General features: G+C 39.2%; 1 protein-coding gene and 1 long non-coding RNA gene across 5 annotated transcripts in view; both read left to right on the forward strand.

Moving 5' to 3' along the window:
• Positions 1 to 25,805: 25,805 nt before the first annotated feature.
• Ube2e3 (ubiquitin conjugating enzyme E2 E3) lies at positions 25,806 to 85,746 on the forward strand. Of its 2 annotated transcripts, none has more exons than XM_052723464.1 (6): positions 25,806 to 25,916; positions 27,051 to 27,272; positions 29,042 to 29,092; positions 78,434 to 78,566; positions 82,284 to 82,431; positions 85,110 to 85,746. In XM_052723464.1, exons 2-6 carry the CDS (start codon positions 27,079 to 27,081, stop codon positions 85,205 to 85,207), a joined length of 624 nt encoding a protein of 207 aa, XP_052579424.1. In that variant the 5' UTR covers positions 25,806 to 25,916; positions 27,051 to 27,078; the 3' UTR covers positions 85,208 to 85,746. The 2 variants fall into 2 exon arrangements, with proteins under 2 accessions (XP_052579424.1, XP_052579423.1); XM_052723463.1 differs by lacking the exon at positions 25,806 to 25,916 and adding an exon at positions 26,318 to 26,596.
• Positions 85,747 to 107,649: 21,903 nt separating this feature from the next.
• The window catches only part of LOC128102084 (uncharacterized), a 67,996-nt gene continuing 31,466 nt past the window's right edge, over positions 107,650 to 144,179 (forward strand). The window contains exons 1-2 of one of the 3 annotated variants that reach the window (XR_008215316.1): positions 107,650 to 107,700; positions 131,078 to 131,161. This is a non-coding gene — a long non-coding RNA (uncharacterized LOC128102084). Of the gene's footprint in view, positions 107,701 to 113,492; positions 122,990 to 130,909; positions 131,162 to 144,179 lie in introns of those variants that run through there. The other 2 variants (XR_008215315.1, XR_008215314.1) reach the window with 2 other exon arrangements.

Raw genomic sequence — 144,179 nt, forward strand, 5'->3', positions numbered from 1 at the left:
ATCTGTCTACACTGTACTTCACATGGCAACTTGGCTCATCCACTATTTTTTCCTCATGCATAAACATCTGTGAATGCTAACGTATATGGCCCATTTGATGTTATTTGACCTTCACTTAAGAATTTGGGGGGGTCTTAAGTCCATGTACTACTTAGGATTGGGTTCAGATAAAGTGACAGAAAGTCCAAACGACATGGTTATGCAGAAGAGACGCTATGAGTGTCTCATAGGAGGTAGGAAAGATGACGTGGTCTGCTGTAGCCCACACCATGTCAGGCACTTGGGACCCTCGTATGCTTTCTTACTCCTGTGCCTAACTGGCCCTCCACATGTCTAAATTGCTCATGAAATAAGAAGGCGACAGTTTACAAAAGCATGAGATTGTGTTTATAATTTTTTTAAAGCATCCTTTCTCTTTCTAAGGACATTCTCCAGAGAGTGCACAAGTCATTTTTGTTTATTTTTTTAAATCTATTTTCTGTTTGGTTTTTGGTTTTTGGTTTTGTTTTGTTTTGTTTTTAGACACATTTTCATGTAATCCAGGCCAACAGCAAACTCTTGATTCTCTGGTTTCCCTGCCAGTGCTTGGACTTCATATAGGCATGTGTCACAACATCCAGCAAGTCACGTTTATGTATGACTCTGACCACATTGAGTTGCAAGAGATGCTGGGAAATGCAGCCTCCATCCTGAGAAAGTGAATGTCAAAGTATAGGCAGATTATTTACTCCATTCTTTTATTTTGTCATTAGAGCCCACAACACACACACATAACACTGACACACAGAGACATACACACACATACATACACTCACAGACACACACCACACACATACACACATACATACACAAATACACACACACACACACACACACACACACACAAAATACTGTTCTTTGATGTCATAAACATAGAATGAACAGGGATATTAAACAAGGTGGTCATGGCATTGCAATCGTTCAAGACACTCCTGCTTTCACTGTCTTAGATAATTATGAGAGTAAAAACAAAAATACAGACGTTTTTCTTTGAATCGAGGGAGCCATGAAAAACCGGACCCCAGTTCGAGCAAACCTATGAAAGTGAGCACACAGCATGCTCTGGTTTGGAAACCAATGATGGGAAGTGTAGAGTCGTCGTGCAACTTCTAAGGATGTGCATATTAAGAACAATATTGGTTCTCAAAGTGAGAGAGGCTATGCTAAAATCTCAAAGAGTCTTTTTGGTGATATAATCAGCAGAAAGTGAAGTTTGCTAAGTTCGTTGTGGGATGGAGCAGAAGGAAAGGAAAGAAAACATTCTGGGAAGTATGAATTAAACTGTCTGACAAATCCTACTTCAGAAAGGCCATGGCGGCAGAACCGTAAGGAGGCACTTAAGTATGAAATCTGAGCATGGAGTCCAACACCACTGAAGACTCTATGAAGGGAAAGCTGAATTCAGGGCCTGAGCTAGGAACTGGAGGAGCCAAGCTGGGTTGATTTCTGTTTCTAGGCTCAGACCACAGAGATGCAATTGGTCTCGCGATTGGCCAAGTCGGTAAACTCCCCAGGAGCTCCAGGTCTCACCCGCTCTTCACTCCTTTCCTTTAATTTTTGCCGTTAAGTCACACACTGTTCTACATTCTAAGGAGAGTGTGAGAGCAGAATAAATGTGATCCCTGCTCTGTTTTTACTAACCCTTTAGAGATGGAGAAAAATGCATGAGTCCATAATGATTGGATTATCAATTGTGCTAAATTGGGCTGCAAATTGTGGCAAAGAGAATGAAGGGGGACACCGGAATGTGATGTGTAAGATTATAACAGGATTTGTATGTACTACTGGAGGGAAAGGTTTTCATTTTAGACATTTTAATAAGTCTGGTATGTCCCCTTAGAAAAGTGGCTGCAATACAATTGTGTAATGAGAACGGAGTGCGGAGAAGCTGGCATTACAGTTAAGGATTTGGAGTTCATCAGCATATAATTGTTAGCTGCAACCATGAGCCTCCATTTTTCCACAAAAAGAAAATGTATAAAGTTACCAAATTGTTAATTATCCAGGGTGCTTTTTGAGGCAGATTCTCAGGGCATCTACACCGATTAATTTTATTTAAAAAAAAAAATCTGTTACATTTTAACATCAGGACAGGATTTAAAAATAATTTCAAGTATTTTTTTAGATTTTAATATTAATAACCTTAAAAACTGTCCCTAATGGAGTCTAGTGTGCTTTTAGAGGTTCTGCTCAGAAACTGTGTGAGACGGAGGCCACGGCTGGTCTTAATGCTCACTGAGCACTGCATGTTACAATGACTGTCCATTTCAGAGATGGGCTTTAGCACTTTCTGTAGTCTGCAGGTTGACTAATTTGCATCTTTCAATTCATTTTCGTCTCCGTGAAACGGCAATAAGCCTTGCATGTGTACAGTAGGGGGGAAGCGCATAAAGCAATATATCGTATGTGACTGCAGAAAAAGACGGGGCTTCTGGAAGCAGGACTCTTATTTTATTACCCTGAGACTCACTGGTGGGCTGTAGGAGTCGTTAATGCTCATGAAAATGGGATCTTTTGGGATAGAATGATCAATTGTGTGATACTCTTCAGTTAACACTGTTGTTTCTCTGGGGTGTGCAATACAGAAAGGTACTTTTTTTTTTTTCTGTGTTGGATTGCAAGGACAAGGGAAAGAAAAAGAGTGGAAACACCAAAAAGAAAAAAAAGCAAGCAATTTAAAATATTATTTCTGCACAGAAACTCAAAATTCTGGAATTACCCAAGATCCCATTATGCTTTCTGATGCTTTCTAATACTAAGAAATGTAATCACTTACCAATTAAAATGACTAATATTTTTATTACATTGCATCATTTTAATATGAAAGTGCTTTTAAATTTTCCCAATTACTTGGGTTCAGTTGGTAAGCTGAAGTAACAGTTTCAATTCACATCTCTCTTACCACCTACTACTTAAATATTTCAAGTCTAAGCATATTATGCTGTTATACTTTTAATAGAAGTAATATAAAAATTTTGTTAAACAACAGAAATCTATAAAGCAAACGAAAAATCGACCTCACTAGATAACTGGTTTTTAACTGAATCAAGGAAATGTTATCTGATGGAGAATCTGAGGAGCACCCTCCTCCCTCTGTTTTAAAATAGGAGTAACATGATATAAAAATCTGTTTACTGTTAAAGTAACATTTGCAGTGTCAACTGAGTTAGCCCTTTGTAGCTTAGTTCATAATGAATTAGGTTAGTGCACAGCCTGTGATCCCAGCATTCCAAAAGTGAGACAAGAGGATCAAAGGGTCAAAGCCAGCCTGGGCTATAGAGGGACACCTTGACACAAGTAAACAAATAAACATGAAATGAAATAGAAAGCTGGCTAGTGTTGGGGCTGGAGAGATAGCTAAGCTAAGGGCATGTGTTGTTTTTGCAGAGGACCCTAGCTTGGTTCCCAGCATCCAGGCCAGTTACTCACAACCACCTGTAATTCTAGCTCCAAGGGATCCTGTGCTCCTAGCCTCCTAGGACACCTGCACTTTTGCACATGTGAACAATGTTTAAAAAAATCTTCAAAAAAGTTTTATTTTAAGGAAAGTTGGGTAGTGCAATGAGCAGCAGAGAAGGCTCGAGACTGATCAGAGCAAGTCTTCGGTGTCTTTCATTAACAACTTCTTTTTCATGGACTTCCTGCTAGCCTCAGTGTAGGACTTTGGGATGGATCACAAGACACATTCCTTTAAGATTAAATCCAAGCAACAGTTTCACTTCTGATGTGATGCAGACTGAATAAGTGGCTTTGGAGATACTTTACAATGTCTTCTCATCTATTCCCTTACTCTTTCCTCTGCATCTCCCTCAGAACAGGAACAATTGGCCAGATTGTGCTGTTTCCTCATGGCGTTGTATCCTTTCACTGAATTGAGGGAAACCCACGCTTTAGAGTCACATCCATTGGCCAGCTCTGTGACATGGATATGACTGTCTGTGAGGTGAACTTTTTCAGTTATTTTGTAGCCAGTCATCTTTCCTCATGAATTGCTTGCTTTTACTTCTAACCATTTTCTATTGTGTTATCATTTCCTGGATGATCTCAGTGGAACTTAGGTATGATGGATATTAATGTTTTATAAATATCTTCTTCATGACTTTGAGTCATTGGCTCAATTTTTGTGGTCTCTTTCGATAAATGATGTTTATCATGTGAACAGAATTCTAAATATTTTTCAACAAATGTCACAGTTTTGTTTCCCATACATAGTCTTTAATCCACTCACTCAAAGCTTAGTTTTGTGCAGAAGGTGAGGAGGGAATCTAATACTTTCCCAGGTGTGAAATGCCAGTGTCCTGAAATGCTACTATGTAACACAAGTATCTGGCTGGCTGCTATGCTTGGGGAACAAGCCTGTTTATTGAGTGGGATTTGGATATGTTTATTAAAGTCTGACTTTTCCCCCCGCTGATCTGAACAGCTAGCTTGTTCTCCTTGACTCCGTTTATGTCAAACATAACGGATGTCTCTTCATACCCCGGCACCATGCTGCCTTGATATGGCTTTCTGTCTTCAGATTGGTAGAACTCGTTTTTTCAATTTGTTCCTCTTCAAAACTGTTTTGGCTGCTTTTAGCCCATCGCCTTTTCTGGTGTATCGTATAGTTAACTTGTCAAGATGCGTGCCAGGACTAAGTCAGGATTTTTACTGGAACTGCAAAGAATTTATAGGATAATTTGGAGTGAGTTGATATTTTTATACTATTGAATCTATAATTCATAAATATGGTGGAGTCGTTTTATTTTAGGTCTTATTTGTTATTTCTAAAAATAAGGAACATTTCCACAAATATCTTGCACATATTTTGTTGTATTTACTTCTAATATTTCTTGCAATTCTTTCATACATTTTAGAACTGTTATTGTTTTTGATCCATAGGACCATGGGCCATTAATACTTTTGATTTTTCCATACTAAACTCCAATAATTTGGCTGAAAAGCTAATAACAGAACATTTAAACAATTATTACACTTACATATATATACATGCAATCTCCGTAACTACTTAGTGACTGCAAAATGGCCACTACTATTATTTTGAAATGTGGAAACTGAGACAAAGGGAATATTTTTAGACAAAGTTGCCCAAATCAAACAAGGAGAGTCAGTACTGGAAGCTGAGCTAACTGCCTCTGTGCTCTGCGGAGGTTTCTGGCACTGTCGTGTTAATGACCACCGAGGAGTGAGGATGGTGCTTATTGTCCCTTTCTTACCTCTCTGTGCCTTGTACCGTGCCTTGCCTCTTTACCAATGCTGCCACATTGTCCAGCTCAACATGGAACGCAAGCTGCCGTGGCATGTCACCTTGTCCTGCTCCTGATTTTAAGCGGGTCAAGATTTTACTGTTCAGATGTCTTTCAATTAAAAAAAAAAAAAAAAAAACACCCTGTGAGAAATCAGGCAATTATTATTATTATCATCATTGTACAAATGCAGGAGGCATTCTATCTGAGAGCTGAAATCAGCAAGCTCAGTATCACACAGCATAAATTTTGAGATGGTGTTTTTCATCTGGATTGATTGATTCCAAATCCTGCATTCTTCTCCAACCAAGGTATATCCAAAACGCAGTTGCTGCATGCATGAGTGGATGTGTATAAAACCAAGAGTTAACATAATTCATATTCCCTTAGAGTCACTTTCACTTTAAAATGAAATAGTTGAGTCATTTTTTTTAAGATAAAAATTCACACAGACCCTGTCTTAGTTACTGTTCTATTGCTGTGATGAAACACAATAACCAAAGCCACTTATAAAGGGAAGCATTGGATTGTGGGCTTGCTTATGTGTCAGAGTTAATCCACTATCATCATGGCATAGAGTCTGGTGGCACGGTGTTGGAGCAGTAGCTAAGAGCTTATGCCCTGATCTGCAGGTGGCCTGCAGAGACTGGCCCTGCAGTGAGCTTTTGAAACTTCAAAGCCCACCCCCAGTGACACACCCCCTCCAACAAGGCACACCTCCTAATCCTTCCCAAATGGTTCACTAACTGAGGACCAAGCATTCAAGCATATGAGTCTATAAGTGCAATCTTATTCAAACCACCATGGACCCCAACAGTTTATAGAGTGGATAAGGGTGAGATTGGTGTGAACATGGCTGGGATGAGTAGCTCAGAGCAGGACCTCTTAAGTATTCCGTCTACCTCAAAAGTTCCATGGGGGTACTTAAGAACCTTCTGGTTCATGTAACAATTTGAAGATGGATATTGAATCTTTTCTGAGTATAAAAATTGCATTATCTCATCTGCTAGAAACTGGTAATTACGGACTTTTCTCTTTCCCCAAATTCTTCCCCAGCAGTTGTCTGAGCATGGGTGGCTCAGGGCCATGTAGTCCAGGACTGCTGATGTCAATCACAGAGAGTGTTTTGTGATGTCTTTGTCCTCAGGACAAATGATCCTCCAGTCCTCTGAAAGCAGGTCTACAGAAGGGGAAAAGAAGCCTTCCTAGCTCTCTAACATTACATTTTTATGCCCTAGTGACAGCTGAGCTAAGTAACTAGCTGCTGGCCAAGGGGATGCCTGCACATTTGTTGAGAGAGTCTCAGTTGGTGGTTCTGTAGTAGCAGGCTGGGTACAACTTTTACACCAGGTCAGAGAATATTTCAATGTAAATGTAGAGTTTTTCCCACATAGTTTATAGTTTCCTGTTAGGAAGAGAGCTTTCTGTAAAAGATATCATGTGGAAAAAAAAACAGTTATTCATCAAAACTTTTTAATTGTGTTGACTCCTCTTTTTTGGCTGTTAAAAGGCACAGCCTTCTGAAATCTGTATATCTCTGAATGGGTTACACATTTTATATGTAAGCCAGAATTCTAAGAAAGAAAGCAATCTTATTTAAATTTAAAGTAAACACAGCAGCAATATGATGTGAATATAAACTAAACATCGACAAAAGTGTTAGTGCTGAAAAATGGCTCTGAAGAAACATAAGTCCTAATGAATATTACTTCTATGGCAAATAAGAACTTGGCGAGGAAATTAAATTATGGATCTTGAAATCAAAAGATCATCCTAAATTATCTGAGTAGACTCTGCTGTTGTCTCAGATATCCTTGGAAGAGGGAGGCAGAGGTTGGACTCTGTAGAAAGCAAGCCATGGGCCGGGCGGTGGTGGCGCATGCCTTTAATCTCAGCACTTGGGAGGCAGAAGCAGGCGGATCTTTGTGAGTTTGAGGCCAGCCTGGGCTACAGAGTGAGTTCCAGGAAAGGCGCAAAGCTACACAGAGAAATCCTGTCTCAAAAAACCAAAAAAAAAAAAAAAAAAAAAAAAAGAAAAGAAAGAAAGAAAGAAAGAAAGCCATGACCCTATCTTGTTGGAGAGATATGAAGATGCTATGCTCTTAGCTTTGGAGGAAAAAGAAGGGGCCATGCTCTAGATTGGCCAAGCTGTATCTGCAGAGCAGGAGCAGCCAGGGAAACAGTTTCTCAAGTAAAGCCTATGTCTACTCCACAGTCCAGCCCTTATTTAACTTCATCCTATGGAACTAATTTCAGCCAGCACATCTGTAAAGGAATATGTTTGCTGCTTTAAGACACAGTAGCCATGGTGATTTGGTATAGCAACTATACAAAACTAATAACCCATGTTTAGGTAATTGGAAAGAAAGATAAGGGGGGTAAAAAAAGAAACTGAAGCAAAAATAATTACAGTCAGGCATGGTGGTACATGGTGGTACATTAATTCCATCAATCGAGAAGCTGAGACCAGAGGACTACATGTTTGATAACAGACAGGCTAACCAGCAAGATCATGCCTCAAAACATAATTCAAAATATCACAGAATGAAATTCCAACCCCCTAAGAAACCATATTAATAATTTATAATCTGAAGAATCCTGTTGCTATTTTTATACTAATCTCTCTCTTTCTTATGTGACTCCAAAGCTCATGTACTAGAATTGGTCAAATGCATGAAACATGTGACCTTCATGTTGAGTTGAGTTACATCATATAACTGGCACTAAATTTTTTTTTTTACTAGTCCTTGGATAAAGCAAGACAATAAAAATAGTGTAATTTATCTTTTCAAAATTGAGTTTCTTCTTCTCTGCTATGTTTATATTATCTTTCCCATGGAAAGCTGTATTCTAGTCTGCTGATTTTTTCCCTAAATTTTAAGCAGCAATTATTATAATAAGGCAGGAGATTCCACAGCTAGCATTTAGCACTAACATATTGTTTGGAAATTTTAGAAAATTTTCAAAGTTACAAACCACTTCCACACACTAGTCACAAAAATCAACTGTGTTGCATATTTGATGATATTTTATCACATTACCACACATTTAGGGTGACAATAGTATTATCCTATCATTTTAGAGGCTAATAATCTGATGTTGGTCTCAATGAAGGACATATTTCTCTCTGGCAGCTATAGGGAGAAAGTCTTTCCTTGCCTCTTCCAGCTTCTGCATCCTCTGGTTTGTGGCACAATTGCAAATTCAAGTTCCACTCACACTGTGTCTCCTTCTCTACCTGGACTTCACTATGCTATGGAATAATCCTTTTGTGCACTGTGAATATGTATCACTCCCATTGGTTTAATAAAGAGTCAGCTGGCCAATAGCTAGACAGAAAGAGGTCAGGTGGAAAAGCCAGACTGAGAGAATGCTGGGAAAAAGAAGGGTGGAGTCACCAACCAGAGGTAGATGAAGCAGGAGATGAACATTCCATGCTGAAAAAAGGTACTGCCACAATGTAGAGTGTAGATAAGAGATACGAGTTAGTCTAAGTTGAAGGAGCTAGTTAGTCACAAGCATAAGGTATTGGCCAAGCATTTACAATTAATAATACTAAGTCTCTGTATGGTTATTTGGGAGGGCTAGCGGGACAGAAAAGTCTGCTTACATTACTATGTCACTTTCTATAATCATTATGATTAATTGGTTCCACCTTGGTAATCCAGGATCCCTCTATCTGAAAATCAATTATTTGCCTTAATCCCATTTATAGCAGTAACTTTTCAATGCTGTGTAGCCTAAAACTTTCACAGGTTCCAAAGAGTAGAACATTAACATCTACTAGGGACAAGAGGTCTGTATCATGCTTTGTCATGTATTGCATTAATAGATATAGCCCTGGGAGCACAGAATGCAGAAATATTAGAGATAAATTCTTTTCATTTTTATTATTTCCTCAGAATGAATTATGGGCATTCCAGTGCTGAGCAAATGTATTTTGCCCACTCTAAAGGTTTGAAGCACATTGTCAAACTCACAAAAACAATCTCAAGTTAACATTGTGTATTCAAGTGTTACTTTTCCTTACTCTTCTTTATGTTCAAAGTCAAAATGAAAACAGCTAAGTACTCAGCACTCCCTAGAAACTGACCATAAAACAATGAACCAACAGACAAAGCCCCTGTCCATTGATGAACTTACAGTTACCAAGACAGACAATACTTTCACAACATGCCATGGCAAACTACCTTAGATGATTATCTTCCTATGTAGCTCTTCTATTTTGTCTCTAACTCCATTATGATAATTGATTTATTTTAATTATATGCTTATCTTTATTTCTTCTCTAAGACTTACTGATGATCATTTGCCATTATGGCATCTTCAGTCAAGGGCTCTGAAGTCAAACCATCTGAGTTTACATTCTGGCTCCACATACATGTATGTATGTTGCTATCCTGAAATATAACATGATGACAGCTGTAATAGTTACCTTCTAGAGCTAAATGACAATCATCTTTCAGGACAAGAGAGAACTGAGAATAGTACTTGACATGTAGTAAGCACCTAACAATCAGTAGCTATAAACACTATCTAAACTATTATTATATAGCTGTGTCTAACACACTGACTGCTAGACTAATATATAAATACAGAAATATATCAATAATTTTTAATCATTTGATAGTCATGTTCAATAATTTGGCAAGCCCAAGTCATTTTTGTCGCTACATGAACCTGAAACTTTGACTCTCAGACTATATCGTCATTTTATGAACCTATAAGAAAACTGTCAACTAAACAACAGCATTAAAAAAAAATCAAACTCAAGACGCTATTCTAAAATTGTATCCTGATTTTGTGATCCAGAATGGAAGGGAAAGTCCCTGCCAATTACACTTCAATACTTTTTGTTACTTAAATTTTTATCTTATGTTTCTTGTAATTTTTGTTCTTAAACTTACTTGGACTTGGTTTGTATCACACGTGACAACAGTGTGAAGAGCAACAGATGAGTTCATGTAGTCTGGGATAACGACTACATTATAAACGCTGCCTGGCTGAGAGTGATTTAAGAGATCATTCATTAGAAGGTACATTTTGATCTCAGAGATCCTAAAATTCACAGGTTATAATCAATGAGTGATATATACAAGTAATAGGGAGACTATTACAATATAGCCATTTGGGGTTCTTACCCTTCAGTGGTTGTTGAAATGGACTGTGATGGGAGATGACTTGTGTTTTTCTGAAAGACATATTGCTCGCATCTCAGGTCCAGTGCACAGGACATGGTTGCTCAGCTACCTAATGAGCCTGGTGGATTAAGCACTCAGCTCACACAGCCTTGAGATTACCCAGGCAGAAACGCACACTCTCCTTGTCACTCTGTGCCAAAATGTAAGATTATGGAAAGGTTTTCTGTAGCTCTCAGCAGTGTCAACGTCATATGTTAAACAAACAGATAAAATACGGTTTGAACAATTAAAAAACACCTACAGTTTATTCAGGGCCTACTATGTACAAGCACTATGGTAAGGGCTTTCTCAAAACTTCCCTATCCAATCTCCCACAGTTAACAGCTTTACATAGACTATTGTAGCCATCATCTTATCTTACCTGTTGCTGTGACAAAATGCCTCCCAGCTTAAAGGAGGAAGTATTTATTTCAGCTCACGGCTTGAGTGGGTCTACTGGCAATCAGGCAGGAAGGGACAGCGGCAGGAGCACCGAGGAGCTTGTTACTACTCTTCAGGGACATTGGAGGTCAGCAGCTTCCTCCTTTGCCCCTGTCTATTCCATCTAGGATCTCTGTCCAGGGGGTGGTGTGGCCTGTGTTCAGGGTGGGTGCTCCCTCCTCAGTTCAAGTTCTCTGGAAATGCCCTCATAGACACATGCAGAGGTGTGTCCCCTGGGCCATTCGAAATCTAGTCAAACTGACAATGAAGAGTAATTGCTGCAAAGGTATAAAAATAAAAGTCCCGGAGCTAGGTAAACAATATGTTGTAGGAATCATGGCTTTGAAAGCCAAGATAGGTTTTAAGTCTGGGTTATTTGACTCTAATTACTGGACTGGATTGACTCTATATAATTACATGGGTTATATCTAAGCAAATTAGTAACTGCTTCTAATTTACTGAAATTAAGTCAGAGGGAATTTTTTATTGATTAAAATTGTTCTTTGACAATTCCATATGTGTACATGCTGCATTCTGTTTACTCTCACCCCCCCCCCCCCCCACCACACACACATACACCTCTTTCTTACAGGTCACTTTCCCACATTCATGGATTTTTTTTTTTTTTGCTTTATGATTCTCCTCAGAGAAAATTTTTTTGTGTGCTATAGTCTATATTCTTACTGTATAATTCTTATGAAGGAAATATACTTACTTAAAAATGATCATAATTTAAAGATCCATCATTTTTCTCTAAATGACTAATATCAGTTTCTAATGGAGGCCAGATTGTAACCCTCAACTACCACTTGAAAATTATCCATTCAGTATTATAACTAAACTGTAATATGTATATTAAAAAACAATACATTTTTGAAAAAAAGGCCCATAAAGTAAAAATAGTTGTCAAGATACATCTACAAATTTAAAACAATTATTATAGATTAAAATATTTGGATAACTTATTCACTGGCATATTTCAGCATAAATAAATACATATTTATATAATCTAGAAATGTGCTCCTATACAGTAGATAAAACTGAAGTTATGATTTTCAAATGATTCAGGGAAAATTGCCCACCGTCAGTCTATGGCAATTTGAACAATCACCAACATTCTCTCCTTAATTTAGTAACTAGACTGTCTGTTCTGACTGCTTTTTTTCTTCAGTGATTGTTGGCACCCCTACCGGGAAGCTGGATAAAGCAGCAGTCCTTACACTTGACCATCTTATTGAATCACCTGGAAGAGCTTTCAAAAACATCAAGCAAACTGCTGGCCAGCTCTAGTCACAGCTTATGATTCAAGAGATGTAGACTGTAGCCTGGGCATCAAGACTTTTTAAAAGCCCCCAAATCATCCCCAGATGATTATGCTGTGCAGCCAACATGGGGAGGCACTGACCTAGTGCGTTAGATAATAAGAAACACATCTGCGAGTTTGAGAAAGAAGGCTGACTCAAATAGCTTAGCAGTAATGCTTCTGAATTAGCTACAAATTTTGATGTACATGTTCTATCTGTTCTCAAAACACCATAGAAAATGGAGACTTAGATATGCTACTAACTAACACTAGTATCTCATGAACCAAAAGTTATAACCATACCATTACCTCATTATAACTCTGCTCTTAAAATGATCTAATTTGTTTCTGGAATTCTGTTACAAATCTGCGTTTGGATCTTAGCACCCGAAAACACAGAAGTTCTACTACTGTCTTGAGGGAGGGGGAATAGGAGTCAGCAGTAACAAGGTTTGAAATTTATAACTCGCCATACTGGGCAGTTATCCCAGCCAACTCTCTTAAAAGACAATTTGACATACTAACACAACTTCTGCCAAAATAATCCTTTGCAGAGCCAAAGAAACTTTAGGTATGATAAACTCCCTTCAATACTTATGAAACAAACAATTGTAACAATTTCTGATGTTACTGCTTGCTTGTAAAACACCCATGGAAGAAAGCAAGACTTGGTACAGCAAGTGGAAGGGATGCATCTAGGTTTCCAAACAATATTAATAATTTCAATCTGTGAGAATTTAATAATTAAAAATAATCTTCACAATAAAATTCTGCATTTGGTTTCTATGGTGATTTAAAGTCACCTCACTTCTTGGTAATGCTCTTTCTTAAACAAATGTTTTTAGAGCTTGAGCAGTGTACTAGAAGGGTAATTTAAAAGAAAATTCAAAATTGGTTGATGAGAAGCGATCATGCTTCTGTCGAGGCAGAGAAGGGGAGTCGCTATGATGTTTATATCCGGTATTATTGCTGTTTCTAATTAGCATATTTACCTCGGTTCAGACTCTACATCGTTATCCATCAATACTCCACTTTACACAGCTCCTTAATGTTATGTCTTCTAAATAGACAATTGGCAACTGCAACAGCAAACACTGTATAAGAGGAAAATATGACCTCTTAAGAGGAAAGTGTCATCTACCGGGACTTGATAGCAGTGAATGAATATTCATTCAAATCAACATCTGTTACTTCCACAAGCCACAGCAGTAAATTAGTTTTAAGGAGCTGAACAGAGATGAATATCATAGCCCCTTCCCTCACCTCAAATCAATCTCTTTACAATGGCGTCGTTTGGTTTAGATTTTACATCACACGTAGGATACTGAAACACACTGTAGTTAGGTGACTCACACAATGGAGCTCCTGGTGTCAGTCTCTCATACTGGCTTTGGTTATTTAGTGTTCACAATACTCAGTTGAGATGTATTTATGAAATGCTATGGCTGGGAGTGTTGCAATGCTGATCATCCTTTGAAGTGTCTTGAACAGACACATGCCTGTTCTAGTAGCATTGACTGTGTATATATACACACATGCACATGCATACAGGAATGTCCTATTTTTTTAAACAAATTTATTTATTTGTTTATCTTACATCCCAGCCAAAGTTTCCCCACCTTCTTCTCCTCCCAGTCCCCCCCACACAACCCCCCTCTGTCCTAACCCCCAATCCACTCCTCCTTGGTTTCTTGTTTAGGAAAGGGCAGGTCTCTCATGAGTATCAACAAAACATTGCATATCAAGTTGTAGTAAGACTAAGCACCTCCCCATATATTAAGGCTGGGTAAGGTGACCCAGTGTGAAGAATAGAATCCCAAGAGCCAGTAAGAGAGTCAGGACAGCCCCTGTTCCCATTGTTAGGAGTCTCAGAAGTGGACCAAGCTACCGAACTGTAACATATATGCAAAGTTCCTAGGTCAGTTCCATACAGGATCTCTGGTTGTCAGTTCAGTCTCTGTGAGCCCCTATGAGCCCAGGCTAGTCGATTCAGTGAGTTTTCCTGTGGTGTCCTTGACCCCTCTGGCCCCTACAGTCCTTTCTCCCCCTCTTCTGCAGGGTTCCCCGAACTCTGCCTAGTGTTTGGCTGTGGGTCTCTGCCTCTTTCCATCAGTTGCTGGATGACACCTCTCGGATGACAGTTGGGCTAGCCACCAATCTGGTTACAGGAGATGGTCAGTTCAGGATACATATCCCCTATTGCTAGGAGTCTCAGCTGGGGGCTGAATCCCTGTAGAATCCTGGGAGATTTCCTTGTGCCAGATTTTTATCTGACCCTGAAATGTAGTCTCTTTCAGTACTCACTTCCTCCCACCTCCCTGCACAACCTGATCGCTCATGTTCCCTTACCCACATGCCCTCAGTTCACTCACAAATCTCTTCTATTTCCCCTTCCCAGGGAGATCCAGATGTCCCCTGCCATGAACCCCCCTTGTTACCTAGTCTCTCTGAGTCTCTGTCTATATACATATGTATCTAAGCTCTTTTTTTTCCTAGAGTAAGTACACTCCAATCTAGTCCTCAATCCAAAGACTATTTGCACTAGACCGGGCACAGGTTGCCTAGTGATGTTGGGAATTTCCCCCCAGACAACAGCTTCAAGGACTATTATTTTTATGTTCTCACAGTTTAATTCAACAAGCAGTGTTTTAGTTTTCTTTAAAGAAAGAAAAAAATTTCATCCTTTTATGAATAGTTTCTCACCCGTATCAGATATATCTGAACATCTTGCTCCATTTATAAAATGAAGGTTCTACTTAATATTAAGATATTCCCAAATCTGATTTTGGGGGTTGTTTTCAAAACACTGAAGAAACTATTAAATTTCAGCAATAAATGCTTTATATTTAACACTTGGCTGTGTCTTCTAATATGGAAGTGACAGGGCACTAAGATATAATTTGTTACAATAATCACTCTGTAATCAACCCTCAGGGACTTTTTGGTTTTTTTTTCTGTTAAACATCATTGACCTACGTGTACCACCCCAGAAAGCCACATTTTTGAAGTAACTTCAGCTGTTTTCTCTTAATGGCAGTGGGGGAGCAGAGTGGAATGATTTGTACATTTGATTTAACCAACAGAATGATTTAGAATTTAGGTCAGCTTTATCACAGGCTCAAGGGAATAACGGCATGTGAGGAGAGACAAGAAAGGACACAGAGAAAGAGTGAAAGGCAGAGGCATTGGTGGGAAAATTGCCCAGGACTGCAATCACTTCTGGTTTTTTTTTTATTTCCCCCAAGAGCTTACTTACATGTTTCTTTCCCATTGAACAGTCTTTACCAACCTCACAATACAAAGGCCATCCAAAAGTCACCTTCCTTGGACTCCTGAAACCTCAGCACTTTAACTCTCTTCACTGGCTTTCTGCATCTCCGGTGGGTTCTAGGATGCTCCAATATTTTACTGTTAATTGTGGGGCCAAGAACACTATGAATTACTTCGCCACCGTCCTGTGGATCTCCCTCACTTGCAATATTACTTCTCTCTTCAGAAGTGAAAACGCGTAGAAACCAAGAGTATGGCTGCTGAGGCCAGAAGCCATCATTTAATAATAGTCATGTGATGTGAGCAAGTTGTATTCTGTGTGTGTGTGTGTGTGTGTGTGTGTGTGTGTGTGTGTGTGTGTTTCCTCATCTGCAACACTAATCGGTTTGAGTACCGGCCTCACTGGGTCACTGAGAGAGAATATTTCACAAATTAGAATGGGCAGTGGCAAGGTAGTCCTTACCACACATGTGCGTGCTGTATTTATTTTAGAAATGCTGACTGAGAACCAACAGGATAGATGGCCTTGGTGATACAATAGTGATATAAGAGAGAATGAGAGCCTAGAATCTAAAGTAGCTCAGCTAGAAGGGAGGTTGTTCTCTGCATTCAATTCTCCTTTAAAACGAGGGGCAACTTACCACAATGCAAAAAAAAAAAAAAAAAAAAAAAAAAAAATCAGTGGCTGCTTTTTAACCATGTAATTATCCTAAGATAGAACTTGTTTCTCATCTGTTCCACCAGTCTTCAGCTCATTGGTGCTGTGTGCGTGTGCGTGTGTGTGTGTGTGTGTGTGTGTGTGTGTGTGTGTGTGTGTGTGTGTTTTGAAGGACTTGTCACCTGTGTACAAAACTATTGTTTTCTCATTTGGTGAACACTCAGTATTTGTTGAATAAGCATATAAAATTGCCTTTTACATTTTATGCACTTCAGGGCAGTCGAAGTAGAATCCTTGGAGGCTACTTATTTCATACTGTGCAGATAAATGAAACTGCCATTGTTTACGATGCAGGAAGCTCTTGTTTGGGGACATTGAGGACCTCCTTTTTAAACTATCCTCTTGGATTATCAACCCTTTAGAGAAGAGCTGATAGTATAACTTTCGTTTGGTGCATATACTTTAGCATTGCGCTTTGTGCTTTAAAAAAAAAAGGCATGTATTGGGCTTGCTGAATGAATACAGTCTTAGATATGCAAATAATTATATATTCTAAATACACTTTATGGAGATTTTTGTGTGTGCGGAAGCAAAGACCATAAGGTAAATCACAGACTTGTATCCTTGTTTTTGAGACAAGGCCTCACTATGTGACCCAGGCTGTCCTCAAATTCATGATGCTCCTGCCTCACTCTTCCTAATGCTGAGCAAGTTGCCTTATCTCTTTATCTTTATAGATGTGAATGACCCTGCCTGGCCATCACAGGCTTTTTAAAAGATTCTAATAACAAGGGGGAAACAACAAGTCACATCTTAAATCATTGGTAGCCCAATTTACAAAAGCACTGGTGTGTGTGTGTGTGTGTGTGTGTGTGTGTGTGTGTGTGTGTGTGTGTGTGTGTATGTGAAGGCTACTAACCATGTGGATTAATTCAGTTTGCTCAACATGGCTTTATTTAAGCAAGAACATAATCACTGGTCTCCCAGAACCGGAAGGGACCTCCTCTCCCATTCTGTGCCCCAGTTTGTTGCACAGAACACTTACAAGGAAGAAGGGCTGGCTGGTGGGGCTCAGGCTTTTGGATTTCCAGTGTCAGGCCTGTTGGAGCTCAGCTCTGCATGCCAGAGGCCATTGAGCAGGCTCTCTCCTCCCCCATAGTCACTGGACTCATTACAGATGTTCCCAAGAGATCTCTGAGCCTTCCTCAGATGCTCGGCCGGATGCCAGGTGCTCCTGAAAGTCTTATGGGGCAAGCAGCTCCTTTCTTCCATGGTTAAGAGTGACATCTAGAACTTGCTAACCGGAACTAGAATCTCTGTGGCTGCTTTCTGTGTGAGTGAGCATGATGCTGAGTAAAGAAACTTAGGCTAAATAAGTAGAAGTTCTGAGCCTGGGATTGATTGAGGTTGATTGATTTTAACTTTAATTGACAGTATTTAAGCCTTATGATACACAAAACTTAATCTCATCCATGCAGATGTTTTACTAAGCAGGTTAGGGAAGTTTTGCTGTACCATTATGTTTTTAGAAACAAAAGCAAATCTGTAGTTCGGTATTCATGTTCTGCCTATGGGTCTATTAGAAGTGCTGTGAGAGCTGGGCGGTGGTGGCACACGCCTTTAATCCCAGCACTTGGGAGGCAGAGTCAGGCGGATCTCTGTGAGTTCAAGGTCAGCCTGGTCTACAGAGTGAGATCCAGGACATGCACCAAAACTACATAGAGAAACCCTGTCTCGAAAAACCAAAAAAAACCCCCAAAAAACAAAACAACAAAGTGCTGTGAGAAAAGGGGACTGTAGGCATTGTTTAGGAGGTTGGGGGCTCCCATGCTAAACACCCTTAACTTACTTGGGTATACACACCCACTGTCCTTTAATTTCTCACATACTTTCATCCTTTGTGTGCTTGACCCATGCTAACTTTTATTAAAATTATTTCAGTCTGTGGAAAATATTATTTTCCTTATTATTATTCCATTTATTTTCTTCACTTGGCTTTGAGTATGATGGTAACCTGTTCACTATTCAGGAGTAATTTACTAACCATTATATGCCAAGTATATATGGGCCCTGTCCTTATGCTGGTGGAGAGGTAGTAAAGACATTATACAAATAAACTATGATAAAATTATGAAAAGTCTGTTTTGAATGACTGTAACAGGATTGAGCTATGCTACCCTAACATAGAGGCTCTCCTGTTTACAGATAGAGATGAATAAAAACTTAGAAGAAATCGATGATGCCTTGGTGGCTATGATAAGTATAACAGTATGGGGATAGAATTCTGAAGTTTTTGTTTATTTTTGAAACATTTATCACTCTTTTATTTTCATTTATCACTCTCAGCCTAGGCTAGCCTAGAACTTGGTATGTCTCCCAGGCTGGCCTTGAACTTGTGGCAATTCTCCTGCCTCAGCATTCCAAGTGCTGGAATTACTGCCACAAATCACCATGCCTGGCTTCCCAAGTTCTGTCTATTGTTCTGTTAGGAGTTACCTTTAGGAATCTAGGGAAGGTCATTTAGTACCTAAGATCCTTAACTGCCTTGGCTGAAAATATCTAGTGTATCTAGTATGTCAACTTTTTTTTTTTTTTTTGCATTTAAGTACTGGTACTAGATAGTCAACTCTTTATGTGCTGAGTGTTATATGTTCTTATAGAACATTATTACTTTTGTTTTAATCCACTGACATTACTCTGTGCTGTTCACTTTATACGAGTTACTTTGGGACAGAGAGAGATTAAAAACCATATGCACCTTGACATTTTTTAGGTATATCTTTGAAATCTTTCATGGGTTATTACAGGTATTTAGGATAGAACTCTTGGTATAGAGACATCCTCATTTAAATGATACTTTGTTATTCTGCCTTAGTTACAAAGCCATTCACAGGAAATGTAAGCATGCTTATATCAGATTAAACTACTTTATTTACAAATGAAAGAATATTGCTCCACTCTGAGTCTTTTTCACTCTGAGTCTTTTCCAATTAGATACCATTTGTGCAATATAGACAAGGTAGCCAGAACCACAAGGAAACAGGCTCCTTAATCCAAAATAGTTCTTTGTGTATTTTCCTTAAATCTCTTTTATACATTTCCCCAGGCAATCACTGTGTATATAGTTATTTACTGAAGAAGAGACATACATTTATTCTGATTTTACATATGACATACTGTAAAGTATCCTAGAAAAATCTACATGATATCAGTTTAAAAAGAATGATGCCCAACATCTCCAGTTAGTCTTATCGAGTGGTCTATGAGCAGACCTTAGAGAAAATGACTTAGCCACACAAAGGAGTTGGTAACAATTATAATTATATTACTCACCATTTTACATTTACAAATCATTTTCCATCAAGTGAATGAACCATATTTTACTAAACCCTAGCTCTTACGTTGGACAATTTGAGTGGTTTTCGTATTTATAGAAAACAGATTACATGGGGACAAACACTGTCAGGCATGTGGCATTTGAAAACATTTTGTATTATTTCCTTAGGATAGATTTCCAGAAGCAAAATCACTAGGTTAAAGGGTATGAACATTTTTATGGCTTTGAAACTTATTGCCATATGGCTTTCCAAAAAGGTTATACCAATTTACCCTGCCATCAGTAACATAGAGAAAGGCCTACTCACAGGTACTTGGCATTATCATTTTTTTAGATTTGGGGTGCAAAAATGTACACCCTCATTTTACTATACATTCCAAATATTTTAAGGCAAGTATAAACACTTTTTGTATGCAGGTAGTAGATCTTGTTGCTAGTTTTCTTTTAATTGTATGATGTTCTCATACTTTTATAGAGCTATGCAGCACTATGTGAGGCCTGTATGAATCCCTTTTCACAGTGAAAACCATTTTTGCAGTTGACTGTTTAAACTTTGTGTGGATGTGCACATAAAGGCATGTTGAAGATTCAGTATTTACCTACTTGAATACACATTTTCTCCTGTGTTGTTTGTTCTTCTACTTCTTCCCATGTTATAATTCTGCTCCACCTACAGTAAAAACCTCATTATTCTGATTTTCCCAAGAAGTGGCAGTTTAAGGACCTTTTGTTGTTGTTTTTAGCCTTTCTTTTTTGAGACAAGGTATCACTTTGTAGCTCAGGCTGGCCTGGAATTCATGGGGATCCTCTCGTTTTAGCATTCAATTATAAATTTAATTTAGAGATATGTCTATATCATACATACATCAACATAAATTATAGATATGTGATACCAACTATCTCAAAGCAATTTGCTTTCATGTTGGCGAGTAGTTACCTCAACTCACTTTTAGTTCATTACACAATCCTTTCTGTTGTGACTTAGACGAAGTTGCCTGTTAATTTAACTAGTTATTGTGCTTTTCATGGTTAAAAAATGGTCTTTCAGTTTTTTTCTCTTATCAACTTTAATACTGACGAATTCTAAAACAGCCTGCCTGAATCTTTACATTTTAAGACCAGAACTTTAAAAACGTGAAAACAGCATGTATTTACTAAGTTCATACCTGTATTTATTCATTCTTTGCCCCTCCCTTCTGGAAAGGTAGCGTTTTCATTAAAGAATAGCAACAAGGAACGTAGTGGGGAAAGAGCTCATCCACACCCATCACAAAAGACCTAACCTTGCAGAATACTCTTAGACGGTTTTGTCTTGGAAGTTGTGAAAGTATGGTCCATATCCACCGAACAGTACTTGTTGTATTTGTGCTAGCATGCTACTAGGCTCTTACGTCACAATGAATAAGACAGACAAAATACTGCCTTTACTGACATTAGTTCAAAACCTGCTTCTGTATTTGTGCACATTCCTCATGAGCATCACTGACAGCAGCAGGTCTCAAGGTATGTGTAAATCAGTATTGTAATTGTGTTCCTACAGTTGATCTTTTTCACCTTTGCAGTGATGTTTCCCCTCACATTTATTAACAGATGCTTCCTTTTAATTATGTTTCTCCTCCTCTTCTTCCCTCGCTCCTTCCTTCTTCTTTTGGTACAGGGTCTTGCTTCATTGTCCAGACTAGCCATGAGCTTTCATCAATCCTTCTTTGCCTGCTCAGTGCAAGAGTCACTGTGTCTGGCAAGATGCATTTCTTCAAATGGAGAGATTTGGTTGAGGAGAATGAGCATATTTAAGGTTTCTGTTAAAATCCCCAAACTGAACTGAACATGGTAGCATAGACCTCTTCACTCAGCACTCAGAAGCTGGTGGAGTTCTTTGAGTTTCAGGCCACCCGGGCTGTGTACTAAGACCCGACAGAATTAAACCAAACCCTAGAAACCTCAAAACTTTTTCTAAAGAATTTACCAACTTTTATCACCTCTGAAGATGGACAAAGGGAATGTAAAAAATCAACTTGCCAGCACTTAATCTCTCACTTTCTTTTTCTAATTAAGAGGTATCTCAGTTTCGGGTTTTTGTCTTTGTGTCTGCTTTGTTTTCTTGAGAAAGCTTCTCAGTGTCTACCTGGCTGCACCGTTTCCTGAATGTGCGCCACCATGTCCTGGAAATTTCCTCCCTCTTCCCCATCCTTTTCCCATTCTTTTTTTCTTCCCTCTTCTTTTTCTTCCCTCTCCTCCTAGCCTTTCCTCTACCAGCCAGTTTCGTTGTTTCTTTTTCTACTTAAGTAAACTACGTTTCTTTAAAGTTTTTCCTGTTCATGTCCTTTTCACTCCTTGAGGTACTTACGTTCCACGCTTGTGAATCCTTTAAAGAGTCCTGTTGGTACTTAACTGCCCTCAGAATTATCTCAAAGAAATAAAGCAAGAAACCATCACTGTGTTCTAAAGCCAGTGAAGCCAAGCCCAGGCTTATAGACCTTTCTACCTTTCCATCTCAGCCCTGCAGCAGGTTTAACACAGTCCTGGAGAGGCCCCAGATGCTAAGCAACTCACTGGACTTTGCTTGTCCAGACTATGGCAGATACAGCCTTGAAAAGTGCAGCTGGGCTTGACTTGGCTTCCCAGTAATCAAACCCAGTTCTTCCAACAGGGGTAGAAAGAAAAGTTTACAGCCTGAAGGATACAAGTGATTACAAAGTATCAGAAACAGGCAAAAAAGGGGAAGAGGGGAATATAGGAACACAGAGAAAAGTTAAGAGTGAAAAGAAACAAAAACCCCACCCTAAATCCACAGAACAGATTAGTAAGTTTGTATTTTATAGTGTGTGTGTGTGTGTGTGTGTGTGTGTGTGTGTGTGTTAGTTTGTTGACCATGAGTTTAGCTTTGTTACGTCTCACCCAAGCTTACACAACTCAGAAACTTTTTAAGCCACTAAAAAATGATGGGTGTGTAATTAATTAGGTAACACAGATCCACTGGAAGGCCCATGGAAAAGCATCTCCCAAACTGAAGAGATGTGAGCCTTACCAGTTCTCATAACTAAAAACAGTCATGGGGACACAGTATCTGATGGAAGAGGACAAGGAGTGATTACAGGAATGGTAATATCCACTGCAACTGGCTTCAGTATCAGAGCAATCTTTGCTCTTCCATCTGACCCTCTTAGCACTGTAAGAGGCTGGTAGGATCCCATACTAACAGGAGAGAGAGATGGAGTGGGAACAATCATCCTGTAGCTGATGTCTGCTTCTTGGTAGTATTTTGTGGCACCTTGTGGGGAAAATTACTATATTTTTAGGGGATGATTTGCATTAGATTAGACTTATATACCACCTGAAGTGGTTATTCATCACATTTCCCCAAATTCAAACACAGACATCACAAAAACAAACAGAAGAAAAATCAAGTGCAAAGCAGGGTGTCTTGTGAAGGAGGATTTCAGGTTAACATTTCATAACTGAAGAGTTGCTCCTGGGTCAGGGCGGTGGCATCACAGTACCTTGAAGGGCAGCTTAAAAAGGCACCTCAACAGCCTCATTAGTAAACTGAATGGAGGTAGCTGAGTCCTTAGTGTAGTGGCGGCAGGTACTTCTCTCTCTAAACTTAAGATCTTTTCGTTGTTTAACAACGTGGGAAGTATTATTTGATACATGCCTGTTAAGTTCTATATTTTAGGCTTTACTTTTGGCGGGTGCTAGGGATCAAACCCAGGCTCTTGAGCACTTGGGCAAGCACTCTATTATTGAACTGTATATCCCCAAACAGCTTTCAGATATTTTGCCAAGAACATTGTCTTTTTTTTTTTTTTTTTTTTTTGTATTTTCACCTGTATATCAAGGTCTAGTGATCCCTCCAGGCTCAGTCCAATATAACTTCTTTTGGTTCAAACCCATTGCCACTTTAAACACAATTCCATTGCACAAAGGTTGTCACACAATTGGATGCTCCTCTGCTTTGTACACAATTATTCTCACTCTCCACGGAGAGGCTGCTTCTGAACCACTGACAGTTTTTAACTGATAGTTAATAATGCTGCAATCTCATTTTCTAATTCCTGTAACAATAGTACTTCTTGATCTTTATCTATTTTCTTTCTGCCCAACCTCACACTGAAGATTATAAGTGCATTCCCAATTGTTTTAGTATTTGGTAGTCCCTAAATACTCTGCTTGGGACTCCATGAATCCAAACACACCAAAGAGTCATGGAGTTGTGGTTAACCATTAGCCTTTGGGCCTCCAGGCTATTTCTAGGGTATTGAATTTCCCTCAGAAACTCACCTTTCACACACAACCAATGCTGCAATCCCAACCATGCCCAAACTCCAAACTGGCTGGCTGCTGCTGTAATGTCCCATAATGAAAACTGGGTGTCTTCTCATTCAGATCCTGCCTACCTGTACCCTTTCGGTCAAATCAAAGTGTTGGGGTGTTGATCCACAAACAGATCACGATCCCACCGGACACAGGACTTTGTCAAAACTGGAATACCTTTCCTTCTTCCCGTCCAGGTGAACTTCAGTAATGGGGTCCTGTTCCGGACATGGAACTCCTGGCAGGAAGCGAGGAGACTCGGCTTTGCACACATCAATTGTGAAAGAAATTTGTGTCGAGCATATACCAGCATATAGCCCCTTTATGTAAGCTCACCCAATGTGTGTCTTTGGAAAGTTACGTATGACTTACAGTTTTGAGTATCTCTCTATTGGAAGAAAAATAGTGTGTTGGCTCACTCATTTTTTTTTCTTTCTCTGAACATTGGCTCATCTCTCACACGGCTCTGCCATTCTTGCTTCTATGAAATTCTTCTCCCAGCACCCCTGCCCCTGGACACTTGTGGGAGAGGAATGCACAAATTCCTTTGAGGTTCCATCATTGGAACACGTTCTCAGAAGCTGCAAACAGGAAGTTTTTGTACTTCTATTTTGTGCTTGGGGCAAAACTGGCCTCCAGCTAAGAGACTGCAAAAAGAAACGCAGAAGTCATGCAACCTTCGTGATCTCTTACCTAAAACTTTTTTATGAGGACACTGCCATAGATCCACCCAAGGCAGAACTGGTGTCTCACGTGCAAGGCAGAGCCCCGCCGGCCAGAAATGTCAGGTGATAGCCCCCCAAACTGCCTCACTCCACTTTTCCCATCTTGAGCGGGACATTTCCAAAACAGTTCGGGATTTCTCAGTTTTCAAAGCGTCCAGGGGGGCCGTCCCCTTTGGCAGGGACACTGCAGAATGGGAGCCAGAGAGGAGCTGAGGTCGGTCCCCGGGGTCGCAAAAATCCTCTCCACCTCCCTCAGAGCCCAGGGCTTCACCTTGCCTCTCCTCCCTTCAGCTCACGGAGGGGCCAGCAGCAGCTCTCCTGCGCCTGACTTGCTTGGCCTCCTCCGTAACACCATTCATTGGGTTGCCTCTCGGGGCACCAGGGAAGCCCCAGCCACGCGCTAGGGCCCTGGCTCAGGTACGGGGATCCCCTGGCAATCCCGGGGGGGGGGTGGTGGTGGGAGGGGGCGGCTAGCCTCAGGGGCGGGTAGTCCAATGGACAGCGTTGACCTCACCCCCCCCACCCCCCACCCCCCACCCCCCACCCCCCGGAGGCGGGCCCAGGCCGGAAGCCACCCGCGGCCCCGCGAGACCGCGCCCCCGCCGCCTCCTCCTCCTCCTCCCGTACAAGCTCGGCGGCCAAGGGCGCTGGGGCCAGCCCGCCGGTCCCCGCCGCGCTCTTTGTCCCGGCCGCGCGCGGGCGGACGCGTGCGCATCTGCACCCCCCCCTCAACACCCCGCATTCTCCCCCCCCCCCCGCCCCGCTAGAAAGGAGGCGCGGCGAGGACGCGCGCGCGCGCGCGCGGGGGGGCGCGCACGAGCAGCTCGCCCCCTCCCCGCCCCCCCCCCCCGCTCCTCCCTCCCTCCCTCCTCCGCCAGGCCGGCGGCGAGCACGCGCGCCGCCGCCGCCGCCGCCGCCGCGCCCGCCCCTCCCCCGCCCGCCCGCCCGCTCGCTCTCTCGGAACTTGCTGACTGCGCGGCCGGGAGGAGCCGAGCCGAGCCGAGCCGAGCCGGGGCGGCGGGAGGCTGCGCGCGCGCGCGCGTGCGGGGGGGGGGTGCTCCCGCGTCCCTGCCGAGCTCGGCCGGCGGCGGCGGCGGCGGCGGCGGAGAGCGCCCACCCCACCGTGGCTCCCCGGAGCGCGGGGCGGCGCCACCCTCCGGCCGCAGCGCGGCACTGCACGGCCGCCTGCGACTTTCGATGTTCCACACTCCCGGGCCGGAGCCTCGGCGGCGGCGGCGGCGGCTTTTTTTTTTTTTTCCCGCCCCCCCCCTCACTCCTCGGTCGTCTCTCTCCCCCCCCCCCACCCCCCCACTAGCTGCCTCCATTTCCTCAAGGAAGGCTCCTCGGCGCTCTCCCTCCCCCACAGCGTAGCGGCGCACGAGCGGGCCGGGCGGGCGGCCGAGGTAAGGGCGGCGGGGCCGGGGCCCGCGTGGGGGGCGGCGGGGGCGGGGGCGGCAGCTTTGTTCGCGCCGGTCGGGCGCCGCGCTCCTCAGTCAGCCGCGCTCGCTCGTCCGTCAGCGGCGCGGGCCGGCGGCTCCCGCATCCCCCCGGCGGGCGGGCGGGCGAGCGGGCGGGCGGACGGGCGAGCCAGCGGGCGGGCGGGCGCAGTGGCGCGGTCCCCTGCGCGGCCCTCCCCACAAAGGACCGCGGAGCTGCGTGGCCCCGGCGCTCGCCCCGGGGCGGGCCGCGCCAATTTGTTGCACTTCTGGGGGTGGGGGGGGTGGGGGAGGGCTTTTGTTTGTTTGTTTGTTTTGCCCTCGGGCTTTTGGCCGCTTTGCGGATTTTTTTTTTTTTTTTTTTTTTTTTTTTGACAAAATGTCGGTCGGTGAGGGAGGAATCGAGCGGGGAACGCCGGTGGCACCGGGAGCTTTGCAGAAGGTGCTGTTCGGATCCTGCCCTTCCCCGGGTGGCAGCTCCGGCGTGGCCGGGTGAATCGTCGCCGCTGGCCGTGGGGACGGCTTGTGGGGCGGCTGCCAGTTGATTCTTTTTTTTCTTTTTTTTAAATTGGAGTGCTGTGTTCTAAGGCTTTCGGTGCGCACGGGAGGACCCGCCACCGTCAATAAGCATATGGGCGACTAACAGGGTATGTTTCCCTCTGGGAAGGAGGATTTGGTAGCTCAGACCGGTGTCAGCCTGTAAATATTTAGACGATATTAGTGACTTCTGAACATTCTCAGTGAGATCTGTTATTTACAGTTGTCATATGTTATTAATGCCCGTTGCCCAAGTTCCCTGGCAAATCTGTTTCATGCCTCCTGAGAAAGTAGACAATTGATAGATTGTCTAAGGGATGGGGGAAAAAATGTGAGTGGGTTTTCTAACTTGAGTTTGGTAAATCTCTCAACGCCTGTGTTGTAAGACACATCAGCCTCCCTGTAACCTTGCTGCGCCTTAAGTATGGGGACTTCCGAATTTTTCCAATTAAATGCTCTCATAGGTGCTTACTGAGGAAAGAGCGTGCTGCTGGGTGGTGATGATTATTATTATTCTTATTATTTCAAGGTTGAACATTTCTCCACCATCCCTTCTCTCCTTAGAAGTTTTCCCAGAGATAACTTCACCAAGATGTCCAGTGATAGGCAAAGGTCGGATGATGAGAGCCCCAGCACCAGCAGTGGCAGTTCAGATGCAGACCAGCGAGACCCTGCAGCCCCAGAGCCTGAGGAGCAGGAAGAAAGAAAACCTTCTGCCACCCAGCAGAAGAAAAACACCAAACTTTCTAGCAAAACGACTGCTAAGCTCTCCACTAGTGCTAAAAGGTAATGTCCGCAAGGCAGGACTCAGGTGGTCAGGTTGCCTTGTGTCCCGCCGCCGGGTGGTTTTGTTGGTCTAACAACAGTGGTGATAGTTCAGAAATACTTCTCCATCAGATGCATTTGGACTTGAATGAGCTGTCATTCTGTGTGTGGTCTATCAGCAACCTTCCTACTACAACTGTTGCCTTGAAAGCCAAGTGGACTTTGCTCTGTACTACGGTCACTGGAGGAGTTGTCTCCAGCAGAGCTGAGGCTGGCTCTGACAGATGAAGGAGCTGGCAAGGAAAATTTGGTGAACCCAAATTAGATGGTACATTGGAGACGTTTCCTTTTGTGAGTCATGCTTGAGTGAAATGGACCGTTCTAGAGCTCAGCAGTGCCTCACTCCGTAAAATTGAATGGTTAGAAATGATAATATTTACTAGAAAAATTGGCGAATACCAGACTCGGTCATATTGGAAAAAGCAGGTCTTACGGTGTGCTTTAAATTGGCCCACCGTTTGGAGGAACAAGACTCTTAAGTCTCATGGCACAGGTGTAACTGTGGATAAATTATTGTATCCCTCCTCCTGGTGAGGGCAGATACAACTGAAAAGTAGCCAGTTCCAGCTTCAGATGCCACCCACCCGGTGACGGCAAACGTCACTGCCCTTCCTCTTCACTCTTCAAACTTGTGGGTATGTTTGACAGGTTGACTCGGCAGCAGGGGAAGCATCACTGAGTCGACCTTACAGATCAGTTTTCTGTTGACTTTTATATTCTGGGATGACAGAAAAAAATTCTGCCAGGGGGAATGTGAGTGGAAGGAGTGTTGGGATATCTAGAGAAACAAGCAATTCAAAATGAAATGTGCTCACAACATTACCCAGGACAGGTGTTTTGTTGATTTTTTTTTTTTTTTATTGGTCATAAATGAAGGAAGAAAAATGTAAAAACTGATCAGATATTATGTTTTTATTGTGATTCAAACTCTTTGTGTGGATTTTAACTCTAATCAAATGCTAACAGCTTTAGAATATTTTACTGACCAGGAACAGTTTTTGAAATAATCTAAAGTGCTCAGTTTGCTGTAATCTTGTGGAGGGACGTATTAAACATGTCTGAAGTTTGGAAAACATCCTCATTTTGAAGACTATCAGTGTTATCTTTTGCCTGTAACTTGAGCTTATATATTTATCTTCTTCCCCACTACAAATTTGTAGAACTTTAAAGGTATATCTGAAAATCAGAGACGACAGTCCTCCTTAATGTGAGTGCCAATTTGAAATTTCTCATTGGCAAAGATGTTTATAAATTTTAAACTTTTCTGACAGATAAAAAAATGTTGCCAAAAACTGTTAATGTGCTCTTGTAGCAGCCTATTAATTTTTAGCTCAGTAAAAAGTGACTTGAAATCATTGTCAAATTCTCTGGTGTTTTCCCTCCTCCCTTTTTGTCTCATTTGCATATAAGCTTGAAAAGAGAATTTCCTTGGTAAAAAGTGTGTTTTCATAGATGATATATCCTTCACGTAGTAGTCAGAAAGGACTATTTCCCAAATCAGGTGTAAGTGACACACTTATTTACAGGAGCACGTGAGAAAAAGAGCTGCAAAGTTTCTGCTCAGGGATTTGGGTTATGCCTCTGAGAACAAAGAGGAAGCAGCCATGTTAGCATTACTGAAGGCAAAGCCAGCCTTGCATTTAACTGCATGGTGGTAGAGGGCAGTGTGATTCCCGGTTATTCTGTGGACTGCCTCACAGCCTTTTTGTTTGTTCTCATTTCACTGACAGAATTCAGAAGGAGCTAGCTGAAATCACCCTTGATCCTCCTCCCAACTGCAGGTAAGAAACACACTTTGTTTGCATTCCGAGTTGTGGAAAAATACTGAGAAATGAATGGTCTTGCCTGGGTAGATGTGCAGCCGAAGAAGCTGCCTTCATTTGTTAGTGCACTCTTTTGAAGTGCACGAAACTGAAAATTAATTAAATGAAAATGGGAGAGAAGATATTCTCTAGCATGGATCCATCGAGAACTTACGAACACAGGCTTTTGGCTTCTGAAATTAGTGTGGATGGTGTTGGTTTTGCTTGTATGTCTGTGGAGCATTTTTGTTCACAACTGTGTTTCAGTGATTTCTAAAATTTTCAGCTTTAAAGAGCCGTTTGTGTGCAATCTGAACTGACCTTCCAGATTTAGAAATTGCTGAATGTAGGGTTAGAAGATGTAAGTGCAGCAGTAAACAAGAGTGCAGTCGTTTCTGTTGGATTTCTTAGTCACTCGCCTTAAGGAAAAATGTTAGGTGCTAAACTAATAGTTTCAGTGGTTGTTTCCTGGAGGATGCATTGTTGGAATTATTTATATTTTAAGCAATTATCCTAATTCCTCGAAAGTTCTTGTAAGTAGAAAGTAAATTGTAATTGTGGAAAGAATTTCACTGGAACCCAGGTAGAATAATTTAAGATTGTTGTGTTTAATAATGTTAAGATGCATCAAAAGTAGCCAGTGACAGTTTTTCTCAGTTTTTTCTATTTCATCTTATACACTATACTTTTAATTTTGAACAGTGATTATATGGCTTATAAAATGCATCAAATTTAGAGATAATTGAAATAATTTGCATAGAGACAGATGCTTATGATTGAGAGTGTCTGGTGCAGTTGTGGCCATGTTATAGTTTGGTAGAAAAATGCTTTAGCGTTTAATCTGTTTCTGCTACAAATTCTGTGTTTGCTTGTGTTGATCAGACATACCTCTGAAGTTAGCTATAGACACAAATGTAATAATTGACCTCTTACTGTATACATTAATTAGATCTGTTGATAAGATGATCTGATTCTGAATTTAGTAGTTTTGCATATTAAAAGTAGGTATGTCCAACCAAAGTATTAACGTAGGAGGTTATGCTATCCAATACAGTAGCCACTAGTTCAAAATGACATGTTAAAAGTGTGACATATGCCCTGCTTTTAAAAGCTTAGCAGAGCATAAAATTTTGCTGTTAAATGTTGAAGTGAGAATATTATAATTATGTTTAATAAATGTTATTAAAATTATTTTCACTTTTTCCCATTTAGTTTAGTTATAGGAAATTTACAAGTAATTATGAGTGAGTAATGTCATATTTTTGCTGCTTTAAAAATAAGTTGAAGTATCTGTCCAGCCTCCCAAATGGTGTGTCTAATCTGTGTTCATTTAAGAAGGTCAAGTTAAGTTTGCTCTCTGAATCATTTAATTTTCAATATGTATACTTATTTTTCCCATTATAAGAGATGTAAAGTTCAGTACAAAACTCAGGTATTTAAAAGTTGCATGTAGGAGCAAATATTTTAAAAGGTGGTTGACTTTTCTGCAAATAGCACGATCCAGGAGACAGGAATAATCTACGGAATGTGGTAGACATGTGTTGATTGCCCTCAGAGCAGTGTGGCAGTGGTGAAGGAACCAACTTTTACATTAAACCCTGGAATGTTTCCACAAGATCACTGAGAATTAATTTGGAGGAAATAGACATTTTCTATGGGGCAGAGAGTTTGATTTGTTTTGAGTTTTTCCTCTGTACCGGTCTTTAAGATAGTGCTTAGCATTTGGCTGTTAGACTAGTGGGCTAGTGAGACTTAGAACATGCTTGTGCACAGCTGTTTACCTGTTTTCCCTTGCTGCCCTTGATAACTGTCAACTATTACAGGTGACGTCTTTCAGGTCTCTATTTCTTTAGCATCTGTATTTCTTTGAATCTGCATAAGTAATTAGAAAAAAAGTGGGCATTGTAAATTATTTCCTGGCACTTCGAAGTCAAGCTTTCTTCTCTTGTATATCTTACATGTAAAAAGACCAGAATCTTGGGCATGTCTAATTCTGTGTGAAAGGTCTACTCCTTATCTAGGGTAGAAACTTGGTAGATTGACTGTTTAATGCAGGAAGTATAGAATTTTGACAGACAAGCCTAAATTTGCATTGTGTTTTTTCTGCCTTCATATCAGATCTGGGAAAGAACACCACAGTGTTCTTTAAATTCTTAAGTGTTTATTGTAAGGCTGTGGAGATTGTATACTTTAAATTTAATCTTTATTTAGGCTACCATTAAAAATGAAATTCTATATTCATAAGTACATTTAAGATATGTGGGTTTATATTGTCTGAAATGTAAAAAACCCAATGCTTTTGACTTTTCGTGTATACTTTTGACTTGTTGGTGTATAGTTATTTAATCAGAATACTATTATGGATGTGAATTTTATTTTTTACAAGCTTGTCAAAGTATGACAGATTTAATTCTTCCTCGGGGCAGAAATGTAAAGTATAGCTGTGTATCTCAGAAAAAAGGTTGAAAAATCCAGGAAAATTCAGAAATAAAGCCAAATTACTCGGACTAGGAAGAATTTTCTTAAGTTTCTTCTTTTGATTAGCATTCTTACCTTAGGTCTAATCACCCAGAGTGAACAGGTGTTGAATTGGTTGTTAAATTGTGTGCCCTTAAGTCAGATTCATTGTGGTTTGGTAGATTTTTCTTTTATTTTTTCTGGTACTAAAAACTTTGATAAAGATGTTATCTCCAATGATTTGACTATATTTCAGTTCTGGAATTATGAGGCGCTGCTGCCCACAGGCAGGCTAGGACTCCCTTCTCAGTGAAGTCTCTTTGGAAACACCCTCCCAGATATGCCCAGAGGGGCATCTCCTAGGTGATTTCAAATGCAGCAGGTGGCTCACGAAGATTAGCCACCACAGATACAGTGTTTATTTATTGGTTTAAATTTATAGTCTTGCCATCCAGGCCTCAGATTAAGCTATAAATAATTGATATGCTAGTAAAGTCGAAAGAAAATTGTATGGGCATTGCTCTGCTTTTAGAGAAACCTGTTGACATGACCATGGAGTGATGTGCTAACAGGGTGACCTCATCTTACAGGCACCACTTGTAGAGAGTGCTTGTTTAGAAAGGTGCTGTTTCGCCGGGCGGTGGTGGCGCACACTTTTAATCCCAGCACTCAGGAGGCAGAGCCAGGCGGATCTCTGTGAGTTCGAGGCCAGCCTGGGCTACCAAGTGAGTTCCAGGAAAGGCGCAAAGCTACACAGAGAAACCCTGTCTCGAAAAAACCAAAAAAAAAAGAAAGGTGCTGTTTCTAACTTAGTCCCCAATTTCTCTGTATGTATAAACAAGTACAAATGCATGCTTCTAAAATACTCTTTAACGTTCTTAGGCTGAATCTGTTATGATGCAGACATTTAGGGTATTGGTAGATAGTTTTTGGATGTGGGAAATGCTTTATTTGGGGGAGATATTAGAGTTTTAAGCTTATAATGATATATTTCAGATAAAACCTAAAATCAGGTGCTTACAAATGTTGACAGCTTACCCCTGAAGAAACATAAGCCTGGAAGCCTGAGTTCTAAATGAGAATCTGGTAACTGCTCCTTGTTCATAAGCTCAGTTGGGGATTTTCTTCTACCGTCTTCTGGGTATTGCTGAAACTGCTTTTTATGGTAGATCAGACTCTTGCTACGGACAGGGTGACCTGTAGTCTGCATCCTGGGTAGAATTGTGGGAAGTACAGAGTATTGTGTCTCCCTCCCTTTGCCCTGCTCCATCTTCTCCCAGAGGTGTGGAATTAGAACCTCGAATGTAACAAGACTGGAAGATGAGTTTGCTAAGGTTTGGAAAGTCCTAGTGTAGAAATAAGACTGTCTGGGTTCAGATCCTTGCTCTGCTTCTTATCAGAATGTCCCATTCTGATTATTAGCTTATGCTGTAGTTTTAGCCTTCTATTTTCTCAATTCTAAACTGCGAAATTCCAGGAAAATACTTACTTTGTATATGTTTGTCCTTATTTCAGTAGTGGTGATATTTCTAATATAATTCTAAGTTACCATTTTTACTTGATTATAAGAGAAAGCCCAAACTGACCTACTCTGGTAGTAGGATGGCCAAACACCCTAACTGTCGTGGTGGAACTCTCCATCCAGTGACTGATGGAAGTGGATGCAGAGATCCACAGCCAGGCTGCCCAGGTAGAGCTCTGGGGCGAGAAAGAGGAGGGATTGTATGAGCGAGAATTATTGAGACTATGATTGGAAAAAGCACAGGGACAAATAGCCAAACTAGTGGAAACACATGAGCTATGAACCAGTAGCTGAGGAGCCCCCAACTGGATCAGGCCTTCTGGATAAGTGAGACAGTTGATTAACTTGAACTGTTTGGGAGGCCCCCAGGCAGTGGGACTGGGACCTGTCCTTAGTGCATGAGCTGGCTGTTTGGAGGAGCCTGGGGCCTATGCAGGGACACTTTGCTCAGCCTGGGTGAAGGGAGGAGGGGACTGGACCTGCCTGGACTGAATCTATCAGGCTGAGCTGAATCCCCAGGGGAGTCCTTGCCCTGGAGGAGATGGGAATGGGGGGAGGGCTGGGGGGGTGCTGCGGGAGGAGGAAGGACAGGGGAATCTGTGGCTGATATGTAAAATTAAATTATAAAATTAAAAAAAATTGATTTTCACAGTAATCTTACTTCTCCTATATAAATGAATATAGGAGAAGAACTTGAGACTTTAAGACTAAAGACTCACACCCCACCCCACCCCCACCCCCACCCACTCACCCAGAGAAGTAACTGAAAACAGTAACCCCTCAAAGGTCGTAGTTTTATTAGGATCTGTTAACACTCAGTTCAAATGATGTCAGAATGTATGTGGGAACAATAAGTACTTTTAAAAAGTTACATGCTGCAAATTATGTTCTTCTCTATATGCAACTGTTTGATACCTTATTCCTTCTTCTCAGCTTGAATGTGATGCTGTAATTTGCTTGGACGTTCAGATTGTTGAGAAGGCAGAACTTGACTTTTTGCTTTTTACAAATATGAGAGAAAAACAAAACCAGGCACAGGTTTAGAGAATAGAATATGATTATTGTCCTTCTTCCCATGTCTTTCAACAGGGAAGTATGTTTGGCCATTTTACTGGATGCCTAGATACTAGAGGATGAACTGTATTAAATTTTTTAGCTTTTCTTCTTGATCAGTGGTTTTGTACTGGGCAGCACTCCTATCACTCATATTGGGGATAGTTGCCAATGCCCAGAGACATCACTGTTCTTGAGAATTGGAAAAGGAGGCCACTAGATTTAGTGGGTAGAAGTCAGAGATGCTGCTGTATCCCCTGTAAAACATAAGAGAACTCTTCCACCCCAAAGAATTACCAGAACAAAAGCATCAGTAAGGCTGGGAGGAACATTGTAGACACTTGATCATGTCCTCTGCCTCTTAGATCATTGGATAGTTTGCTTTTGACTATTTTCCTGGTGATGTCAGCTTTAATGCATTCACCTGTGCTTCTCTCCTAACAAGTCCCCATCTCTTGCCAGTCCTCTATTAGAGTTTACATGTGTCTTATATTATGATGTATGAAGCCACAGGAATTGGTACTGTGAGTACCTGCTAAATTACAGCTTTTTAACTCATAAATGCTTTCAGCAGTGTTTCTTTTAGGTCTTGTAACTGTTAATAGTACCATTGGCATGGTATGCTTTCAGCTGATTCTATCTATGGTGTTCTAAGGACTATTAAGGTAACATAATGGAGAAATATGCAGGGACAGAGATAAGGGATCAGTGGTAGAGTGCTTGCTTAGCATGTGTGAGGCCCTAAATTGAATTCTCAGTACCACAAACCAAAACAGGGAAAAAATACCATTGATGAATCATCAAAGTTCAGTTTTAAACTAACTGAATTACACACTAGTAAGAAGGCCATGCTCTTCATCTGCTTTTTATTTTCATTATTAAAATACTAGCCTGCCAGGTTGCCATACTATTGCCTCAGTTTCAGATTCCTTTATTTCAAACTTTTGAGTCCAGGTATGTTTCAGGATGCATGAACTGTCAGGTTTTGGAACGGTTACATTATGTGATCATTGTGTGTTATGTATATTTGATACAGCATTCTGTAATCACAATATGAATATTTCTACACTAAAGACATTGTGAATATTCATACTAAGTGGAATGTGTAGAGACAATAAGTCATTTAAGATTAGCTCATAATTTGGTTTTGCTACCAAATTATTTTGTGCCAACCTTACTAAAAACTTTGGGTCTTCAGAGCTCTTGGGAGCCAGCCTGTGCGGCCTGGTCCAGCCTCTTCTCATACAGTGGTAGTCATAGCCCCCATCAGTGAAAGGTTTTGCAGTCTCTTTGCTTCTCTTTCACCTGTTCCCGAGGAGCGGATTCCAGTTTCTTGGTTGTTAGTTTTGGATCAGTGCTTTTTTTTTTTTTTAAAAAAGTCATGTGTGTTTACTAGGAAAAAAAATTAGATTGTTGGTTTAGAGTTCTTTACTCTTAAAGTGAAATTGTAAGTGTCTGTTTCCTTTTTAAAGTTCTGTATATATTGGATTATTTTCCCACTTTGCTTTCAAAATACTTTCTTTTAATTTTTCTGTTCATTCTAGTATACAAAATTACACAGAAAAGATGTCCTTTAACACACACAGGATGAGCCATTTTCAAATATGTATTGTCTTGAAGCATTTAAGTGCAATTAGGCTGTAAGAAGAAACACCAAATTCTAGTAGCTGTGCTATGATTACAGAGGCTTCCAGGAGTTACTGGCTCTGCACATAAAGGTGCATTTCTTCTTCGAGAGACATCGGTGTGGGTCCAGGGACGCTTCTCTGAAGCTCTTCCCCTGCAAATTCAGATCCATGCTTCTGTCCTGTAGCTCTGCCACTTGGAACAAGTGGAGTCGAGAGAATTGAAGCTGTCATGTGCCAGATTTAAGGCTTTGGTTTGGAAATAAGACACAAATGGGACTGAGAAATGTGAGGGAGTTCATGAGCATTCCATGAGAAACCAAAACATACTGCCACAAAAACATATACTCGATGGGTAGATGACTTTCATTCTCTCCAAGAGCAAAGAGGGAATACTTGAGAAGCAGCTTGGTGTTGCAGGATGCTTCTCAGCTCAATAACTTACTAATACACTGTTTTGTTTGAATTATAAAAAGTGGATGGATGTCTCTTTGGGTTTAAATTTAAAAAGTAAAACTAAGAGTTGTTGAGGAATCTAGAAGTTGTAGAACATGTACTTGAGAGAATCAGGCATGAGTCTCAGTTCACTTCAGGTTTGAAGTAAGCAAACTCTTACTTTTTTTTCTCTCTCTCAAACAACACTGTTGAAAAATCTGATGGTTCAGAGCTCGTGGGTCTTTAAGTGTGTGTTTAGGGGAAGTGTATTCTTTTGTCTTGCACCTCTACGAAAGTATCCAAAATGTTGGATTGTGTGGTTTTAGAATCTGGCCCCAAGTAAGGTTCAAGTAGTTAAGTTGGGAGAAAAAGAGAGCTGCTTTCATCAGCTTAGGGGTGCTGGCTTTCCTCTTTTGGGGGAGGGAAGTGTCATTCTGAAGAATTTTGTTCCCAGGAAGCATTTCCAGGGTTGCCCGCTCTCTGCTCTTCTCTCCTTGTAAGCACAGAGGTAAGAAGTTGAATGTGTTCATAATGGAAAAAAATAAACTTTGGTTTTCTACTCTGTAGTCTCTTGTGTATGCCTTTCTTGTGGACAAATGATAAATCTACATTTTTCTTTGGGTTATTGTGAAAGCATCCATTTTTATGGATTGCTTTGAACTTGATAAAAAGCTCTGTGCAGTTAAGAATTTGTGTGCTTTATTGGGGAAAGCTACCAGGAACACAAGATTTTAAGGGAAGTTTAAAGCTGATAGCAGCATGAACATGCATGAAAATCTTCTAATACTGGTACCAGATCCAGGTTTTTACAGCTGTTGGCTTTTTATTAGATTCCTCATAATTTTGTTTTCAATAGTGTCACCGTTTTTTTAAACTTGTTTCTCCTATATATGATTTTATACAGAAATTGTTCTCAGATATTTTATGGGGAATTTTTTCCCCTAATATGTCTCTAGGAGCTGGTCTTTTTAGCAAAATTGATATAATGTTCTCAAAGTGACAAACCAGGTTTATAGAGCTTTGTCACTCAACTCTGTACCTTGCAGTTTGTTTAGATGCTGATTTAAAATTACATTCCAACTTTGAGGTCTTATCTCTTAACGTCTTAGAAGTTTATAAGAGTCTGTAAGTAAACAACTCAGCCTTATTTATGACACCTGTGGTGCTCAGTTGTAATTAAAAGTAGTATCACTAATAATGGTTAAGCTTAGTGTTTCTAAACTTTAAAGATCTGGTCCTCTGTTTGGCTTTTACTGTGTATAATAATTGTTTTAGTTTTATGGCTTTTTGTAACAAAACTTTGGAAAGAATTGGAAGGAATCACAATACTGTAATACTCACTGTCATAGGTTTAGTCAGCCAGTTTGGAGGGATTTTGACCAGTTATGTCATTTACCAGAGTTTTTCCTATCTTTTTCTTTTCTTTTCTTTTCTTTTTGCTCCTTCAGTGTCCCAGAGCAAATAATACTTAGTCATTCTGTTTAACATCCAGTTTGTCTGGGGAAAAATAAAGACATATCTAGTCTGAAATTGCTTTTGGGAGTGTTGCTCCATCTTCTGGGCTGAATGAAAGGCCTAGGGAAGCATAAATTTTGTTACCTCTTTATTTTATTTTCCTTTGCTTACAAATCATCATGATGATCCTCCCTTTACATCCATGTCTCACTTCTTACAAACAGCATTTATTTCCCTTCTGAAGGTGAGTATTTCTAGATAGATATGCTATTTAAAATTGTATAGGTCTCTTACAAATGTATCTTTTTTCACATTAAATTTTAGTAGGTTGAGGATCCATATATTCAGAGTCCCCAAGAGAACGAATCTTAGAAGTGTGTGGTTGCATATTTTTTATGGCTTCTGATGCTTTCTGTAGTTGTCTCAATTTAAAAAGTAGTGACAGCAAAATGTAGAGGGTGCAGTAAGGCATTGGCTTAATGATTTTATTCCTGCTTCATACTAGGGCATTGGGCTATTTGTTGGATTTGTGGTATACCTGCTTGTGCTGTTTGCCTAGTATCACAATGAGGTAAAATCTGCCACTTGGACTACAAACACAGTTTGAGGCATGCATGTCATTATGGAAGAGGCTTTCTTCATTTTCTTTATATAATGCTTTGAAAAAATGTAGAAGACATTTTTGTTAAATTTTCTTATATTTAATATTAGCATTTCTGTTAAAGGGTTTTGTTTGAGTTGTATTCATTTTGTTCTTTTCTTTGAATCCTGAAATATGTTGTAAATCAGTTTTCCTTCTTGCTGAAGACTTAATTTTTTTCAATGATCTTTTTACGGAAAATATCAAACATGGGAAGAAAAGAGACCACTATGATAAACTCTCCATGAGGTTTTCATCCAGTTGCAGTGGTTACCTTCCCTGCTCTTGGGTCTCATCTACACACTTCGTTCCTTTGACTCCATATTACATAAGCAGATCTCAGCACTGTTCATCTCTCCCTTTTAAAATAGATATTGTAGACAGTTCTTAACTACAAGATCATAGTTCCTTCGTCATTATTCAAAATGACAAATGTGCTATGAATGACTTGGCTTCTCCCAGACTTAACTTGAGCCAGAATCCAAATAAAGCAGGTAAATCAGGATTGGTTGATGAGACTTTAATGCAGTGGTTCTCAAGGTTCTCCTCCCTTTGGGGTAGGGTGTTGAATGACCCTTTCACAGGGGTCACTTATCAGCTATCCTGCCTATCAGATATTTACACTATGATTCATAACAGTAGCAAAATTACAGTTGTGAAGTAACAACAAAATAATTTTATGGTTGGGGCTCACCGTAACTTGAGGACTGTATTAAAGGGTCATGGTATTAGGAAGGTTGACAACTCCCAACTTAATGTTTTCTGAGCTCAGAATTTCTCCATATCTTTTCATTTTGCAACTTACTTATTAGAGAAACTGAACTGAATTTGCTGTGATTTGTATTTTGCTTTTAGACTCCTATTAAGTAATTTAGTATCTTTTATTTCTTTGGTGTATTTTTAAATTTTGGAGTTAGGTCAAGAGGTTTGATCAGAGACAAACTGAATTCATATTCTACCCCTCCCCTCTTTCTCTTTTTCTCCATTGTGCTGGCTAGTCATGTCAACTTAGCACAAGCTGTAGCTGTCTGAAAGGAGGGAGCCTCAACTGAGAAAATGCCTTCATAAGATCCAGCTGTAAGGTCTTTCTTAATTAGTAATTGCTGGGGGAGGATCCAGCCCATTGTGGATGGTGCCATTGCTGGGTTGGGGGTCCTGACTTCTGTAAGAAAGAAGGCTGAGCAAGCCATGGGGGGAAAACCAGTAAGCAGCAACCCTCTATGGCCTCTGCATCAGCTCCTGCCTCCAGGTTCCTGCTGTATTTGAGTTCCTGTCCTGATTTCCTTCGATGATGAATAGGGAAGTGTAAGTGAAATAAATCCTTTCCTCCTGGACTTATTTTTTGGTCATGGTGTTTCATTGCAGCAATAGAAACCTTAACTAAGACAACCATTGTCTCCCTCTTTTCTTGTTTTCCTTTTTTAAGCAAAACTGCTTCATAGGCAGAATGATCTATCAGGAGATGCTCAGGACTTGACAGCCTTTTGGATGTTACCTGGCTGAACAGCTCCCTCATAGGCTTATGCTTTTGAGCACTTGGTCCCAGGTGGTGAAACTGTTTGTGTGGGTTATGTAACTTATAGGAGGTAGGGACTAACTGGCAGGGATTTTCCCTAGGGCCAGTCCTTGAGGATATGTAGCCTGGGCCTGCTTCTGGTCCTGTTTTCTGTATTTGCTTTCAGTTGCAGAGACCTGTGTCATATGCTGTCACCATCAGGGACAGTGATGCTCCCCTGAAATGATGAGCTAAAGTAAGCCCATTCCCCCCTTAAGTTGTTTATGTCAAGTGTTTTGCGATAGCTGTAAGAGAAGTCATCACGCAGCAGTGGTGTAAGGTATGTGGTCAAAGCAGGACAAGTACATAAATCCTCTTTAGCAGTGTGCTTCCTCTCCTTTCTCATTAGATAAGCCAGTTTTCTGCTCTCCTTTTTGGAATCATTAGCTCCTGTTTGTTGTCTCTCAATGAATTGTACTGCCTTAGGGTATCACTATCATTATCCTTATAGAATTTATTAAGTTTTCTGTGTGTATATGCATGTATGCACATATGTTTGGGGGTGTGCTTGCCTCTGTGTGTGTGCATGTGGAGGTCACTGTTGACTTGGATATCTTTTTTATTGCTGTTTTTATTTTTTAATATGGTAATTAGTCTCAAATAAAATAATTTTTTGAGATAGTGTTTATTTTAATTTATGTGTAAAGTGTCTATCTGCACGTGTGCAGATGTCTGTGTGTATGTACATGTACTGATGTGTTGTTATCAGCAGAGGCCAGAAGAAGGTCCTCTGGAACTGGAGTTATAGACAGTTGTGAGCTGCCCCACGAGAGTGCTAGGGACCAAATTCAGGTCCTCTACAAGAGCAGCAAATGTTCTTACTTGCTGATGGCAATTTAAATTTTATTTTTTATGATATTTCATTAGTTTTAAAATTTTTCATCCGATATATTTTGGTCATATTTTTTTACCCTCTTCTCCACAACATGAGCATGAGGCCCTTTTGCTGAAATACCAGTTAACACCATTGAAAATGGAGAAATCCAACTGGTGCCCAACTGGAAGCTTTATCCCTTACTGCCTAGCATTCATGGTGCTGGAAGGTGTTATACACATTACTGGAGAAGAAGACTAATCATCAGTCTCATCCAGCTCTGAACCTTGTGACCCACAACAACAGCCTACTTTAGTTTTTGAGACAGGCTCTATCATTGAACCTGGAGCTTGCTGTTTTGAATAGTGTAGATAGCCATTGCGCCTCTAAGGATCCTCATGTCTAACCATTCTTCCTCTCTTTCCACTGTGGTATTGTTCAAGCCACCATACACAGTGGTTTTTAATGTGAGTCCTGGGGATATGAACTCTGTCTCTGTGCTTGAGCAGGAAGCACTGTATGTACTGAGCCACCTCCCTAGCCCTATTTTAAATAGACACACCAGGCTAAATGACTATGCCTTAGGAAAACTTAGAATCAGAGGAATCATTTTGAAAAGTTAACAGAAGCTGTTCTTTTAAACATGATGTTGTCCTAGCCACTTGTTATTTGTGGAGAAATAATTAACTCTTAGCGATAGACTAACAGAAATAGCTCCATTTAGAATAGGTTCTCTGTTTTCATTTATTTTATAATTTTTGAGTTAATTTTTATTTTATATGTTTGGGTGCTTTGCCTGCATGTGTGTTTGCACTATGTACATGCCTGGTCCCCTGTTACTAGAGTTGCAGAAGGTCATGTGCTGCCATTTGGGTGCTGGTAACTGAACCACAGGCCTCTGCAAGAGTAGCAGATGCCTTAACTACCACACAATCTTTCAAGCCACTTTTAATAATTTTGAATTAAACAGTTGTAGATTAAGTGATAGGCTCACTTTTACCTTAATCGAATAATTTATACAAGAATTGAATCCTCTTGCTATCTAAATCCCCAAGACAAGCAGCATTCTTCCTGTGCTTAGTATTTCTGACGGCATTTGGGTCTAGATTATGCTATGTTCCTGAGAAGACACTGACCGTCCTCAGAACCTAATGACTAAATGGTAGTCAGGTTTTCTCCGAGTTGTGTTTTCCACCCTCTTCCCCACAAATGTCAAGTATGGGGAGGGTACATCTCTCTACTTTTGAAAATTGCTTGTGTAAATTACAGATTTCTGTGATGGGAAACTGCAGAGCTGTATTAAGCTAATTTTGTATAGCATTATTTGGAGTAATACAAAATAATTTGTAATAAACTTTTTATTGTAAGATCTATCATGAATTAATTGGTGTCATTTCATTTATGTGTACATATGCATGTGTGCACATACTTGTGGAGGTTGACATTAGGTGTCTTCCTTGATGACTGTGTACTGAGACTGTGTCTCTAGCTGAACCTCAAGCTCTCTAGTTTAGGATCCTTTGTATCCTTTTACAGAATGATAGGCTGCCGACACCTCTTGTCTTTCTTATATGGGTCCTGGGATCCAAACTTCCGATTCTCAGTTTGGGTGCTATATTCTCTGAGCCATCTCCTTAGCCTCAAATTTATGTGATTTTTTTTTATTGTATATATGTGTCTTATGAAAAAATACTTTATTCCCTCAATATTTCACTTTTTACACCTATTCTATTCTGAAATCTCCTCGTTAATTTGAGCGTTGTGGGGTTATTAAGTACTCCTGCACACTCATTCACTCAAACATACATACTCTACTACAAGTGCCAGTTCGTGAATCCCTTTGATTTTTTTTTTTTTTTTGCTTATTAGTTTTATTTACAGGCAATCCTATGTTAATAGGATTTTCATCTGTTATGTGAAAATGTGTCTTTAGTTTTCTAATCTCTTCTGTTAGCTTTCTTATTCTAAAAGTGTTTTAGAGACTGTTTGTTTCATACTTTTCATACTTTTATCAACTAGGGACCAAGTATGCAAATATATGAGCTTATGGGGGCCATTCTCATTCAGACCACCACAAATAGTGTTATGGTGAATGTGTGTATGGGATGTTTATGTGAGGTTAGGGGTAGATTATGAAGGACGATTAATACTATAAACTTCCATCAGTTTAACACAATACTTTCCCCCACTCCTCCTTGTATTACAGTCTGAAAGTTACTGGCTTTTAAGAATTTAGAATCACTTTTAAAGTTAAGGATTGAAACTGTGTGTGTGTGTGTGTGTGTGTGAGAGAGAGAGAGAGAGAGAGAGAGAGAGAGAGAGAGAGAGAGAGAGAGAGAGAGAGAGTGTTTATTTGTAAAAATTAATGTTAATATTTTAAACCTCATTTGTTCATACATTTGTATTAAATAACTTGACTTGGGCTTAAGCTTAACATCAGCAATATCAGGAATACATAAATATTCTCATATTTAGAGCTTGTCACTTTTTAAAGGGAAGTCATTTTAGTCCTCATGCTCTTGTGATTTGAATGAGAATGGTCACCATAGACTCTTGTGTTTGAATGTTTGGTCCCCACTTAGTAGAACTGTTTGGGAAGGATTAGGAAGTGTGTTGGAGAATGTGTGTGTGTGCCACTGGGGATGGTCTTTGAGGTTTCAAAAGCCCACACCAGGCTCTGTCTCTCTTTGCCTGTTACCTGTGGATAAGGATGTAAAACTCCAAGCTATTGCTCCAGTGTCATGCCTGTGTGCTTCCCACCATTATGATCCACAGACTAACCCTCTAAACTAAGCAAGCCCCCAATTAAATGCTTTCATTTATAAGAGTTGCTTTGGTCATGGTGCGTCTTCATAGCAATAATACACTAATAACTAAGACAACTGAAAAGGCTATACTGTTCTTGGCCTTTTGTCAAATGTCATTTTGAAAGCTAGTGTTAAGTCTAAAAGAGTGTTTTACAAAGAAAATGTTTTAAGTAATTGTTTTTGAACTGTGCATGCGTGGTGTGTGTGTGTGTGTGTGTGTGTGTGTGTGTGTGTGGTGTAATGTGACCTGGCTCCAGGGTGTTTGTGGAATCAGTGGTCTACTTCCACCTGCACATGGACTCCAGGGATTGAACTTAGTTTGCAGCACGTGCTTTACCTGGTGAGCCATTTCAGCAGACTCTTCAAAGGATTTTAATAAAATCAAAGTTTGTATTTGTGTGTAGTTGCATTCTGGCAGTTGATGGGACAAATTTAGCACTATGTTTTTGTGTGAGTTGCTTTTAAAAATAGCGTGTTTGTATCAGAAGTCATATTGTTGCAGACACAGGAACTCAGAACAGACTGGCTCATAGAATTAAAAAGCTCATGGTCTATTTGGGCATCAGTATTTCATTACCTTCAGATTGTACAGACTTCTTCCTCTCAGTTAACCCCAGTTTTAAACACACCTTTTTATGTTGATAAAATCACTGGTAATCCTTCCAGCTTTCACCTTTCAGGTTGAGTTACCTTTTCACATAATGTGACTTTCCACTTTAGGCTTTTTTTTTTTTTTCAAAAATTTGTTTGTTTATTGCCCGATTAGTATCAACTTAGTTTTTTTTATTATTGCTTATCTTTGTAAGCTAAATTTTATCACTGTTACGTGTGCATTAGAAAAGCACAGTGTATAGGGCTAGGTGCAGTCAGTTACTCACTAGCAGTCTTTACGTTTTTTTTATTTTAGAAAATGTTTTTATTATTTTTCTTCTGGCTCTTTATGCTATATCCTGTCTTCCCTGGCTTTAATTTGAGTACTTCCGTGGGTCACTTGCCATATGCTCTTTTGTCCAGTCCAGCTCTTCCCCAGAGAGGTCTCTTTATGATTTTAGTTTATGTGGATAGGTGTTTTACGTATGTCTGTGCACCATGTGTCTGCCTAGTGCCTTCGGAGGACAGAATAGGGCATCAGATCCTCTGCAACTGGAATTACAGATGATTGTTAACTGCCATATGGGTTCTGTGAATTGAACCCAGCTCTTCTGGAAGAGAAGCAAGTTCCCTTAACTGCTGGGCCATCTCTCCAGCATCTGTTTTAATTTTTCAAAGGCATACTTTACATTGCGAAGTACAGTTTACATATTAAGTAACATTATTTATTTATTTATTTATTTTGGTTTTTCGAGACAGGGTTTCTCTGTATAGCTTTGCACCTTTCCTGGAACTCACTTGGTAGTCTAGGCTGGCCTTGAACTCACAGAGATCCGCCTGGCTCTGCCTCCTGAGTGCTGGGATTAAAGGCGTGCGCCACCACCGCCCAGCTTAAGTAACGTTATAATAGAATGTTTTGATAATAATTTTAACAGAAGAAAAGGAGAAATTTTCAGATTATAATACCTCTCACTAAAACAAAATTTTTAAAATCACTTTTTCCTAAGTGGGTTTGTGTGACAAATGTGTTCTTTGACAGGTTATGTCTAATTCCTTTTGTGTTAATGGTCACTAAAAATAGGCAACCAAACTTTCACCATGTTGGATTCGTTTTGGAATTCAAAAAATGGTTTTTGCTTCTTCAGAAAGTTGAGTTTGTGTATCCACCACAAATAAAGAAAAAAACTAAAGTTGAAACTAGAAAATAAAAAGCTATATAACCTCTTTCATAACTAGTGTCCTTTTGGCTACATGCCATCCTTCCTCATTATCCTTTCCTGGTCTTTTTTCTAATTTTTATATTATGTCCATACTTACTCCTATTTTTATATATATATATATGTATGCATTATAGACCAGGTCTACATATGCGAGGGAAGATGTACATGTATTTTCATTCTTAGTTTGGTTCCATTCTCTTAAGTACACTTTCCAAGTCCATCCTAATTCCTGAAAATTTCATGATTGCCTTTTGTTTTTCACCTGAATAATACTTCATTTTGAATATGTGCCACATTTTTATTATTTAGTTATCTGTTGATGGACATCCAGTCTGGTCCATTCTTTACTGTTGTAAGTAGGGCAGGGACAAACATTAGTGTGCATGCCTCTGTGGTAGGGTTTTGAGCCTTAGGACATCTGCCCAAGAGTGACAGCTGGAGCCTACAATAGTTTTCTTTCTAATTGTTTAAGGAACCTTCAAACTGGTTTCCATAATGACTGTTAATTTGCACTCCTGTAAGTAGTAAGGGTTCCTTTCCCCACAGTCTCCCCAACATTTGTTGTCAGATTCCTTGATGATAGCTGTTCTGCCTGGGATGAGTTGGCATCTCAAAATAGTTTTAATATATGTTTTCCTGGTGACCAGAAATGTTGAACTCTTTTAACAATAGTTACTATGTATTTTTTTTCTTAGAACTGTTTATTTTATCAGTTCTTTTGATGATTCGCTGTTTTCTTGGTGTTTTAGTTTTGGAGTTCTCGTTAAATTCTGGTTGTTAGCCCTTTATCTGAAATATAGCTGATGAAGGTTTCTCCCACCCTGGCCTGCCTGTGTGCACTCCGATGGTAGCTCTTTGTCTTGCTGTGCAGAAACTTTAATTTTATGGAGTTCTGTCCGTTGACGTGGGGCGTGCTTGTCCCTGTGCCGTTGTATTTCTGCTCGGAAAGTTCTTGCTTGCCTCCAGAAATCCCATTTTTTTTTTTCCTTTAGTACTTTCAGGGTTTGAATTCAGGTCTCTGATGCAGCTCCACTTCATTTTTGTGTAAGGTGAAAGGTATGGGTCTCTGAGTCTCCTGGTGGTGGACATCAGTTCTGTCGGCGTCATTTGCTGAATAGCTGTGGTTTTGACAGTGTGTTCTTTGAAAACTTTGTCAGAGATTAGGTGACCATAGCTTTGTCTGTTTATTGCCAAGTCCTCTATCTTGCTTCATTAGTCTGATTTTTTTATGCCAATACGAATACCAGGATATCTTTGTCACTATATAATTTGAGTCAAATACTGTGTTCCCTCTAGCTGTATTCTTACTCCTGAGGATTGTTTTAGTTGGTGGTGGTTTTTTTTTTTTTTTTGGGTGTGTGTGTGTGTGTGTGTGTGTGTGTGTATTTCCATATACATTCTTGAATTGTGTTTTCTAGACCTGTCAAGTGTGACATCAGAATTTAGGTTGTATCATTTAGTCTATAGATTTTTTTTTTTGGTAGTACAGCTATTTTCACAATATTAATTCTGCCAGTCCAGGAGTATGAGAAGTTTTCCCATCATCTAATGTAATCTTTGATTTTTCTTTTTTTAGTGTCTTGAAGTTTTCACTGTGGAGCTCTTGTGCTTTGGCTACATATATTCTTAGGTTCTTTTTCTTTTTTTGTTTTCGAGTTAATGTGTATGAGGTTTTTTTTTCCTTGCAGGTTCATGTTATAGATGGCAAGGCTGTTTTAAATTTCTGTATCCTTCAACTACTGTGTTTATTAGTAGAGTCTATAAAGTCTTTTTTAGTAGACTCTGCAGTCTTTTAAGTATAAGATCATGCCATCTACAAGTGAGAATAGTTTGACTTCTCCCTTTCCTGTTTTTATCCCCTTGTGTCTTTTTCTTGTCTAATTGCTCTAGCTAAGCCTTAGAGCACTGTATTGAATAAGAGAGGGCAAAGAGGCAGTGCTCTCAGTTCATCTGTTAGTACAATGTTGTCCACAGGTTTGTTATATATTGCCTTTATTATTTTGAGTTATACTTCATCGGTTCCTAATGTCACCAGGACTTGTATTAGGACATTTTCTTAAACTTTGTCAAATGCTTGTTCAGCTCAAGAGTGATTATGTAGTTTCTGTCCTTAAGTTTGTTTATATGGTACATAACTTGTATGTCTTCATTTTGTTAGTTCACTCAATTATCAGTGACTCAGTCACTGCAGGGTGAGAGCAGAGAAGCTGGCATCTGAGTGTGGTTGGTGCTGCAGCCCTTGCTTGTCTCTGAGGTTGAGGTGGCTTTAGAAAGGGACATTCATTTGAAATGGATTATCACAAGTTTAATGAATGGAGCGGCACAGCAGAATCAGTATTTACCTCTTTTAGAGGTAATTCTAAAACAGACATTCTACATTTCACCTCACCTTTCCCTTTCATGTTGGCTTAATTAATTTGTATTGTGTTTTTCATACCATAAAGGCATTTGGGTATGATTCCCTGGTTTATAGCTGTTGTCAAAACTGGAAGAATTTGTTACGACTGTGCAATTGTACATCTTTATTCCATTTAATGCAAAGATGTACTTTTATGCTTTTAATAATTTGGGTGTCAGTGTCTTAATGTGTCTTTGTGAATGTGAAGTTGCTTTAGTTAATGAAGTAGTAAAAATGCTTAAACAGTTTGAATTCATTGGTTTTATTTTTCAAATGACAATACCAAAGCAAGTTTACTCCCAGAATTGGTTAACTTCAGCTGGATGTCATGAATTGCTGTAGAACAGCCTGAGGTCAAGATTTTGGCTGAGTATATAGTTACAGATAAACCAAGAGCACTGACTTAAACACCAGTGGATGGCTTAGGACTGTTGTAGGAGGCTACTACAGCTAGTACAGAGACAATAAGAGCCTGAATTGGACACGATTATAGGAGAAATTCTGAGAAGATTCCTTGTGCTAGCCTTCAATTCAGAGGTATAACGTTGACTCATAAGCATGACTTCACTTCTCTAGCTAGGATATAGTTTCTCTTTAGGGATTAGGGCTTCTGATTTTGTCTCTAAATTCTGTGAAGGCTACTATTTCTGAGTCCAGGTTGGCAGGATAAATGAGTTTCTAATTAAAATTAAATTCAGATCAACATTGAATTATTTCACACACACACACACACACACACACACACACACACACACACACACACATATATATTTGAGGGTATGAGGCATAGTTACATACAAACTAAATATTAGGGCATACTAAATATCCCTGGATTTTTAGTGTTTGGAATGGTTTTCTATGTCTTCAGGACTCCGGTTTGATTAGGATATATGATATGTGTCTAGGGTTACATGCATTTTTTGTTTTCTAATTTGTTAGCATTTAATTTAATTAATAAGTTCTCTTCCTCTTTCTATGATATTTCTTGCAGTATGTTTTTATTTTCTCTTTGATTTTATTTGAGTTTCCTCTTTTCTTGTTTAGTCTAGCCAACATTTTTTTCAAATTGTGGTTATGTTTTAAAAAGGAACTTCTTTGTTTCTTTCTTTTTTAAAAGTGTTCCAGTTCACGTATTACTCTGATCTTGTTATATCTCTCCTTGTATCAATTTGGATTTGGTTTGCTCTTGCTTCTGTTCCCTGCATCGTATCTTCAGGTTACTCATCTGAGCACTCCTTTCTACTCCTCCCTCCTTTCTTCTCCTGACATGGGTACATATTGCTTCACTCATCCCTCTGTAGTACTGCTTGCTATTTTTATTTTCATTTGCTTCCAAGAATGTTTTTTTTTTTTAATTTTCCCATTGTCCCATTATTCATTCAGTAGTATGTTTGGTTCTCTGTAACTCAACAACTTCTAAAGATTTGTTGATTTCTACTTTTACTCCATTATGGTAAAAGCCATATACCATGGCTTCAGAGGGATCTGATTAATATTTGCCACCGTATATCAGAATAGACATGAAAATATAAATAGAATTGTATTAGTTACTTGTCTTGTTGTTGTGACAAAATACTTGAGTAGAAACAACTTATGGAAGGAAGGGTTTAGGTTTGTTTTTGGCTTACAGTTTGGAGATATAGTTCATCATGGTGGGGAAGCCATGGCAGCAGAATCTTGAGGCCCCTGGTCACATTGCATCCACAGTCAGGAAACAGAATGATGAATTCTCTTGCTCAGCTCATTTTCTCTTTTTTTTAATCAGCCCAGAGCCTCCAGCCTATGGAATGGTGCCACATTCTATGTGCCATGTACAGTTAAATTGCTGTTACTATCTCAGTGAACACAATCTAGATAATCCTTCCCAGTCTTGCCCAGAAGATTGGCTCCTAGGTGATCCCAGATCCTGTCAAGTTGACTATATTAGTCATCATCATAGTATCAAAATACAGGTTCATTTTTTGTCTTTATGTATGTGTGTATGTAGATGCATATGTGCACCTGTGTATATATATATGCATATGGAGGATAGGGACAGCCTTGGGCATATCCCAAGGAACACCTTCCACCTCCTTTGAGATTGGTCTAGCTGGCCTGGTCTAACAGTCTGAGCTGGCTGGCCAGGGAGTCCCACAGATCCATCTGTCCACCTCCCCATTCCTTGGCTTATAAGTGTGTGTGCCCTCATGCCCTGATTTTTACATGGTTTTCTGGGCTTGAACTCTGTTCCTTAGGCTTGGAGAGAAGCACTTTACCTTCTGAGCTATCTCCTAGCCCCACAGAAATGTTTAAGAGTAATCAATGAAGAGTGAACAACAGTGTTACACTGAAAGCATGTGGTTTATCATGTGGAGTGTTCTGTAACTAAGAGAGTGTATTTTGTAACACTTTGATAAAAGGTTGTTGGATTCAGTTTCTCTTTAATATTGTTTAACTGTTTCTTTGCTATTTTTCTTTTGGTAAGTTCTATTCACTGCTGAATCTGGGGTATTAAGCTTCTCAGTTACTGTACTGAGTGGGTCCCCCTTCTTTCCATATCCATTTAGATCTTGCAGTGTTTGTTTGGTTTATGTAATTGGTTTCCATTTTAACATAGTAAAATTACGTATAACAAAACAGTTATCAAACAATGATATCTTGTTTCTGGTTAATTTTTATATATGGATTTGTTTGTTACAGTATTTAGTTACAGTATCTAGTTTGTTACAATATCCAGTCTATTTGTACTTGACAAAATTAAAGAAAATATTCTATCTTATATTTGTGAGTCTAAAGTTTCATATCTAATTTACCTTTTATCATAACCAAGGAAAATTATAACTATCTAGTCTTCAACTCCATCAAAGACCCCAGAAGGATATAATATTACTTAAGTAAACGGGAAGTGCATTGAAAGAAACTTCCAAAATTCTAGAAATGACAGCCCGTCTGATGGCCTGGACAGTCACCCAAAGTTCTTCTGTAACATTGGGGCATCTGTCTTCAGCCTACAGGCCTAGAGTCCCTGGCATACTTTTCATTGGAAATTTGAAGGGCTGTTCTGCCGAATGGCGAAGCTTGTCGGTCGCTTTCCTCTGTGTCCTGCAGAATATCTGCCAGTTTCTTCTACAAAGCAGGAACCTTAAAGGCCATCCTGCGTTGTTTTGGCAAAGTTTAGTGGTCACTTTCTCATTGGTCCTGCATGTCCAGTTTATACAACATATTGTCAAGCAGTCAGGCAAGAACAGTTTCTTGCCCAAATGGCTAGACTTTTCTATATTGTAAGCAAACTCCATAACAAGTTTCTTTGATGCCCATCATCCTCTTTGAAGTAATTGGTGCTGCCAAGAGCAGGCATGTCTCACAGTCCAGTAAAGTACAAGTTCTTAAAACATTTTAAATGCCATAGTCTGTTGTATGGTGTATCTCGTCATTCTTTTACAGTTTGTGTAGGTCTTCATTGGTAAGTGAATTTGTTGTAGATAGCATATCTTTTTACTTATTTTTCTAGCTATTGAACCCATCTGTCTATATCTTCTGACTGAGGAATTTTATTTACATTCAGGACTGTTACTGGAAAGAAAAGGTACACTTGTATCATTCTGGTAATTTGTTTTCAGGATGCTTTGTATTTCCTTTGTTCCCCTCCTTTTCATATTCCTGGTTTGGGGGTTTTCTGCAGTAGTAAGATTTGATTTTCTTTTTGTATGTGTATTTGCTGTACTGTTAAGTGTACTTCAGTTTTGTAATGTTTTCTATCAGTTACTTACATCTAGTAGAAGTCTCCCTTAAGCATGTCTTGGAGGGTCAGTCTTGTGAAAATTCCATCAACTTTTTACCTGCTATGAAACATTTCTTCTTCATTTATGAGATCTGGCTTTGTTGAGTATAGTGTTCTTAGACTAGAATGTGTAATGTTAATGAAGTAACAGTCTCAGAAAGAAATGTTCTCCCTCATGTCTATCCTTCTCTCTCTCTCTCTCTCTCCCCCCCCCTCTCTGTGTGTGTGTGTGTGTGTGTGTGTATGTTGATATATACACATATATAAACAAATGTACATCTGGATACAGTATAAACTTGTAGAAAGGCAAACAAGAAAGGGTAAATATTAGGTGATAAGTACTGAATTGAGGTAAAGTGTCACTTGTCATCAAGAAAGAGGTTATAAAGCTAATTTTCTAGTTTGAACTTGCTTGGATTGTTTTGTTTTGTTTCCTGGTCATGGATAAACGCATAAAAAATATATTTGATAGTGAAATTATAAATCTAATGAGAAGCTCCACAGATTCAACATGGCTTTCCTAACTATACAGAAGTTTATAGACCAAATTTGTTTCTGTTTAATTTTGATGTATGAGTTTGTTTGTTTGTTCTTGTAAGTTCTTTATAATAAGGTTAAAACTTTTTGGTGACTTCTCAGTTTCAATTTGGCATACAACAGGTAGGATCTTTACAGGCTAATTTAATTCAAGCTTCTCGGTAAAATTAAGCAGAGATTGCCTGACTTGGGAACATGGTCAAGTCACCACCTTAGTAAGATCTGGAGCAAGAGTCTAGATTCCAGTTCTGTCTTACTCAGTTTTACGTCACTAAACTGAATTCCTGAAATCAGGTTATTTATGCCAAACAGAATTAATTGGCTCAGTTTTAGAGGTAGGGAAGTTTATTATGGTGCTGATAGCTAGTAACCATCCATCTTGTTACTTTATCCCATGGAAGGAGAAGGAAAAGATGATAAAATAGAAAGTAATAGCCTAGCTCCATAGCAATAGCGTTAATTCATTCATGAGGGGAGCCCTTACAGCCCAATCACCTCCCACTCACTGTACCTCTGATGTGGTCACACTGGCAATTCAACTTAAACATGAGTTTTGTAAGGGATAGTTATACCATAGCAAGCCCAGTGCTTTCTATGGCACTTCACTATTAGATGGGCAGTGTTTCTTTTAGAAAATTAGCTCTGGCTGCAGAAGAGCTATGGGATGAGAAGTATTATTTGGAACTTAATTTCTTGTTCAAGACCTTCCATATTTGTTATCTTTGGTCTCATTGGCAACCTGTAACCTGTGAGCTATACCAGTTAGATCACTGAAGTCCTTTGGCAACTCATGTTACAAAAATGGTTTCTGCCATTACGTTCTGATTTATTTTGGATTTTAAAATGAATTAGTCATTTCCTATTTTAACTGCTTTTAAAAGGAGCAAATGTTGTGGGTTAATTTTTATTCAGTTACCTTAACATGACTAGTATTTTTATTTATTTGATTTAAGATTCTGTTTATGAGGTTTATTAGACAAAATACAGTTTATAGAATACATTGTGTTCTGTGCCAGAATTCAATTGTCATTTTTATGTAGAAGGGCAACTCTACTTTGCTGAACTGCAAAGTAGAAGAGTTAATTACTAGTCTTCTGGGAAAACAAAAATTGTCTTGCAGAGGAAGCTGCAATGGTTTGGTTTGGTTTTATGGTACTTAGGATCAAATCCAGGGCTAGATCAAATCTAAAAAAGCTCACTGCTACTGCTAGCCCCATGCTTTGTCCTTGCACTTGACAGTTTTGAATAGTGCACATTTGTTCTTGTCTTGCAGCAACATAAGCTAGCTTGATAGCCATGATTTGGTTAGATTTAGTGATTTTTGGTTAGTGATTTGGTTCAGCAGTTAAGAGGAAGAGGACCTTGGTTCAATCCCCAGCACCTACATGATGCCTCACAACTTTCTCAGTTCAGTTTCAGGGGATCTGATGTCCTAACCTCTGCAGGCACTAAGTATGCATATGGTACATACATGTGTATATATATGAATGCAGAACACCTATGCACATAAGGGGGCCCTAGGGTCCCAGAAACTCTGTTACATGTAATGCTGTATACTGTATATTTTTAAGAATTACTCAAATATTCTGTATTACAGATTGGTAGCACTGATTTGATTAGTTTCAGTGACACACACATTTTAGTGGATACTGTAGATATTGTTCAGTTTTCAAGGTACTTGTCAGCTAGAGTTGCCATTTCAGTGTTGTCTTGTTATTTTCCTTATTTCCTACCTAGTTTTTCTATGTACTTTAGGGTTTTTGTGTGTGTACATGTGTGAAAGAGAGAGAGAGAAAAGGGGGGGGGGTCTGAGGACAGTCCGTAAGTCGGTTCTCTCTACTTTATGGGCTCCAGGGATAGAACTCAGGTCACCAGGCTGAGTTTAGGCCATAGTTTAGTACTTTTAAATAAAATACAATTTTAAAATCAAAATGTATCTGGGGGTGAAGATGCACATGCATGGAATGAGTGCTTTTTTAAGTCAGGTGTGTGTATGCAATTTTAAATAACTTAACTGGCAACCACACAGAAGTTTAACATGTAATAATCACAGCTATCATTTTGTTAAACTTGAAGTTAATTTTGAAAGTTTGTTGAATGACTGTACAGTATTCTGTGTGTATGAACAGTTCAAGATATACATCCAGCTTTGTATGTTTGTCTATATATGTGTTATGTATTTTTAAAATTTAAAATCTAGGATATGAATTGAGCTGTTAAGCCCCTTGATGGCATAATGTATTCAAGTTCCACCATTATCTGACATTTTTATAATGAATTTAGAAAAATGTATACAATTTGAAGTTTCTCATTCTGTATTCACAGAACCCATAGTTATGTAATGAGGGTACAATTATGAATAACTCTGGCTTTGTCTAAGCCCATATAAGCCTCTGATAGAAACAAATGGATGCTATTGGTGCCATGCAAAGGGAAGGCAGCGCTGCTAGGCAGTTCTTCTTGTAAAAACTGTTCTCCAAGACCCAAACCAGTCTAGTGAGCACACTTGGCCAAGAAGGTTTCTATATAGAAGTGTCCTCTGCTGCTCATTGGGTCCTATATCTTTCCACTAGAATGCTATTTAAGTGGAGATCAGTAACGAAACACCACATTGTTCTAAAGACGAAAGGTGTAGGGGTGGGAGTAGATGTAGGTTAGTTGGCAGAGTGCTGGACAAAGGTCCTAGATTGGATTCCCAGCACCACATAAAACCAGGCATAGCAGTGCACACCTGTGATCCTAGCACTTAGATGGTGGAGACAGGAGGATCAAAGTTCAGCATCATCTTCAGCTGTGCAGTAAGTTCAAAGGGAAGCCCAGCTATGTGAGACCCTGTCTGGTAAAGGGGGAAAAAAGTACAAAATGAAACCAAAAAAATTAAAGGTTTGTATCACTGTTTAAATCTGGAAGACAGGAAGTCCACTTAGGACCCGATGGTCCTAGACAGTAGAATCAGCAGGACACAGGAATAAAATGAACTTGTGTGTGTATGTGTGTGTGTGTGTGTGTGTGTGTGTGTGTGTGTGTGTGTGTGTGTGTCCCCATTCAGAGATAGCAAAACTATCAACCTAGATTTTAAAAAAAAATCTATATAGCATAATAGGTATGCGTACATTGGAATACATTGATGATGCAGTTTATAGTAACATCAACAATAGTAAATAGCTAGGACTAAATCTGACAGAAGCTTTGCCGTTTAATCTGGATTGTCAGCGTGGTTGTACTAAGCTCAGTAAAGCACAGCTCTGTGTGTGTCTGCTATGGCATTTCCAGAGATGCAGAGATCCTGAGTCTCTGGCCTAATTGGATGGTTTAATTCACTGGTTACCGCCCCAATACACACACACATGCCCCCCACCACCACCAAAAAAAAAAAGATCATTGTAGTTGGGAGGTAGTAGAACTAGGCAAAGTAAGGACTATGTAAGGACTACTTGGAGGAAACAGGTCCCTGAGTTTTATCTTTGGATGATTATGTTGTGCAGGTTCTGCTTTCTGGCTGTCACATGGAGTTGGTTGCCCATGCACCTGCCCTACCACCCCTTCATGTCATAAGTTTTTCTTTTAAACATGAGATTGTCACTCAGTTGATTATTCACTGCTAGTATGTGAAGATCTTTGGAAGGTTTTTAATGACCAATATGATGATTAATTCTAATCCAGAATAAATGTAATAGCCCTCCACTTCTCACTTCTATGTCAAGTTCAGTAATACAGCATGGTGGTCATCGAAATGCTGAAGAAAATGACATGGCCTTTAACAACTATAATTTTTGCATGAATTCTAAATGGTCTTAAAATAAAAACCTGGAGCCATATACCAGGGTAAAAGCTGAAAGATCAGAGAAGTAGAGCAAGCCACAGCCACCACCTCTTACCTCACCAACTCCTCAGTCTTAAAGAGCGCTGGTTCCTGTCTCCTCCCGCCTTTTATTCCTTTTTCTGCCCAGCCATATCACTTCTTGTCTCAACCTTCCTAGTGCTGGGATTAAAGGTGCGTGATCTCAAGTGCAGGAATTAAAGATGTATGCCACCACTGTCTGGCTCTTTTTCTCTTTTAGAATGGATTAATCTCGTGTAGCCCAGTATGGCCTTGAACTCACAGAAATCCAGACAGATCTCTGCTTCTGCCTCCTGTGCTAAGATTAAAGGTGTGTGCCATCACTGGCTGACCTCTGTGGCTAACTCTGTCGCTAGCTCTGTCCTCTGATCTTCAGGCAAGCTTTATTTCTTAGATTACAAACAATATATCACCACATATAATTAGATATTTCAAATAACAATTGTAAAAAGGAATAGCCCCAAGTGGCTTATGTCCCAGGAAATTGTGTATTTTGAATAAATGAAGAAGGAAAATCAATTATCTAACAAAACCAAATTTACTTTAATATCTCAAATTTGAACAAGGGTAATATTTTCAATGACAAAATCAGACAGTGGATGCCATATTTGCAAATAAAATCCTGGGAAGTCAAAAAAGCATTCCTAGAAACCAAGCCCAGGTCACTCTCCACATCCACGACTCTAGGCTCCCCCCCTCCCCCAGACAGGATTTCTCTGTGTAGTTTTGGTGCCTGTCCTGGATCTCGCTCTATAGACCAGCCTGGCCTCGAACTCACAGAGATCCACCTGGCTCTGCCTCCTGAGTGCTGGGATTAAAGGCATGTGCCACCACCGCCCGACTCTAGGCTTCTTAAGAATCTAATTTCCATTTACAAATTTTAATATATTGATCAAAATATCTGGTTTCTGAACAAATTCCAAACCCACCCTAATGTAGGACATGTGCCTCAGAACACTAGTGCTGATAGAAATACTTGATGTTTTTAATGTGATAGCACGGACAAGGAACTTTGATTCAGGAGGCATGGGATAAATGTTTCAGAACTCAGATGTTTTTCAATTTTAGAGTATTTTCATATATTCAACAGGATGTAATTGGGGATGAGACCCAAGTATAAACACAAACTCATTTATGCTTTGAATACAATTTATAAACCTACATTTTTAGTGTGCCTGAATTCTAAATGTAACTATCTTGGAAGGCAAGGTGTAGAGTTTTTGACCTGTGAGACTCTATTGTCACTCAAAAGTTTTAGATTTTGAAAGAGAATTGTAGACTATTTTAGAATAGGAACATTTAGCTTCTCCTGTCTTAGGCCCCAGAATCCACCAACAAAGGACTGAAGCCAAAAGAAAGACTGTGGCTTTTTGAAATGCTTTAAAAACATTTTTAATAATTTCTTTTAAATTGGCTATCCTGATAAGGAAATCATGAAAATTATTTTTACTCTGTTAATAAACCTAAAGTGAAGCACTAAAAAAATCATCACAAATCTATTTACTACAGTTGAAATATTACAATTCAAGTAAAATTACCTAATAACAAATGATTTGTATTACTTCATTCCCTAGATTATATAGTTTTTGATTAAAACCAAGCCATATTAAATTACCTTCATAAAAAATTACTGATGACAGAATATGGATAACAGACATAGGTAGCTACTAAATGATTTTCAGGTATTTATTTAAATATGTTGACAGTAGGATGTTTAAAAAGTAGACCCCAATAACAATTATTTATACATGGTAAGGCATTCTCATTACATATATCACTTGTCAAACATTTTCTGATCTGATTATTGCTTATTTATTTCATGATGAATGGAAACTCCAAAATACTTAAAACTTCGGAATTGAAACTTTTCTGGGTTGTTTTTCATAGGCGGTAAATAGGTGGCAGGATGGAGGAGTTTTCCTAATCTAATTCGTATTAAAAGTTAAGCATATGTATTCAGTCAGTTATGGTCTGATAATAGTCAAAAGACTCATTTTAGAAGAATCAAGAAGAAAACATTAATGAGTGCATTTTAAAAGCTAAGTCTTTGGTGACCTACCATTTTTACATTGGTTCATGGACAAGCAGTATATCCTTCCATCACTGCCCCTTTACAGTGATGGTAGTAGGAGTATAAAGTAGCTATGAAGAACAACAGCAAATGTGAGTGTTGAGTGAGGTAACAAATATGAGAAGGATCATAGAAGTTTGTCAGATCATTTTGTTACTACCACAGTAAGGGGTAAGACTCAAAGAGTACACATCAGATGAGACTTAAAATAGTAATGATGATGGATGACATTTCTTGAGCACTAACTTAAGCACTTTTCACTTAGGAATTTAATTCTCGGCTAAACTAAGAAAGTAGATACCATTAGTATCTCCATTGTACAAAAGATACTAAGGAACAGAAAACTTCAGTCAGTCATGAACATAAAGTCACACGTCTGGAAAGTGATGGCTGCGAGACAAATGTCTTCAGCTATTCTGCTCTACTGGACAGCTTTGGTTTTTATGCTCTGTAATGCATGGCTGTTGCTGAGCCTGGAAGAAGCTGTGTTCAGGAAGGGTAAAGGGTACTTCACACTGTTTAAGTCCTCAGTCTTCCACGTTTACAGCAATTTATGATTCCTTTATGTAGCAAACTCCATGTAATAAAAAGGCAAAAGCATTAATTAATACGTAGTTTGGTGACATTGTATACTATAAGAAATCAGAAGACATATGCAAAGGGTATACACTTTACTGTGAAATACTAAGATATTAAAATATATCTGAATGCAATGAATCAGTAATATATAGTAAATAAGGTATCTTTATACAGAGCAAAATTATATACTGATCTGTTGACAAAAATTGACTATAGGCCCAGAGAAACCAGACTATCTCTCCTAGGAGTAGTGATTTAATCTTCAGTAATTCAGAGTTTGTGAAAACTTCATGAAACACAGTACCACTTAAACTTTTTTCTTTATTTAACCATCTATACATCTTCCTGAAATGGATAGTGTTATCACTATTAAATAACTTAACAGTCATAGAAAAATAACACTCGACTCCTAAAACTATGGTAATTTATTATTTAGTGATATCTGATGTTCTATATAAGTTCTATTTTTTTAGTGGAACCCTATCTGTTCCTCATTTTATTAATTTCTGAAATGTTGCATACAGAGATGTCTCAGTCAATCAAGTCAAAGCCCTGCCCTGTAAGCATAAGTAACTGAATTTGAATCCTAGTACCCACATTAAAGCCAGGCGCCAGGTATACGGTGTGTCTGTAATCCTAGTGCTGGCAGATTGGAGCCAGGAGGATCCGTGAGGCTCACTGGCCAGCCATTCTGTCTGAATTGGTGAGCTCCAACCAAGTTCAGTGAAACACCCTGTGTCAGCAAGTAAGGTAGAGAGAGTCCGATGGAGAAAGACACCTGAAGTGGACTTCTGGCCACCAAACATGTGTACACTCTCATCACATATGTGCACCATGCCAACACACAAAGCTACTCGTGTTATTTTTTTTCTTCTTTGCACAAATTATAAGGTAGAATATTTTTTACTCAATAGTGAGACTATTAAAAGTAGAAGTGGATTCATATATTAAGAATGATTAAAATCATGGATTCTTTGAAGTTCATGTCAAACCTCCAGATGCATTTACAATCATTTAAATTTAAGAAACAAAACCCAGAAACATTTTCCAACCTATGTGCCATCCTTTCTTAAAAAATGGAATGAAAAGTAGTAAAAACACAACTAGCTTATAGTTATAAAAAACCCACCACACCATCTGCCAAACACAGCCAAATTACTGTACTTGATTCCATAACCACAGAAGTTTATTTAAGTCAGAGGGTGGGAGAGATTCAGTTTTTGGATAATTTTTAAATCTTGGATAAGAACAGAAAAATATAACTTAAATGAGTTATTTCAAGATGTCAAACATCACCAGGATTAATATCTTTTTTGTAGTAAAACTTAACATTCCTGACTAATCTCATGATATTTAGTCATAGCTATATTATATGTACAAGTCATAATAATTAGTTTTTCTTTCCACCAGTTATCTCTAACACTGTTTCTATAAACACCTTTCCTGAAATAATTATCACTTTTCCTACATTTTCCTTGTTCCTTTGGGACAAAACCTGAGTAAAAACATAACTGAATTGGAAAGCTTGTGCAGCTGCCTATATACATTAAGAAACCACTACAGATAAACTACATGGTAAATAATCATCATCATTCTACATCAGCTATATCTATGTATCTGAGAATTTTAACCTCATATCTAAACATAGGTGTATGTGTATTTACCATGTATATACACATCACCAGAACAAATTCTTCCATGAGAGACAGAATCTCTATAGTATTCTTTAGATTTTATTGACAATTGGTTGCTACTGTAATACAACCCTTTTTATTAGTTGTTTGAGACTTTTTATAGACGACCTGGCCAAAACTGTATTAAAAAGAGCATAGGAAATGAAATCCCAACAGAAAACTTTTCAGCTTAAGTTTTTCAAGTTTTAATTTTTAGTAATGGTGTTTTTTAGTGTCATCCTTGGACCTGAAATTGACCTATTGTGTTTTGAGAACCAAATGAATTTTTAAAAAAAATCCACAAGTTTTAAAAAAATAAAAATAAAAATTTTTATTAAGGATGAAATGATAAATGTTAAATAATGAGATAAATGAACTCAAGCAACTCCGATTCCATATAACATGGAGACAGACAGAAATGTAACAAAATTAACCAGTGAGTTTCTGTATAAAACAGGTGGCAGGAGGTAAGGCTCTGTGAAGAGATGGGTATGGAGTAAGGTGACTCAGAGACTATAGCAGAGCTGACAAGGAACCACAAAATCTGTGAGTAAAGCCTAGTTAACTCTCACTTTATACTAGGGGTCATCAAAACCATTTCAGTTCAGAGCCAACCAACCTTGGACCTGTTAATACTATTTTTTTTTCAAGTTTAACCTTGTGAGGTTTTATTTACGAGTTGAACTCAATCTCTGAAAATGGATGTCTTACCTTCCAAACTTTAGTATCTTACTTGACAATAGAATGTAATTATATCAGCAGTCATAAAAACCTATACATTGTGTGTTTCTACCAAGAGTTTCAGAGAGCAGGTTAATTGGTGTTTCCAGGAGCATGTGATGGGAAGGAGTGTTAAATCAGGAACATGAGGAAACGTTCTTGAAGTGGTGGAAATGTTCTATAACCCAATTTTCTGGATGTTGCAGGGCTGTATGCATTTGTCAGAATTTATAAGATTGTTTACTTTCAAATGGCAAACTTTTAAGTAAATTACACCACTAGAAAGGCAATTAAGACATTTTAAAAATCATGAATAAATGCTTACCTGCATTGAAGATAGAATGAGAAACCATCTGTTTTAAGATTGTATTGATACTAATTTTGGAAGTCATAAAGTTTCTTAATAATGTCCATAGCAAAATCAGAAGGGCTGTATTTCAGTAATGTAAAGGCTAATTGGATAAGATTTTTGTGAAATCTGAGCATGGAGAAAAGATTAGTTCTAAAACAACTTATTGTTTTATTTGGTGATTTTGAACAGTTTGTAGCTAAACCAATAAATACTTTACATGCCTGTCTTAGTTTCTTCTACCCTCTTCCTGGTTAACTACTGGTCAGTTTCTGGCACTACGTTTTTGCCTCTTCTAGCATGTTCTGTAGGTGGAGCACCCATGGCTGTATGCGTGTGGTACTGGGTTTCTTCATTTAGCATAATGCTTTGTTTAGACATATCTGTATTATCTCCTTGACAGTTCTAATAACTTACTTGATTAACTGAGGACAGTGCTTTAAAAAACATACTAGTTGGAAAAAAATTACCTCACAGTCAGGCATTCATAAACTTCAATATGTGTTAAGGCAGTAGTTCTCAACCTTCCTGATGCTGTGACTCTTTAATACCGCTCCCCATGTTGTTTTGATCCCCAACCATAAAATTATTTTTGTTGCTACTTCATTAGTGTAATTTTGATGAATCGTAATGTAAATATCTCTGTTTTCAGATGGTCTTAGGCAACTCCTGTGAAAAGATAGTTCCGCTGTGTTAAGTAATGATGAATACCTTTACAGTCCAGGGAGTTGTTTAGCTGTCTTTGGTTCTGCTTGTTATATTGTATTGCATTTGGTCATTTTCATATCTGTAAATTTAATCAGTTGACATTTCTTTTTATTTGTAACAACTAAAATTGTGGGCTTAAGATATATGTGTAATATATGGTAGATAGGAAATGTTTTGTTTTTCGTTAGAGTTGATTTGGGGTCATGAGGCATTTTTATCATGTTTGATAGCATTTATTCAGTAGCGTGTTAAGTGGTGAACATTTTTATAAGCTGTTTGTAGATGTATGTGATGCTGTAACATACACATTTAAGCTAGGATAAAATGTAATTCCTATTTAACACTAAATGTAATATAAAGGACATAGGTGGGTGGTCACCAGAACTTTCAGGAGGATCATAGGTTGAAAGTAGAAAAACTGTTCTGTTCATGACAAAGAAAGTCCTTGTGATACTAAAACAATCATCATTTAAAATGTCATATCACAAAACAGCTTGAGATTTCTTTTTAAATAAAATCTTTTCTCTTCTGTCATATTGTTAGGTTGAGCTAACTGGTTAGGGTATGCAGTCAGTGCACTGACTGCCAAGAGGGACAGGCGACTTGAGTTTTCTTAAGTGTAGTCTGAAAGCTTTCAAACTACTGCACTGATGCTTTGGCACATTTTTACATCTCTAAAAGCATTTGATGGAGAGTAAAGCTTCTCAGATTCATGGCTGTTTTTCTTTCTCAAGTAGAGTTTAGTTTTCATATGGAGTGTCAACACTTGAACTAAAACCTTTTGTCTCTCCTCACAGAGGCAATGGACAGTCATAAAAGCTTCAACTAAACATTTTTATAGACTATCACTGTCCTACTAATTGTTAAGATAGGTAGGTGTTGGGATTCTTTCTAAGACTGCTGTGTCATGTAAGTATTTTTAATAGCATAGGTTGCAAAAATCATTTGGTAGATTGAGTGACAGCCAAGCTCCCTTGCAACAGATAGTATGATTTGGAAGATATCTCATTGGGTTATGAGAAGAATTCATGCCCATCACAAGGTAGAAGGTGATCAGAGCACACCTTATATTTATAGGTCTACAGAGTATATATACTTTAGTGTTACTTGTCCAAGACATTTAGGAAGCCAGTATGCATGAGAAATAGTAGAGATGTTATCTCTACTCTTATATTTGTCGATAATAAGTTAATATTGGTAAATTATAATTAAAGTCTGAGACATACTCAGTTTTTCTTCTAGTTTTTTCAGTTTTTATTATAAGATCCATTAACCACCTTGTGTCTTATCTCTTTAGTATAGCCCACCAATTTTCAGTCATATCCTAAGCTTTCAGATTATTTGGAGATTGATATATTTGCTTCTGTTAGTAAACAAAGATACAATGAATATTGGGTTGTTCAGTCTGTTTTTACCTCAAAGCTACTGTGAAATTTCAGTTGCTCCTCTTTGTCTTCAGCAGCTGTTTTTACATGTTTCATGTTTGCTGACTTGACTGCACACAGTTGTATTCTGTTTGGTTTTCTCTCCGTGAGGTCTAACTAAAAAGACCGTGGTGTATATTAGATAAATTCAGAATGAGGGAGAAGTCAGTCTTGGTACTGTACAGGACCTTGCATTTATTTCATGAAATCAAATAAAGACAGTTAAAAGAGGCAAAAGTGATTAACAAAGTATAAAAAAAAGAACAAAACAAGCTTGAAGACATTCCAAAACTGCTGATAAAATAATACTGAAATTGGGTATAAGAAATGGTAGAGTTGAGATTCTTCCACCTATCAGCTCTGTGGCTTTGAGAAAGTCATTTACTTCACTTTCTTTATTTATAAAACAAGTGGCAGGCAACTGAGCTGCAGTCACCTTTCAGGTCTAAACATCCATAATTCATTCCTAGATCCAATACTTAAAATAGAATGTGCCGAAAATTCACCATCTTCAAAATAACCACAGAGATAAGTACTGCAACACATATAGAGATGACAGTGACTAATTTACCATGTCTGTCAAAGATGACCAAGCTTCCCAGTTCAATCTTGTCGTCTTGTGTTTCTTCTTTTGTATAACACACAGAGAGAGAGAGAGACAGAGAGAGAGAGAGAAATAGGACTAGCAGATCAATTTGGTATCAGAGGGGCTGGTGCTTAAAACTAGACAGCTAGAGAGTGAGAACTGCTATTAATATTCCTGAGACTTTTTGGCTGGCAAGATGGAAGGAGAGAACCAATTCTAGAAAAATGTCCTCTACCTCCCTCACAAATGCTTTGGCACACACTTCCATCTATATCCATGCATAGTAATAATATGTAATAAAATTTTTAAAGATAATTTTAAAAATAATGTATAATTGTTTTAGGATACAAAAGGAAAAATTAAAAATGAACCATTTAAATGTAGACATAACCACTAATAATTTCTACTTTAAAATATATATATACATATTTCTACAGTTTAATTAGTGGTATATACAGGTCTGTGCTCTGCTGCTCCTCCTTAATCTGTCATTAACTTTCCCTAAAAACATTAGTTTTCAAAATCTTAATTTGTAGTAGATGCATCATAGTTGATTAGAAGCTGGGCAATTCAGTTGTAACTGTTGTTTTGTTGGACATTGAAGTTATTTTGAACTTTTCTATTTCTGTTTTGCATTTACCTACAAGGTGTAGGTTTATCATTGTTGAACAGTTTTCTGAAAATGATGTTCTTTGATCAAATGACTCTTGATTCGTGTGTCTAGGAGTCCTTAAGGAGTTCTATTACTTTATACCCCACAAGTATTATATAAGAGCTACTGTACTTCTATATTCTTGGTATCGTTACATATTACAGTTTTGGAACAATGTACAGATTTTCATTAATAAGAGGCTCTGAGTTCATTATAAGGCCTTGGACTGAGAAATATTCAACTTACTGTAATAACCACTTTTACAGTTTTAACATTTTTTGCTCTAATTCCACTAGTGTGCCAATAGAACTTTTTATGTCACTATTGTATTCTTGGTTTTTTTTTAGCGAATCTTTTTTATTATGTGCTTGTAGATGATGACATATTTCTGAAGTACTTAAATAAATTTATTTTAACCTGTATGTTAAATATTATTACCCCCTCACTCTGATACTATTGTGCTCAATGCTTCCAGAGTTACAGGTTTCCATTATGTTCCATTTAAAATATTTCTAACATATCAGTTAATGTATTATCTGGTGTATATTGGTCTGTGTTTTAGAATTAATTGTGCATGATTGAACTATATTTCCCCATTGTGTGAATTTGTAAATATTTGAATTTAAAATCAGTTGTTAAAGATCCTTAATTGAAGTGCTTACATGTATAATCTAATAGTTTTACCTAGTGTTTATGCTTTTAAGTCTGTTTTGGACTTATAAGTAGAGAGAAAACAGAATATATGAGAGCAGAAAAAGTAAGGACTCTAATATTGTCCTAACATTGTGCTTTAAAGACAAATGCAGATGCAAAATCACTCATTTATTGTGTAAGCAAAAACATTGTGAACATTTTCACATTTGATCTGTTTAAAGAAAAGGTCCTAAGCTTTTGAGGTGACGACAGGGAAGTTTTCCAGGTTAGCTGGCATGCCTCTGGCAGAGACTTAATAGACCAATATTACCTTGCTAAATACACAGTTCATAGATGTAATGAGTTTTGGCAAAAAGTTACCATGGCATGTTACATCTATCTGTACAGTCAAGAAACATTTGCAAAACTTGGGTTAATCTTTTCTGAGCAGTAAAATACTTTGATTTAGTTCATTTCCCAGTCATTATGTATATCAGATATCCTTTCCTCAATGCTGAATCATATAGCTTCACTCGATACCTATCACCTGATGAACTTTTTCTGTAACCTCAGATCCTTAAGTCAGAATTGCTGGAGCTGGCATGGTAGGATTGGGACTGGTGAATCTTAGCATTCCGGATTTGTTTCCAGCTGGTAGCCAATATTAGGAACGTTGGGACCAATATTAATAGGTTAGGACTAATATTAGTAGCACCATTAATAAACTTAGTTCTGGAATATTTTCTGTGCTGATGCAAAATTAATTTTCTCTTTGTAAGTTAACCATCTCAGATACTTTGTTATGAAGGTGATTAATACCTGTCTTCAGGGTAAAGGTTAGTATCCTTCCTTACTTGAACACAGGTCCATTAGGAATACTGGTTACTTTCTCATAAGCTCAGCTCTTACTACGCTTTCATGTTCTTATGGATTCTGCCACATTGTCCGGATTTCCAGGCTCTGCTGTTCATTTTGCCTACCTGTTGCCCCACCATATTTGCATACGCCACTCAGTCTTGTGCAGGTTTTACTGCTCACCAGCCAGGTAACTCATGTGGATCTCATGTATCCTTCCACCCACTGCTTCCTACCAGTCCACTCATTTCTGATTTTCTTAACTAGTTCATATGCCCCTGGCACTCAGCAAGGCAAACTTCTCCTTTGTAATACATGTCACATTTTTGCTTTGTTTTGTGTGGGTTTATTTCAGGTCTTTATCCTCAGGTAGGCTATAATCAGGGGCTTTTGTATCATTCATGCTATTCAGAATGGCCTCTCCCTCACCTCTGCCTTTCTTCTTCCTGTCTCTCTCGGATTTCCTGCCTGGCTATAACCTGACTTGCCATAGGCCAGAGCAGCTTCTTTATTTACTCCCTCACCTCTGCCTTTCTTCTTCCTGTCTCTCTCGGATTTCCTGCCTGGCTATAACCTGACTTGCCACAGGCCAGAGCAGCTTCTTTATTTACCAATCATAGCAACACATACTCACAGCATACAGAAAGACATCCCACAGCAAACTTTATACTGATACTGGCCCAAGAAGAAAGGTTTGCTATAAATACTTTTTAAATCCATCAGTCCTTTATGTGTACATCTAACTCAATATTAATTTCCTCATAAACATGATCTTGCAAATGGAGTGTGTGCATGTGTGTAAAACATGATGAATCTAATCCTTTTAAGAAAAAAACACCATGAAACAAATACTATTTTCCTCCTGTAAACCACTATACTGCATTGTCAGGGCCGGGAAGAAAGAGGAAAGCAGTGTATATTATATGCCTCACTCTTGATATGTGGAAAAAAAAAAAAAAGACTAGGCTTCAAAGCAGCGTAACTACTTTTCATGTGTCACAGTTATTTATAAAAGAGCCAGGATGTTACATAGCATTTTTTGCAGTAATTTGTGTAAAACATGTCACTGGTGCAGGATGGTTCATAGTTCCAGAAGGTCTGTGCTCATGTGCTGACATCACAGTGGTTAGATGGTACCTACCATGGGTCTTAGATGAGAGTCTACTCTTTCTACAGGACGGTATATTAAGTCGTAGTTAGTGAAATTGAAGAACATGTTTCAGAAGAGAGTTACATATACAGGCTTAGAGTGTAGATGAATTATATATTTTTTTTTGAAGGTGATGCTCTTTGAATTTTTTTCTTTAAAAACTTTAGTTTATTGAATAGTACATGGTTCTTGGGGGAGCACCATCACTCCATGTCACATAACTCCATTTAAATGTATGTGTGTGTGTTTGTAATATATATTTTAAAACAAACTTATAAAATGTTTTCTATGGGTTTTTCAAATATCCGTGGTATTACTTACCTCTCCTTTGTTCATCTCTCCCTTTATTACTCTTCCTACTCCTCCTCAGTTTTAAATCCTCCCCACATTTTGCCTCTTGTGGCACCTGTTTCCTATTCCCATTTCTAGAGCTACTTCTGCCCTAAGCACCTCCTTCACTATGGTCTCTTTCTTTCCTGGCTTCTTCAGATTTATCAGGTTATGTACTAAGGATTTGGAGATAGATCTCCAAGTGAGAACCTGTGGCATTTGTCTTTCTGGGTTTGGGTTACCTCACTCAGTGTAGTACTTTTCAGTCCCTTCAACTTACTTAAAAATTTGATGGTTTCATTTTTCTTTATAGCTGAGTAGAATTCCATTTTGCATGTCTACCATATTTTCATTATCCACCCCTCAGCTGAAAGAAATTCTGGTTATTTCCACTTCCTATCTTTTGTGAATAGACAGCAACAAACATGGCTGAGCAAGTGCTCGAGTATGATAATGAGTCCTTTGGGCAGATGCCAAGGGGGGGATGGCCGCGTCATATGGTAGATAGATTTTTTAGCTTTTTGTGATTTTTCCACACTGATTTTCATAGTGGCTGTACCAGTTTTCCATCCTACCAACAGGGAGTGCGGGTGCCCCTTCCCCTGCATCCTCACCAGTATTTGTTGCCAGTTATTCTTTTTTTTTTTTTTTTTTTTGGTTTTTCGAGACAGGGTTTCTCTGTGTAGCTTTGCGCCTTTCCTGGAACTCGCTTTGGAGACCAGGCTGGCCTCGAACTCACAGAGATCCGCCTGGCTCTGCCTCCCGAGTGCTGGGATTAAAGGCATGCGCCACCACCGCCCGGCTGCCAGTTATTCTTTATCTCAGCTGTTCTGACTAGAGTAAGATGAAATCTCAGAATAGGTTTAATTTGCTGAGAGTGCTGAACACTATCCAACAAATACCCCAACGCCAGACATGGGAAATCTTCCCTTCAAATTGTTAGTTGGGGGTACAAGTCTTGCCAAACAACATGTGTAGTTTTTATTGCACAGTGTTACTATCCAGAGCTTGAAGTCTAAGACGTTATTACTGAAGACACTTTCCTGTCAGACACAGGACTAGGAGCTGTTGATCTGGAATTGACCTGGTAGCCTCCTTCTTGAGGACAGTTCTCCTAATATGGGTCGGTGCTGTGCAGGCTGCCAAGAGAAAAGAGCAGTTGATAGTCCTACCCAGTTGAAAAGCCTACAAAACACAACAATGACTATATTGACAAGATATCCACAATGGTGCAGTAGTGGCAGTTTTATCTTGGGGATAACCAAAAGCTAATTGGAATTCTAGCCCATTAAATAGGAGGGGATTCATGCCTGGTACAGTAAACCAACCAACTACCCATGAGTGGAGAAGTTACAGGCCTGAAAGGAGAACCTATGGTTTTCCTAAACCAGTATAATATGTGACTGTATTCTAAATATGTATCATTATACCAACAGGTAAGTGTAGCTCTAGCTCTCGCCCCCTCATCAACGCCTGTCTTTGTGCAGCAGTGAGAGACTGTAACAGGGATCCACAAATCATTACAAATGTTGAAAATAAACGATTATGGGGTGCCCAGCCCCAACTAGTAACCTGTAGTGTAACTCCTGTACGTAAAGCTCAGGGAAAATCACAGCAGAGGGGTAGAGAGGCTGTAAGAGCCATTGGGCCCAGGACACCTGCTGAGAGATTATGTCCCTTAGCTATGACATGGAAAACACACCCATGAATCTCAACAGTATGGCCCCTGGGCAGGGCGGGCATAATGACAATACTAGTTGACATGCCTTTGTGGACAGGAGAAATTTCACATGGTCGGTCCTTAGATAAAGAGCTATAGGCAGTCAGTGATTGCTGAGAGGGAGAAACAGTTTCCTCCAGGGATGGGCTCCTGAATTTCAAGTGCTCATCCTGAACACATGTACACATGAGCAACAGTAAGTGGATACAGTAGGCTAAATATATACATCTATGTATGAGTAGGTGTACATATGTTAGTAGTACCTGAAGAGGAGGTCATAAATTTGGGAAGGAGAGATAGGGCACACGAGTTGTTGGATTCAGGGAGGCAAAGTGCTAGCGGGAATTACAGGTGGTATTTCTTTTTTATGGATGTTTAGATTTAGGTTTTATGTAGTTTTGTACTGCCGTAGATGCTAGTGTTTGTACTTTTACTATTCCTTAAATGCATACACATTCATTTATTGAACCTTATCCTAATCCCTGGAATGTATGCAACTGACTGAAAGGTTTTTGGTGAACTTCTTGTTTTGCTCTTCTTACTTGTTCCTAAAAGGTTCATCTAATTCAAGGGTTCCTTTCTCTAATCTCTTCCTTTCCTTTCAGAGAGAGTACTCATGCTAAGAGGCTGCGGTGATTGCCTCTTTGTGGGAACATGTATCAGTGTAGAAGTTACTGCTTATTTTAGCAGTACTAATAGTAATAGATATTAATAGTCATCAGTTTAATTTCCAGGATTATTCATTTTTAAATGAAATGAACCAATTCTGAAGACAGGTACATACAAATTCTGATATATTATATATAGGACTTTTTTGAAGTTTTTATTTGCAGGGAGTAGATGAGATAGCCTTTAATGATGTTCCTTTTCTGAACTTGTTTTTCAGGGGATTAGCTACAAGTTCAGTTATGTATTTTGAAGCTTATACATCTTCTAAGTAAAATTATTTTTTCAGTTATGGTACAGACTCTAGGTATATTTCCACATTACTAATGTATTTCTGTGTAATTATGGGCCATGTACAAATTATGTGATTCTAAACCCTAAGTAAGGCCGAAGTATGCTGTGAAGTGCTTGGTTTTTTCGTTTTGTTTTTTTTTAGCTATTTATAATTATTACTAAATTTTACCTGGTTTTTAAGATGTAGAAAGGTAGTTGAGAATAAGCCACATTCCACATGAAAATGAATGCAGTATTCAAAAGTATAAAATAACCATTATGATAAAAGTAAGTCTGAAGTTGAAATGTTTGTTGAAACTTGATTTTTAACACGCCACCAACGGGATCTTGGTGATATCAAGAACAGTCAGGAGCATATTAAGCTGGAAGTGGTAGCACCTGATTATAGTCCTGTCCCAAAGCTGAGGTCAATCACTGTGAGCTTGAGGCCAGCATAGGCTGCTGTCAAGGTCTAGTCTCATAAAAAAACAAAGCCTGGTGTGGCATACTCCTATTATCTCAACACCTAGGAAGCAAAGACAGGGGTTGCCTTATTTTGAGGCATTGACTAAAGTGCTAGGATATATGCTAACTTATTTCTAGAAACATTTTAATTTAAAAAATGGGTTGGTATGTAAAAGGAAAGAAAAAATTTACATAAAAAAACCAACAAACAAAAAAAAATCTGGAGATGGCCTGAGTGCTTTTAGAAACAGTCACCAGTGAGAGTGTATTTTCTTTCCATACATTATATCAACACTAACAATAACATTGATTAATCCTTTCTACTGGTTGGCTAATAGCTATAGATGTTTCCTTCCTGTCTATAACTCAGATCTCGGTTTCCAGTCTTCCAAGACCCGGTCTTCATAGTTGCAGAGGATGTGCCCTCCCTTAGGCTAGGGTCTGTTCCTTCTTTATTGTCTTTGTCCTGCTTCCTTTGTCTCTTCTGTCACAGAAGAAACTCCTCCTTTATTTCATCCTTGCTATGACATGTTTGCTGGTCTGCCCTAACTTCCTGTCCCCTTTTCTTGACTTTCCTTTCTTAGACTGATTGACCCTTCCTGTTCACAGCCGACCTGTCACTCTGACATCATGTCCTGTGTCTTTCATTTTCTAATCATTAAACCAGAATAATCTTTTCTTTTGGCCTTTCATTCTTTGTGACTAGAATCTTTTTGTCTGTTTTGTCCTGGACTGTAAAGTTGTGTTAGGAAAGCTTAGAGGCCAAAGTGCCTATCTGCCAACTCTGTGAACTTGAAGCTATGCTGGTTAAACTGAAGTAGTGTAGATAATGTAGTTTTAAATGCTTACCCTGATAGCACAATAAATATTGATTTCTAGTGTTACTTACTAAAAAAATTACATGCATTTATTCATTTACTATTATGGGGGAAAGTGGTTCATATTAATATTGATGGGCAGGTGTGGAAAGCTTCATTTATAGTATTATGGTTAGAATGCTTCCAGAGTCCAAAATACCTAGTTTTGAGACATAATTTTGGAGTACATCTGTTTGTAATTTAGAAACCCTTTTTATAAACCAAGACTTGAAAAATATTTACTACTTACTGCATTAGCATGCAAATTTTTATGTGTTCTACAGTTTGTCTTTTGAATTAGTTTGTTTTTCTTTATTCTTACAGCAATTTTAGACTCATAGCAAAGTTTGGTAGAAACTACAGCATTTACACGTACTCCTTTGCCTCTTTTCTCCTTAGTATCTTCATTGGTACCCCCATCACAGTGGTGTGGGTGTTGTGTATTACAGTACATGAACTTGCTTTGAGCATACATTACCACATAAAGTTCCTAGTTTACATAACATCTCATTTTTGGTGCTGTATATTTTATGGATTTTGACAAATATATAGTGATACATACATCTTGCTTGTCAAATCAGTGTCTGTCTACCCTCTGGCACCTTCTGACCTTTTTATTTCCTCCATAGTTTTGCTTGTTTCAGGATGTATGCTTGGAATCTTGCAGTGTGTGGCAGTATATAGATTTTCAAATTGTCTTCTCTGACCAAGTATTGTGGATTTAAGGCACATCTATGTCTTTGTGGCTGGATAGCTCTTTTGCACTGAGTAGGATTTCATCATCTATATGTAGCAGCTTCTACATCTATTAATCCACTGAGGTCATCTTGGTTGCTTTCCAGTTTAGACGATTCTGAATATACTGGCTTTGCACAGGTTTTTGTGTTGAGTTTCCAGTTTCCTGGTTAAGTAGAAGCAAATGTGATTGCTGGATCATATGGAAAGATGTGCTTAGTAAGAAACTGCCCAAGTGTTCCAAAGTAAACCATCCACAGCCCTAGACAGCGAGAACTCTTGACATTGGGCATTGCCTCTATCATTTTGCTCTCCTGAAGTAAGTAGTTCTGTATCGTTTGTTGAAAGGCCGTGTTGACTCCAGCATCCCTTTGCGTCTTTGCCCCTAGGAAGATAACTAAGGTTAGGAGACTCTCTGGGTTTCTTGTTCTCTTCTTTTTCACTGCACACACTGATGCCCTTTCTGGCTCTTTGTAGTCATGCTGTAAGGCTTCAAGTCGGGTAATGTCCTTCTTCTTTGTTCCCGCCTTCCTGAGTAAATAAACATTCCAGGTTCTTCTCTAAGTAAGGTTTAGAATCAATTTGTTGATATTCACAGAATAATTTGATTTGATTTCTTTTTTTGGCAGGGGCGGAGGGGGGCAGCATTGGTACATAGATGAATTAGAAGAATTGCTATTTTGACACTAGTCTCCCTATGAATTTGATGTGAACAGTATCTATTTTATTAGTTTCATGGTTTATTTTTTTAAACACTTATTTTTGCTTGATGAGCAAGTGTTTTTCTTGCATGTATGTCTATGCACTGTGTGCATACAGTGCCTGCTGGGGCCCGAAGAGAGCATTGACACTTGTGAAACTGGAGTTACAAATGGTTATGTGTCATCATGTGGGTTCTCATGGGAACTGATCCTGGGTCCTCAGCAGAGCAGCCGCTGCTCTCAACTGATGAGTCTTCACTCAAGCCACTTACTTTATTAATACTTCACTTTTTAAAGAAATTATCAACAGCTTTTCCATATGGGATTTTCATACATACTTCATTTTGTTCATTCCCCTTCCTCTGCTTTCTTGGGTTTTCTTTTCTTTTGAGTTGACTTAACTGCTTTTAAAATGTAGTTAATTGATGCATGAGAAATAACCACTGAGTCCATCAGTGATGTCATTGTTGACCTTAGATAAGAGTTGTTTCTATAGAAAAATGAGGAAAGGCACTCTATTTGAAATTCTTAAAAACAGAAGGAGAGAAATTGAAGACAACTGGTAAAGGCAAAACTTTGAAGGAAGTTTTTCTATTAAAGGAACAGCAGTTTGAGGTGAAAGTCGGAAAGTTTAGTGAACAGAAGTTTGTTTCTTTTTTTTTTTTTTTAATTTATTTTGCAATACAATTCAGTTCTACATATCAGCCACGGATTCCCTTGTTCTCCCCCCTCCCGTCCCCCTCACCTTTCCCCTAACCCCCCCCCCCCCCCATTCCCATCTCCTCCAGGGCAAAGCCTTCCCCACAGGCTGAGGTCAACCTGGTAGACTCAGTCCAGGTAGGTCTAGTCCCCTCCTCCCAGGCCGAGCCAAACAATCCTGCATAGGCCCCAGGTTTCAAACAGCCAACTCATGCAATGAGCACAAGATCTGGTCCCACTGCCTGGATGCCTTGACGGTTGATCAAGCCAATCAACTGTTTCACCCATTCGGAGGGCCTGATCCAGTGGGGACCCCTCAGCCATTGGTTCATAGTTCATGTGTTTCCATTCATTTGGCTATTTGTCCCTGTGCTTTATCCAACCTTGGTCTCAACAATTCTCGCTCATATAAACCCTCCTCATTCTTGCTAATTGGACTCCCAGAGATCCACCCAGGGCCTAGTCATGGATCTCTGCATCCAGATCCCTCAGTAGTTGGATGAGGTTTCTAGCACAACAATTAGGGTGTTTGGCCATCCCATCACCAGAGTAGGTCAGTTCGGGCTGTCTCTCGACCATTGCCAGCAGTCTGTTGTGGGGGTATCTTTGTGGATTTCTGTGGGCCTCTCTAGCACTTTGCTTCTTCCTATTCTCATGTGGTCTTCATTTACCGTGGTCTCCTATTCCTTGTTCTCCCTCTCTGTTGTTGATCCAGCTGGGATCTCCCGCTCCCCCAAGCTCTCTTTCCCTCGACCCTCGCCTTTCATTACCCCCACTCATGTCCAGGCTGTTCATGTAGATCTCATTCCATTTCTCTGTCATTGGGCGATCCCTGTGTCTTTCTTGGGGTCCTGTTTTCCAGGTAGCCTCCCTGGTGATGTGAGTAGCAGACAATTCATCCTTGTTTCATGTCTAGTATCCTGCAATGAGTGAGTACCTACCATGTTTGTCTTTCTGAGTCTGGGTTACCTCACTCAGGATGATTTTTTTCTAGATCCATCCATTTGTCTGCAAACCTCATGATGTCATTGTTTTTCTCTGCTGAGTAGTATTCCATTGTGTATATGTACCACATTTTGTTTATCCATTCTTTAGTTGAAGGGCATCTAAGTTGTTTCCATGTTCTGGCTATTACAAACAATGCTGATATGAACATAGCTGAACAAGTGCTCTTATGGTGTGGTTGAGCATTCCTTGGGTATATGCCCAAGAGTGGTATAGCTGGATCTTGGGGGAGATGGATTCCCAATTTTCTAAGAAAGAGCCATATTGATTTCCAAAGTGGTTGTACAAGCTTGCATTCCCACCAGCAGTGGAGGAGAGTTCCCCTAGCTCCACATCCTCTCCAGCATAAGGTGTCTTCAGTGTTTTTGATCTTAGCCATTCTGACAGGCGTAAGGTGGTATCTCAGAGTTGTTTTGATTTGCATTTCCCTGATGATTAGGGATGTTGAGCAATTCCTTAAATGTCTTTCGGCCATTTGAGTTTCCTCTGTTGAGAATTCTCTGTTTAGTTCTATAGCCCATTTCTTAATTGGACTGTTGGGCATTTTGATGTCTAATTTCTTGAGTTCCTTATATATTCTGGATATCAGACCTCTGTCAGATGTGGGGTTGGTGAAGATCTTTTCCCATTCTGTAGGCTGTCGCTTTGCCTTGTTGACCGTATCCTTTGCTCTACAAAAGCTTCTCAGTTTCAAGAGGTCCCATTGATTGATTGTTTGTCTCAGAGTCTGTGCTACTGGTGTTCTATTTAGGAAGTAGTCTCCTATGCCAATGCGTTCAAGACTACTTCCTACTTTCTCTTCTAGCAGGTTCAGAGTAGCTGGATTTATGTTGAGGTCCTTGATCCACTTGGACTTAAGTTTTGTGCACGGTGATAGATATGGATCTATTTGCAGCAGAGGTTTGTTTCTTAATCAAGTTTGGAGAGATGGCATTGCTGGATTCTTATGGGTGGTGTTCACCTGAGAGGGAACTGAGACGGTGAAAGGCAAAGTGGAAGGTTGTGAAGTTCTGCCCTGTGTATGGGACAGAAAAAAAGAATGGAGATCGGTCAGGAACGATACAGGAAGTGCTTGGCCATTATTACCAATTATCCCCCTTCCTCCAGCTATGAGGCCTCAATGGCAGGTCTGCTGCTAGCCTGTGAAATGCTTTGAATTAAGGGACTGAGTCCTGAAGCTCCTTTTTTCCACACCTCTTGGTGGGTCTGCCCCAACCTCTCTGTCCTAACTGCTACCTTAAGGGAAATGAAAATAGACCCCTTAGGCCGGGTGCTTCTGTTCCGTTTAATGTCCTTCTGTAACAGGGTTAAGTGAGCCCCTTTTCATGCAGCATAAGAAGGGAAAAAAGCAAACTTTAGAATCAAGAATTCAGTTTCACAGTGGGTATCTCAGTTTTCCTCCACATAACAGGATTTGAGATAGATTCCTCATCTTCTCCATCTTGATTTCCTCAAGGGTTAGTGGATTTGTCCAAAGCACCATCTTTTCAGTCTACAATTCTTCGGTCCATTAAAATTCATTGACTTCAACTTACCTTCTGCTCAGTCATCTGAAATATAAGTGTTCTGAGGCAATATAGTTATTTGGAAGTTGGTTCTTATATATTTGGATACTTATACAAGTTAAGTATTTGCAAAGTCTGTCAGGATAGCAGAAGTAGCCACAGTGAAATTAAAGAAGTAAATAGAAAACATTTGTAGGATATATAGAATAGCATTTGTTGAGATTTTGTCTTCTGAAGTTTTCTAGTTTTGCAGTGTCAGTTTTGCAGATTCATAACCTGCAGTTAAACTGATGGCCCTATTATTAATATGGTTGCAGTACTATTTCACACTTACTATTTAAGGAGAACCTCCAGATCATCTCTAAATTGATGGACTGTTTAAAAGAACAAAAGCATATGCATACTTAACATTTAGAAAGCCAGGATAATTTGTGATGTAAAAACCTAGAGGAAAATGGGTCGGAGACATGTCTCAGCCATTAAGGACGTGTGCTGCCTTTGCAGAAGGACCTGAATTTGATTCCCAGCACTCATATCAGGTGGCCTGAAGCTCCAGAGGATCTGAAACTGTCTCCTAGACTCTGTGTGCCCCTTCACTCATGTGCACATGTCCTCCCTGCCCACCCCACCCCCATATACACATGATTAAAGATAAAAGTGAAAATTTAAACAAATAGAGGAAAATGACAATTTGTGAGGTGTGCTTGAAAAATGTTTACAGGAATCATAGAATTGCTTTGCTAACCACAAATTGTGAATTTAGATTATATTGAACCATTACATTTTTATTTCATAAATGATACTGATGTTGAGCACTTTGCATTAAAACGTTAATGTGGTTCAGTAGAATTCAAGTCTTGGTTTCTTAACATCCCCCTACAAGGACCCAGAGTTCCTGAAGCTGATTCCAGGGCTGGAACAGTAGAGCATCTTTTCATGCCAGAAAGGAAGAATGTACTCTAAAACAATGCCAGAATGTTAGAAGCATGTTGGAGCTGTGTTGTGGGCTCTCCCACTGGGCAAATCTAGGATGGTTCAAGTAGCAAAATAATTAAAAGCAGTAGTAAATTGTAAAGCATTGGAAAGAAATAGTAATTTGTGAGACTATATCACTAGCATAACATTTATATAAACACATGGGGCAAAAGGGGGCTCAAGACAGCTGTTAAATGTGGAGGAAGAACTGGAGTTGAAAATCATGATTATGCCTGTGTCATAGTCAAGTTCAGAGGATTCCAAATGAGTGTTAAATGTAGAGAAGAAATTTGAATGAAGAGTAGGTTATTTGCATGGTTGTAATCTGACCAAAGAATACATTATTGGTTGCAGGAAAAGATAGTAACTAAGCAGTAGGAAATTTGGAATGCATCTTCTATGGCTGAAGCTTAACATCACCAAGTGAGGAACAGGACACCATATCAAGTGCTTCAAACTGTCTTGACCCTCAAATGACATACCACTTACTCACTTCTCTGTTAGGAGTGTATTATTTGAGTCCATTATTAGAGAACCACAAACTCAAATGGTGCTGCACTTTTTTTTTTTTAGGGGACTATATCCTGTCAAATAAAAGTTAGAAATTAAATAATGGTAGGACACATGCTAAAGGAAAGTTAAGGCATAGAGGGTAAGTGGATGTGGTGAAGTGCACATGATGGATTATGCCTGCAGTTACAGCACTACAGCTGGGAAGGCAAGAGCATTGCAAGTTCTAGGCCAGCCTGGGGTGTAAATAATAAAACCCTGTCATGAAATGTATTAAAAGTATAGGACACAAGATTTTCTTGACCCCAAGACTGGATCTTGTATTGGGGGGGGGGGGGGGGGCGGGATTAAGTGTATTACTGAGTTAGTTGACAATTTTATCATACAGATTATAGAGTACTGTGGTTGACTTAGTTACTGAAATTGTAACTGTTGTAACTGTTGATTTGTAAATTATTTTTTGGAAGAGGACATGTAAGTATTTACATAGAAAGGATCACAATGTAAGCAACCTATAAGTGTTGATGCAGCACATGCATTGGGTAAAGTTACATGGTGTTTGTGTTTTTGTTGTAATTTTTTTCTGTTCATTTGCAATATTTCAAAATTTATGCATGTGTGCATGAGCACATTTGCTTTAGATTGTTTATTTAATTTTAATTTTTCATTCATCTTAAGATATTAACCTAAATTTTTATAAGTATGTATATAGGTGTTTATATAGGTGATTATAGATATGTATATTGATTTTTTTATTTCTTTTAAATAGTGCTGGGCCTAAAGGAGATAACATTTATGAATGGAGGTCAACTATACTTGGTCCACCAGGTTCTGTATATGAAGGTGGTGTTTTTTTTCTGGATATCACATTTTCTTCAGATTATCCATTTAAGCCACCAAAGGTAAGAACCTCGATATACATTGATTAATTGTCCTTCTCCCAAACCCAGGTATTCTAGAATTTATATGTATATTGATGTAATAATTTTTATTTTATTGTTCATAAATTAATATGGAAACTCAGAACCTATTATTTTGAAACCAAAAAGTTACTGACTTCTGCCTTCTAAAAATAATTTTATATTAAACATAATTTGTTAATACTAAATAAAATTATTCATTGAATAAAGCATAAATGTGATCTTATGCAAAATTCCCTCTGTGAAATAAACCTTATTGACAGCTTTCAGAAATAGGCTAATAATAAGGATTTTGTCTTTATTTATAGATAAGTAAAAATTAGAAAACTAACAAAAAAAGGAAAAACTAATACACGCTCGTTTTGTGCCTTCTGTGAGTGTAATAAAATAGTGACAGGCTCATTTCTGCCTTTTCCTTAATTCATTTAAACTGAGTGTCCAGCTGGGTAACAAACAGAAAACATGATACTTCACTTCAAAGACTTCTTCCTCTGACTTCTCATTATAAAGTACTCAAGTAAAAACCCTGGAGCTTAGCCTTTGTAGCTGAGTTTGTTATAGAGGAATCCAGTGTGCCAGGAAGGTTGACAGGACCATGGCCCCCAACTAGTAAAGTGCTTTTCCTTTTTTTTTAATTGCATAAAAAATTTTAATATAATACATTCCAATTATGGTTTCCCCTCCCCCAGCTTCTCCCAGATCTGCCCTACTTCCCTACCAACCCAAATACACACCCTTTCTCTTTCTCCTTGGGATATAAACAGGCATATAAAACAAGTAATAAAATAAAATTAAATAAATAAATAGAAGAAAAAGCCAAGAAAGTTTCTAATTTTTGTATGATTTTTTTGTGTGTGAAATGCTTTTCTTTTTAAATCTTAAAACTCTTTATTTAAATACGTTTTCAGTATATGTGTGTATGTGTGTATCTGTTTGTCTTCATCTATCCATCCATCCTATCTATTCTCTAGTCTTTCTCTCCCTCCCTTCCTCCCCGTGTGTGTGTGTGTGTGTGTGTGTGTGTGTGTGTGTGTGTGTGTGTGTGTCTGTCTGTCTGTCTGTCTGTGTCTGTGTGTGTGTGTCTGTCTGTCTGTCTGTCTGTGTCTGTGTCTGTGTGTGTGTGTGTCTGTCGGTCTGTGTGTGTGTGTGTGTGCGTGTGTGTGTCTGTGTCTGTGTCTGTATGTGTCTGTCGGTCTGTCAGTCTGTCTGTGTCTGTAAAGACTTACTTGATTTTTAGAAAGGACATTTTCTGGGAAGTATTCTCTAATACATTGCAAAAGAGTCCCACCTAGTGGTGTGTACCTCAAATTAAAAACAGAGTGATCCCTCCCTCCATTCCTTCTCCCTCCATTCCTTCTCCTCCCTCCCTTCCTTTCTTATTGAAGAGAAAAGAATCTTCTCTCATACACTACATCCCCACCACAGCTTTCTCTCACTCTGCTCCTCCCAGCCCCCTTCCCTCCACCTCTCCTCCCCCATATCCCCTCCCTCTCCAGTTTCCTCTTCAGAAAAGAGCAGGCCCCCCAAGAGAAGACAGCAAACAGGACAAAACAAGATGCAGTAAGGTAAGGTAAAAGCCCTCATATTGAGGCTGGACAAGGCAACCCAATAGGAAAGAGTCTCAAGAACAGGCAAGAGTCAGACACCCCTGCTTCCAGTGTTAAGACTCCCACAAAAACACCGAGCTAACAGTCCTACCTTATATACAGAGGACCTGTTTCAGAACCATGCAGGCCCCATGCTTTCCACTTCAGTCTCTGTGAGCCCGTATGAGCTCTGTTTAGTTGATTCAGAGGGCCATGCTTGTCTGGTGTCCGCTATATCCTCTGACTCCCACACACACCCCTCCCCCTTCCATGGGATTCCCTGATCTCCAAGGGGAGGGACCTAATGGACAACTCCAATAGGGTTTTTTGCCAGTCATGTTTTGTTCAACCCTAGGTTTCTGGGCTATACAGTCTCCAGTTCCTGGCCATTCAGGCAGTGTAGGGCATAGGTTCCCTCTCCTGGCATGGGCTTCAAGTTAAACCAAACATTATTTGACCACTCCCACATGTTCTGCGCTACCATTTCCCCAGCACATCTAGCAGACAGGACAGATTGTATAGGTGGAGGGTTTTGTGGCTGGCTTGGTGTCCAGGTTTCTCTTTCTGTAGTCTACAGATTATCTTCTCTTAGCAAAGAGACTAGAATGTAGGGATGAAGGCTTCATGCAGGTACCAGTTCATCCTCTGTCCATTCGATGAGTTACGTGGATGTTATCCTCAGCAGTGGTCCATTCCCCCTTCACCGTCACTTTTTGGAGAGCAACCCTGTGTCCTTGCATCAGCCTGGGTTGTTTAGGGATCTCCACAGGATCACAGGATCTTCTTGGCAGCCCAGTCCCACCACTCGAAGACTTGCCTAGCTACAAAGACCTCATTTCCTCCATTACTAGGAGTCCTCCACTTGTCTCTCTCTTCACACTCACACACACACCACTGTTTGATCCCTCCTGCTCCCATCTCCACCTACCCTCAGTCCACTTGTAAAATGTATTCTATTTCCCCTTCCCAGGGAGGTCCATGTGTCATTCCCCTGGAGCCCTTTACCTAACCTTTCTGGTCTATAGATTGTAGCTTGATAATCGTTTACTTAACAGCTAATATCCACTTATAAGTTATTTGTCTTTCTCAGTCTGGGTTATTATCTCACTTCAGGCTCTTATTTTTCTAGTTGCATCCAGTTGCCTGCAAATTTCATGATGTCATTTTTTTTTTAACAGCTGAGTAATACTTTATTGTTTAAATGTACAGCATTTTCTGGCAAGTTGGTCCTTTAACCACCTGGACACACTCCAGATTAGACTGTGTTTGAGTGTTTTACAGTGTGGCCCATTAGAATCTAAGATCCTAGAAGTTATCTTTGAAAGCTGTTTAGGTATGCAGGCCTACCTTTCTAAGTCAAATAAAAGGTCAGAACCCTTATGTTATAGTGGCATACATTGGATTCTCATGAGAATGATATATATATTTAATGTCAGCTTATTACTGACTGTTGAATTTTTATTTTGTTGTTTTCTGTATAACAAAGCCTTAGTAAACTTTATGTCTATTTTTATAAATAGTGATACTTCAACATGCCTAGTTTTTCATATTGGAAATTGGTTTTAACAAACTAGAAAAAATAAGGGGAGAAAGTTAACAGAATATATTTGTATGTGAAGAATTATATTTACAATTATGCTTTTCTTAGCACCATTAGTGGAAATGGAAGTTGTCTAGCAGCTGTCACATCCTCCCCCACACATACCTGATCCCTCCTGCTCTGTTTCCTGAGTACTGGGGTTATAGGCATGCACTACAGAGGCAGGAGGATTGCTGTAAGTTTGAAACCAGCCTGGTCTGCAAAGCAAGTTCAGGCTAGCCAAAGCTATATATCTAGAGACCTCATGTCAAAAACAAAACAGCAGCAGCAGCAAAAACCAAAACAACTTTAACAAAACCTAAGCCAAATACAGTTCTTTCTATACTAAGTCAAAACAAGACAAAACAAACAATATTTTTAACCAAGTCAGTTAAAACTATTTAACTTGTTGTTACACCCAACCTATGAGTATTACTTGTTAATAATTTGTTGTCAGCATCATCTGAGGTGTTCCTGCTGAGATGAATTGTGACACCACCTTTTTCTTCCTGTTTCTGCTGTGACCATGTATAGGTTACCTTCCGCACCAGAATCTATCACTGCAACATCAACAGTCAGGGAGTCATCTGCCTGGATATTCTAAAAGACAACTGGAGTCCTGCTTTGACTATTTCAAAAGTTTTGCTCTCTATTTGTTCCCTTTTGACAGACTGCAATCCTGGTAAGCAAATCTTTATAAATCTACAAATAAGGCTTCTTAATTTAATGTTGATCAAGAAGTAAGTATTATTATTAGGAAGATCAGCATAAGATATTTTTTTGAGGAATAGGCATGGAGATTGAGTGAGCAGAATAGTGAGTCTGAGGCTGACTACTTCATAAAGACTTCTGAGTTAGCTGGGGCTATCTGGTGAGACCCTCTCTCAAAAAAACCAAAAGTAATTCTGAGAAATCAGTGTAATTTCAATTAGAAACTGGGCCAAAAGTTTCTTAATATTTATTTAGTTTATTATTGTCATGTATCAGGTTTTCTTTTAGGCCACTAACCAGCTTCCAAATCATGACATAGAGACTTATCATTAGTTATGAATGCTTAGCCTTACCTTAGCTCTTATTTTAATGTTTCTCTTTATCTATGTTTTGCCTCAGGGTTTATTGCCTTTCTTTCTTTCTTTCTTTCTTTCTTTCTTTCTTTCTTTCTTTCTTTCTTTCTTTCTTTCTTTCTTCCTTCCTTCCTTCCTTCCTTCCTTCCTTCCTTCCTTCCTTCCTTCCTTCCTTCCTTGTTCCTTTCTTCCTTTCTTCCTTCCTTCCTTCCTTCCTTCCTTCCTTCCTTCCCTCCCTCCCTCCCTCCCTCCCTCCCTCCCTCCCTCCCTCCCTCCCTCCCTCCCTCCACTGCTTCTTGTGTCTTGCTGGCTGGTGCTGCCTGGCTGGCTGACCCTAGGCATGTCCTCTCTTTCTGTCTTGTCCTGTCCCCGCTCCTCCAGATTTCTCCACCTACTTATTCTTTCTGCCCACCAGCCCCACCTATCCCTCTACTGCCTAGCTGTTGGCTCTTCAGCTATTTATTAGACCAATCCAGGTACCTTATGCAAGCAGATGAAACAGCACACATTTTTATTTAATTAAACAAATGCAGCACAAAGTAAGACATCTTCGCAGCCATAACAAAGGCAGCAGAAACAAATGTAACACCCCTTCACATAAAGTAATATTCCACAGCATAAACAAATGTAACATACCTTTTCATAGTTAAAGTGACATTCCACAGCAGTGTCATGCCCCTCTGTGATTATTTTTGTACTGTCAGCTATGGAACCTCTACTTTCTAAACTGTGGGGCTGTACAGATCATTTCTGTGAGAGTTAAGCAGCGTCTCTTGATTCCTTTTCCCTCCTTCCATGTTGCCATGTGCTTTACTGTACTCACCCAGTAACTGAAGGTTTCTCCCTTTTTGTATTAAAGCTAATTGTATTAAATAGAGTGGTAATGGATATTGTAGTTACCGCTCATCAATCAGTCTAGATTGTTACTGTATAAACTCAATTGTTATTAGTGTATAATTAATGACTTCTGAAATGCCTCATAAGAAATTGAACATGGGTAACAGACTTGTTAGAATCATGTTTAGAATTAGAGTTTCACATGTTACTACTGTGTAGGATTGGCTATTAGATTTGAGAGGGTTCAAGAAGGAAGAGAAGAAGAGATAATTAATTGTGCATTTGTTTAAGCAGACCATTAGAAATAACCTGTGTGTCCACTAAGAGACTATAGCTATTAAAAAATGAAATAATTCTGAGCTTACAGGGAGACAGTCTTTAAGATCTAGTATGTCAAGATAGAGAGACTTTAAAAAGATATATTCATACTTAACAAATATTAAGTCCTAGATATAAGATATATATAGAATATCTGAAAAATAATTTAAAGGTGTTAGCAGTTATTGGCCAGGGAGAGGATCCTGAGTCTTTGGAGTCTAGAAGGGAAAGCTTTTACTGTTCTGTGTTGGCTTTGTTTGGAACACTTTCTGTACCATGTGCACATACTTTGCTGAGAATTTTTATCTCAGATTCAACTTTCACTTCAAAATTATATTTAAAATGAAATGGCAGGTCAGTTTTTTAGTGATTTATGTTTACAGTTAGAGACATAACTCTATGACCATCAGGGGACATTTCATTCTGAATAGCATTATGAGATGGAAGCTTTATATAAAACTTACATTAAGATGCATAACAAGACAAAAATGCAGCTTCTATCTACCACACTTTCATAGTTGAATAAAATGTCAAGAATAGCATGATCGGGATGCTGCATCCTTGATATCTCAACAGAATATCTTAGGTTGCCTAAGCAAGACCTGCACAGTGACATCAGCAATTGGCATGTCACTGTGTGTGTGTGTGTGTGTGTCCCTACCCTAATTGAAGAGTTACAATCAGGAAGAAGACTGTCTTTTCTAGAGGCTATCCCGATAGGCTGTCTATTCCTAAGTGGTTGCCTTAAGCACGTGGACCTAAAAGGAGGGGAGGATGCACACATATGTAACAATGATAATGGAAAAGGTCTTGAATTTGAGGGGGTGGTTTGGGCAGAGACGCAAGTAGAAATAATGTGAATACAGTAGTCAGTATGATTCTCAATAAAGTTGAAAATATTTGTTAAATACATCTCTTAAGAAATCCTTGTTAATTTACCATTGACTTTTTTAGTGAAGGGGGCTTTTTTAATATTAAAAATATATGATTTTATTATTTTAAAATATATTATTTTCTTTGGAAAAAATTAAAACATTCCATATTTAAAATGCTGCCAAAATATAACTTTCAATATAATGCCATGTTAGAACTGTACATGTAAAGCACACATGATATCTTAATGTCGTTTTTACTTTTCCAGCGGATCCTCTGGTTGGAAGCATAGCCACTCAGTATTTGACCAACAGAGCAGAACATGACAGGATAGCCAGACAGTGGACCAAGAGATACGCAACATAATTCTCATAATTTGTATGCAGTGTGAAGGAGCAGAAGGCCTCTTCCCACTGTGCTGCGGATCTTTATAGCCTTTACAATACGGACTTCTGTGTATATGTTATACTGATTCTACTCTCTGCCTTTATCCTTTGGAGACTGGGAGACTCCCCCAAAAGGTAAATGCTATAAAGAGTAGAACTTCGTAGCTGTAGATTAGTTACGTTTAAAATGCCTACTTGCAAGTCTTGCTTCTTTGGGATATCAAAATGTATTTTGTGATGTACTAAGGATACTGGTCCTGAAGTCTACCAAATATTATAGTGCATTTTAGCCTAATTCATTATCTGTATGAAGTTATAAAAGTAGCTGTAGATGGCTAGGAATTATGTCATTTGTATTAAGCCCAGATCTATTTCTGAGTATGTGGTTCATGCTGTTGTGAAAATGTTTTACCTTTTACCTTTGTCAGTTTGTAATGAGAGGATTTCCTTTTACCCTTTGTAGCTCAGAGAGCACTGATGTATCATCTCAAACACAATAAACATGCTCCTGAAGGCATAGTTTCTTGTCGTAATGTTGAAAGTCTTGTCAGAAGGTGTGTCTGAGATGATTGTTGATGAAATAAAGATGTGGATATGAAGATGGATTATTAAGGACTAGTACAAATGAATGAATTATTAAATTGAAAACATTTAAAAATCTTAAGTGTGTAGAGTTTTTTCCTTTAAGGAGAGAATATAGTGGCTTAAATGTGAAGCTGGATTTAAACCATTGGCCTTTAAAAAAGAAAAAAAAACATGAATTCTACATTGATGATGTAGTATTTGAGTTGAAAATGAAGTCCTGGGTTATTCAGGACTCTATCCATGTCTTACATAATATTTTGTTTCCAAATTGGTGATGTCTATTCAAAGTTGGGCAATATTGTCAGATAATTGCTATTCTGTGATTTCTTTTCTATGGTGCTTTTCCCTTTAATCCTGATCTTGAATTTTTATGGTGCATTATTGTTACTGTGATACATGGCCAGCAAGTGTAGCCAGAGGCTCAAAGGCCCTCTTTTTCCTGAAGATAGAAGGTGTGTTAGTGTGCAGATGTGGCACTCTCAGTTGAAGACATACTAAATTGTACGGATTTAGAGGTTAAATGACTTCTAACTGTAATTATTAAGTATACTATTTAGCTTGTAATTATTAAGCTTTCTTAAGAGAATTGTAAACAATATAACTGTACTATTTTTTTCCCCTGTGCCTGGAATAAATTATCTGTGGTGAGTGTCTTTTCCGGTTCTAAATATGGTAATACAGTAACATCATAAAATTTATGGAAATTTATTAGGATAAAAGCAAGTATTGCTTTGGGCTGGGGAATGTTAGCTCAGTGGTAGAGGTTGCCTTGGCATCCTCAGCACCACATACACACACACTCTAACACACACACACTCACATGCACACACGTACACATAGACATTTCTTCAGGAAAATGACTCATATAGTTACATAGACTACCACTGTTAAAATAGGGGGCTTCTAGTATTTGGTGACAGAAATCTTAAATCAGAGAAAACTTAAATTTAGCAGGTTTCTATTTTTCCTACAAGTACACACACACCCCAGTACCCTTTTATAGAGGAACAATGAACAACATGTTAATGTTTAGAAGATTTAAGCCTCATCTTGGGAAACTTCTGATTTTTATTTTAAACAGAAATTAAAAATCCACAGTTCAAGTCAATGTGATGAGAGTGGAGGCTTTGTATGAAAGTCAAAACAATTTTAATTAGCCATGGTAAGCTGTAGAAAGGACTTCATCCCACTACTGAACTTGGTCATGCTGTACCCTAGGGTAATGAGTTTCTCTTGGTGCTAGAGAGCTTTTGTTCTGCATATTGCTGTGGTGTTGCATTGCTGTTCCTACTGTAACTTGTAAATGTCTGAGAGTGACCGAGCCACCATGTATCCCATCAGACCCTCTGAGGAGCTGGGCAGTGCACAAAGCAGTGTCGGATGTGCATACCTGCTATAACTGTTGCCTGTAAAAGAATTCTTCATCGATTAATTACAACTTCTGAAATTCTATAAAGAATTATTTGAGTAGATCCCTAACCTATTTCAGTTTCAGACTTATTTCTAATGAATATGAAGTAGCTTATTAATATTTGTTACCAGAACACTTTAAATAGTTTTCCTTGTTTAAAAACTTGATAATTTTTTTTTCATTCAAGTAATACTAAAAACCATCTTACATAACCACATCAAAAAGCTTATATTGATAAGCATATCAAGTATGTTATTTTAATTATCTGGACACGACCTTTTGTTTTGAACTAGGAAATCTTAACTAATTGGGATAAAAATTTGTAATTTGACCCATGCTACCTTTTCTCAGAAGAACTTTTTTGAGTTTTGCTCTGATTTGTAAAGAACTTGAGTCAGTCCACTGGTATTCGATGGTGTTCAAGTAATAGAAGAACAACTAGTAGGAGTATGTGGCAGTTGCAGTCCTGAAACTTCAGTTATCATGTTAATGCATGTTATTAACACACTGTTAGTTACAGTTTATATGGTGCACTCAGAAGGATCATTTAAGTCTGAGCTGAAACATCAATTACTTTTTGTCGAACCACTTTAAGAAACTAATCCTACAATAATTGCATCATGGTTATATTTCAGTTAATGTTCCTTATTCAGAGTAAGTAAATGTACAAGCATCTTTGTTTTATTTCCAGTCACATTAGTTCTTTCAAGCAATACCCCAATGAAAATAATTACATTTTAATACATATACATTATTTAAGTCAAATCTCACTCCAAAAAAAAGGCTCAGTTTTTCCTTAGGAAGATCTTCGGTGTTTTAAAGAGTGTTTGTCTCCAGTGTACAATGGAACATTTACGCATGGTGGACTGTTAGTGCTTTCAGCATGGTTCTAGACTACATTGCCAAGTGGTTTCTGTAACTGCTTTACCAGTAGTTATGAGTGTTAAAGCCTTGCTCGCTGTCAGACAGCGTCCACCTTGTTAACCTAGAACTGAGACAAGACGGGACCACCCCACAGGCTTATGCATTTGTGCTTCTGCTCTTGCTGCTTCCTTTCCGTTCCTTCCTGACTCTTGAACTCACAAGCAGCTTTCTGTAGGGAATGCCCTGGAACCAGCATCTTGCATTTTGTCACCTGCTGGGCTTGCAACTGCTTGTGTTTGGACTGGAAGGCCAGAGTGAATTTTAAGTAAGAACTTTCAGTGTCAGCATACATAAATACTAAGAGGCTAAACTTCATGTGTTGGGGAGGGGGCAGAGTTTAAAGAGCATATGACCCAGATTTGGGCACAAGGGTAGGTACAGACGTCCTATAGTCTTTGTCATTAAGTATAGGTTAGGCAACAGAGCACCGGAGCTTAGTCCTAGGTGTGGTCTAAGATAGAACAGAGATTAACAACATAAATAGCTTGGCATGGAGACATGGTGATTACCTCATTCATGGAGGTCTGTCTCATGCAAGTCACTGAAAGATTTCCCCCTCAAATCCCCTCAGTTTCTCTCAGGTCTACCCCTTTGAACATTTCTGTCACACTGCTCTCATTTACCTGTTAGTTTGTCAGTCTGTTTTTCTGAGATATCATCTACACAAGCATCACGAAGAATCAAGTATGTATTTATTTTCCATTATCAGCAACAAGCCAGGTGCCCTCCCTAAAAGTCAAGAACTTCTTTTTATCTTTTTCTTTTTGGTGGGCAGGTAGTGGTTAGAAGATGCATATATGCATAACCCATTAACTGATTTACATTAAGAGTTTGTTCTTCAGAGTTTAAGTGCTTGATAGTTGATTGGTTTATTTAGAGAGTATGAAACATAAAGAGATGAATACATTTTCACATCCTTATTATCACTTTCCTGTCCAGATAGATTTTTCTCCCTAGCAAAAGAAAAACATGTCTTTGTTAAAAAATGTATTCGTTTTCTGCTGAATGAGAAGTTGAGCAGATGTCTCTGCTGATATAACAATAAAAACGCTGGTATACTGTTTAGCAAATGTACTCAATCTATATAATGTTCAATAAACTTCATACTAACTGACATTTTAAAAAACACTCTTGGTCTAGCAAAATGGCTCAGCAGATCCAAGTACTTGCCATGCAAGCATGACTACCTGAGTCGGCCCCAAACACACATTAAAGGTGGAAAGAGTAAACCTCCTCTTAGACATTGTACATACACACAAAATGAGGAAAAACAGTCTTTAAAATTACTCTTCATATTCAATGTCTGTGACTTGTATTTTGGCATTTTACTTTGTTCAGTTTAACACCATGTCTGTATGTTTGGCTAGTGAGCCCTGGGAAGACATCATATATCCTCTTCCTCTGTCTCAATACCTGGTATCTAATGTAGCTGCTAGCTGGATGATTATGTTATCATGGAGGTAAATCTTCAGCTTAAGGCTGTCCCACACCACATGGTATTTGTCTGTATGACAAAGCATGTCTTCTTTAAATCCTCAATACAGTGATTGCAGTGCTTTGTACATGGTAAATGCTGCTTTGGTTATTCCTGTTAAAATGTGCCAAGTAATAACACTTTTTTCAGTGTCTTAGAATGAAGATTGAATTAATCTTAAAATTTTAAAAGTTCGTCAGTATACCAGAAATCATTCTTTCTTATAATTGTACACAGTTTTCCATTATCGTTGGTTTTTTCTTAACCCCCTTTTATTCATAAAAAGAAAAAAATGTCACAAAGAAGCATATGTAGACTTGTGTCCCGTGTGCCAGCATTTTGATGAGTGGATTTTACAAATGGTGTTTCTTGGATTATATGTAGCCTAGTTGAAGTGTACGCTGATGTTTTTACAATGATGAAGGGCTATCCTCATATTTCTCAGAGTATATTCCCTTTGTTAAGATATTCATGACTGTGTCCCAGTATTTTAGGAAAGAAGGGAAATGAGGTCTTCGAGGGTATTATTTTAACAAAAAAAAATACTTTGAGGAAAAGAACTATGTAGAAGTATATAATATGCTGTATGCTGCTATGTAGTAGAGAGCTGCCCTTGAATGTTGAAAGTAATTACTGAGAATCCCTATTTACAGGGTCTATGAAAAGGGGAAATGTAATAACATAAAGATCAAAAAGCTGCCTTTTACTCTGTTGCTCAATAATTGTTCTAATAAGTCTAATTGGAAAGTGACTTCCTAATTCCAGTTATCTCACTTATGAGTATTTAAATCAGCTGAGTAAACTGGGCCCGCCTCAGTGTGATAAAGATGGAAGAAAACCCTCTGAGAAGTTGGTGGTTGAACAGTGCTGGCATCAGAAGCCTGGCAGTCAAGAACCCAAAGGAAGTTTTTCAGTTCCTAGTGATCTGAGTTTGGAGGAATTATGTCCAGCTTCATGTTACTATCTATGAAGTGATGAAAAGTAATTTTTTGTGGAGTATAAAGGGCTAAGGGGAGTAAAGAGAGTGATCTACTGGTTCCCCTTACCTGCTTCCTTCATCATTGTTAGTGGAACACAACACTAACCTTCTGAATTTGTCCTGACCAAACAGTGACGGTTATAATTATATCTCCAAACAGTGATGAAGATGATAATATTTATAATATGTATGAGTTTTCTATAGGTTTTTAAATGGCACATTTAAAAATGCATATTACATTCTACTTGTGTGTATCTATCAACTCCATTAATGAGGCTTCCAGAAATAATGTATCCAATTCGTTTTACTCCATCAGTACATTATGATGTGTGTACTTGGACAACTTAATATTGTCCTGGATGCTTAGTAGTAGCAGAGACTAGAGCTCCAAAAAAAAAAAAAAAATCCCTATCCTTAATATCCCTATACTTTAAAACACAGGGAGTCCTCAAGTAGTATCCTGTATCATGGTCCCAAGTCTTCAAAGGTAGGGAGATAGGAATTTTCAGATCCTTGTGTATCTTAGTTGTTTAAGATTGTTACTTTCATTTTCCTAATAAAACTGCCACTTTAGAAACCCAACAGCTGAGCTGAGGGTAGCCAGTAAAGACATGGACAGAAAAATAAGAGTTGGAAAGAGCTGAACTTGAAGGATAAGCCAGATAAGAGTATACCAGAAGGAATGGCTGGCAAAAGGACTCCATAGTAGGAAAGCACTCGAGTTCAAGAATAAGTGTGTGAGACTGGAGTAGGGTGAGCACTAAGGGTAGGAAGCTAGGACAAGATGAGGTAAATGGAATGATTTGGGGGTCTTGGATGAGCTTTGGCTATTATAAATAGGAAGCTCTTCGGGGGTCTTTTTACCCCAAAGATACAGAGCATGACAAGTTTTGTTAGGTCTCTGATTACTGTTAGGGGAAAGAAAAATGAAAGTGAGGATGTGAATGAGGGAGAGGACACCTGTATGGAAATCCGAGAACAGGGGGATCAGTTAGGAGACTAGTACAGTAGTCCAGATAAGTGATATAAGTGGCCCTGACCTGGGTGACAGTATTACTCATAAGACATGCCTGTGCCTGGATTGAAGATAGAGCTAACAATATTTGATAAGATTTGACTGTGTGATGTGGAAAAAGGACTAATGCATGGGACTTGAACAGACCAGAAGGATATATTTGAGGGAGTCTGGAGGGAACAGGGTCAGGAGGAAGGCTAAGAGCTTTATTTTTGACAGTCTGGGTTTGAAATGCCTGACTAAACACTGCAGTGGATATTTAGACAGTGGATATGCAAATCTGCGTTGCAGTCAGATCTGGACTAGGCATGTGCTTTTGTGAAGATGCAGCATTCACACTATGGAAAGGCCCAAGCTTATGTACCAAGTGAGGTACATGCTGGGGTGGTTAACTCTACATCACAAAGAATCCCAGGAGAGTGGAAGTACCTGGAAAGGAAGTGAGTTTTAGGGATGCCAGAGGGGCTCCTTGCATCAGGTGGCATTCAGGAATCAAGACTCAAATGGTCGTTTTCATTATCTACCTGGTGGGTGCTTTGCATCGATGACTTTTACAAGTGCAGTTTTGTTTAAGCCTGTGATTAGGTCCAAGCTAGATTGTAGAAAGTACCAAAGGGAAAAAAAAAAAAAGACCGTTTGCTGTAATTGTTCATGTACTAGCTCATGTAAATGTTTTTTTCCCCTGAACTTAAATAGGCTATGCCTATTTTCCGAAGTTAAATTGATTGTAATATTCTTTAAAATAGTTCATATAGAGGCAACTTGATAATTGCTTTATTTTCCTTATTTCTGAAGGACTTTGGGTCAGTTTATTTTCCTTTCTAACCTTATTCTTTAAATCCAGTGTTTGGTTATCCCTTATCTACCAGAACCTTGTTAAAGGAATACTTTCTTGTCCATATGCAGACTCTAGTCCATTCTTCACACTGCTAGCACATAACTCTCTCCCATACAAGCTCCACCTTGCAGTTCCCGCTATATGATGTTAGTAGTTGCCTGTTGTTGAACAGATGCAAGTCCACATTCTGCAGAAGCCTCACTCTCTATCACTGTACTCTTAATGGAGCAGTGTCCATGTCAGCTGCTCTAGATGTTTGTTTTTGTCGTAAAAATCAAGGGTCACTCTTGCCGACTGCAACCTCTGAATCTGTCCATTGTAAATACTTGCTCAGAGAAATAATGATAGTAATGCATCATGAATACTTCCTAATCGTTGGACTCTACTTCAAGGCTTTCTTCTATTTAGAACACTGCAGTTCTTGGATACTCTGACATCTTTGTACTTTCCTTGTAGTAGTTAAAAGTTGATACATGTAGCCCTGTGACCTGACCATGTTTAAGTTTTGGTTAAGCACCAACACATACATTGCTTAAGATCCGTTGCTAGGAACATTCGGATTTGAAATGTGGACTTGGTGCTTCAAGACAGATGGTGAGGTAGCACATTGCCGTCTGTACCTAAGAGCATTTGGCAGTGCTAAAATTGAGCTTTCTGTTTAGTCCAAAATAATTCAGTGATGAGTGGGCTACTTTGTACTTTTCTTCCCTCAGAATTTGAGTATTTGGAAATCTTAGCTTCCAAAGACGCAAACTACATGTACCCGTGTTTAACTATGTGTAGGCACCTTCATGAAATGAGGCTTCATGAGGAGGCAAGTTCTTACTCGGTGGAAAAGTCCTACCTGGCAGTTTGGCACGTCTCATTGGTTTTGTCATCGTAGTGCTGGTTCTAGGAAGACTAGCTAGTCCTTGGTTTTATTTAATGTGCACACAAAATCTCCCAGGCTTAAAGTTAACCATTCGTTAAGCTCATTGTAAGCAAAATGTTCACATATTACTGGAGTGATTTCAAGGTGCGGAGTGGTCACCTCAAATAAGTTTATTCCCTTCAGTGCCTCTTCTCAAACACTTAAACTGCACTCCCCATGTATGCCTGGGCTGGAGGATTGCAATTAATAGAGTCTCTCAAGTCTTTGTTTATAGAAGGGCATGTCACAAATCCATTAGCATTTCTCAAGTATTGTATCTTGGTAACTAAAATTGGAAATTGTTTTGTATTTTGACTTACAGCTTATTACATCCTTCTCAATGTATTTTTTTTTCTCATGTATTTTCAAAGTAGGATTAACATAACCCTGTTTATCATCCAGGAATACGAGCTATAAATTATCATGGGATTCCAAAAGCCCACAGGAAGATACAGTGCTCCAGTGGGGACTCCTGGAAAGAAAGTACAGACACATTCCCTTTGGCACTGAGGTGTGGGTGTTGCCTGTGATGGTGATGGTGGACCAGAAGGTGTGATTTAGGGAGGCACTATACTGGGATAACCATCCAACCATTTAAATTCTGGAAAAAGGTGTACTCTTTTGAGCTTGGGTTCAAAATCCTGTCATGCTTGCTCTCATTGCTGGAAGGTTAAAGAGATCAATAAAGTTTCCTCTGCTTCTCCAAGTCAGATGTGTCTGTATTTTCTTGATGTCCAGGGAAGCCCAGATCACAAAGGGTGGCGGATTCTAGTGAACTGTTAGTTACCATTCTGTGCTGTTACTGCAAACTCTTTTTCTGAGATTAAATACATTGTATACAGGTACTCTGACCACATGCAGATTCATCCCATAGAACATGCCATGGACTGCTCTTCTAACAGCTGCCTTGTCTTTAGCATTTACAGCTTTGAACCCATCTGGAAAACTATTCCATAACACATGATCCTCAGAGAATGGAGCTAGAAGACCAACTTAGTGGGACATATTACCCCCCACCATAATTAACAGCTTATGAAAATGACAGAATTTGCTTATTTTACAAAGTAGGGATAGTAACCTTAGTTTCGAAACTGGGGTCCTGCCCATGACTCTGTTGCTGTCAAAACCTACCATCCAGTAAAATTATGATACATGTTTATGAAAACATTACCAAGTTTACAGCCTGTCATACTTTGACAGTTTCCTTTAAAAAGAACAAACACGGGAATCACAACTTAAAAACTTCAGTGTAGTCTCAGTAAACCGGGGAAGTAATGTATCATAATATCTAGTGAATAAAATATTCTAATGATAGTTGGTACTGAAATTCTGATTTCTGGATCTTTAGAAAACTGAACTTCAAGACCAAACAGTGTCACCACTAGTTTTATTTGCTATCTTGTCTGTAACTGGGATTTTGTTTTTCTACTTCTTGGAATCAGAGTATTTTTTTTTCAATTGTATAATTGGGCTAAAGCCAGTGAACAACACTGCAAAAATGTAGTGAGGGAGAAAATTATTTAGTGGCAAAACAATAGGCACTGTGATTATTTGGAGAACAAATGTAAGAAAATTCCATTAAGTTCTATGCAGCATGACACTTCACTGTAGAACATGCTTTTGCTTGGTCTCTGGCTGGGTCCTGTCTTTTTCCTTGTTTTATTTTCTTGCTTGCTTACTTGCTTGTTTTTGTCTCAGCTCTGAAGATTGGAATTCACTATTACTGAAGACCGATGTGAATTTGTGTTCCTACATACCAGTTTGGTATGATGTACTCAGAGCAACTGAGTATAGCAATGTGTCCTTTAGGATTGTAAATTAAAAGGATGTTTAGGGGAAGTCTCCAACATCACAGTACCAAACAGCTCTTCACTCACACGTCCACTTCCCCCTAATTTCTTCCTGCCTTTTTATTTCTTTTACATTTAAGAATGCCAACAATTATGTTTATTTAAGGATGGATAGTTTATATATGTAATGTGGCTGCCTTAAGATTTACTTAGGATTTTTACACTCCAGGGCTGGTCTAGAAATGACAATCATTTCTAGAAATTCAGATTCACAGAAGCAATAAAAGAGGGAAAACATTTTAAGAATTGGAATTATTTTGGATGTAGTGGCAGCAGTCTCATACACATTCTTCTCAGGAGGAAATCTGTACCATGCATAGTTTTTGAGGATTTCATTTAATACTGTTCCTGACCAACAGTAAGAGCTTTTCACTTTCCTGGTTTTTTTTCTTGTTTTGTTTTTTTCTCTTTCCCCAGAAGTGATGTGATGGAAAGTCTGTCATGAGCAGACAGACACTAAGCACACAGCCATGTGTGTGTATGTGTGTGTGTGTGTGTGTGTGTGTGTGTGTGTGTGTGTGTGTGTGTATATATATATATATATATATATATATATATATATATATATAATTTATTCCAGCTTCCAGAATTCCTCTTCAGGTTCTCCTGTCCATTGGAACAAGGAAGCCATCCTGTGGTTGATGCCAATGGAGAACAAGGAAGTAGCCTGATGTGGATCAGACCATCTGTACTCAGTTCAGCTTCACTAAGGCGATGGAAGGGACATGGTTTAAATTCAGTTTGTAGCAGATAAAAACATGGCTATAACAATCTTTAAATATTAATTTTACTTGATTTGAATACTTGTATATTAAATAAAATATGAAGGTGTTGTATCGACTTCCTCCTGGGCCCTCAGTTTTGTTTCTTAGGGAAAATATCATGCTTTTATTGATAGTGCTACATAATCTGGAAAGCTTGGGAAAATAGAATAAACATCTTACATATTTTATTTCAGAGTGTGGTAAGTAAATTGATTCAGGTAAATGCTTAGTAATATGTAAAACATACACATAACATATACTTGTCTGGAATTAATAAAATTCTAACTATGGAGAATAGTTAACTCACGATATGTGGTAGAAAACCTGGGAAATGCTTCTTATCTTCTCTCCATTTCCCTTTATTTGTATTTTTAAGAAAATTTACTTGCTTGTGTCCACTCTTGATAAGAATAACTGAGTATAGTTATGTGTTCTTTAGAGTTGTAAGTTAAAAAGTTGTTTGGTGGAACTCTCCAACATCACAGGACCAAGTAGCTCCTCACCGCCCACACCTCCACCTTCCCCTAGCTCCTTTCTGCCTTGTGTACTGCCCAACATTAAAAGCAAGACTTAAAGAAGATACCTCGTAGCTCAATCTCTTAATATCTGTTCTTGATGCTTTTAATAAAGGTTTGTGGTAGTTTTGCTTCTTTTAGGCCAGTGGTCCTCAACCTATGGGCCGTGAATCCTTTGGGTTGCACATCAGATATCCTGCATATCAGATATTTATTTATGTTACAATTCATAACATCAGCAAATTACAGTTACCAAGTAGTAATAAAAATAATTTTATGGTTGGGGGTTACCACAACATGAGGAACTGTAGTAAAGGGTTGTAGCATTAGGAAGGTTGAGAACCACTGTTTTAGGGTGTAAGGTAGCCCACAGCTCACTATAAATCTCCACTAGATGTCAGTGTGTGACTAAATGAATCCAGTCCAGCCTTCCAAAACTGTTGGAGAAACCCGTAAGAGGGGTGAATTCATTTTTTTTTCAGACTGATACAAAGACATTTTAGTGATACTGGTTAATAAGTGCTATTTTTCTAATGATTGTTCTGTTTTCAAATAAGGAATTGTCTACCTTTTTATCTGAAAACTTCAGATGCTTGCATACACTCATTTTTTTTATAATAGTACCAAAGAAACTATAAATATGACTTTTATTTTACAGTATAGAAACTAGAGTTGCATGGAGACACTGTGACTGGCCTCAGGTTGTGAAGTTGCCGTTCAGTAGAACCAGGCCGGTCCCCTAAGGCCTTCTGTATTTCTTGGTGTCTGCATTGCATCCATGCTCAGTCCTTTGGACTAACTACCTCCCCTATAAATTGTTCAGTATGACTGGCATAAGAATAGCAGTCTGATTGAGGACAACTAGAGAATGTTTATACCCCAAACCTAAAAGTTTAACCATGACCACACAGAACGCAAAACAACTATGAAAAAAAAAAAAACCTTCTATAGTGTTTCATAGATAGTGAACTCAGACCAATAAGAGTATCCTCTTAATTCATTTACTTAAGAGAAATGGGAAAGGAAGTTGAAACTGAATGAAGACTCAAGCTGGTGGTTATTTGATAGATTATTGGGCATATTATATATTGTATGTTTATACTAGTTTCCTAAAAGAACTCATCTTTAATTCTAATATTACAACTTAAATACTGATTTTTCCCTCACTGTATAACATAGCTTGCAGATATGTAATAATTTTGCTTGTAAACAACAATACACAGAAAAATGAAGTGAGGTTGATAAGGTGATTGGAGAATTTATTTCCACTTTATTAGTAATGTTTTATAACATATAAACAGACAAAAACATGCTCTTTTGTTGTGCATGTTATATAAATGTGGCACAATCTCACCCTTGAAAGGTCTTATTCATATTAGTCAGTTGCATTGAAGGATTGTGGTTCAAGGAGATGGAATTAATGTGGTTTGGTATTTTAAATAATTGTAATTGTGGTTACACAGGCAGAAGTAAAGGGTCAGGTTTTCAAACAATATAAATTCCAAATATAGGTAAATGCTTATCCGGATACAAGAAAATGTTGCAGTAATATTCTTGGGATTATATAAATATTGGTGAGGAAGTGTTTAAAGTATAAGATAGTGTATAGCTGAAAAGTTATCAAAATTGAAATCACTATTGACTTTCACATATAGATATATTTTGATTCAGAAGTTGTATGTAGTGAATACTGCATTCATCAAATTAAGGAATATAATAACATTTTGTATGTGCAAAGGAAAACTTTGATGGTATGTCTCTTTCAAGTAATGATAGTCTAGCAACCATAGGATTATGTGTAAAATCTTCATTGGCTGATTAGTGACTATCAGTTCAGGATATTGGGTCTGTGAATCAGAATTGGTTAGAAAATTTAAAAGCCTCATTTCTGTGATATTTAACCAGCCCTTCTGTCTTGTAATAATGTTTGTAATCCTGGGTTTCCAGACTTGTACACGTGGATGTTTGAGTTAGAATGGTACAATTCAGGAGTGTTTAGGGGGCTGTAAGGTGTATACAAGACTCTTTGACATCAACTCCTAACCCTAACCTACCAGATACAAGCTCAGTTGAAGTTAATTCTTAGACTACTCAAGCCAGTGAATATTACTGGCTTCAGTACAGACATCTAAACTCCTGCTAGTCTGCAGGTGTGTGGTTGAAGCAAATCTAAGTGACAGGTCATCCTAGGTGAGTTCTTTACCCAGTCAATTCTCATTGAATCTGGAGGAAAAGAATTCAGTGTGAGACCAAACAAAGCCACTCAGTGGCATTTCTGATTCTGATTTGTTTGCTATCCCAAACCCTCACACACCTTTGTTTACTCCTTTCATTGTTCCTAGAATTTCATCATTAGAGATTCCGTAGCTTAAAATACAGCCATTGCCCAAAGTCTTTTTAATGTAGCTGTAACAGGAATTGGTCACATTTGAATTTTATTAGTGGCTCTATAGCTCATTAGCTCATAAAACTCTTGCTATCCACATCTGCTTTGAAGCAAATAGTAGGGATTTTGACTGAGAGCGTGAAGAGATGCCCTAAGCATTCCAGCAATTGCCTGATATAGCTGGCCCCCCAGGAACTGACTGCACATGGAAAAATCCTCTAGGAGAACAGGATGTCAGGTTCTTTCAGCTTCCAACTTGAACTTAGGAAAGAATCCCCTGGGGAACTTTGTAAAATGTACATTGATCTGTGCAGCTTGGACAGCAAAGTCTGCTTGTCCAATAAGCTCCCACGTGAGTCCATAATTCTAGTATGCAGTGACAGACATCTTTGTCAATGGCAAGTCCTATCCTCATCACCTCTCGCTCTTCAGAAGTTCTGGCACATGAATTAGACTGGCTTGTTAAAATAGGTATAAGTTCAGCAGAGTAGGAAAGGCTTACAGATTTGTATTCCTAACTCAGTGCTAGGGCTTAAGTGGGTAACAGCACGGCCCTAGGCAGCTGCAGTCCTCACACTGCCCTGATAGGTGGCAGAGACCTGGGTTTGGGATTTGACCTGCTGACAAGCTCCAAAGATAAGCCAGCATTTCCCTTTTTTCCAGAAGTGTTAGCTGGAGAAGCTTCTCATTCAAACTCTCAAGGTGTCTTCTCATCTTTGCAAGTTTAGAAGCCCTGACTTTGGTGTTGGCTGCTTGTAATACTGTCAAGAGGATTTAAAAAAAAAAAATTAGCTGGGCGGTGGTGGCGCACGCCTTTAATCCCAGCACTCGGGAGGCAGAGCCAGGCGGATCTCTGTGAGTTCGAGGCCAGCCTGGACTACCGAGTGAGTTCCAGGAAAGGCGCAAAGCTACACAGAGAGACCCTGTCTCGAAAAACCAAAAAAAAAAAAAAAAAAAAAAAAAAAAAAAAAAAAAATTAGGCACAGGCCTCAAAAGTATTTGGATCTTCATTTCCTTCCCATAGTGGGTTGTATTGTTAGAAACCCACACATAAGGCTGTTCAGCAAAACACAGCATTGGTACTAAATATTGCAGACTTTTCTTTACAAAATCTTCTCCAAGCTTGGTTTAAGATATCTTAAGAACTTGAAAATGCATTGGACAAATGTACAGAGCCAATGAGGAGACATTTCCTTAACAGCTGAATAATATTCCATTGTATAAATGTTCCACATTTCATTATCCATCCATTGATGGACACCTAGGCTGTTTCTCATTTGACTGTTTTGATTTTTGTGTTTTGTTTTGTGGAAAGGGAGAGAAAGAACATGAGGTTGGGTGGATAGGGAGGTGGGGAGGATTTAAAGGGTTTAGGGGAGGGGAAAACATGACCAAAATATATTTTATGAAAAAAAAAATAAGAAATCAATAGGTTTATTCCTTTAAAGCATAGCAACCAATATTTTCTACAAATGTTGTTAATGAACCTGCACCAAAAAAGGTTAAAGCCATTTTGCCTTTCAAATTGAAAAAAAGAAAAGAAAACAGCATTATAATTTACCAAAGGTCCGTCACTGCCTACTGGTAGGCTTGTCTGTGCTCTCCTGAGCAGTTCCTCCCCAAGCATAGGTCCTTTCATACCGCAGAAAACTATTCTGCAGTGGAGGATTCCTTATCTAGCTTTAGTAGTTCAGTGACAGGACAGGACCATCAAGGATCTTTACCTGGGAAACTGCTTCCATCACCCCACCCACTTAGGCCAATTTTCTTCCATAGCCAGTGTCCTTCTTGTAATTGGGATGACCATTTGAATTGTCTTCCTGGCTACCCTTCTGAAGTGTATGACCCCAAGAGCCCAGAGGCCTTTAGGGAGCTCGGTAAAATCTTGTTAGGATTTGGTATCAAGGATTTTTCTATATAACAACAGTAATACAATAGTAGCATTGCCCTGGACCAACAGCCTAGAGGTTTGTCAGAAAATGCACCGATAACTTCTGCTTTAGGCCCTCAAAATTTCCCTTTCTTACCTAAGCAAAGAAGAGAATGATTGCTTTGAAATCTCCCAACTGCCATCTTCTTTCTGTTGCTTAGTTGAGACCTTGACTGTCTCTCACAGGCTTCCCAGGTAGCTCTGAAAACCCTCAAGCTGCAACTGCTACCTCTCAGCTCCACCCTGTACTTTCATCCCTGAACACAAGGGCTGCCTGGCTAGGGAGGTGGAGGCAGCTGAGGGGTAGCATGCAACTTCTGTATCCTCAAACACTTCTTCCTCCATTTCCCATAAACCCAGGAACTACTGTTCTCTGGGGACTGCTACAGACCCTCCTGTTTGTCTACCATAGATATCAAGTCAGAAAATAAGACTATCATTTTCTTGTGTCTAACCTTGTGACGGACAGCATGTCCTTTATAAATTCTGTCTGACAAAGTATGTTTGAAGGATGTTTTGGTTTTGTGCCAGGAATTTCAGAATTACAGTTGTGTTTTTTTCTCATTAACCTAAGGATCATCCAGGAGCTACTGCCTCTGAAGATACCTTCTGAGGTCTTTCTGCTCTCCATCCAACCCTGACAGGAATAGGATTCTCTGCCTGCCTCATGTGCTCTGGGTCCTATGCATTCCTGACATAGGTTCTCACAAAAGCATTAATTCACTTTTTAAAATGGGACATCAAGGGAGTATATAGAAGCAAATGTTTTGCACCAAACTTATTCCTACATTTAGTATTGCTATTCTTTGGGGTTGTAGTTGTAAAAAACATGGTTTAGTGAGTTTAACACAAAAAGATATGTTAATCAGGTTTTACACTCATACCATCTTGAATCTTCTGTACAGTGTATTTTTGTTTTGAATATAATAGCCTGGTATTAGACATTAAGAACCTAGTATTTTATTACCATGCAGTGCATTTTACAAAACAAAAACACTTTACTGGACTTATCCTTCAATTTTATGCTCAACAGAGAGGAAGAATGACTTGACGGTTATCTTTAAACTTGTAAGCAGTGTTTTCTGGTTTATCACAAACAGACCATATTTGCTTAGGTGGGATTTCTGATGGGAAGATTGACGTGCAGTATGCTGGTTACCACCATGAGCTTGTCAGCCACACCAGCTGTTTAACCATGGCTAAGATGCTTAGCTCAGTAGTTCAAATTTCCATTTGTAAAGTGCAAATGTTGATAGTACTTACTGTGGAGGGTTGGATGAGATAATGGTTGTAGCACACATAAAAGATTGCAAATGGTTTCTTGTAGTCTTTATTTCAGGAAAAGCCCCACTTCCTCAGCTGTCTGACTTCTCAGGTTCTCTCCATTGCTCCAGCCTCATGCCTAACTGAATCTATAGCTCATGCCTTTTGTTTGTTTGGCAAATGGATTTCCAACCACTGATGGACTTTTGAAGAAGTGCTGTGGAAAGTTCAGGATAAAAGCAGGGGAGTGTCGCATCTATCATGAAAAGCCTCCTTGCTGTTCTTCAACTAGGCCTCTGTCTGCTTCTCAGAGATCCTATCTAATAAGTCCTAAATATTAAGTCCTAAACACATTTGACCTTTTTTCAGATATTAATTCTTTTTTAAAATTTGGTTGTATATATTTATTGTGCATGGTAACTGTGTTACATAGGGATATTTTCATGTGAGTACATATTGGATGTTGAGCATCACCTCCTCCAAAACTTTTTTGAGAGCTGCCTCCTGGGCCATGTTTAAAGGACCTGTTTTGGGACCTCAAGCCAGCTTTTTCTTTGCCAGCAGCTTTAAGCTTACCATCCCTAGTTTGTACTGTACCCACAGTAATACTGACCAAACCTTCAACTTGGAACTAGCAACAGAAAAATAAGACAACAAAATTCATATTTATGATCATTATTTTATATTTTGCATAATTTTGCTCTACTTTTTAAGTCTACCATTTACAGCACATCATGTGATTTATGAAAATCATTTAATTAAGTATTGCTAGTTTCCTAACATATAATCCTTGCTCAGCTTTCAGAAATAATTTAGATGAATCCCTAAGAAAAAGTGGCTATTCCTTTTCAAAATTATTTTTATTGTATTGTGTATGAGTGTTTACCTGCCTGAGTGTATGTGTACTTCATGTGTGTCTGGGCATCAGACTCTCAGGAACTGTAGTTATAGTCGATGGTTGTGAAGCAACACATGGGAACCAAACCCTGATCCTCTGTAACAATAGTAAGTGCTCTTAATCACTGAGTCATCTCTCCAGCCCCAAGGTAGCTGTTCTTAAAGGTATATAATTTGACATGTGCATTCTTAAATACATCATTCTGGTTTCTATCTTCTTTTTGAGAAACATTTTTTGTGTAAGAATCTTTCTATTTTCTTCTAGGCCAGAGGTCAACTTTGGGTATCATTTCTCAGTTGCCATCCACCTTAGGGTATTTGCTTCTTTTCTGTTTGAGACAGGGTTTCACTCTCTAACCTTGGTTGACCTAGAATGCTTTTAAGTCAGTGGTTCTCCACCTGTGAGTCGTGACCCTTTGCAGATATCCTGTACATCAGATATTTACATTACAATGTATAACAGTAGCAAAACTACAGTTATGAAGTAGCAACAAAGTAATTTTATGGTTGGGGCTCACCATAACAGGAGGAATTGTCTTAAAGGGTCTCAGCATTAGGAAGGGTGAGAACCCCTACTCCAAGTAGACCAGGCTGACCTCAAATTCACAAGGTATCTGCCCTCCTTGACCATCTGAGTGCTTCGATTTTGAGACAGGGTCTCTCCCTGGCCTGAAATTCCCCAAATGGAAAAGATTGGTTGGCTAATGAGCATCAGGGATCTGCCTGTCTGCCTCTCAGTACTGGAATTGGAAGCACATATCACCATGTCTGGCTTTTTTCCAGTTTCTAGGGATCAAACTTGTCCTCATGAATGCTTGGCAAGCACTTTACTAAATGAGCCACCTCCCTGGCCACATTTCTAACTAATATAGTTTCTCTTTCTATCTGGATTTCAGTTCTAAATTTGCTGAAATACATTAAAACAATGATTCCATCTTATATATGCTGTCTGTAAAAGAGATAATTGTGATCTCTGAGGAGTAGTTAGCAGTGGACTTTCTTCTTCTTCTTCTTCTTCTTCTTCTTCTTCTTCTTCTTCTTCTTCTTCTTCTTCTTCTTCTTCTTCTTCTTCTTCTTCTCCTTTTGAAGTATACATGTGGTCTTAGTGGGCAAAGGGTTACTGATTCCCATCCTAGACCTCGAGGGACATAAAGGAGCATGGTCATTTCCTGGATTCTCATATATGTCAGTTGACTAGTTTGTTCTCATAGGGAAGTGTGCAGCACTGCATCATCAAAGGCTTGGTGGCCTTCTGCGGCAGGAGACCCTCTCAGAGAGCCTGAGGAATATGAGAGGACATTTTAAATCAGAGATGCACAAAGCATCCAGGCCTGATGAGGTAGATGGCACTAGGGAGGCTTGTAGGAATAGAGTATGTAGACTTGGTATTTACTGAAGTAGGGCCATAAAGACGGGGATGAGTCTGAGTTATTCTGAATGACAAGCCCTTGGAGCAATCATCACTGGGAAGCAAGGAAGAGCCAGAGGCAGAGAGAGAGCTTGCTACCACTGTGTCTGGCCATCTACACGTGTGGTTACCTTTAGTCCTTCCAGAGTCTCAATATAAAAGGTTTTGACACTGTAAGTTATAAAACTAAAGTGTCAAAACTGGAGTTTAAGACCCGGACCATCACTGCCAAGGCCAGCAGCCTTTGTTACAGCATTCTGGTGACCAGACTCATAATGAACACTCTCTAGGTCTGGACACTGTTTACACTGCCCATTCTGTGCCCTGACGTGAGAATAGACAGAATCTCCTAGATGTAGCTGCACCAAAACTTAACAGTTAATGTAAGGATGCCACATCTATAGCAGCCTACCCAGATATATTTGACCAAGTTATGAATATTTAAAGAGGAACTTAATCATATCCACTCCATACTGAAAATACAGCATTGAAATGATTTGTTGTCTTGTTAATTTTAAGTTTGATAACATAGAAGCCAAATAGCAACCTTTCCTAATACTGTGGCAAATGCCAGGCATAATCCACCTTGTTGGAATTTTTAAATCATAAGTCCCTTTTAACCTAGGCCATTTCAGATGTGATTAGCTGCCTTTGAGCCCAGGTTGGCTCTGGTCCTATGGGGGAAGCTCATCAGCATCTTCTCTTCTTCCCACTGCAGGGACAATGGAACCTATGTCATATAAGACCAAAGCAGTGTTTCTTAAAACATGATCCAACATCTCATCATTTAAGTTGATAGTTAATATATAAATGTCTGGGTCTCACTCAAAAATATACTGTAACAGCATTACAAAATAATTCAGGAGTCTACTTTGTGTGTATAGTTGTGCCTGCGTATACACGACATTTGTCTGTGTGAATGCGGGTGTTCACAGGCTGTGGCATGCATATGGAGGTCAGAGGATAACATTGAGTGTTATCGTCATTTTCCATCTTTTCTGAGACAATCTCTTTGTTGTTTTGCTGATGCATGCCTCAGACTAGCTGGCCCATGAGTTTCCAGGGATTCTTCTGCTTCTGCCTCCCATCTCCCATAGGAGTTCTGAGATTACATATGCTCAGACTATATGTCCTACTTTTACATGAGTTCTGGGGATTCACATTTAGACCCTCACTCTTGTGTGGCAAGTACTTTTTAAGCCCACACCTTCTTTCCTACCCCAAGAGTCTACTTTTAATAAATACCCAGTATAATTTCCATACACACTAGTGTTTAAAACAATGGTTAACATATAGACAAGTTATTTTTGCAATACAGTGCTACTCAACATTAGAGGTTTTCCTTCCAGGGTTACAGAAAAGAACCATCCTCAGTGGTTTATTTTTATTTTGTGCATTTTGAGATCAGGATACAAAAAGAAGAAAATTGTCATTTTTATTTACTAAGATTCCAACTGCAGTTAACATAATATTATAGTGACAGTCTCACAAACCAATTCCTTCTGGGGTTTAGAAATCCTAAGAGTTATTTCATAAAACACAAGGGTTCAAATTTTCATGGCTTATCCTTTCTGAATTTTTGTAGTGGTAAATTGTAGTAATTTCTGATGGAGTTAGCCAAGACTAATTTTCTCCCAAGTAGTGTACTGTTCAACTGCTGGCTAGTGTCATCCCAATACAATACTTGGTCAATGAAAACGGAAGAGCGTTGTAGGAAGCACATGCGCCCTGGACACTCTACTTTTTTGACCCATATCATAGGAAACAAAGCGAGTGACCAATACAAAGTAGAGCAAATTCTTTGAAGGAATAGATTGTTGGTTCCAGTGCACTTACTGTTTGTCGAAATCAGTATGATGATTGATTCAGTTCATGTAGTTAAAGGGTTGGCTGCCGTTTCTTGGAGAACCCATTCAAAAATAGGTTGTTTCCAGGAAACTGTGTGAGCAGGAAATCTTTAGGAAGAGCTAGTCAAGGTCTTGATATTATTGTGCTTATTGCACAATAGCTTGTTTTACTCACTGGTGGAGGCTACCCTAGCCCTCTAATATTAAATTGTTTTTAGTTTATAATGAAATTGAATTAGTATTTACTATCCACTGTGGCTCATAACTAGTATATAATTTCAAAGAAATAACCATGTTTTATAATTTTCAGCAAAAATTCCTCAACTTAAACATAGAAAGGTGAAACCCTTAGACACATTCCTTGCTATTTATCTTTACCATGTCAAACAGTGATACTTATCTTTTTCACTAACTAGTGAATTACTGAATTAGCTAGTCCCTTCCCAGAAGAAGCTCAGACTCTTTTTAGAGGTCAAAGGTCGCATCTATTATTTCGAAGCCCTTCTTATGTGGATGCACTGGGTCTGCTCTCAACTATTCAGACATACATGGAAAAGGATCTGAGAGAGCCCTTCCTCACTGCTGAACTGTTTGTTACTCATACTTTAAAGGAGGGGAAGTCACTCCCCTCAGTTGTGTGTCTCCAGTGGGCTCCAGTAGACAGTTTTGACCGATTGTCACACAGACGGCCCTGGTTAAACTAAGTGGATCACAAAACCAAGAGTCATGAATCCCGAAAAGGGATTGGTTGGGGTCAGGGTGGATCTGGGTTGACAGGGATAGGACAGGGACAAGAGGATGCTGGGGAGACAATAATCAGAACATATTACTTACGTGTGTAAAATTGTCACATAACACAATCATTAAAATAGATTCATATAGAAAAGATTAAAATGTCATCAAGTTCTTAACTGTTTTAATTGCAAACAGAAACCTTAACCAGCAACATATGCTGCTCCTGTTTTGGTCTTACAATTTGTATTGTTTTGTATTAAATATTTGTAATGTTTTATTCCTCTCCGGATTTTTTCAGTAGTTCAATTTTTATTATAATATGAATCATTTTGCTTTTTCATTGTCAAACTCTTTTAAAGCTATTTTTACTTTTATGCGTCTGTGTAACTGTTGTGGTGGTGGTGGTGGTGGTAGTGGTGTGTGTGTGTGTGTGTGTGTGTGTGGTGTGTGTGGTGTGTGTGTATGTGTATGTGTGGTGTGTGTGTATGTGTGTGTGTGGTGTGTGTATGTGGTGTGTGTGGTGTGTGTGTGGTGTGTATGTATGTGGTGTGTGTGTGGTGTGTGTGTATGTGGTGTGTGTGTGTGTGTGTGTGTGTGTGTGTGTGTGTGTACTCAAATGCATGTGGAGGTCAGGAGCTGATGTCAGGTGTCCTCCTCAATTGCTTTTTACCATACTTTTTTCCTTTTCAGGACTGAATTTCTCTGCACAGCTCTGACTGTCCTGGGACTCTGTCTTGTGCAGGTAAAGCTTTCTGTTTGTAGCTGAAGAATAAGCTGCTGTTTGTCCTGGGCCACGTCCTTGCAAGTCAAGGCTCCTGTTTGTAATTAAGAATAAGTTCTTGTTTCTTAGATCTGATGTAAACTGCACTAAACTTGTGACCCCATTTCCATGAGGTGTCTCCTGACCCTTGTTCCCTCCCTTTCATTGTATCTTTCTAACCATGTCTAACAGCTGACTCTCTCGTCCCTATGAACACCTTCTCTCTCCTATAAAAAGACTTCAAGAGGCCAGCAGGGGCTGCTCTCGGAAATCCTGACCTAGGGAGAGTCAGCTGGACTGGCCAATCCCAGGTGTACCCCCAAATAAAGCTTGCTTCAATTGAAAAAAATGTCATCAACTTTATGATGTATGTATAGCCTAAACAGTGAAACTTGGGGTTAGGGAGAGTAGCTTTGAGCTGGAATAGTCAAAGATGGCTTCCTGGAAGAAGGAGCCTGAGCCAAACCTGGTATGGGATTTAAGCAAGGAGCAGGAGGTGGAGGAAATGGTGGCCGCACCTCTGATGATAATGATACAGTGTTTGGCAGATGTGCTCAAGATGGTGACCAGGGGATGTGTACTTTGAGAAGAAATAAGATTGCAGAGTAAGTACATTGAAAACATGTAGATTCCTTGGAATTTATAGATTATACCTCTGTCCTAGGGATTTTAAAAAATATGTTCCTGCCAGGCGGCAGTGGGAGGCAGAGCCAGGCAGATCTCTGTGAGTTTGAGGCCAACCTGGTCTACAGAGCAAGATTCAGGACAGGCACCAAAACTAAACAGAGAAACCCTGTCTTGAAAAACCAAAAAAAAAAAAAGAAAAGAAAAAAAGTTCCTGATAGGAATTCCAGCCATGCCCCCATGGTCACACATGCCCAGGCAGGACACTTAATCATTTCCGGGTCATACGTCCTACACAACCCATGCCCTGCATGGTCATGTAATCACGAGCCGCGTGACCACGTGATCTATGTGCATGAGTGGAGTAGCCACGTGGGCCTGTATGTGCATGCTTGGGGTGGCCCAAAAAGTCAGGGCCCCATGTACCCTCTCCCCTTCCCCCACGTGTCCTTTCAGCAGGCCTGATCACATCGGTCCCTTTCTCCTTGTCTTAAAAAAACTCTTGTTAGTGGATTCTGTCGTGTTTCGTGACTTTTCCTCGAAGGGTTAGAGCGCCGCTAAAAACTGTCAATTCCTAAGAAAGAAAGTCCCTGTGCACACAGGAGAGCCTCTGCACCTGCCAGATGTGCTCAGCCAGGATGAGTTTTCAGAACATCAACACCGGGTTTTGTCATCATCTTGAGACAAGAGGACTCAACCTGGTTCTTCATCTGACCTCTTCCCAGGGAGCTTTGTTTTCTCTCTCTTCTTTTCTCTTTTTCTTCTGCTTTTACTCGTGTTTGCTTCTTTTATCCGGTAAGTACGAGACAAAACAACAAAAGCAGACAAGAAAAAGAAATCCCTCCCGTGTGCAAAGCAGCATTCTGTCTTTGTGATGTCTTGTTTCCCGTTGACCTCTACGCTCTGCACCGTGTTGGAGAAAGTGACCAAAGTGTTCCTAAAAGAAATAATTCTCTTCCTAAGAGAAATTATGGTGCCAACTGTTAAAATCTTCAACATTTAACCCCATTACACATTCGATTTTTCCAGTTCCCCTTGTCTTGCTCCTGTAGATGGAGTTTGCGCTAAAGAGAACCCTCCAGCCGGGCGGTGGTGGCGCACGCCTTTAATCCCAGCACTCGGGAGGCAGAGCCAGGCGGATCTCTGTGAGTTCGAGGCCAGCCTGGGCTACCAAGTGAGTCCCAGGAAAGGCGCAAAGCTGCACAGAGAAACCCTGTCTCGAAAAACCAAAAAAAAAAAAAAAAAAAAAAAGAGAACCCTCCAGCTGCACTCCCACCCTCCACGGTGGTGGCTGTTTTATTTCTCAGAGATCAGTACCTTGTCTTTCTTCCTCCCATCTCCCCTCCCCCTCCTCTGAGATAGTGAGAGAGATATTAAACTCACTTTGTCAGAAGAGTCACTTTAAAATCTGATGTCCTTTAAACTGCTCCCTGGAAGCAACTAACACTCATTACTCTTTAATGGTTTCTTGTCCAGTGTAATGTGGGTTTTATATTCACATGCATCCTCTTATTTAATTATCCCCCTAGCCATATGAAAGGTATAATTGTTCCCATTGTGATAGATGTAGGAATGCAAGATCAGAGGAATGAAATAATGTATCCAAGATAAGGCAGCGAATTCAAGACAGTAGGGATTAGAAGCTATTTTCCATGGTTTGAAAGTAGGTTAGTGTGATTCCTTCCTATTTTCTACAACTTAAGCTTCTCAAGGGTTTTTTTCCCCCTCTGTCTTTGTTTTGGCTAAAAGATTTACAACTAGATTTTTGTGAAAAGTTTACCCATATAGAATCTCTCATGATACTATTGAAATTTTTCTTTCAACAAGCATGCCTTGTTAATTAACCCTTATGCATTTGTGTTCATGGAAACCACCTTGCCAGTTTCCCCAGCTTGCTTAGTTCAAACTCAGAGTCATCCATTTAAAAGTCCAAATCTATTCTCTGTGTGCCCTTGCATACTATGGAAGAGAAATTGAACCCCATCCCCTCTCTCTTTCCTCTTCTCCCTTCCACACCCATGTTTTGTGTATTATAATTTAATTTTAAGGCATTGTCTTATGTAATTATGGTGCTGACAAGCCCAAACTGTAGTACATACTGGCAGGCTGGATACCCAGAGAACAGGTGTGGCTTGTTGAGGATACTTTGGAAGCATAATTCCATCTTCCTTGGGGGACACATTAGTCTGTTGTTTCTTAATGTGTTGAACTGATGAGAGTCTTGTCTCATGATACAGGGTAATCTGCCTCACTCATAATCTACTGATATAAATGTTAATCCCATCACAAAATTATCTTCACAGAGCATCTAAAATTGTATTTGATGAAATTTCTGGAAATGGTAATCTAACCTTATTGCTGCATACATTTAACATCATAGCTGCTTACTGTTGAGGGACTTCCATTTCTGAGACATCCATCTGTGTGTGCTGACAAATACCTGCAAGTGTACACATTAGACTCTTCCTGGAGAGGATCTATTGGACCTCTTTGTGAGGGAAGGAAGGTGGAAACACGAGACAATTGTATTGTGAGTAGCATTGCTCTGTATTGGTCAAATGTCTTCAGAAAGAATTGTAATCCCCATTACTTATTTTTTTTCAAATTAGTTTCTAAACAAAATAACCCCAGTGTTTGGCTACAGTGAAATGGAACGACCAAGCTTGCTCAGAGCTCTGTTGTGCCACATACCTTATCTCCCCCCATTTTCCCTCATCACGTTTCTCTCAAATCATGTCACATTTGGTGAAATAATGCACCCAATGTTGCATTATTATGATAATTAAAAAATTCAAAGAAAAGCAACAAAGAATGCTAATTGCATTTCCTTTCTTTTTCAACTTGGTCCTTCTAAAATTTGCTTATTTTATTTTGACCTTTGTTTTCTATATTCTTATTAACACATTTTCAAGCTGTTTGATAGAGCTCTAAGCCTCTCTCTCTCTCTCTCTCTCTCTCTCTCTCTGTGTGTGTGTGTGTGTGTGTGTGTGTGCATGTTCATGTGTGATGCACAGCATGTATATAGGTGTATATGCACATCCATGTATGTACCACTCTCTCGCTGAACCCGGAGCTCATCCATTCAGCTAGGTTGGCTGGCCAATGAACTCCAGGGATCAGCCTGTCTCAGCACCACTCTCTCCCCCAGCATCTGGGTTACAAATAACTGTCAGTCATGTGCCTGCTGCACAAGCATGAGGACTGAAGTTTGTGAGTTTTTATCTAGCACTCACAAATACAGTATCTTCTCTTTAAAATGTGCTCTTTGCCTTGTTACATTGCCTCTGATCTCCCTACAATTTTTATTTTTCCATTTCAGGAAACTAGAAAGGAGCCATTGGTGGAGAGAGGAAAGAAAGACCTTAAGCGGAGGATGGTAGAACCTAGATGATGTGAAGGAGAAAGGGGGATAGTGGGAGGGCTTAACTAGGGGAGCAGAAGGGAGGGTAAGGCAAAGGTGTGGAGTGGAGAAAAAGATAACTAACATTAGTGATGCTTGAAAAGGCCATATGTAAGCCTACTCCTTCCATAAGAGGCATTAACATCTCTGTAGACGAAGCAAACACCTGAGTTGAGCCTTGGAAGATGGGAAAGGTTTACCAAAACTTTATAGAGATCAACTGCAGTTTCTCTGCACACAGAATTGTCATGGGTTGTTTGAGCCATGCCCTGAAGCACCACCCATAGTAAGATAGCAGGTAGCTGTTACACATGCCTATGACCTTGAGGTACATGCCCCTGGGGCGTGGCCACCAGGGACCCTTAAGACCTAGGATGCACATACAAGGTCTCTCTTGTCTCTCTTAGCTTTGTTACCTTGTGGTTTTGGATGCTGGTACCAACCAGGGCAGAGCTCGCCAGAGAACTGCGTTGGACAGTGCCTCACCCTTCCAGGATCCTGTGAAATTATATTCCTTCGAAACCTTTTCAAACTAATCACATCTTCCCCATGTTAAAAACAACCTTAGATGCTCTACAGTGGATAAACAGTAGAACAAACTGTGGTGCATCTATATGGTTCATGTGATGGAATGGCATCACTACCTCATAGAGAGAAGGAATGAACTATGGGTATGCGCAATAACCCAAATATCTCTCCCAGGAATTATGCTGGGAGTAAACATAACTAAACCCCAGGATTATATCTAAACCACTCTGTCTATACAATGCTCTTGAAGTTCTGAAATTATAGTAATAGTGAACAACTAGTGGTCATTGAATATCACATAGCTGGTGGGATGTGTGAGAACTGATTGAAGCTTTAAGAAGGGCAACCTGAGGGATGGTTGTGAGGCTGAATGTCTGTATCTTATCCTCTGCCAATCCCCTAGTGGTGATGCTGCACTATAATTTTGTAAGATGCTACTTTTGAAAGAAAGTGTGTGTGGTATTTACAGAATCTATTTTCTTATAAATGCAGGCAAATACATAATAAGCTCTTGAAAGCGAAGGGTTTGATTGAAAAACAAAATCCTGTTGAACAAAGCATATAAATTGGATGCAGAAATGTGTCAGCCCTTTTGCTAGTGAGCGTGAGTGCAGTGCAGTGCGAAGCTATGCTGCTGGACCAACCTCCTCGATCAAAGACCTCACTGTGCTCCATGTTTATGTACTCTTCCTTACAGCTTTGACCAAAGAGAATTTACTCACTTGGATATATGATGATTTGGTGTCAGTTTTCAATATTCCAAATATTAAGTTAGTGGCCTGTACTAATTGTAGATAATTTACCTTTGATGCCAAATCTCCAACAACTCTCTTTTTTTGTAGGTTCTGAGATTAAGTATGTTGCCTATTTACTTGAGAAATATTTTACAGAACTAAGCACCTGGAAAATTGTATAAGATATAAGGATCTTGAAGATATAGCCAACTATAGAAATAAAAAGAGAAATAGGTCTATTGGTTTTAGAACATTCTTCTTCTTTTTTTTTTTTTTTTTTTTTGGTTTTTCGAGACAGGGTTTCTCCATGTAGCTTTGCGCCTTTCCTGGATCTCGCTCTGTAGACCAGGCTGGCCTCGAACTCACAGAGATCCGCCTGCCTCTGCCTCCCGAGTGCTGGGATTAAAGGCATGCGCCACCACCGCCCGGCTAGAACATTCTTCTTAATGAGATTAGAAAAACAAAAACAAACAAACAAAAACCAGGTACACTATGCATTTCTTCTTTCTTCAGGAGTTAAGAAGCAGTGTCTGTCAGTCACCTAGTTGGAACTGAATATCTCCTCAGAGAATTATGCTGTGGGTGAAAAGAGTAACCCCAAAGGCCACTAAACACTAAATAACTCCATCTCTACAATGCTCTTGAAATGATAAAATCACGATAATGATGAACATGTTCATAGATGATCAGGGCTTTTATGAACTCTCTCTTGCCCTACAATCCCAAGAGCTAAAACTGGTAAATTGGTTTTTTTTTTTCTTTCTTCTCTCCAAACCTACTTGCCAGCTTTCCATGCTTTCTAGGTCTCCTCTGGGACTTTTCACAATGTTCATATCCTAAAGCTTATATGACGATGACAAGAAATGCCTAAATCATAAATCAAAAATAATTCATATAATTAAACATTTCTATTTCATGAATGAAAAATGCACAAAGGTCTCCAATGACTCTCATCTCACCAATATCAGTAGTTTGCTGTGGCTGTGGAAGAGGCCTTTGGAAGATCTGGGCTCAAGTCTTTTGTGAATGACCAACTGCATCCATCTTGATCACATTTCTGCACCATTGAACACCTCCTTGTATACTCTCACTGCTTCTTCCAGCTCATGACAGACCCTGCCTTTTTTGCTTATTAGCATCATTATTTCATATTTCTTTATTTTATGTGTATGAGTGTTTTGCCTGTATGTATGTGCACCACATGTGTACCTTGTGTCCTTGAGGTCAGAAGAGAATGTTGGGTCCCCTGGAACTGACATGGCCCAAGGTTGTGAGCTGCCATTTGGGTGTGGGGAACTAAACCCAGGTTCTGAGAAAGCAGCATGTGCTTTTAGCCACTGGGCCATCTTTCCAGACCTGTTTACGATGTATTTTGACTGTTTCTACCACACACCCTCTTCCAACTCCCCCTGCACCTTTCCACTCCCAAACAGGCCTCCCTCCTCACTCCACGATCTCTTTTTAACTCACTGAGTCCAATTCTGTTTTTAGTCACCTGCTTGCTAACTAGAGCTGTCCCAGTGAACTTTCCTTCCCCGTTCTAAGCATTTCAGATGGGAACTAGAGGTCATGAACATCTTGAATCTCCACATAAGAATGTGCCTCTCTGCCTGGCTCTGTATGGCACCTCAAAGCTGATGGTAAAATAGTTTTGAATTTCCATCACTTGATTTTTATGGCATTTACAAATAATTTTTCCCTTTGAACTATGGAATGTCTTTACTTTGTTAATGCTATTTGTTTTATGTATATGAGGGTTTTGCCTGCATGTCTGTGCACCACATGCATGCCTGGTACCAGCAGAGGCCAGAAGAGGGCATCAGGTCCCCTGGAACTGGAGTTACTGAGGGTTGTGAGCTGCTTGCTGTGTAGGTGCTGGGAACTGAACCCAGGTCCTCTGCAAGAACAGCAAGTGCTCTTAGATGTTCAGCCACCTCTCCAGACCCATGAATTTCTTTTTATATAGAAAAAGTGAAGTTTCAATCTTTGTCATTTTGTAATAAATGTACACTTACATAAAATGCTTCATATGTTTCTTCCTATGGGAAATTGCCAGGGAGGGTTTTTTTTTTTAATAATTTAAAACTCAAACAGGTGGCAGTTTCTTTTAATCATGTGAAATATTCTAGATTTAAATTCATTTAGTTTTGAATACATAATGCATGCATATGATTTAAGCTATAGTATATGTCTCCTTTCATCCTTGACTTCCAATGAATTTAGTTCTCTCCTGTGTAAGGAGTCTTTCCTGCTACTGTACACATGTAATACAATACATATGCTTTATAGAAGTGGTAAAATATGAAAGTCATCATTTCATATAATTGCTTTCCCTCTGTTAACTAAGTACAATAGAGATGGTTCTGTAGTAATCATAAAGACTGACTTCATGCTTTACTTTAAGAATGTAAAGTGCCATACTTTATGTAAAGAGTCTACTTACCTACACTGAGGCTATTCAATGATCTTGTATTCATATCTGTAGATGCACAGGCAAACATTCCTCTAGATTCTACATTGTTGCATAAGTCCTTAGAAATGTATCTATATTTGTAAAAATAAGGCATTTGTTATATCAATTGTGGAATTCTCATATCTAGCAAATGGTTTTAAATAATGCCTTAATTTTAATTGGCAAGGCCCTATGCATTTTATGAGTTAGATTTTAAGATCTGGAAATTATATGCACCTGCATTTTTTGTTGTTGTTTTTTACTTTCTTCTTTTCTTGCTGTTTTCTTTTTCATTTCTCTCCTGTGTTCTTCTACCTTTCTTTCTTCCTCCCTCCTCTTCCTCTAGCTCACGTTCCTATTAAAGATCAGATTGGGAGCGGTGTAGCCACTAGATGGTGGTACAAGCACACAGGGAAAACTAGTTTGTAAACAGATTAGGCGCTAGTTTTCATTTCCTGCTTAGTTTTTAAATTGCTATCCACCGGGGCCCTTAAATGCCTCCTAAGGGACATCACTGTGATCGCTGTTTAGTAGTTGAGCCAACATAACACTGATGTTGAGCTTTTCGGCAGCTGCTGTGGCCCACTTTATGTTGATGGTGAGACTTTTTAAAAACGCTCATTGCTTGCCTACAATAACTCCTCAGTGGGAATCTGGTAAGTTTCCTGAGTGATTTGAAGGGCTTGCTTATATTCTTGACTGATTTACAGGTCCTACAATGTTGCATTTGAGACTACTTAGAATTTATAATCCTGCTTTATTTAGTTGACTGAATTTCAGTGAAGAAATGGCAGTTCTGTAGCTAGTTCCTAAAATGACAGAAGGCAGCTATTTGCTATGGTTTGCCCCATCAGTTGCAATTCAGAGATTTATACAAACATGCTTCATCCATCACTTCAAGGTCTAAAATGTAGTTTTCAATATCTTGGAATTTATTATAGAAGTATTTTTCTGCATGCAAATTGCCTTAATTTTTTAGAGGTGTCTGTTTTCTCTATGAGAATCTATGCTGTGAAAGTTTGTATTGGTAAATTCTTCTCAAATCACAGAAGAAAGGCATCTAACAGTATTGAAGGGTCTTTGCTTATATTAGAGCTACATGATAAAGATAGCATTTATACTCTTGAAAACCAGCTCAATGCATTTAGCAGAGGACAGTGTTATCAGCACCACCACCCCTCCAACACACACAGTAAATGTTCTGTGCAGAGGTGGCACACATTCATTCTCCTGTTTGGCAGTGTCCCTATTTGGTTTGTGGGGATGGGTATATGAGACCTTCTTGTTTTGTGACTACATGCTCTTGTCAAGCGCATGTCTTCCTGAGAGGTATCCTTATACTCAAGCTTGGGGTTACTAACTTCAATGAGTCAGTTATTTGGGGGCAAGTGTTGAGGTCTATCATCCCATTTGTATCAGGGTTGCCTGACTTAGAAAAAAGAAGACTAACATTTTAATTGTCTGAAGGGTTTTGATAATAATGAGGCTTTCTTACCACTTACTATGTCTTGATGAAACTCTACGATCTGCTGTCTAGTAGCTGTGTTATACTGTTACACCTGGAAACCTTCATTTAAGACATTTGCTGTTTAACTAAAAGGAAATGACTTCATACATAAGAGAAGACAAAAATAATCACTGACTAGAATTCAACAGAAGAACTCTGAGTTCAGAGAAGCAGTCCCTAAGATGAGGAGCCCACTGGCACCCTGCACCATGAAGTAGAAGCCACTGCAGCTGGGTCCTTCGTTTTATTAGGAAAGATAGCCCATTTTGTGATCTGCAACGTTTAAATCAGTTGAACTATAGTGAAATCTCTCCCCTGAAATGGCTATTACACAGCTTGCAACCTTTTGTTCAAGAGATTAAGTTTGCATCTCCTCACATTATCTCCTTGTAATTGGAAAACTTTCATTTTGACGGAGAAAATGTGCCAGCATCCCCGAGAGCCTTGCCACAAGCCAATGCAGAGTGCCATCTGGAGGGTGCATGCCCACATCAGGCAGCAGACTCCTGGCGGGCTGTATCTGGAACTCTGCGATGAACAACTAATAACATCTTAAGCTCCATTTGTCTAGCTCGTGAGTGCTCTTGGCAGAGGTCATAACCAGCAGTGGTTTTCTTGATTTGCTGCATCAAATGTAATTAGGTTAAAGCACTCACTGACAGAGCCTCTGATAATGGCATAAAAGCCTCAGGCTTGAATTTACCCATCGAGTCAAATTTAAGTTTCGATCAACAAAGATGTATTAATTTCATCACCAGGACAGTGAAAAACTGATGAATTTTAAAGGTATTTATGTGGAGCAACACAGTTTTCCTTTCTTTGGATTTCATACTTCTTTGGCTTCTATTTTAAAATTGAGTTTAATCAACTTCTGTTCTGGTTCCTAGCTTCTAAAAGAGACACTGATGTCTCCTGCTAAGACACATGGTCCCTCATGTACTCAAACCATGCATCGCTCGTGAACCTTACCGTTGGTCACATTGTAGAAAATGAGGAGACATCTTCAGCATGTCACCTTCATGTAAATTAATTCTGCCAGTTGTCTACACATAAAGACAGAAATGACACCATGGTTGACCTTTTAACCTTTGCCTGCTGAAAAACTCCAGGATTAGCAGAGGCCTCTTCATAAATGAGTCAGTTCAAGGCCGTGAGTAAAATAGAGAACCATTGCTTAGGGTTAAATTTAGGGCAAGCTTGGGCCCAGAGCACAAGACAGACGTTAGCTTTTATGAAAAGCATACAAAAAGAGTGTGAGCTCTCTGCAGAAAATGAGGCTTAACAGTTTTCAGCACCAATGTTATAGAACAAGTACTAGAGAAAGAGAGAGCTGGGGTGTGGTCTTATCAGGAAGGCAAGGCTGTAAAGTTGTTGGTCTGCATAATAAGGCCTTTGAACATCAGCAGAGGAACTAAGGATGAGGGACAGGCAAAGCAACCACGGGAGAACAACACTTTTTCAAACTGACTTCGGCTTCTCCTGTCCCTGCTTCTTGGAAATACTGGCACTACTGAAGCTGGTGGAGAAATAGGCCTGCAATTTCTGGGGAACAGCAGTGATTCCTGTCGACTTTGTACCTCACTGGGGGATGTTGTGTTCGAGTGTTTCAGGTGGTTCTGCCTCTGATAAAAGCAATAGGCGTGTGTGAGAATGAGGTTAAGTAAGTGTTTATTTGAGGATTTAATATTGCACACGCCAACGGAGTACAGCAATTACCATGCTGTGAATTTCATATTCATGTGTGGCATATTTATTTGTTGTTTACCTCTCTGCATAATGGAAATGCCATGAAAATCTGTTCCTTCTACTGCTTTAATTTTAAATGAAGCTAAATGTTATGTATAATTTTAAGTTACAGACTGCTAATTTCATTCTGTTTTAAATACTCTACACATAAGAAGCTCTTATGGTCCTGCAAGAATCCACGCTTTGGACAAAATCAAAGCATAATCCTTTCAGTAATTGTGTAGTAGGTAGGTAGTTAATAGATTAAATTATGAACCTAATATCATCACATTGACAGTCTATTTCAAACTGTGTAGTTATCTGTACCATTCATACGTGTATGACTCTCTGTAAATAGATATGTATGCCTTTGTTACTTTCCTGCTAAATACCATATAGTTAAAAGACAAAAGCCCATAGCCTCTGGTGGTAAATTGTTTGTGTCTAGCTCACTTACAATAATCTGGTGATAGACTCAGTGCTCGGTGGAACGGTGATGAAAGCTTTGGGAACAGTACAGTTTTCACCTATTTCCATGATAGTATTTTAAAGAGCGAGGCAATGGCAGACCTCAAAGCTAGTTCACCTTCTGTAAATACAGTGGAACAAAGCAAGGAAAATGCCGGAAAGAAAAACATCTATAGCTCTTGTCTACGGCTTCCCGTCTCTAGTCTGGGAATCCATTCATGTGCCATGCCTCGACTTCTCTTTGCTGGCCCATCCCGCTCTTCTCTCCTCAACTCCAGAGCCATCTCAGGAACCAGGGATGTGTGCCACCCAAGATCTGCCCAATTATTACTTATTTAACAAGCATCACTGTGCACTGAGCATGTATATAGCTAAGGTCTCCACCCCTGGCTACAGCCTGCATGGGAACAGATCTAGACCACGCAGGTGAAAACACCCACTCAATAGCCCTGCAAGCCAGCACATACTTATGTGTTTAAAGGCAGAAATGGCCGAGAAGTTTCATTTTCTGAGAACTCTTAATGTAGTCTGCAAAGCTCGGAATGTAATGCGCCAGTTGTTCAATTTCCATTGTTATTTACCAAAGTGAAGCTTTGAATGAAGGGAGAATGTGCCATCTGCCTCCCCCTGTGATAATGCTTGGTTTTATTCCCAAGTACATCAACCACTGACTTGGCATTTCAACTAACCGAAGCACTTTTCTCATTAGACTGTGTCTGTGTCTACAAAAGACCATATTTTCCTGGTTGCTCATTTGAATATTCCTGTCCTCTCCGTCTTCCTTCACTGGATTTGAGACTTTCTATCCAAAAATATGGCCAGTTTGATATGGCCAGTTTTCTGGATACCTCATGGACAGGCTACACCTGATACAGCTCTTTTTCCAGTGACTTATTCAATCAACTCTTTTGTTTATTTTTATTTACTATGTATATTGCCTGTTTTCTGTGGACACAGGGCATATATAATTCTTTGAGAAGATATAATATAATGTGATACCCATCCTTAACTCAATTTCAGTTAAAAACAAAAACTGAGTATGGAGGTCTAAAAACAGTCTATTTTAAGTAGACATTTCTAAATGCCAGGGCATATAGATAACATATCTATTCATCCAGCCAATCACTTAATAAGCACTTATTGAGTGTTGTGATATGTTCAGCAGTCTAAGACTCATTGGAGATATAAACTTGAGAAAACCATGCATGGTGCCTGACCTGGATGAGTTTAGAGCAAGTGGGTACCGTGGCATAAGGACCTATCTGAAGAACGTGAGCATCACCTAGAAGCATAATAGTCATGTATGGTGTCTGATCCATCCAGCTTCAGTGAGAAGCAGCTGTGTTATAACAAGTTATTCCAGTGACTCAAAGTAAAGTTTGAAAAGTGCTGGTGGAACATGGAATGCTTGGTGGACAACACAGACAAATGGGGATCACCAAATTTTATTAAAAGGGGGAAGAAGGTGAATCTAGGCAAGCTAAAGATAAGAGCTGGATGGAACCTAAAATCTGATTCAGAATACAAGGTTTGGAGATCTAGCTGGGAATATTTCTTCAAAACTACCGCAGGGGCAGAAAGAAGGAGGCTGATGCATTGATGCATTGCAGGCAGAGGGGGAGCTGGTAGATATGGATGAAAGTCAAAGCTTGGAGGACAGGACACAGTGCAGGGTCCAGAGTAGAAGGAGCCATTGGTGGCAGTGGCGACACAGCAGCTGGAGGCCAGATTTTCTATCTCAGGCACGAGAAGGAAGGCCAACATTAACATTTTCCAGGTGATCTTTAAATGAAGAATCAGGGCTTAGCTTTTAAATTTTAAAATAATCATGAAAGTCCACAAGAAGATGCAAATCAAGTACAATTTTCTTATGTATACTGATTCTTCCCAAGCACATCTAATTTATGAGAACTTAGATCTGAGCAGAGAAAAAGAGCATTTCAGATGATCTGGACCAGTAATCTTGCTTCAAAATTCAAAACTGTTAATGTGGGGGAAAGTGCTTACATCTTAACCTACACAATTTTCTCTTTATAACCAAGGGCCAGCCCTAATAAAATATATAAAATGAAGCTTGCCTGTGGTCCCCATCCTGCTTCATAGTCTTTTCTGTATCCTTTGTTACATGCCAATGGTGTCTGTAGTTTTGCTGAATGTACCATTATGCTCTAAGCCAATAAAGGCAATCTTGAGTGACTGGTGACCTTCTCAAATGAATCTTTTTATGTCACTATGTCAAGTGGTTTCTGCTGTCTTATGAGGTCAGCCCTCCACACAAGGATTCTTCCATTCATACATTTGAAATAATTTGGGAGTCCAGTTCTGACAAACTCAGTCAGTGCTCACACAACCATAGGAAGTTTGCATTCCTCAGTAGGCCCTTAAGACGGTCTCAACAAATGATTTCATTCCCGAGATGCTTTTAAACACTGACCTCTATATTTCAGGTTTTCTGGACATCTGTTAGGGTGGCATTCAGTGTGCTTTCAACACATGACTTATCTGTATACAAACCTGAGTTGACAGGGAGAAGCCTGTGGCTTTCTAATAAACGACAGAGTTAATCAGCAAGACAGACCCTAGAGCGGTGTCTTGGGCAGTCGCCTTAAAAATATCAGAGAAAACCATCAGATAATTTCAGTGGGGGTATTCCACACTCAGCAACACAAAGATGGTGCTTTTCTATGAGTGGAGCATCTTGAAGCAATTCTATTGACAAACCCAGGATTTATCTATTTGTAAATAAGCATCATAGGAAACTGGGGAAGCAGGGGGACCATGTAGAGATTTGCAAGAGGCATCTGCTATCTGGAAGCAGAGACCATACAATTGAAAGGTGAGCTAGCTAATCAGAATGACATTTTCAAAACTGAATTATTTTACTATAATTTAGACAGACCATAATTTGGGATGAACTTTTTCTCCATAGTGACAGAAATATTCTCTCATACAATGAGTTATTAGCCAATCTAGAAACAAATAAATACAAAGTATTAAAGAGACAAAATTTTCTTTTATTTATATTTCTAGTTTTGTAGGAAAGGGTTTTTGCATCACAAATATTTAATCAAACTGCTGAATTCTGTATTTAAGTTGCAAATGGCCACAGCAATGTCTTTATGATTTCTCTTGAAAAACTCTGTACATCAAACATCAGAAAACATGCTCTCCAGGGAGCTTGTCCCAAACAAATATGGTTCATTGTTCTCTAGGTTTTATGTTTAGAGTTACTTAATGTAAACGCTATTTTCAGTCATTATTTTAGTGGCAATAGCTGAACTGTACGTGTGTACGTGCTATCACTAATCACTACCGACAACAGAAGTTCTAAAATTGATTTTTTTCAATGTATCTAAATGAGAATGTATAAATCAAGTAATTAGAAAGCAGAGATCAAGGAAGAATGTTTTTCGTTTTTCCCTAATGGGTGGCTGTCTTATAACCAGTTCATTAGGACCAATCAACAGCACTTCTGAAAACATGGGGTAGAGTGAAAATTACTCTTCTACCTTCAGCCAGTATCATACCTCCTCCTATGCACACTGAACATCTCTGGGCATGAAGAGTGTCAGCTCTGTATCTTGTCTCCTTCCTGCTAATGTTTTCTTTTCTTTCCCACCACATTTGAGCACCACCAGTGAGAAGGACTAGAAATAGCTTTCCCAGTGAGGGAAAAACAAACAAAAACCTGAGGACTGGTGGAATGGCGGGCCAGTGATTGGTCACTGGAGTCAAGCCCATGGAAGACAAGAACGTGGGAATGGAAGCGGTGTTGCTTAAATGCTTCTCAGTGGAAACAGTGTGGCCTCTGCCTGTTAACTTAGTATGACACAGTGAGTATAAAATAGTGGGGTCTGTTGGCTTAATTATTTATCCATGCTTCTTTTAGAAGTCAGGGGCATGAAGTGCTTCTGAACCTTCTGATTTAGATTCTGATTTAACAGAGTAGAGTGGAGCTTTGCATACCAGTCAATGAGCAAGCCATTGGCAATCCCAAGGTAAAGTCCTTTATGTTCAGGGCTTGAGCTGTGCTGGGCTCACACATTAGTGATGTTAGCAGCAAGCCATGAATTTCTCTAACATAGTGGTGCAAATTTTCTGGCTAATGAAACAGTTTGGATGCCCAGGACATCTTCCTATCTTTTTTTGTCTCTGATTGTCTGTAATACTTTAAATCCATTACATTTAGGTTTATGCAAGAAGCAAATTGTTTTGTTGTAACTACTCACATGTGCTCCTTTGGAGTATTCTTAGGAAGCAAGAAGATAAGTGTAATGGGCTTTCTTTGGGACCACCAACCAGCTCCCAAATCATGACATGAAGACATATTATTAGTTATGAATGCTCGGACTTAGCTTAGACTCATTTCTTGCTAGCTTTTATAACTTATATTAACCTGTTTCTCTTCATCTACACTTTGCCCCAGGACTTTTGCCTTTCTTTTATTCTGTATGTCTTACTCTGTGTCTGATGGCTGGTGGCTGCCTGACTGGCCCCAGGCATTTCCCTCTCTTTCTTTCTTTCTCATTCTCTCCTCTTCTCTCATTCTCTCCAAACCTAAATTCCTCCTCCTACTTATTCTCTCTGCCTGCCTGCCAGCACCACCTACCCCTTTACTGCTTAGCCATTGGCCATTCAGCTTTTTATTAGACCAATCAGGTATCCTTGGCAGGCAAGGTGAAACAGCAACACGTCTTTGCCTAGCTAAACAAATGCAGCATAAACAAATGTAACACATCTTTGCCTAGTTAAAGAAATATTCCACAACAGATAAGCCAGACAGACAATGCTCCAACACTGGGAGCCGAAATGGCTGGGAATACACTGTTGTAACATTTTGAGAGGGAGACAAGTGTGGATGAGACACTTTGCAGAAAGGCCGGCTGCAGAGGGACAGAGGGACATGCTTCTTTCATTCCTTGTGTGAGTTATTCATTTCAGCGTGTGTGTGTGTGTGTGTGTGTGTGTGTGTGTGTGTGTGTGTGTGTACGAGCATAGTCATATTTACAGTTAAGTGAAGAATTCTAAAGAACAATGGGTGGATTTTTTTCTTCATGGCTTCCCTGATCACATCAGTAGCTTAAGTAACCAATGACTCAGTGACACAACTGTGGAGAGTTAGATGTTCTTATAAAAACACACAGGCTGAGGTGAGAAGCATAGATTTCAGCTGTCTTTGGTGGACCTTTGTCACCTTAGACAAGGTTGCTTACACTTTCTGAGCCTGTCTTCTATCCCTAAAAGAGTTACAAGCTTTCCCACTCATACCATTGTAATTTATTTGAAGAACAAATTGGATTATGGAAATAGTCACAACTGCTTTATAGGTATTCTGTGGTTTTATCTCTCTAGTGTGGTTAATTAAATATAAAACCTAGTTGTATAGATTTATAATGTCATGGTGATCTATCTTGTAATGTTCAAAGCATTGTTACCAATTTTGTCTACACATATGCATATTATGTGTAGTACCTCAGGAAAAGAATTTTCTTAAGTGAATCTAGAAAGGAAAAACTATATTTTGAGAGTGGGCACTTGAAGCCAGGTATTCAGTAAGAGTACCATTATGTGTGATCTTATTAAATAGGCCATTGTTTACATTGATTCTTCCTGTTTGAAGTGGATTCAAAGACTTCCTCATGGCATTAGATGCATGTCCCACTAACATGGGGTATAAAGCAAATTGAGATACACAATGTTTTCTACTCCTCAGTTGTGAAAGCTCTTTGTCTATTGAGCTGTGGTACATTAGATAAGCCCACTCAGTCCACTCAAATTTCATCTCTCTCTCTCTCTCTCTCTCTCTCTCACACACACACACACACACACACACACACAAATGAGGCACTAATGTTGAATGGTTTCTAAGGGCATAGTTTGGCTGTGTGAAGACTGTGTGGGTCTAGGAGTGTTCCATAAGTGAATGAGTCTGGGCTTTCCACAAGAAAGGTACCAGCTTTAGATATCTAAGATAACTCTTGACTTCTCAAGCCGTTACTCTTTGTGTGTGTGTATGCAGGATCACTCACGTGTCCTGTCCGTGTCTGAGTACCATTTTACATGAACATATGTGCATATGTGTGTGCTTCTATGTAGATGCCAGAGATCGATGTTGCATGTCTTCCTCAATCACTTTCCACACTATGTTCTTAAATTATTTTCTTATTGTATTTATTTGAATTTATATTGTATTTATTCATTGTGTGTGTGTGTGTGTGTGTGTGTGTGTGTGTGTGTGTGTGTGTGTGCACATGCTTATGCCATAGGGTGTATGTAGAGGCCAGAGGACAGTTATGGGGCATCAGTTCTCTCCTTCTACTCTGTGGATTCTGGGAGTCAAACTCAGTATCAGGTGTGGCAGGAAGGGGCTTTTTGCCTACTGAGCCATCTCACTAGCACTCCTCGTCCACACACACCTTATTTTTGTGAAATAAGGTTTTCCTGTGAATCTGGAGCTCACCAATCACCAAGGCTTGCTGTCTAGTGAACTGTAGAGAACTCTTTGTGTAAGCCTGGCACATCATGGAGAGTCAATCAATATTTGTGGGTGGAGAGATGGATGGATTCATTTATCTCCAGAGTGCAGTCTTCTTTGAAATAGCTCCACTAGGAGTTCATTGTTGTATCCACCGTCCCTGTAACATAACCAATAGTGGACCAAAATGGAGGGTCCCCAGACAATTAAAAGTAGACCTACTTACTACATGATCCAACAATCCCTTTCCTGGATATACAGCTAAAGGAAACAAAATCGTGTGTCAGAGACATATCTGCAACACAGTGTCCACTGCAGTTCTACTTACAATAGCCAAGACAGAAACAACTTCAGTGTCTACCAACTGATGAATAGATAGAGACAATGCAGTACTTACATGCAATGGAAAACTATTCAGTCATTTAAAGAGGTTAAATTTCATCAGTTGCCACAACACAGATGGTGACAGAGTTCACTATGCTAAGTGAAGTAAGCCCAGCCAGAGAGACAGGATCCCCCTGGTCTCACTAGGTTCCCCTGGTCTCGTCAGTATGTCAAATCTATTACAGCCAGTCTCAGAAACTGAGAAATAGAATAGTGTTAGCAGAGGCTATAAAGAACAGTGTGGAGGGAGATGAGAGGGTTGATCAGCAGGTACTGAATTGCAGTTAGAGAGGAATGAAAAGTGTAGGTGACTTTAGATTAAAAATGGCCTGCATACTTAGAAATACTGTAAAGCAATGATAAATAATTGAAAAGGAACATTTAACCAGATTCAAACATTATATAATATATACATGCATTAAAGTATTACATTGCCCTATTAATGCATATCATTTTAGTGTTTGTGTGTATCTGTTGAAAATAAATTTAAATGAAAATGTAAAGTGAATAATTCTAGGGCTGGGGATGTAGTACAGTTGGTACAGTGATTTGCTAACATTTATGCAACCTGTCCCAAGCACCACTTAACCTAGGTGTGTTGGCATAGGACCATAATCCCAACACTCAGGAAGTAGAGGAGGCGTGATCACAGTTCAAGATCATCCTTAGCTAGCTAGAGAGGGATACATGAAACCCTATTTCAAAACCAAAAACACAGTATTGCTAATGCTAAGAAAGAATATAAGAAATGGCTAAGATGATAAAAACTTTGCTTGATATGTATCAGAGTATTTACATTTTATTTATATGTGACATTAGTAGTCTACCTGATGAAGACTAGGGCTTTACTAATATGTTGTTTATGTGCTTAGTTTTTTAGCACCGTTTGATAGACACTTTGTACTTGAGTAGATAGCAGTATCTCGTTTACACAATGCAAATAAACTTGCCTATTTCTGGCATGGATTTTCCTACAACAGAAGGATTTTTACCCCCTTTAAATGCAAATTTTAAATGCTGCATGTCAAAAGTACTAAACTTCCAAGTGCCCCAGTGCCACAGGAGATCACTGCCTGTTTGTTCTCCCACGCCTCACTTGCATGGTTTCCCATAACATAAAAATGTCTGAAATTTTTGTCTTATCCCTGTGAACTGTGTATAAATACTTCTGGCTTTCATATCCATTCAAGTTAGAGTCAATCTGGGTTCTATTTTTCTCAGCTTTAAATTAGAAAGTTGGACCATTCCGTGTAAGACCATATGCAATGGGCATCATGGAGGAACCCCCTTTCCCAGCTAAGTAAGCACTTGCACATTAGAAGAAAATTTCAATTGATTTGGAAAACAGGATCATGAGTGTCAGTAAACAATGGAAGCCACTACTTCCAATTGTGGGAGTCTCTAAGACAGTTTCTCAGAAATATAGTCTGTCCCTATTTTATCTACAGTGCGATTAATTTCCCTTGGGAACGCTAATTTCCTCTATGTACTAACATAAATTTTCTTCACTGAACTCATCATTTTGGTGGGGCATATGAATGAGGATCTGGTGAGGGCAAGGTTCTAATCACTATGATGATATGTGCCTAGTGGATTTAGTAACCACTCTTGGCAATAGAGCAAAGCCCGGGTGACCTTGCTGGTTAGTTTACAATCAGCCAGTTGAGCAAATCAAACTCAGGAAGACACTAATGTTTGGTGGCATGGTAGAGTGGACAGCATAGAAAGAACATTGCTGCTGCATGCCTACAAAACATTTGTCTGCCATGGCTTCTGCAGGCCTGGGCTTTCTTAAACACCCTCTCTTTGCTGCAGGGGAACTACATGCATTCTGAATGTATTTCTGTGATAACTTTATTTTGACAATTCTCAAACGGCAACATGTTGCACACTAATTGACTACAACTGGTTTTGAATCATCTTTAAAAAGGTGTAAATTATTGTCTCAAAGTGACCCAATAGAGGTGTAAATGAACGTTAACATAACATCTCTAGAATGGCTCTATTTTAAATACATAGATATGAATTCAGTTGGTCTGCTTCTTTTTTTTTTTTGGTTGGAGGTTTACTGCTTTAAAATGGGAAACAAATGTGTGAATTCTATCAAGGGTGTGAAACTCTCCATTTGTACAGACTGGAAGATTTGGTAATAAGGAGAGAGATAGCAGAAATTATTCAAAAGTTTAACAACATTTTAGTTTTAAATTCAAGTATTTCAGGGAAGGGTTTAGAGTCTGCTTGGAGAGCAGTCTTTGCTATTAAAGAGTTAGAGATTTCTAAAAAGCCCATAATTGCTAATTTTCTTATAGTTTTAGAATTGGAAATTGCATTGACTAATCCTTTCTGTTTCTAAAGATGATTACTTTACTCAAAGTTCGTGAATCTGATAAACCCATGAGCCTCAACTTAACCCTGCCTAAATGAAACTTAACCTCTTATCTCTTCTCACATCGGTGGACAATGGGCCTCAGCTGCAGGAGCACTTGAGCCTTGTGCCCAGTGTCCAGGCCAGCTGGAGGGCCAGGATCCTTGCTTCCCAGCCAAATAGACACTTGGCATGGTTGTACTCCAGGGCAGAGGTTTAACATGCTTCAAATGAGGCTTGGCTTTTGAAGCGTCTATCCCTTAGGTTGGTGTCGCTGGAAGTCCAAGACCCCCCCTTTCATTAACTGGCCTCTCACATGGATAGCAATGAGGACAGAAAACAGCTGACCACTGAAACAGTTGGTTCTTTTTTATTATTTGTAATTTTGTCTATTTGCATGAAAGCCTGGCAGCATATGGCCTGATGAATTAAAAAAAAACAAAGGCCCTGTAAATGCTTATCTACTGGACAGAGCCTCCAGCTCACTCATGCTATTAGCTGTGGCTAGTGCATCTCTACCTGCCACTTTTTGGGGGATGGGGGCCTAAACTGGTGACTGACTCAGTCTCTGTAGTATAATTGTGTTGAGTTAATGTCACTGTTTAATTCCTCACAGTACTGTCAGAAGTGGCAAAAAGTGGCAACATCTACTGTTTCCATAGTAAATGTGATTGGCAAGCTACCCACTGTCTGCCTTATCTAATATTCTACAGTAATTGTGTCTGATCAGACCAACAGGAATAGAAAGCAAGAGATCTGAAGTGCTTCTCTTCCCATTCACTCAGGCCAACAATGAAGAGAAATTCAGAGGGATGTACACTCACATTATCTTTCCAGACTAAAATTGAGTAGCTGTGATCTGAGATAGAAATAAGCCACTGTGTGAGGCATTTATTAATTATATGCTTGCTTTTTTTTTTCATTTGCGGTGTTTATAGGGTTTCATTTTTATTGTTATTATTAATATTGTTATTATTATTATTTTACTTCCTAATTAGACATCTTCTCTAACCACCAACCTGGGAAAAGGGAATTTATTTCCTGTTTGAGAACTAGAATTGCCCCAAAGAAACTAGAATAATTTGGGGTAATATTTTATAGCCAAACTGAATTACAAGCCTTTTTTTCTCTGTTTTGTTTGTTTTATATATGATTCTATTTACCAACATGCCATCTAAACAGAAACGGAAATGCTGTACAGGGTTTTATTGCATGGGTTAGAATAACTGTAAAAAAACCAAGCACTGGCATATGTAGAAGGCAGGATGTCAATAGAAAGTGGAGGGAACACATGAGCTTGTGATGGTTTCTAGGCCAGAAGGGGGAGTTTTTGGTGTAGCTGGGGTGCTTCAGGGGTTACCCATGCTCCGGTAAGTTTGTAAACCGATGTGTCTTCGTCCACAATCAAGGCCAACAAACTCATTGGGTTGCCTGGTTGGACTTTGGTCTGTCCTTGGTCTGTGGTGAGAGGTATTTGTTTGCATCTTCCCTGAAAAAGTTCAGAAAACAGATCTTATTATAGCTGAGAATAAAGAACTAAACTTTTCAAAATTGCAGTATTGTTTCCAGATGGGGTGATTCGGTTTACAGTGAACTAGGTGGGGAGTTTTTAACTTCCACTCAGAAATGAATGTAAATAACTAAAGCTTACATGACAAAAAATGCTCAAAGATAGAGAAGAGCCAGATCTAGGTGTGGGACTTGTGTCAGGATGTAAGATACGTTTTGAGGTACTTTGATTTATTCCTTCCTAAGGGAAAAAAAGAGATCTCGCAGAGAAGTTTTAAACTGATACTAATCAAACTCTGTTACTTCTTGTGGGACTCATGAAAATTAGACTAAAGATAACATTCAAAATGTACATCAAAAATATATCCACATGTACAAACAAGTTAGAAAGCGCTTACCTTGCTAGATAAAGTGGCCGCAAGCAGTGTATAGTGAATCAGGCCGTATGTGCAAATTTATAATACCCAAAGCTGAAATGAGAGTAGCTATGTCTTCATCTAGTCTGACTAGATGAAACTTTTTAATAAGCACTACAAATTCTTTCCTAAGTTTCAAATTAATTCCCTGCAATACACGTGCTTTAGGGCTCGAGTCTTGACAAACTGAAACCCATACATTAGACTACATCCATTCATGTTTTCTCAGGAATACCATGCTCACTAGGTAGGGTACTGAAGCCTAAGCTAAGTGCCCCAAATCCTGACTGTCAACAAGATTGGCACATAGAATTTTGGAATTGAATGAGCCTTTTAACTCATTAAGCTCAGCCTGTTTTTCTCATCCGAATAAAATAAATGACACTCCTCTCTTCTCCTTCATCTAATTAGCAAGCACAAGTAAGAACCAAAGAATGTCCCCACCTTTTCCTGGCCCAGGGTATTTTTGAAGTCTCCAGGCCGAAAAATGAGTTATCTTTCATAGTTAAAACCATGCTTTCATTAAAATGTCCATTTTGTTGTGGGCGGTACAAATGATGATTCCTGGATGACTGACAGAAGGTTCTCAGAAAAGATTTGTAAGTTGAAAAATAGGTTTTGAAAAGTGACTAGAAAGAAAACCAGTCAGAGGTTCCACTGCAGGTGCAACTCAGTGAAAAAGTTCATCAGCCCAACTTTGCCCTGCTGCTGACTTCTCGGTTTGAGTATGAGGTGACCTGACCCGAGCTGTGCTTAATTGCCTGCTTTACAGGAAATCACCTCCTAACTGCTGGTGCTTTCTCTTCAGCCAACACCCAAAGCCACCACCAGGGTCATGGGGATGAGACTTCACAAGGTAAGTGAAAAGAAAACAGAACGGAAGGTATCTTCAAGTGGGATCTGGTGAAGGCATTGGCTCACAGATAGGAAGAGCCTTCAGGGGCCCTTCTGTGGGGTGTGGAGGGAACATACAGGCCTGGCTTATGTGGTATCACATAGGTTGTGAGTGACATGAGGCAGATCTGGGGTTCCCAAGTGTCCTGTGTGAGATGGAAGCAGGTTCTGTTGTCTAGACTGGAAGAAGTGCTCTGGGTTTGGAAGGAAAGTTGTCAACTCAAGAAGCAGAAACTAGAAGTTTTGAGACAAGTTTGCATGGCCACCACAAACACAAACTCCTTCTCTACTTACTCACCATGGACATATTTATTGCTTTAAATTGCTTTATAACAATTACGGTTGAAGATGAACCGTTTAGCAAGAAGGCTTACAAAAGCAATGCCCATTTAGTAGGAGTGTGCATAGGATTGTGACATTTTGCATTTCTTAGCATAGTGACCTGTAGCAGGATGCTCATGGTGCTGGCAGTGGCTGGAGCTACAGTGAATATCTAGCCATGAGATGAAGAGGGTGAGTGATGCTCTGGTCCAAACAAAGCACTATGTTGTTAAGCTGAGGTGTTTGGAGGGGCAGGTGTACAAACTAAATACATTTTCAATCACATGCAATAAGATGAGAGGCTTCTAATATATTTTTGTATGTATTGTATATATATATATGTCATTGTATATAAATATGTCAAATATATTCAATATTTTTAGGTTTTTGATCTTATAATTATATCACTTACCACTCCCTTTCCTTTCTCCATAAATATATTCAATTTTTTGAACATCACCCATGAGGAACTAACTCCATTGCAAACTGAGGAACATAATAAGTATTTGCAAGACCATTTCCATCTAACATAAACCTAGGAAATTTTGTCTTACTGATTTATGTTGGGCCTTTCAGCAACTTATTCTGTCGAATAGCTTTGTATTGACCAAACTAATCTGAAGTTCCTGTTTTAGCCCCAGCAATTATTATTCCAGAGCTTACTGGATTTGAGATTATACTAGAATTTCTCAGCCTGTGAAACTGTCCTGTTTTCTGCCAGTGGGCCTAATATCTAGGTACACTGGGCTTGAAAACCACAGCAGACGCTGGGGAATATTTGTGTTCAGACAACTTTTGTAACGTTATTCTCTTCATACCATTTCAAGGTACGAGGAGATTTTCAAAAGCAAACTGAAATGGCTGGCGGACAGCTTTGTAGATGTTCCAACCCAGCTGAGCATAGACACTTGGCCTGTTTTCATAGAGAGAATGTTGATGAGTGACAGCACCTTTGGGAGACTGTCCTAGCAATAGTGAATGTTGCTGTAGCATTTTCTAAAGCACTTAACAAGCTGCATCACCTGACCCCTGGCCAACATGTGATTGACACCCTTTTCAGCCTCTATCTCATGGCACACCAATCGCAATGGCATTCCCACTCATTATTAATCACCGTACAGATTCTCTCTCCTCAAAACTGTATTGTTAATCCTTTAAAACTCCTCATGGTTTACTTCTCAATTTTTTTTCGGGCTTCTGATCACATATTTTCTCAAACACAACTTTCTTTATCACACCATCTAAAGTAACAAATTTCCTGTAACTTACCCTCCTCTCATTTAGCTTCATAAAAATATAACATCCTGTTGCATATTAAAGTATTGCCTGTCTGTTCCACTAAAATCTAAGAATACAGGGACTTTGTGCTGCTCTAAAGTTAAACAGGCAAGAATAGAATGTTAAACAAGGAGCTGTTGCATGGTTTTTAGTAGCAAATGAACAGCAGCAACAACAAAAACAAAGTGAAACAAACAAAAACAAAAACAGGAAGAAAGAAGGAAAGAAGGGAGAAAGAAAAAAAGAAAGAAAGAAAAGAGAGAAATAAAGGAGAGAGAGAGAGGAAAGAAAGGAAGGAAGAAAGAAAGAAAGAGAGAGAGAAAGAAAGAAAGAAAAGAAAAGAAAGGCCAATATTAACTATACAAGGTTACTTGGGTGAAGTTTGTCTACCAATGACATGAACATATGCAGCTGAGGAGGAGGTGATGGCTCTCTATTTCTTGAGTATCTCCAAAGCTTAGTATGGAAGAATCATGAATGCAGAAGTGGATATAAAAAGTCTGGTCAATGCACAACTTTATAGTAACATCAGTCTGACATTTCTCCATCTCTACTGTTTGTGTGACTTGGTGTTCGGCTCTGACCTACTGAGCTTTGGTTCACTATTAATTTCTCTCTGGAGTTTCATGTGAATCCTCTGGCATGCTAAAGCACAGGTTCCTGATAGTGTGCTCACTTCTTGTCTGTTTATCATTTGTAATCTCTCTGAAAGTCCCTGGGGTGGGGGGAAGACTTTTGTTGTTTACTGATCAACTTTATTCTTACTATAATGTCATGAGTCCTTAATGCTCTTACAGCCATCACCTGCTCTTTCGGGGCATTTGAGACTACCAAAGTCATTCTACCCTTGGGAGTCTTGAGCCAGGGAAGTGTGCCTGAGAGGAAGATGGCATTGAGTCAGTGGTACTGTGCTCCACAAACTTAAAAAGGAAAGTGGCACTGTCTTAACATGTGAAAAGATACAGGCAAAATAAGTGATTTGAGTAATTAAGAATATAATATATAGCAGAAAACCCATATTTCATGGTAAGAGTGTCCCTTTTATCATAGTTTTCGCTGACTTGAATTTTCACATTCATTAGTCTTGGGTATATTTTGCATCAGCTCTTCGTCATTGACATTGGATGATGATTTTTAACAGACATGTACACTTTAAACAGAGCAGTTTAGAGAGCTACTTTTACCTTTAAGTTTCCTAAAAGTGTGATTTGAGAAGATACACTTTGTTTTGCTACAATGCAGGTAGGTGTTATAGGATTTCCAGCTTGTTACTTTTTAAAAGATGAATATCTATGGCATAACTTGGAAAAAATATAGTAAAATAGAGCCATTCATATCATGATCCATTTGGGGCATTATAAAATTAGTTTAGCATTTTTTTTTTTTCTAGAGGAGAAAAAGTTGTTTGAGCCCCGGAATTTGTACAAAATAAATTCGGAGTTCATTTTCTGAGATTTAGGTTTTCTTTTTAAAAATAATTTCCCCATCAAAATAATTATGAATCCAAATTTTATAATTTTTTAAAAAATATGCATAATATGCCCGAGAAAAATGGGAGCGGGGATCACAAATTAAAGCAACAAAAGAATTTTGCATTTCTAGCATGCGCATGTCGTCAGGCAGCCCCGAATTGTAATTGTAATTGTTTCCTTTCGTGATAAGTACTGGGCTTTGAGAATCGTTTATCTAGAGGAGAAGTCTTTTCGTTACTCGAACTGGGGTAGCTCAAGATATGTGAACAGAGGAATTCCCCTTCTTCATGGTCCTTTCATTTGTTTTCAGTTGGATTGAAAGGAGCAGACAGCATCAGGTCATGGGGGCCCTTCCACAGGCTGGTGCAGGGCCTTAGGTCCTCTGCCTACAGAATGGCTGTGTTGTACGCATTCAGACTTCGACTTCTGAAATCATGTCAGCATGCTGAAAACCTGCAGTATCAGACTCGAGGGGAAAGCTTGCGTCTGTTAAGCAGAGGCGAAACTTGCTTTCATTATGAATTTGTGATTGTAATTTGCGTGTGTTCTGAAAAAGTCAGGACAGGTATTAGACGTCAACTCTGTAACTTTTGAAGAGACGTGGTTTTTTTTTTTTTTAAGCTAATTAATTAAAACATTTAGAGTCTAGGGTTTTGCTTCAATAACCTAGTATTTTTTGCTTAATAGCAGAATCTAATATGTTTACTCTTTTATAAATCTTCAAACTTTAATCAATCTTATTAGTAGAGAAAATTAGTGTTAGGAAAATGGATTGAGCAACCACGATGACCTTTCATGATGTACGCCTCTGGTCACCGCTAGAGAACCTTTCAGTAATTGAAATGAAGAGTATAGAAGGCCCTTCCTTGTCCTGTGTGTAAGTGTTCCTGCACCACAGTGTGCTGGGAGGCTCAGTGATGGACAGCTGATTGAGATGATGCTTTTTATAAATGTTGTTAACCTACCAACCTTGTACCTGTAGAGATTCATTATATTCTATTCACATGATAAAATTCCATGAATGTGAATTCTTTTCAAGTTGGCTTTATCAAATACTGAAGAGAATGGGTTTCTCTGTGAACTGTGCATGTGTACTGATGGTATCTGCTATTTGGTAAATATAAGAAGGTGCCAAGAGAATTATAACAGGAGGGAAGGGCAGTTTCACTGAGAGGGTTCACTAAGTGCTTTCAGTTATGAAAATCATCACCAATCTCGAAGTTTAAGAAAAACTTGCATGTTACTAGAAACATTCTTTACACTTCAGTGTGGAAATCTTTCAAAACTAAGTATTTAAAAATGTATACCTTCAAACCTACTGTGTGTAGGAAACCATTTGCTGTTTTATTGTATGACCCATATATTCATTATCTAACATGATAAAATACTTTGAAAAACATTTCATTTCTCTACCATCATTTCACCCCAATTTCTTTTGCATTTTTCTATCTCTATCAACTTTCAAACGTCCTCTTTACTAAATGTAAGCATGTAATATCCCAACAGAAATTTAAAAATTGGGTTTATATACAGTTTCTGATCACTACAGCAATATGTGTTAATATTTTGTGTAGAAAATGCAAAGAAAGTATTCCTACACATTTTTAAAGACAGTTGCTTTGTGGAGGCTAAGCTTATAGAATGCAGAGCTATAGACGACACATGTTTTATTACTTATAAACTGTGATCAACGTGAAGAACTTGATGAGTGAATAATTCTGGTGCTATGAAAAGAGGAGACATAGTCTTCCATAAGCAGCATCTGCATGGACAGCGCATTTCTAATTCCCCTTGGTTCCTCAGCCACTAAAATGACCTACCTGTAGTTAAACCTTGGATTTTGCCCAGGAAGTGCAAGATCCGAGTGACTTAAGGGTCAGAATTTTAAGTTGGTTTCCTCTCCAATAGTGAAGTATCACAGGCATTAGGGACAGAGTTGCTCTAGACTTCAGCATACTTCTGTGAGTTTGGTCACACATTTCATTTTAATTTACTTTGGTTTACTTTAAGCTGTGCAGGAAATTAATATGAGATGAACATTGAAGCCCTGGCTTCAGACCAAGTGAATTCATACTCGCTGAGATTCCACTCTCAAATGTCATTTCCCCCAGCTTTTCTACACTGGCCCATGACTGACAAACACAAGCTGATGTACTTTTTTATGAAAGGTGTCCCTGAAATAAATTTGTTACAAACTGGAACAGATCATCATCATGTCATGACTGTTTGGAAGGTTTATACCTTGACCATGTATTTTGTTGTTGTTGAACAAGCATGCCTTCTAAGCATCACAGATGACCCTAGCTATTCAGGTCCTACAGAAACTAGCAAATAAATGGAGCTAGGCAGGTAGAGAGTGTGGTTTGCTCCCAGAGGTGTCATCTTTATTTCATATAGATAAAAAATAGTTTAGGAAGCTGGAGCTAAAAACATGGGTGGTGGGTGATAAGGCCGTCCAGAAAGTGATTTGAGAAAGAAGGAAGTGGAAAACAGAAACATGCAAATTCACAATTGCACCAGAAGACACATAGCCAGCAAACAAGAGGAGATAGTATCTTATCTAACATTTCTGTACTATCCAAAAGAAACAAAGAGACAAAGGAACAAAGGGAGAGAGAGAGAGAGAGAGAGAGAGAGAGAGAGAGAGAGAGAGAGAGAGAGAGAGAGAGAGAGAGAGAGAAGGAGAGAGAGAAGGAAAAGAAAGAAGAGTGAGAGAGCTATTGGAAAAATAAAACCCTAGGCAGTCCCCAGTGTTGAACAAACTCCCCTCAGAAAATGTGGGAGCACGGGGGAGGGGGTTCTCAGCAGGCTTTGGGGGAGCCTTCTGGGAAAGCAGCCTGGCTGGGGGCTGGAAGAGGAGGGAGGGAGGGAGTAGTAACCACACTTGTGCAAAGGGCTGAGGGTGGAGTGTGTAAGCTGAGTAAGGAAAGAGGCACGTGCAATAGTTCCAGTAAAATACTGTTTTGCATTATAAACACAGAAATTTCACCTGAAACGATTCTGTAATATTTACAAGGTTTCTTGGCTGTGGTTTTACAAAGGCAAACAACAAATAAACAGAGAAAATGATCTGAAACACTCACAGAATTAACTCAGTCACTTGAAATAATTTACCTTAAGCTTGAAGGCAAAAAAAATTAATTTTGAGCTTTAGCACGTTTAGCTTAGGATATATGCTGATGTATATGTCTCATAAACACCTGTTCAAATGAAGGGTTTTGCCTTCTCCTTTCTGTGGCTATTTTGTATTCTGTGCTCAGTATAGCATGAACAATGCTGCCAGTTGAACGTCAGGTAAGTTGGCATGTTTTATAGCTTCCGAACACACAAGACATCATTTCATTGTGATAGACCATTTTTGAGTGATAGTTCTATAAATATTAACACGGAAAAAAAGACAGCATTTGTAAGTCAGAATTAGGAACAATATCCTTACGGCTAGAAATGACTATAAAAGTTACAAATGATCTTAAATGATTTGCATACACATTGCTTCCCCTAACGTGTCATCAAGTGCTTCAGATTTGATTTTAGATTTAAGCAGCATGTAGAAACCACCCTGCTTATCACAACTGACTTCATTTTGAAGCTTGTTTTGATGTTGATTTAGGGTCCACCCTAGATCTTCATCTCTCTTCTTGCTAATCTTTCTCCAGTGGACTCCACTCACTTCCGAAGTTTAAAGTACTCTCTTTGTAAGGATCATGGTTAGGTTAATAGCGCCAATAAGGGTCACATAGACATCTGGGACCAAGGTAGTGTCTGAGGGTTGAGCCTATGCTGGGCGGCCACGCAGATCTGAGTAGCCTGAGTAGTACAACCATGGTGTACTCAGGGCCTGGGCTGTTGCCAGGGGCCATGTCTGGATCTGTGGCCCTGCTGCAGCCAGGGTCTGTGTTAATGTCTGTGGCTGCTGTCAACACCGTGGCACAGGAGAAGCGGTGAGGATAGGGCTGCACAGAGTCGGCCACACAGCTTGTTGGCAGCAGCACTAGGGAGTCCTGGCCCTGCCCCTCACCAACTGCACCACTCTGGAGATAGGGCCTTGCACCTCTCCAGGGAAACACAGTAGAGCTGTCCCTGCTGGCGAGGGTGCAAGTGAGCTGGCCCAGAGCTTAGCCCCACGGTCTGTAACACGGTGGCACAGGCAAGAGAGAGATATTCCTCTTGCTCCTCACCCGTTGCCATCTACTGCAGTCAGGAAAAGCTGATCTTGGTGTCACAAGAGTGGGAGAGCTGATCCTGCCCTTCACCGGCTGCAGCACTTGGGAGAGTGGGTCCTGCACCTAGCCCAGGCAGCACAGTAGAGCCGACCCTGTTGAGGGGATGGGGTTGGGAGGAAGGAGGATGGGGCATGGGGAGGGCAGGTGATCCGGCCCCACAAACACAGAAGATCTGGCCCCACTCTTCATCTGGTGGAGTGGGAGAGGGAGAGATGACCTCCCTCCTACCCTGCCCCTCGCCACCGGTGAGGTCACCAGAGTGGGAGAATTGGCACTGCCCCCCACCGGCAGCAGCACTCTGGGGAGCAGACCCTGCACCTCATTTGGAGAGCATAATAGAGCTGACCCTGTTGGCAGGGGTGCAGGTGAGCCGGCCCAGGGGCCTTGAGAGCAGGAGTACTGATCCCCTTGCTGTGGGATAATGCTCTTGTACATTGGTTTAATAGAATGCTGATTGGTCAGTAGCCAGGCAGGAAGTATAGGCAGGGCAAGCAGACAAGGAGAAAGCTGGGAAGAGGAAGGGTGGAGTCAGGAGGCCATAGCCAGACACAGAGGAAGCAAGATGACAAGGCAAAACTGAGAAAAGGTACCAAGCCAGGTGGCTAAACATAGATAAGAATTTGGGGTTAATATAAGTGTAAGAGCTAGTCAGTAATAAGCCTGAGCTAATGGCCAAGCAGTTACAAATAATATTAAGTCTCTAAATGATTATTTTATAAGTGGCTGCGGGTCTGCAGGGGGCCAGGCAGGACCTGAGAAGCCTTCTGGCTACACCCCCCCATCTGTCATGTGATGGCATGGGTGAGGAAATAAAAGCCCTCCCTCCCTTGGCCCTTGCCACCTACGGCAGGGGAGAGAGTGGGCCCTGGGGCCATTAGGATGGGAGAGCTGGCCCTGTCCCTCACCAGCTGCAGCACATGGGAGAGCTATCAGGGCACCTTACCTGGGTAGCACACTGGAGATGACCCTGTTGGTGGGGGTAGGAAGGTGGGGGGTACACAGGTGAGCCAGGCCTGTGGGCGTGAGAGCAGGAAAGCTGCCCTGCCCCCTCCCTCATATGCCATGAAGTGGCAAGGGAAAGGGAAATAATGCCCTCCCCACTCCACTCCTTGCCACCTGTGATAGGCAGGAGAGGCAGCTTCCGGGGTGTGAGAACGGTAGAGCGAGCTGGCTCTGCCCCTCATCAAGTGCAGCAACCCAGAGATCAGGCCCTGCCCCTTACCTGGGCAAAACAGTAGAGCTGGCCCTGGTGGTGTGAGAGCCTGTGAGCCAGACCTGAGGGTGTGAGAGCAGGAGAACTGGCCCTGCTACTTGCTTTTCTGCTGCATTGAGTTGAGCTAGCCAGGGCATTGCTGGAGAGCTCGCCCAGGTAGTGAAGATGAGGAAAAGCTGGTGCGCTGACCAATCCAGCTACCACTCTGGCCCAGAACCAGGACTACAAGGTAGCCCATCCTAACACCCGCCTCATCTATGAGCTGCTGGAGTGTGTGAGGGGCTGGACCTGTGGATCCAAAGCTACAGGATCTCCATGACACAAGGCAGCTATAGGATATCCAAGAGGAGTTCCAGTGAGGGCCCACTATTGGTAGTATAGCAGAAGCCAGAGGCCTTGAACCATACCAATGACTCATAGTAATGAACATTTTCAAGTAAAGATGTGTGGACTAAAGGGTATACTTTGTGGCTCACTGGGCCACACTACAGCTGAGATTTTGTTTTATTTGTTTTTGTTGCTGTTTTGTTTTTTGTTGTTTTTGTTTTTACTTCTAAATTTTGTTTGGGAGTGAGATTGCAAGGGCAGAGGGCAGAAGCAAGGGGTCAAGGAGATGAATAGAATTAGGATGCATGATGTAAAATTCACAAAGAATCAATAAAAAGTTAAAGCAAAACAAAATATGTTTACTTTGTTCTCCTTACCCTGCTTCTCAACTTGAATTTATTTCTAACAAAGTTGAGTAAAGAGTAATAGACATGCAATTCACTGTGCATATTTAAAATGTGCACTCTGGTATGCTTTGACATATATGCTTACAGGTGAGACTATCACCCCAAGCAGAACAATGAATGCAGTGAACATCAAGAAGTCTTAGCCTAGGGCAGTTCCCAGTACTAAGGTAAGGTTCCCCAGAGTACTTATTCAGAGTTCTAGATTATGGGATTTTTGCTGTCTAGCTGTTGTAAATAGGATAATTTCCTCCAGATTTTTCTCTTCCAGTGCACTACTTAGTACTGAAGAAGGACTTTCTTCAGACTTCTAGTGACTCAATGTAACTTCCATATGTTCTTTTCATAGCCACCTATGAACTATAGCCACCTTTTTTTTTTCTGGTTTGCTTGTTTATGTCTGTATGTGTGTATGCATGTTTACATGCATGTGTGTACTAGCGCATGTGCATATGTAGAGACCAGAAGTTGACCTTGGTTGTGGTCCTCAATTGTTCTCTACCTCATTTATTAAGGTAGAGTCTCTTAACTGAACCCTGGGATTACTGATTGGCTAGTCTGGTCAGTCAGTTTGTCCCATGAATCCCCTGAAGATTCTGCCTCTTGAGTACTGGAAGTAAAGCTTCCACATCTGCCCAGCTTTTACATGGGTTCTGAAGACCTAAGTAATCCTCACACTTACCCAGAAAGCTCTTGCTTCCCCAACACCATCACATTTTTTGAAACACATTCTGATGAATCCCAAGCTGACCTTGGACTCATTATATAGCTAATGATGGCCTTGAGCTACTTTCCAAATGAGCTACCATGCCTGCTTTATGTGGTACTGGGGATGGAACCTGAGACACTGTGCATGCTAGGCAAGTACTTTACCGACTGAGCTACAGCCAGCATGGGCTTCTTAATCTACCTAGACTCTGACATTCATTTCTTCAACTCAGAGTACCTAGAAACTTCCTTTTCCCAGGGCTACCCTGTGGAGCCTCTTTTGGAGGCTGTGAACTAATTTTTCTCTAATTAGTCTTGGGAAATCTCTATTTGATGACTCAGAGTCAACCTCCAAGCTGGCTGTGAATAGAGCTCTAACTCCCCTTCTGAACACTTATCTCTTCTTTACCCCATCCCTGTATGACACCACCAACCACATATTTGCTTAAACTTGACATTTAGAAGTACCTTTTGATTTCCCCCCCTTCTCCATCATGACCTAAAAGCCATCTTTGTCTACATAACAGGTTAAATTTTCAATCTGTTTCCTTTGTTTCCTCTCATTTCTGTGATCCTATTCACCCAAGAGACCAATTCCCCATTCACTGAAATGATTACAACAATCTCCTAATTATTTTCCCTCTTTCTTCCTTTGTTTTCCTCTGTCCCTTACCATAGCCATCCATCACACTGAGCACCCATGAGCTCCCAAATGTGGGAAGCAGGTCAAATGAGGCTTTCTTGAAAGTCTTTAAAACTACTTCCTATTTCAAATAAAATAAAAATCTGAACTCCTTACAATGTTTTACAAGTATGAAGGGGCTGATCACCCATATCTTGGGCAATTTACTTATTTTTTTTTTATTATGATCCTTTACCCTGGCATTAGTATTTTCTAGGAGGAAAATCTGGCATTAAAATCTTGTTACCACATAAACTGTTCTTCCTCAAGTTTGTTCTACAGCCCAACCTCTCTCTAAGTAACAAGAAGAACCCTCATTAGCTATCCCATTTTGCTAAGCCTTTCATGTTACTTGCTCTCATAGTGCCTGCTTCTTAAGTTTATTCTTACGTTTGCAACTTTATTTTGTAATCTTATAGCTCTTCAGAAATGTTTTATGTTGGCCTCTATAGTTTTTGAACTCAGTACTATTTACCTAGCACATGAGGCTGCCGGCTATATACAAATATTCAATACTCTGTCACACAAAAGAAAGATATATTTGAGTTAAAATCACCTTTGTGCCCAGTGAGATGGTTCTGAGAGTGCTTGCCACCAAACCTCATGACCTGAATCCTATACAGGGAAAGTAGGGAACCACTGAATCAACTTCTACAATGTGAGTTCTACATGTATACAGTGGTATGCGTACACACACACACACACTCACTCACACACACACACGCACACACACTTAAATGTAATAAACATTAAAATAAAATCACATTTGGTATTATTTTCTAGGGCTAGAAAACTTCCATTGTTGCTTCCTTATAAATATGAAATCTCCATGATTAAAGAATAATCTATTTGTTTTAAGAGGTATTACCTGGAGAAAACTTAGACTTTTTTACTTTAATTTCTGAGGACCTTTCAAAATAGACTACAAGGGCAAAGTTATCAAAACTTAATGGTGTTGGCATAAAAACAGACATACACACCACTATAGCAAGACAGAGTGACCAAAAATAGCCCTGTGCATTGACTGCTGAATTATTCTTGACAAAGATGCCAAAAACATACTGGAGAGACAGAGCATGAGAGTATACCCTTTTCAATAAGTAGTGCTGGGCAAACTTGATCTTCATATACACATTTGCAGATAATTGATACTTTATTTCCCTCTCTCACTTATAAAAACAAATAAAAATAAATATATCTAAACTTAAGAGTTTAAACATGAAATTAGTAAGATTAAAAAGCTCAGAATAATTCAAGATATCATTATAGACAATAGATTTTTTTCTAAGACCCCCAAAGTACAAGAAACAAAAGTAGAAATAGACAAAGGAGTCAGCCGGCGGTGGTGCATGTGTTTAATCCCAGCACTTGGGAGGCAGGGCCAGGCAGATCTCTGTGAGTTCAAGGCCAGCCTGGTCTACAGAGTGAGATCCAAGACAGGCACCAAAACTACACAGAGAAACCCTGTCTCAAAAAAACAAACAACAACAACAAAAAAAAAACAAAAAAAGAAAGAAATAGATAAAAGAAATTATTTCAAACTATGATGAATCTATTCAGTGAAAGAAACAGCAAAATGACAATTCACAATAGAAAAAATCCACAAGCTGTTCAAGTAACTAATATCCAACATATCCAGGAACTTTAAAAAGTCAGTTACAAACCCCTAAATAAGCCAACTAAATATGGGGCAAATATATTAGTAGACACCTTTTAAAAGAAATTAAAATCAAAACTATAATAGGGTAGTATCTTAAAGAATTATTATTAAAATGATTTAAAATAAGAAATATTGGTGACACTGTAGAAAAGGAGAACTTACACATTTGTTAGTGGGGCATATGAGATAGAGCATCCATCTTAGAGAACAATGTGAGGAAACTCTGAACACTAATACCTATCACATGATCCCGGTACTCTACTCTGGGTCCATATCCACAGGAAATGACATTATCGTATTAGAGAAGCACCTGCATGCTTATGGTCATTGCTGGTGACAGTATTTAAGATATGGAATCTAAAGATGAATGGATAGCATGAATGACTGAAAAAAGAACACAATGAAATAGTAAGTGACCATGAAAAAATACGCAGTAGTGTATACTTGTAACTCAAGAGGCATACACAGGGAGATTGACATTCTGCGGCCAGTCTAGACTGCATAAGGAAGGCCCTGTTTCAAATGAAAAAAAAAAAGAGGAGGAGGAAGAGTGAGAATGATAGCAACATGTCATGCTATCATATGTAGCAAAATGGATAGAACTAGCAGACAGTATGGTAAATGAAACATATCAGAGACAGAAAGACAGTTACAGAATGTTCTTTCTCATATGTGCATGCTGGAAAATTCAT

The sequence above is a fragment of the Peromyscus californicus genome, unplaced genomic scaffold (genome assembly GCF_007827085.1).
Source record: "Peromyscus californicus insignis strain IS unplaced genomic scaffold, ASM782708v3 Scaffold_7__1_contigs__length_154581171, whole genome shotgun sequence".
NCBI classification, from domain to species: domain Eukaryota; kingdom Metazoa; phylum Chordata; class Mammalia; order Rodentia; family Cricetidae; genus Peromyscus; species Peromyscus californicus.

Bases quoted from the DNA above. Each gene is read 5' to 3' on its own strand.
- Ube2e3 (XM_052723464.1), top strand. From the start codon at position 27,079: ATGTCCAGTGATAGGCAAAGGTCGGATGATGAGAGCCCCAGCACCAGC. The intron at 27,273-29,041 runs GTAATGTCCGCA...TTTCACTGACAG, and splicing joins CTCTCCACTAGTGCTAAAAG to AATTCAGAAGGAGCTAGCTG. The intron at 82,432-85,109 runs GTAAGCAAATCT...TTACTTTTCCAG, and splicing joins TTTGACAGACTGCAATCCTG to CGGATCCTCTGGTTGGAAGC.